Genomic DNA, 144179 nt, shown 5'->3' on the forward strand with positions numbered 1-144179 from the left:
TCATTGCTGAGATGAGATGAAATTTTTTTCCCTGTACATTGCATTTTTCCATGCCAGGGTGTGATATGTAGAGACATGTTAACAATGTCATCCAGGTCCAAATCTCTGGTTGTGCAATTGTACGTGCACTGGTTTCTTCCCATCTCAGACCAGCGCAATCACCATTAGTCGCCAACTAATCCCTAATGTGAGTGCATCCTCGCATGTGCTGGTCCAGGATGAGGAAGAAACCAGAGTTTCAAGTCCACTTGTTGGGATCCCAAAAATAATGGGGAGGCAGAAGGAAAGATGCCACCTCTGCATGGTGCATCGATCACAAAAAGAAGGAAATTACAGCATTATTCTGATAAAAGTATATTGATAACTGTAGTGTTTTTCGATATACATAAATAACAAGTCCACATTATTAAGCCAACCCCTTTAATGGCAGTAAATGATATACATAGATATGGAGTGTCAGTACTCATGCACTACCTTTATTCGCTTGAAGTAGGGCAATTGTTGGGGGTGGTGATGTGACTACTGCGCGATGTGAGAGGACATTTACCTAGCAAGCTCTTGCAGTGATCCTGGGTTTATCCCTCTATTACTGAACTAATTACAGGCCGAATGGGCCAAACAGCCACCAATGCTTCCTGTGACACTCCGAGTAGCTCCGTAGGAGAGTTGCTGCCTGCTATGAAGAGAGGGAAGACGAGCAGGAGAACGGAGCATGAGACACAATATGCCACCGATGCCATTAAAAGGACGACAAAGAGCAGAGAGGAGAATGCCAAAAAGAAGTAGTGGCTACATTTTAGATGATTACTAGAGCAGGGAGAGGGAGATGGTGGATACGGTTGTGTGTGGAATCCAGGTGGACCCGAATCAATTTTCTCCTCTACTTACTACAACTTAGTCAAAGCTGGATAAGGGGATGCTGCATAATCAGACAACTTCTGATAATCTACCAGCTCTATCTCATCGCTGGCACTACAAGTGGGAATTATCAAGAAGGATATATCGAGTGTTACACAGGACATCCACAACATTTCAGAGAGAACCACAGCTCTTGAAAAAAGCGTTAATGAGCTGGAGCAGAGGTCCCCAACCTTTTTTGCACCAGGGACCGGCTTTAAGCAAGACCAGTTTTCCATGGCCCGGTGGGGGTGGGGCAGGGGCGGGGCTTTGGTCATATGGGGGTGGGGTTATGGAGGGATGGAGCTTAGTGCATACTTATCATAATTATGACATTTATAATGAGAATGTGATTCAACTTACCATAGGTTCAGAATGAGTGGGAGCACCATGCTTGTTTCCTTGGTGCTCTGCACCATTATTGCCCCATAGCTGTGCCATACAGTGCTCTGCACCATTATTGCCCCATAGCTGTGCCATACAGTGCTCTGCACCATTATTGCCCCATAGCTGTGCCATATAGTGCTCTGCACCATTATTGCCCCATAGCTGTGCCATACAGTGCTCTGCACCATTATTGCCCCATAGCTGTGCCATACAGTGCTCTGCACCATTATTGCCCCATAGCTGTGCCATACAGTGCTCTGCACCATTATTGCCCCATAGCTGTGCCATACAGTGCTCTGCACCGTTCATTATTGTCCCATAGCTGTGCCATACAGTGCTCTGCACCATTATTGCCCCATAGCTGTGCCATATAGTGCTCTGCACCATTATTGCCCCATAGCTGTGCCATACAGTGCTCTGCACCATTATTGCCCCATAGCTGTGCCATATAGTGCTCTGCACCATTATTGCCCCATAGCTGTGCCATACAGTGCTCTGCACCATTATTGCCCCATAGCTGTGCCATACAGTGCTCTGCACCATTATTGCCCCATAGCTGTGCCATACAGTGCTCTGCACCGTTTATTATTGCCCCATAGCTGTACCATATAGTGCTCTGCACCGTTCATTATTGTCCCATAGCTGTGCCATACAGTGCTCTGCACCATTATTGCCCCATAGCTGTGCCATATAGTGCTCTGCACCATTATTGCCCCATAGCTGTGCCATACAGTGCTCTGCACCATTATTGCCCCATAGCTGTGCCATATAGTGCTCTGCACCATTATTGCCCCATAGCTGTGCCATACAGTGCTCTGCACCATTATTGCCCCATAGCTGTGCCATACAGTACTCTGCACCATTCATTATTGCCCCATAGCTGTGCCATATAGTGCTCTGCACCGTCCATTATTGCCCCATAGCTGTGCCATACAGTGCTCTGCACCGTTTATTATTGCCCCATAGCTGTGCCATATAGTGCTCTGCACCGTCCATTATTGCCCCATAGCTGTGCCATATAGTGCTCTGCACCGTCCATTATTGCCCCATAGCTGTGCCATATAGTGCTCTGCACCGTCCATTATTGCCCCATAGCTGTGCCATATAGTGCTCTGCACCGTCCATTATTGCCCCATAGCTGTGCTGCTGCTGAAATAAAAATAATAAATGACATACTCACCTAGTCACCTCTCTTGCTTGCAGCTCCTCAGCGTCCTGTCCTGGCGTCTCTCCGCACTGACTGATCAGGCAGAGGGCGGCGCGCACACTATATGCGTCATCGCGCCCTCTGACCTGAACAGTCAGTGCGGAGAGACGCCGGGAAGATGGAGACAGCGCCCAGCGTGTGGAACGCGGACAGGTGACTATGTAATACTTACCTGCTCCCGGCGTCCCGCTCCTTCCCCCGGACAGCTGGTCTTCGGTGCCGCAGCCTCTTCCTCTGTCAGCGGTCACCGGCACCGCTGATTAGAGAAATGAATTATGCGGCTCCGCCCCTATGGGAGGTGGAGCAGCCTATTCATTTCTCTAATGAGCGGTCCCATGTGACCGCTGTACAGGGGAAGAGCTGCTGCACCCGGAGACCATGGGACGGGCAGGGGGAGCGTCAGGATCGCCGGGACTAGGTAAGTATGCCTCAGCGCCCTCTCCCCCTCACCCGCCGACCGTGACTCGAGTATAAGCTGAGGGGGCACTTTCAGCCCAAAAATTTGGGCTGAAAATCTCGGCTTATACTCGAGTATATACGGTAGCTGTCAGCGGCGCCGCGGACCGGCTGAAAAACCCCAACGGCCCGGTCCTGGTCCGCGGACCGGCGGTTGGGGACCTCTGAGCTGGAGGACACTTTAATTCCTTTGACACGCGATGTGCAGCAGCACACTAGGTTACTAGATGCACTTTGCCTTTAGCAGGATGATATGGAAGACCATGAAAACAACTTTCGGATTGTCGAGGTCCATGAGAAACTGAGGGAGCAAGGGCCACTGAATTTTTTTGAAGCATGGCTCCTGAAAGCATTTGGAAAGGACCCTTTGAGCCCATTCTTTGCAGTAGAAAGTGCAGATCGGGTACCATGCAGGCCACTATCCCTTGGAAGTCCTCCCTTTACAGTTTCATACAAGATACTGCATTTCAGGGCTCAGGATAACATACTGAGAAGCACCAGAGATAACCCTGACCTGTGTGCAATAATGGCCAAAGGATTAGCTTATTCACAAATTACTTAGCCGAAGTTCAGAAGAGAAGGGCACGATTCTGGGAAATCAAGAAACGCCTGTGGCTACTGGAAGTCCCATATTCCATGCAGTATCCAACTCAACTGAGAGTAGCAGCAATGAACATGACATTCTTCTTTGACTTCTCCAAGGATGCACTCTCCTGTGAGTGATGTGCAGGCGGAGATGTTATGGTGGATTGAGAAAGATGTGGTGTACTAGGTGAAACAAAAATAGTAGGCATCTCCACTTCCATAACAGCTGATGGGATCTCACTCACTCCGAACCTAGGAGGTAAACAAGTGGAGGTTTCATTGCCGGAGACCTGTGTGAAAACACTTACCACGGTGATGGAGGCCCGCTAGTCCCCATTTTAGCTGAGTGAGATTCCCAAACTAAGGCATGTTGATCGCATATGTGCCAGTTCATGCATGTAGTTGTCAAATTATTGCAATTTTTGCTTCTGAAAGAAGGAATATAAACCAGCTCACCCGTGATGCATAAACCAATCCTCGGGAGCACGGACCCGCTGTGTTCAGGCGTATAGAGTCCAAAAAGAAAAGAATGTCCAGCTTCACCGAATCCGTAAAAAAGAGTTTTCTTTATTCACATACTTTTAAGCATAGAGGATACAGACTTGAGCACAAGCCATATGGGTAAGAATCTCAATGCGTTTCTGGAGACTAAGCTCCCTTAATCATGACAACATGATGGAGGCCCGCTAGTCCCCATTTTAGCTGAGTGAGATTCCTGTTATGACCCCAATGGCGAGGGTCTCAGAGGAACAAGTAAGTCTGCGACGTACAAAAATCCAGCTCATAGGGCAGTGGTAACTGGGTTGACCATATAACTACTCCTAACGCCAACACTAGAAGTAGCCAGGGAACATGCCTACGTTGGTCGCTAGATGTCTCGCGCCAGCCGGAGGACCAACTACCCCTAGAAGAGGATAACAAAGACCTCTCTTGCCTCCAGAGAATAGACCCCAAAAGTCGGATACAAGCCCCCCTCAAATAATAACGGTGAGGTAAGAGGAAATGACAAACACAGAGATGAACTAGGTTTAGCAAAGAGAGGCCCACTTACTAATAGCAGAATGTAGTAAGATAACTTATATGGTCAACAAAAACCCTAACAAAATTCCACACTGGAGATACAAGAACCCCCGAACCGTCTAACGGCCCGGGGGGAGAACTCCAGCCTCCCTAGAGCTTCCAGCAAGGTTAGGATACAGATTATGTACAAGCTGGACAAAAATGCAAACAAAAACAAATAGCAAAAAGCAAGAAAGCAGACTTAGCTTAATTTAGCAGGAACCAGGATCAGTAGACAAGAGCACAACAGATTAGCTCTGATTACAACGTTGCCAGGCATTGAACTGAAGGTCCAGGGAGCTTATATAGCAACACCCCTGACCTAACGACCCAGGTGAGCATACAAGGGATGAATGACATACCCAGAGTCAAATCACTAGTAACCACTAGAGGGAGCCAAAAGGTAAATTCACAACAGATTCCCAAACTAAGGCATGTTGATCGCATATGTGCCAGTTCATGCATGTAGTTGTCAAATTATTGCAATTTTTGCCTCTACTTAGTTATTTTTTGTAAAGTTGGCAAATAACGTGAGTTGGGTCTTCATTTGCAGTCTCTAAAATGGCCTGGGGTAACTGGGATCTACAACCTCATCATCATCCTCTCTGTTCTCCCACTTTTTGCCCTAGGAGTCACACTCCTCCTTTTCCTGTGCTGACAGCACAGTGCAGTCTGCTTGCACCTCAGGTATCAAGCAAACGAGCTTGAACTTTACCATCTCCAATCTGTTTGCCATGGAAATGCTGCCTTTCTACCTGGTGGATACAGATGGTTTCAGAACGCTGATGCCCATCACATTACATAATTACCAGCTGCCCAGTTGCCATTACTTTCCTAAGAAAGCTGTGCCTGTGCTACACCAGCATGTTACAGACAATATCACCTGTTTCTTGAAAAAAATCTGTGTCTGCCAGGGTGCACGTGAACACTGGTATCTGGACAAGCAAACATGGCCAGGGAAGTTACATCTTGCTGACTTAGCACTGGGTGACTCTGGTGCCTGTGGGGAAGGCTGGCAAAGTGTTGCTCCACAACTCTTGGAATCACCAAGGCTTGCGGGACAAACTTCTGTGTCTAACACTTCTTCCACTGCTTCTGCCTCCTCCACCTCCTCTAGGGCCTCCACCTTCACCCTCAACCTCCCATTCAATGAAACACATTCCAACAGCTCAGAGGAAATCCCCCATCTCCATACTGTGCAGCCAGGGCTCACCACAGTCAGGCAGTGTTTAAATTAATATGCCTTGGAGATCACAGTCACACAGCTTAAGAGTTGTGGACAGCTATCAAGGTCGAGTTTGAGCCATGGCTGCCTCCACTGAACCTGCAGTCAGGGAAGGCCGTGTGTGATAACGGTGTGAACCTGGTGGCACCTTATGCCAGGGCAACCTCACATAAGTGCCTTGCATGGCTGACATCTTTAACCTGGTGTTACAGCAATTTCTCCAGAATTATCTCGGCATGGATGTGCTGCTGCAGAAAGCATGGTCAATGTGTGCTCACTTCCGCTGTTCGCACCTCACAAGTCCGCGTGTGATAATGGTGCTACCTCGCAACCTGGCAACCTCACACATGTGCCTTGCATGGCTCACGTCCTCAACCTGGTGGTACAGCATGCATACTAACCAGCCTGAATACATGTGGGGGTTGCCTGGTTGCTAGGGAATACCCACATGTATTCAAGCTGTCTATCAGCTGTTAATCATGCAGCTGTGGCAAGGAAAACTAAATCTCTGAGCAGTCACAAATACTCGGAGATCACACGAGCGTGCTTGGGAAAACCCGAGCAATGAGTATACTCGCTCATCACTAATAGGAATGTATTTCTTTGACCACAAATATGGCTACTGAGTGGTGGCTCTTGTTCTGTAGGTCCTTGAGTTTGGACTCACAACTATAATAAATTTTGAGGGAAAGAAGAGCTTAACACTAGGGTTAGTGATAATCAATTTGCAGGACCCAAACCATTGAAACTCTGAGAACTGCATATAACCTGCTTCTTTTAACCAGTCAGCACGTCGCAACATGATTGTTACAGCGTGATGCACCAACCAGGCTAATTAAAAGAACCGCCTGTTTTCTAGGCTCCGGTACACTGACCACAGATCACCAACATGGCCAAAGAACCTGTTTTTTCCAACCAATTTGCACCAATTTTACCTAGCACCTTGGCCTCCAGTGTTCTTTTGCTCGCTAAGGAAAGCTTGAGTAATGTCATATTTGTCAACCATGCTGGATCATCCAGGAAGGTCCAAGATAAAAACGGCGGACCTCTTGGACCCTTAGAAGTGTTGACAAATCTCACATCTATAGTCCACTTAGTTTTTGCAAATATAGATGGGTGAATTCTCTGTCTCCTTACTTTTTTCTAAAAAAAGAGTAATCAAAACATGTTATCTGCAGGGTGGCTCATTGGATCATCTAGATATTAAGAACAATTTGCTAATATCACAAAGACTTTACATCGCAGATGGCATGGCAAGCTTAGTTAGTATGGTCTGAAGTGTTGTATAGAGGACACGTAGCCATTCTGGTCGTTGAATTGAGGCTTTTAAATACCAGCATCCGACCTATAATAAACGCAAAGCCTTCAATAAGATCAGTGGAGCCAAATTACAACATTAGGCCAGAGCTTGTAGAATGTGCTCTGTTTTCCCTCCCCTTTGCTCCATACAGAACGGATTCCTTTGTTAATTACAGATACAGCACGCTGAGATATTGAATTGCTCAGATCGCTAACATATGCTTACTTTTTCCTATCTCAGGTAATGAAATGTCAGCATAGTTCTTTTTTTCTGGTTTTGTAGCAAGTTGATCAAAATGACCTTTATTTTTTATACCAGACACAGATCAATAAGCAACTCTGCGGTGTTTGACAGAAAAGGGTCCAATATACAAGAGATGACAGGACAGGCGGTCGCGGAAACCTGCGAGTTCATTTTTGCCTGGTATTTCCAGACAATGTAGCATGTTTCCTCTCAAAATGAAAATTCATTTTGTCCATTTAATAGGAGGTGAGGATATTAAAAGAGTCCATTTTGTTAAAGTAATGTTTCAGGTTCCCGGAATAATTTACACACCAGTCACCATCTGCGCTGATGGTACATTTATTACATTCTGATAAGATGGAGTAACATTCAGACAGTAGATTAAAAAGAAATAATAACAATGAGAGGGATGCTTCATGGTTGTAGGAACAAACTGGCCAATATTTGTTTAGTTCTGGGTTTTTAAATTAAACTTTTATAATATTATTTATTCTACATTGTAATCGAAGACTGAGGCACCCCTGGTAATCTGATGTAAAATAAGGACATTTTATCTACTCTGCATATACCCCTTAATTTTCCAGGATTTTCTTACTGATGACCTATAAATATCAGATTGATGGAAGTCTGACTGCAGGCTCTTTCCCATGCAAGAGAATGGTAGAGAGCTTACAGTACCATTGAACTATGCACTGGTTAGATTGGGTCATTGTGAGGTCTGGTCAAACCCACCATCCCGGTAGCAATTGGGAGAGTAGGAGCAAGGAAGTATTTTCCACCAGTACAGGTCCAGGTCAGATACATGCTGTGAGGAAGAAGCCCTTCCTATGTTGGCAACACTGCTCTTCACAGTTTCCAAAATGGTAATGCCTTCTTTTCCAGCAGTTTCCTGCCATTATTACCATCACCTCCTCTTCTTCAATACTAACCCACCACTTTCTTTAGGTTGACAACTCTGGTGGCAGTCACATGTATGGGAACCATAGCTGACTGGCCCCTCTGTCATCATGACAACTCTTAATTGCCCAATTTTTTTCAGGATGGGAATATAATTTGTATAGCAAGCTTGAAGGGATTGTGAAGCATCTATGTCCTGTCCGGTCTGGTATTGAACAAGGAGAGACGCTGTGTGCCCTGGGCAGGAATCAACCAAAAGCCAGCAAGTATTTTAGAATTGTCCGATTACTAGGACAAATCTTCATCCTACCATGCAGCATCTTTCCATGCTTTATTACTGAACAGGCATGAGGTGCTGCTTAACCGCGTTTAGACAACCAAAGTCTGCTGATCTGTATTATTGTCATTAATTGCTTATACAGTTGTGCTCAAAAGCTTACATACCAGGCAGAATTTTTGCTTTCTTGGCCTTTTTTTCAGAGAATATGAATGATAACACCAAAACTTTTTCTCCACTCATGGTTAGTGGTTGGGTGAAGCCATTTATTGTCAAACTACTGTGTTTTCTCTTTTTAAATCATAATGACAACCCAAATCATCCAAATGACCGTGATCAGGATTAGAACATTCACGGTCTCTACAGGCAAATACTAGGGCAAGAATGGACATTAACCGGTGGAAAACTAGATAGCCACCAAGCTGATTCCATCTTCAGCTTCGGACTGGCTGAAAGAAGAACAGGTATATCTCCCGGTAGGCACCTATGCAACATCCCTCAATATGAACAATAGTTGGCACAATACACTTGGTTCACTATGTACAAACAAGGGCAAAATCTAATCAGTTTATAAACTACCCAGTTTATTATTATATAGAAACAGAGGTATATATGTGAAATGTAATATTTGGACGCAACTCAAAAGTGGTTCCCCAGAGTCAATGTTACTAGTGGTCCCTTGGCACCCCAATCCGACACAGTCCATCTTCATTTACATATTTCCACAAAGTCAAATATTAATTATATATATAGTACTAAATAAATTCCTAACTCTTCAAATTGATGGTTCATAGTTCTGTAACTTTTATAGACATTGCTTTCTAAACTGCTAAATTTTCACAAGGTCCCAATTCAGAAATGGTTGAGAAGAACAGCACAAGTACCTGACATAACTAATTACTGAAATAGTGACATTTTCCATATGGTATTATAGACAATCGTGAATTATGGGCCTAGGCGCCCTTCTCAGGCTGTTGATAAATGCGCTAGCTTGAGGTCAGCCTGGCAACATCTATTAGAAATATTGTTTTTTTTAAAGCGTTACATTGATTTGATTTAACCCCAATCAATTTAAAATGGTTCTGACAATTAGCAAAAGCTTCAAATATGACCTTAAGGTAATAGGATTCATTAGCTATGTTTAGGATTAAATTTAGTTTAATAAGGTGATTTTTCTTTCCTTGTGCATGAAATGGTGGTCAGCGAAACGCAAATCAATTATTATAAATTATACAATTTGAGTTGATTATGTGGAGCCTGTTAATTTGTATAATTAATGACTTCAGAAAACAGGAGCAATTTATTAATAACTATCTGTACACATGGTCTGTATGACACTTTATTTTACAGCTGCCGGATCATCTGTTAAACATGAGGTATTATATACTCGGATGCCAGACATGTATGCTAATTAAACCCATAATTAATTGAAACAGTTATAGTTAAAGTCAGAACGCTGACAGCCTCTGTGTCTTATTGTTCATGGTAATCAACTAATTCAAAAGGCAAATTCAATCAGCGATTCATAACCAAACCAGAGGTTTGTAATATGCCCCGTGAAGCTCTGACAGCTGCCGACTGCAGGTCTATTCAAACAATAAAAGTATCACCTCCCCTCAGACGTTCACCACTGCTACTTGATATGATCCTATTGTACGGCAGCAGGAGGACAAGCCCAATAATTTACTCAGGCGGTGTTGCTGATGCGGCTTACATGCTGCAACCGCAAAACCTGTTATCCTCCAAACAAAGATTTTTTTTTTCCCCGTCTCGCTTTTTATCTTACAATAGTAAATACATCTACATTTGCATTGTAAGCCCAGAAGAGGAAAGGAGGAGGAGGCATGATGTATTTCCATTGACTCATAGAAAGATGTCGAATTGCCCATGGGGGTACCTATAAATTTCATGGCTAAAAAATGAAAAATGTATTGACGTTTCTTGGTATTCCTAAAATTAATTCTTACATAAGTAATTACCAGGTATGCTCTTGAGATTTTAGAGCGAATCCACTTAAAAACTGTTTAAAAAATTCTTATAAGAAGTCCTCCTATTCATTCGTACTGATACCCCACTTTACTGTTCAATCTTCAGTGTTTTGAGTACTTTTTCAGCTTTAGGTTTTGAAAAGAAAAAAAAAATAAATCTCATGTCCCTTTTTAGGAGAATCTGTTCCAAACTATGCACAGTCCAATCAAAAGGCTGTAAACTAACACTTTCGAAAAAAGAACACATCAAAAACTCTACAAAACCCCTGGTCCCCTTGCTGTAATAATGTCCAACATCCTGTGCCATGTTCAGTAATAATAGAGATAATAAACGTGAGCACTACTCCAGGGGTGCACAGGTAGGTTCCCGCACCATGTGTAATAGATACAAAAAGAACCTGGCACTCAACTTAAGTTTGAGTAACTCCGTATTTTTATTGAAGTACCAATAAACGTTTCAGTCCAGGAGACCTTCCTCAGTTGCGTACTGCAATTTGAGGAGCGAGAATGCCTCCGCTTGGTCAGAGTCTAACGTGAGCCACCTACTCTTGGGTGGTTATGGTAAGTATGACCCTCCGGTCAGGTGGAGAGGGGTGAAGTATCGCAAGATGCTTGCTGGCTGAGTATCCACGGCCTGACACGGTGTCCACCGCTTGTCAAAGAAGTGAGGGATGTGTCTGTGGTTCTGAACTCCGGTAACCTTAAAGGCCATATTTGCTAATCCAAATCATTTTGTATAAAACTGTGTTGCGGTGAGGAATCAGAAGGCCAGATTTCCTCTTAAAAATCAGTGTTTGCTGCAAAACTCCAATAAACGCAATAAGAAGCGAACAAAACATTGTATCTGCCCCATAATGGTATCAGTAAAAATGTCAAATCACGGCACAAATGAACCCTCACATAGCCCCAGATCCTGAAGAATGAAAACGGTCTCAGAAAGGCATGACAAAATAAAAAAAAATAAAAATTCATACAAATTTCTGAATTTTTTTTCACCACTTAAATAAAAAAAGACTATCCATTTGGAATTTATGTATGTAATTGTAAAGACCTGGAAAATCTTATTACCAGGTCAGTTTTACCATATAATGAACATGGCAAATAAAAAAAAAATGGTGATATTGTACTTTTTTTTTGGCAATTTCACCACACTAGGATTTTTCCCCATTTTCCAGTACACCATATCATGTCATTCAAAAGTACAACTCATCCCGCAAAAACAAGCCCTCATATGGCTATATTCAAGGAAGAATACAAAATTTATGGCTCCTGGAAGTAGGGGAGGAAAAAACAAAAATAGAAAATGGCCAGGGGTTGAAGGGGTTAAATTCTACTAATTTCACTGATTTTAGGGGAAGTAAGAAAAGAAAATAATACTGATCTCATGAAAGATTAACAGATTCTTATCACTGAAGATTAGGATAGTCATATTGAAACGAACCAGACAAAATCAATGAATGCTGGTGAAAATCATCTGGATGTGCAAATATTGGTAAAAAAAAAATCATATTTATCAACACTGAAAAATATGATCTGGAAAAATAACATTTTCTGTCTAAGGATGGATGATGTATATCTTAATAATTATATTAGGAGTTTCTATGGAAATTGAACCCAAACCTCAGCATTGACTGTGATGATCACACACCGCCTGCTCCAAGATGCTGTTCACTGAGGAATTTCTTACTAGCTGAAAAAAGTCATTATAAAACCTAAAGTAGAGGGATAAGGAATTATAATAAATAAGAAAAACAAGCAAAAGCTGAAGGCCTGGCACAGTGGTCAGGAACCTTGCAAGTGGCTTACACTTCATAGGCTCGTCTCTCAGCTTCTTCTCGCATTATGTTGCATGAAGAGCAAGCAGTTCAGATATGAAGCAGTTTTCATTGTTGCTGAAGAAATCATCACAATATTAACTATTATTTCACAAGAATCTCTCGTAACTTTTCTTGATTTTTTGCAATCTGGTGATTTTCCATAAGTTAACTTGATTCATGTCAACATGACTTAATTCCTGAAGATTTAATTGCAAAAAAAAAAACAGGACAGAACTCATGGAAATGTTTAAACCTTGGGTTCACAAGAGTCAAATTGATTTGAACCTGATGAAATCAGTCATTACTTGTGAAAATCACCAACGTGCACAAATATTTGAGAAAATAACAATAACCATAATTGAAAAATATGATTTGAAAGATTATAATATAATATAAACGAGTTTAATGATCTGTCTCAGAATGAATGGTATATAGCTTGATAAAGATATTGCAAGTAGAGATGAGCGAACTTGTTCGGAAAACGTTCGCCAGTCTCAAAGTTGGCACGAACCTTGCACATTCGAATTCATGTTCAGATTCCTGAGCATTTTCCTTAAGATGAGCAAAATTCATCCAAAGTTTTCAAAATGATCAAGTTTCCACGAAGACTGTGTGCACATGGTGGCTCTAATCAGCGATAATTTTACTGCTGGTAAGATCGTTACCGTCGGTTAGAGAGCTGAGGGGTCCCACTGTCAGATGTTAGCATGACCCTACTGCTGTAACTGTGACCTGCGGCAAAAAGCTTACCGAAGGTCACAGACGCCGGCTGATGAGAGACTACTACTCCCATCAGCGTGCACCTGCTGTTGCTGATAATAGTAAAAGTTCTCATGCAGCAGAGGTGCCATAAGTGAGATCACCAGGGCTGATCAGCTGATGAACTCCACTGAACTTTATCACCACAGCTCAGTACTACACACTGCAAGAGTGATTACACGCTCCTGTCAGTATGTCGCCGGGTCTGAGTCATTAGGATCGCAGTGGGACATTATGGAATATCTTTTCACTTCAGACAGGTGAGGAATTTGGTTGTTTATTATTTTAATTCATTTGAAGGGGACATTGGCTTCAGTGGACTGGGTGATGACATGTGTATGGTTTAATTTACAGTCAATAAAGGATTATGTGCCATTATTTCAAGTAAGAACTAGTGTTGAGCGATACCTTCCGATATTCAAAAGTATCGGTATCGGATTGGATCGGCCGATATCCAAAAAATATCGGATATCGCCGATACCGATACCCGATACCAATACAAGTGAATGGGACAAAAATATCGGAACGTAAATCATCCCTTTCTGTCCTTCTATATGCTGTTCTGGAGGGGGCAAGAGTGTGGGCGGTGCGTGGGCAGACACTGAATGTCTGTGTGTGCGGGCGGCATCTGTGCGGGCGTGCCAGGGATCTAATTCTATCCGGCCGGCGCTGTGTCCGGGCTGCCCAGGCTCGATGCGGCGTGCCGGGGCTCGATGCGGCGTGGGGGGGTCTCTGGGGCGTGGGGGGTCTCTGTGCGGCGAGGGGGGTCTCTGCGGCGTAGGGGGGGTCTCTGCGGCGTGGGGGGGTCTCTGCGGCGTGGGGGGGTCTCTGCGGCATGTTGGGTGTCACTGCGGCGTGGGGGGGTGTCTCTGCAGCGTGGGGGGGTCTCTGCGGCGTGGGGGGGTCGTCTCTGCGGCATGGGGGGGTCTCTGCGGCGTGCGGGGGTCTCAGTGCGGGCATGTCCCCCTCCCTTCTGAGCCCCAAAGTGTGTTTAAGACACATAGGGGGTCTGTGCGGCCTCTCCGGGGTCTGTACGGCCTGCCGGGGGGTCTGTGCGGCCTCTCCGGGGTCTGTACGGCCTGCCGGGGGGTCTGTGCGGACTGCCGGGGGTCTTTGTGTCTGTGCAGGCATCGTCCGATGGGACTACAAGTCCCATCGGACGATGCCTGCTACACTGACAGTGATTGACACATTAGCCAATGATGGGACAGTAGTAGTCCCATCATCCGGCTAATGTGTTGAATGACAAAAAAAAATACTCCATACATGCTACATACATACATGCTACATACATGCTACATACATGCTACACACATGCTACATACTACATACATACATGCTACATATTACATACATACTGCATACATACATACATACATGCTACACACATGCTACATACATACATGCTACATACATACATACATGCTACATACTACATACATACATTCTACATACATACATGCTATATACTACATACATGCATGCTACATACATACATGCTACATACATGCTACATACATACATGCTACATACATACATACATACATACATGCTACATACATACATGCTACATACATACATACATGCTACATACATACATACATACATGCTACATACATACATACATACATTCTACATACATACATGCTATATACTACATACATACATGCTACATACATACATACATGCTACATACATACATGCTACATACATACATACATGCTACATACATACTTTTTTTACATTTTACTTCTTTTACACAATAAAAACTAATCTTTAGATAAAAGAATTGCTTTTGCATCGCTATATTCTGTGAGCTAATACTTTTTTATTTGTCCATTGATGGAGCTGTATTTCGGCTTGTTTCTTGCGGGACAAGATTATGTTTTCATTGATACCACTTTTATTTACATTTTGAGAGCGTTTTATTCTACATACCAGGTCCAACAGAGGCATGGGAACACATTCAAAGGTCTGGGACAGTTTCATTAGACTTCCCAGCTGGGTGGCCCTGATGCGCAGGGTAGTCTGACAAGGAGGGAAAAGCTTTGGAAGATGGTGGAGAAGTAACTAGCCTTCTGTAGCAGCATCCTCCATGATTCCTCTGTGCCATACAACTATTGGGTTATCCAAGCTGAACACGTGGCATAAACTGTCCCTCTACAACTTAGAAGTGCTGTCCTGACCTGCCACCAGCATTTGTCAGAAGGGTTTTTAGTACTGCCATGGGCATAATAACTGATAAGAGCACCGTGTGCTAGCGGGAATCTCACCGGATCTCACCGCAGCTCAGAGTCCAGAGTCCAGTCCAGAGGTAACCTTGATGAAGTCACCCGCCGGTCACTGAGTCTGCACTCGCAGCAGCTCATTCACCGATGGTTCTCAGCAGGGCTGGCTCCAGGTTTTTGAGGGCCCCGGGCGAAAGAGTCTCAGTGCCCCCCCCCCCCCTTTAACACATACCACGATTCATGATGCCCGGATACAGCACAGAAATACAGGTATAGTACAATGCCAGATTTCACTTCTTACATGAGTGATAGCTATTGTAAATTCTGCAGTGTATATATAGAGGACAGGAGGAGTGGTACTGTGCAGTGTATATATACAGGGGAGAGGTACTGTGCAGTGTATATATACAGGGGAGTGATGGTACTGTGCACAGTATATATACAGGGGAGAGGTACTGTGCAGTGTATATATAGAAGGGAGAGGTACTGTGCAGTGTATATATACAGGGGAGTGATGGTACTGTGCACGGTATATATACAGGGGAGAGGTACTGTGCAGTGTATATATACAGGGGAGAGGTACTGTGCGGTGTATATATACAGGAGGAGAGGTACTGTGCAGTGTATATATACAGGACAGGAGGAGTGGTACTGTGCAGTGTATATATACAGGACAGGAGGAGTGGTACTGTGCAGTGTATATATACAGGAGGAGTGGTACTGTGCAGTGTATATATACAGGACGGGAGGAGTGGTACTGTGCAGTGTATATGTACAGGACAGGAGGAGTGGTATTGTGCAGTGTATATATACAGGACAGGAGGAGTGGTATTGTGCAGTGTATATGTACAGGACAGGAGGAGCGGTACTGTGCAGTGTATATATACAGGAGGAGTGGTACTGTGCGGTGTATATATACAGGAGGAGTGGTACTGTGCAGTGTATATATACAGGAGGAGTGGTACTGTGCAGTGTATATATACAGGACAGGAGGAGTGGTGCTGTGCAGTGTATATGTACAGGACAGGAGGAGTGGTACTGTGCAGTATATATACAGGAGGAGTGGTACTGTGCGGTGTATATATACAGGAGGAGTGGTACTGTGCAGTGTATATATACAGGAGGAGTGGTACTGTGCAGTGTATATATACAGGAGGAGTGGTACTGTGCGGTGTATATATACAGGAGGAGTGGTACTGTGCGGTGTATATATACAGGAGGAGTGGTACTGTGCGGTGTATATATACAGGAGGAGAGGTACTGTGCAGTGTATATACTTCAACAGCCGCCCAGCCCAGGCCCCCAGCACCTGTCCTGTATATATATTATATACACTGTATCTATACAGGCTGTGCTGGGGGCCTGGGCTGGGCGGCTGCTGTAGTATATATATATATGTCAGCTGCAGCCGCCCAGCCCATGGCCGCCCCAGGTCACCCAGTCCCAGACTGTCAGAACATACAGCGATATAGCATTGCACTCACTCAGGTGCTGGTAGGAGCTCCGTCTCCTCTGATAAGTTCAGCAGTGCACGCAGCCAGGAGATTCAGAGCAGGAGAACTCTCCGCCCACAATGTCACGCTGGCTGTGTCGTTAACCCCTACGTGCCTGGCCCTGCACTGACAGTGAGAAGATGCTTGTGCCAGCGCAAATTAAAAGGGTAGAAAGGGTTAAAGCGGCCAGATGGATCTATGACTGTGTGAGTGGGCCCCTCTGTCTCGTCAGGGTCCCGGCACTTGCCCGGGTAAGCCGGGTGCTGACGCCGGCCCTGGTTCTCAGCCTGGACAGTCGCAGGTTGGCGTCATTCAGGCTGAAACCCGTGTTTCCCCCAGACATGGATTATGGCATGGGACAGAATGACCGACAGGTGAGAGATATTATTGTTTTTTGTTTTTGGTTTATTACAGGAGAACGGGAGCTTCGATGGAATAGGCGTTAGGTGAGTATAACCGTGTTTGTAATTTTTAAATAAAAAAGTAAAAGTGTGTTTTGTTTTATTTCTAGTAAATACTTTATTCTGGCTGTGTCCTTAGTTACCATACAACTATAGGATGAGTAATGGAAAGATGTCTTATTGACGGCCCTCCATTACTAAGCCGTGTACTTGGTGTCACCTGATAATACAAAGGTGACATCAACCTCTTGGTCAGCTGCGGGCTGCTATTTTTAGGCTGGAGCGGTCAATATCTTGGCCGCTTACCAGCCTGAGAATACCAGACCCCAGCTGTGAGCTTTAGCAAGGCTGGTTGTCAAAAATGGGGGGGACCCATGCCATTTTTTAAAATTATTTATTTAAATCATTTAAAAAAAACAGCGTGGGGACCCCTCTATTCTTGATAACCAACTGTGCTTAAGCTGACAGCTGATGGTTGCAGCCCCCAGCTGTGAGTTTTGCTTGGCTGGCAATAAAAAATACAGGGGAAACCACACCTTTTTTTAATTTATTTATTTATTTATAGGGCAGGCGGTGGCTGATGAATACCCCCCACGAGCCACTCCTGCTGTCACTTATATTAGTGGCAGGTGTAGGGGTAGGCTGATGGGAGTAATAGTCCCATCACCTGCCGCCTCCTGCTCTTTTATCACTTAAATATAACTCTCATCATTCTCCCCTGCTCACACCGATCACCGGCAGAGCAGGGGAGAATAAGGAGAAGCCGTGTTCAGCGCCGGGGAACAGTGCTTACTGTAAGGCTACGTTCACACGATCCGTTTTTCACTGCGGATTTTTCCGGTCCTTTTTCGGGGAAATCCGCAGTGGAAAACGGCGGTGCTTCTCTCGGCGGATTTGTGTCCTTTTTCTTCTGCGGATTCCACTGCGGGTTTCCAACTGCAGTTTCCTATTGGTGCTGTTGGAAACCCGCAGCGGAATCCGCTGAAAGAATTGACATGGTACTTCTTTTTTCCGTTGGCAAATCCGCGCGGATTTTCCAGCGAAAAAAAGGATCGTCGGCACAGCGGGTTTTGTTTTCCATAGGGTAACATTGTACTGTACCCTGCATGGAAAACGGCTGCGGATCCGTAGCTGCAATTCCGCTACGGATCCGCAGCACAAAACGGATCGTGTGAACGTAGCCTTATGCTTCTTCCCTGGCGCTCATCCGTGTGGTGATGATGCGGCAAACGCATGCCACATGTGTACTGCAAGTATTACACACACGGACACGACATCTCCGGTACCGGAAATATCAGGACGTGTGAAAAAGGCTTTACAGCAAGTTTTTCTGTTTGGCAGCCATCACACTCTAAAAGATGCTTTTTATTGCAAAAAATAGTTTTTGCATCACCAAATTTTGAGAGCTATAATTTTTCCAGATTTTGGTCCATGGAGTCATGTGAGGTCTTGTTTTTTGTAGGACGAGTTGACATTTTTATTGGTACCATTTTTGGGCAAATTACATTTTTTGATCGCTTTCTATTCCGATTTTTAGGAGGCAGAATGAACAAAAACCAGCAATTCATTAATTTTTTTTTTTGGGGGGGGGGGCATTTATACAGTTCCGTGTGGTAAAATTGATAAGGCAGCTCTATTCTTCGGGTCAGTACGATTACATACCTCATTCATATCTTTTTTTTTATGTTTTGGCGCTTTTATACAATAAAAACTATTTTATAGAAAAAAATAATTATTTTTGCATCGCTTTATTCTGAGAGCTGTATCTTTTTTATTTTTCCACTGATGGAGCTGTATAGTGGCTTTTTTTTGCAGCACAAGATGACATTTTCAGCGGTACCATGTTTATTTATATCTCTTTTATTGATCGGGTGTTATTCCACTTTTTGTTCGGCGGTATGATGGTAAAGCATTGATTTTTGCTTTGTTTTTTATTTTTTACGGTGTTCACTAAAGGGGTTAACTAGCAGGACGCGGCGATACCAAATATGTGTACTTTTATGTTTTTTTTCATTCAAATATTTATTTAGAGATAGAATATACAGTGGGTACGGAAAGTATTCAGACCCCTTTACATTTTTCACTCTTTGTTTCATTGCAGCCATTTGGTAAATTCAAAAAAGTTCATTTTTTTTCTCATTAATGTACACTCTGCACCCCATCTTGACTGAAAACAAACAGAAATGTAGTAATTTTTGCAAATTTATTAAGAAAGAAAAACTGAAATATCACATGGTCATAAGTATTCAGATCCTTTGCTTGATGTAGCATGATGTCACTTACTGGGCTGTGATTTGCTGTTACAATAAAATCAATGCTTTATCAGCAGTAGATTATCACTAAAGGACTATGTGTCTGGTGCCTCCTAGTCAACTGCTTTGTGTAACTCCGCCCCCACCACTTATTGGCTGCTTTTTACACAAAAAGTGGCCAATCAGTGGTGAGTGGGTGGGGTTATACAGAGCTCAGCAATCTGTGCACTGCTAGGGAAAACTAGCACTGATTTATTGCTGGAATCAGGGTCTCAGCCCCTACATTATCATACATGGCAAAAACTGGGTGATAGATTCTGTTTAACAATTTCCTATATAAACCCAGCATTTGTTTCTGTATATTTCTCTAAGCAATGATATTTTTACCAATATGATTACCCTCCGTTTGTCTCTGATCTAAGCGAGCCACTTTCAGCCTTTGCTACAGCTACAACAACAAAAAAAAAACATTAGATTTTTTTTTTCCCTCCTTTGCAGTTTCCCGGAGGCCATCGAGCTGAAGTTAATGACAGGCTAAAAAGTATTAGTTACTCAACAGCTGGCAGACAACACTTCCCCGTAGCTTTATGTCACAGCATATGCCAACCACTCGGAATATGTTATAATTCATACTCGATCTCCTACCACAAAAGCAGATGGGTTGAAGTATTGTTATTCTCACTCCAGTTCCCAGCCCTTGAGGGATCACTAAATAAAATCAAAGCAGATGGGCCATTACAGGCTCATTTGTGCTTGTTACAATGTAATGCACCCAAATATCAAGCGGCATAAAGCAAAACAAAGAGCGGGCTTAGTGGGTGCGTTGTGTGTGGGGGGATCTACTGTAGTCCTATTTATCACGCCATTATCTCCCGGAGAAGAGTTATTCTTCAGTCTCTGGTTATATGATCCCTGGCGAGCACTGAAGCTTAACAAGTGTCTGCATCTGTACAAATGGAAGATGTCATATCCTACTTAGTGGCAGATTAAACACCGGTATGGGAAGCTGGCGAATTGGCAAGAAAGCTTCCATGCCTGCTTATCGCTCCTTGCTGCCAAAGAACAAATCGCTCTGCGTGCTAAGGAATGAAGACACATCGAGCTTTGTGTCCTCGCCGAGAATTCCAGTCCTGATGGTTCCAAAAACTTAACACAATCGTTATGGGGGGGAAATCGCGCACAAAGATACCATTCAAGATAAAGGATTAAAACGAAATGTGAAAATAAGTCAAACTTTTAGTAATAGGAGTAAAAATGTGATAGTAATGTGGCTGAAAGGCCAAAAAAATAAGAGAAAAAAAAAAACGGAACCATCACAGTTACGGGATGTTTATACAAGATTTATTTTACTTTGTAGCAAATATCAAGTATGAAAGCAAAATTCTGGATTTGTGAAAATAATTAAAGGGGTTTAAATGGAGGCCTAGGTTATTAATGTCTGGTCAGTGGCGGTGCGACACACAGAACCTCTGCCGATCAGCTGTTCTCAGTGCACACAATAGTGGTCGCATCAGGGTGCTCCTCTCCCTATTGATTTGAGTGTGTGGCAGATGTGCAATACCGGCAGTGGCCACTATACAGTCGACGGAGCTGTGTTGAGCGGTCCTGGTTGCCGTCGACACAAGAGAGGTGTACGCCGATGTGTCATGTAACATATTCAGTGCAGGTATCGGCTACAATGTAATAGCCACTGCTACAGTAATGCAATTTTGCAGGGATACATGTGGAGTTTCATGCTCTTGCCACAAGATGGCACTGCGGAGCAGCGTACAGTGCGTGTCACTAACTGTAAAGGATACGGTTTGGGCTTGCTTATATTATTATTATTATTAATAATAATAATAATTATTATTATTATAGCATTATTATAGCAATGTGAGGAGGGGTATACATAATAAAAAACAATAAAGTACAATAATCTTAATCAATACAAGTCACGACTGGTACAGGAGAAGAGAGGACCCTGCCCGCGAGGGCTCACAATCTACAACACATCATCCCTGAAGACTATGGTGCCATATTAGGGAGATAGTATTATGATTGTGTATGCCCCTGTAAAACAGCATCAGATGGAGGATGTCATGTTTTGTTTTTAATCTCAGACTTATATGGAATGTTATAGAGAGAAGGTTTTGCATGACCATGTATGAAGTCAGAAGGTGTCCAGCGATGAACGAGCACTAAAATGGTCAGATGCTCGTTACTCGAATCGAGCACATCGGACTGCTCAGGTGCTCAACCCAAGTAACAAGTATAATGGAAGCCCATTTTGAAACTCGAGTATTTTTCCGGCGGACCCTCCCAGGAGGTCTGGGGGCACTAAAAGTGCTCAAATGGAATGCGAACAGCATGGGGAAGACCAGGGCTGCCACTAGAAATTTCGGGGCCCCATACTGGCAAAATTTTCGGGGGCCCCTGGAGACTCCGCCCAGGCTCCACCTCAGCCCCGCCTCCAGGCTCCATCCCTTGAACTGTCCACAGTCCCACCGCTCTCTCTTGGAAAAACTCCACTTCTCACCTATCACACATTAACAGTTTCCATCACCAGATCACACATATAGCCAGCAGCTTTTGTTTTGGCCAAAAGATTTTTTAAGCCGCCACCATAACACGGTAGACACTTTTGGCCCCCAGTGTCTCCAGTCCTGCCCCCAGTGTCTCCAGCATTCTGCCCCCAGTGTCTCCAGTCCTGCTCCCAGTGTCTCCAGCATTTTGCCCCCAGTGTCTCCAGCATTTTGCCCCAGTGTGTCCAGCATATTGCCCCCAGTGTGTCCAGCATATTGCCCCCAGTGTGTCCAGCATTCTGCCCCAATGTGACCAGCATTCTGCCCCAGTGTGTCCAGCAATCTGCCTCCAGTGTGTCCAGCATACTGCCCCCAGTGTGTCCAGCAATCTGCCCCCAGTGTGTCCAGCATTCTGCCCCCAGTGTGTCCAGCATTCTGCCTCAGTGTGTCCAACATTCTGCCCCCAGTGTGTCCAGCATTCTGCCCCCAGTGTGTCCAGCATTTTGCCCCAGTGTGTACAGCTTTCTGTCCCCAGTGTGACAATGACGTCAGACGCCAGCGACATGCGCGCTGCGGCTGACGTCAGCTGCCAGACTCCGATTTTGCTCCAGGGAAGGTGGGCGGCATCTCCTCCTGTGTCAGATCAGGCCATCAGACAGCCGCAAATAGATTGAAGCAGGGGTTTCAAAAAAATTTTTTTATCTCCTTCGACATCTTTGCCAGTGAAAATTCATGAAGCATGTGGAGGAAACTTCTCCACCCTATCCTGGTGAAACAACACAAGTCATTTCTCCATTTATTCACAGAAGAGTTGCATTTGGGCCTGTCTCCCATTGTATGAATGCATCTTTAATTTTATTTTACATAAAGTGGAGGCATATTCGATGCTCGTAGGCTGCAGTCATTGCTCCCTCCCTGCTTAAGTTCATTCTGTGGGTTTTTACTGACACCAAGGGGCATAATGACTAATAGGTGCAGCGACTGTTCTTAAAATGAACAAGGCCTGGATTGTACAGTTCCAGATTTATCAACCCACACCGGATGACAACAGCAGAACACAGAGGCAATTCAAAGGTTCTTATTTTTCTGGTGTATTCCCATACACCCCTTCCCACACCAAGAAGGGTATAGGTTTCACGTTTTTTTTTGTTTTTTTTTTACTATCCTCTTCCTCCTACACGATATCAACAGGGTTATCATGTGGCCCTGGCTTCAAATGTTTTGAGAGCCATCAGTGAGTCCCCAGTCATACATTTTGGAGGGTCATCAGGCGGCCCTCATATAACTTTTGGAGGGCCATCAGGCGACCCACACTAATAATTTTTGGAGAGCCAGCAGGTGGCCCTCATTCAAACATTTTGTAGGGCCTTCAGGCCGCCCTCAGACATATTTTGGAGGACCATCACGCAAAAATTTTGGAAGGCCACCATGCGGCCCTCATGCAAAAATTTTGGAGAGTCAGCAGGTGGCCCTCACGCTGAGGTGGAAATATCTAGCCACTCACCCACAGGCCCAAACACTGAACAGGCAAATTTACGGACTGCTGGGCCTGGAAATGCTACTGTTTAGGCTTGTGGACACTGAGGCTTTCCTCAACTTCATGGTGGTGGTGTTGCCTCATTACTCGATCCCCAGCCACCACTATTTTTCCCGGTGTTCCTTTCTTGCCTTACACCTGCACGTGTCCTATAACATCACCTGTGCCCTGAAATACGCAGTTACTGGGAAGGTCCACTTAACGACAAACACGTGGACAATTGAGAGGGGTATAAGTCCTTTTCTTCATCAACCTGTGGTCCGTTCATGATGTTATAGTCTCCGAGCAGACTGTGGACCAGTCTGTAGCAGTTCTGGATGGGCATCTCCCAGTTCTTGACCAGGCATGTTCTTTCTTGCCACAAAGCATCCTTAACACAGTTCATAAGGCACCAGGCCTTCTGAGTAACCGGTATGGTATGTTCCCCGGGAAATATTCCATAAAGCACCGAAGTGTGCTTTAGGTTGCACGTGAGAACAGAGACTCTGAGGTCATTTACCAGGGCATCGAACATGACTTTTGTGAATGAGCCATGCCACAAAGGATGCAAGGGTATTTCCTCAATGAACGGGCAGTACTTATTGTTGCAAAATCCATGAGCATGCATGAAAGTTCTCAGGGGCAGACCGTCCTGAATAGCCATTTATGCCAGGTCTTTGTGCCATTGGTTAACCTGCTAGAACCCATATTTTTCAACACAGTCTCGACTGTAGCAGCAGGAAGTCCTGGAACAGACTCATTTGAGTTGAGGTTTTAAGGACAGGAGCTCTCCCACTAGTCCCGTCTATTCAGTGTGGATGGGCTTAAAAAGATGAGAGGGAGAAGGAGATTGAGAGTTATCTTCCTGGTGAGGAGAGGGAAGTCTTGCCTGTTGGATGGTTGGCACACACGGCTGACTTTATGTCCCACTGCCTTTCTCCTGACCCTCGTGTATACGCATTTTGTCCGATACAGATTACTTGTTGTTCACCCTTCTTGATCCACACTACAAGGAGAACTTTCCATCTCTCCTTCCTGTGGCGGAGAGGGATAGTAAAATGGTACCAGAAGGCCCTAGTCAAACAATTAGTAAATAAATTCCCATCTTACAACCCTGGTGGCAGAGGTCACCTAGGGCAACCAAAGAGGAGAGATGAGGGAGACAAACACCAGGTCCAACTGAGGAAGGAGAACAGTATCAGAGGTCTGGACCATCTTCATTATGTTGCATAGTTTGGTCACAGAAGAAACTTGTGAGAGTAGATTATATGGGGTAATTCAACTTTTATCTTCACAGCACATGAGGTACATGCATCAGCTTCCTAACACAGCATAGCAGGAAGTCTGAAAGATATTTTGCCAGAGAGAAAGTGAAACCAAAGTACAACAAGTATAAGCATTACATTCAACTAAGCATATAACAGTAACCACATCGCCATGTACTGTCAGAAAAGTGTAAACTCATCCTGCACACAAATAAGTCTGTATCTTGTTGCATATCTGCCAACACCCTTTGTCAACAGTAAGGACTTATTCAGTTAAGCCTAATTTCTTCAGCAGTCTCTGATGTCTTTCAGCATTCAATACCTTTGTGAAAATATCTGCTGTCATATCTTCTGTTGGGCAGTACTCTAAATTTAGGATTCCTTGTTCCTGGTGATCTCTCAAGAAGTGAAACTTCACATCAATGTGTTTAGTTCTTGGATTAACTCTTTCCATCTGAGCAAGAACTTGACATCCTTGATTGTCCTCATACATCTTTGTTGGTCCCAATTGTTGTTATCCCAAGTCTGTTAGCAGTTGTCTTAACCATAGAACTTCTTGACTGGCATGTGCTGCGGCGACATATTCTGCTTCTGTCGACGACTGTGTTACTATAGATTGTTTCTTACTAGTCCAACTAATAGGTCTGACGAGAGAAAGAAAAGATAGCCACTGATAGATTTCCTGTTAATTGGGACTTCCGCCCCGTCTGCATCAACGTATCTGGTTAAAATACATTTCTCACTTGCAGGTAGTTTGTTTAACACTGCTAGTCCCTTTCAAATAATGGTTTACTCTCTTCACTGCATTCCAACCCATTTTGTGTGGCTTTGCCACCTACCTTCCCAAAATTCCCACAGCTGCTGAAATGTCTGGCCATGTAACAGTTGCAAGATATAATAATTTTCCCATTGCCTTTCTGTATTGTTCATTATTCGGTAATAGATTTTGTTCACTATTTATTTCCTTCAGATAGTTGGCTTCCATTGCAGACTTTACTGGTTTTGAATTTTTTAATCCAAATGTTTTGATTATGCCTTGAATCATGTGATTTTGATTAAGAAGGAAACTCATCATCTTCTCTTTTTTATCTGTATTCCTAGGTACACATTTCCCAGATCTTTGATCTCGAAGTGTTGATCCAAAGTTTTCACTATCTCAGCTTCATCCCTTTCTTTTTCAAAACAAACTAAAATATCATCCACATACACTGCTCAAAAAAATAAAGGGAACACTAAAATACCACATTCTAGATATCACTGAATGAAATATTTCAGTTGCAAATCTTTATTCATTACATAGTGGAATGTGTTGAGAACAATAAAGCATAAAAAAGATCTATGTAAATCAAAATGAATATCCCATGGAGGTCTGGATTTGGAATGATACTCAAAATCAAAGAGGAAAATCAAATTACATTCTGATCCAACTTCAGTGGAAATGCCTCAAGACAAGGAAATGATGTTCAGTTGTGTGTGTGTTGCCTTCATGTGCCTGTATGACCTCCCTACAATGCCTGGGCATGCTCCTGATGAGGTGGCGGATGGTCTCCTGAGGGATTTCCTCCCAGACCTGGACTAAAGCATCCACCAACACCTGGACAGTCTGTGGTGCAATGTGACGTTGGTGGATGGTGCGAGACATGATGTCCCAGATGTGTTAAATCAGATTCAGGTCTGGGGAAAGGGTGGGCCTGTCCATAGCTTCAATGCCTTCATCTTGCAGGAACTGCTGACACACTCCAGCCACATGAGGTTTGGCATTGTCCTGCATTAGGAAGAACAGGGCCAACCGCACCAGCATATGGTTTCACAAGGGGTCTGAGGATCTCATCTCGGTACCTAATGGCAGTCAGGCTACCTCTGGCAAGCACATGGAGGGCTGTGCGGCCCTCCAAAGAAATGCCAGCCCACACCTTTACTGACCCACTGCCAAACCGGTCATGCTGAAGGATGTTGCAGGCAGAAGATCGCTCTCTGTTATGACCTGGTGGTTACGGAGTGGTACTGAGATGACCTGGTGGGTAAAACCAATCATGGACAAGCTCAGAGGAGGTGGCAGCTCCACAGACAGTAATCACCAATGTGACCTAGTGATTACAGAGCAGCACTGAAATGACCTAGTGGGTAAAACAAATAATGTACTACCTCTGAGGAGGTGGTAGCTTTACTGACCGCAATCCCTACTCCTAATACCAACAATAGAAATAGCCGTGGAGCGTTCCTATCACTGCCTAGACGCCTCTTCACAGCCTAAGAACTAGCTACCCCTGAAGATGGAAACGGAAAACTATCTCGCCTCAGAGAAACCCCCAAAGGAAGGATAGCCCCCCACAGATATTGACGGTGAGTGAAGAGGAAAATGACAAACTCAGAAATGAAACTAGATTTTAGCAAAGGAGGCCAACACTATCTAAATAGACAGAGATAGAAAAGGCTACTGTGCGGTCAGTATAAAAACTAAATGTCCACGCAGAGTTTACAAAAATAACCTCCACACCGACTCACGGTGTGGAGGGGCAAAACTGCAACCCCAGAGCTTCCAACTAGCCGGAATATTTCATAATGACAAGCTGGACAAAAGAGACATAACTTAAACTGAACAGAAGGTCATAAGCAGGGAAACACCCAAAAACTAGCAGAACTTATCTTAAGCTGAAATGGACAGGCCAACAGAGAACTTCCAGGAAAGGACTGAATCCACAGGAAGAAACATTGACAGCTGGCATCAACTACAGCCAAAAGCCCAGTTAAATAACAAGGCCAGGGAACCGATTAGTGAGAGCAGCTGCTAAGTTCCACTTGAAACCACCAGAGGGAGCCCAAGAGCAGAACTCCCAAAAATACCATTCGCAACCACAGGATGGAGCCCAAGAACAGAATTCACAACAGTACCCCCCCCTTGAGGAGGGGTCACCGAACCCTCACCAGAGCCCCCAGGCCGATCGGGACGAGCCAAATGAAAAGCACGTACCAAATCGGCAGCATGGACATCGGAGGCAAAAACCCAAGAGTTATCCTCCTGGCCATAACCCTTCCACTTGACCAGATACTGAAGTTTCCGCCTTTAAAGACGAGAATCCAAAATCTTCTCCACCACATATTCCAGCTCCCCCTCAACCAACACCGGAGCAGGAGGGTCAACGGAGGGAACCATGGGCACCACATATCTCCGCAACAAAGATCTATGGAACACATTATGAATGGAAAACGAAGCTGGAAGGGCCAAACGAAAAGACACCGGATTGATAATTTCCGAAATCCTGTAAGGACCAATAAAACGAGGTTTGAACTTAGGGGAAGAGACCTTCATAGGAACATGATGAGAAGACAACCAGACCAAATCCCCAACCCGAAGCCGGGGACCAACGCACCGACGGCGGTTAGCAAAACGTTGAGCCTTTTCCTGAGACAATGTTTAATTGTCCACCACATGAGTCCAAATCCGCTGCAACCTGTTCACCACAGAATCTACCCCAGGACAGTCCGAAGGCTCAACCTGTCCTGAAGAAAAGCGAGGATGAAAACCGAAATTACAAAAAAAAGGCGAAACCAAGGTAGCCGAACTAGCCCGATTATTAAGGGCAAACTCGGCCAACGGCAAGAAGGTAACCCAATCATCCTGATCAGCCGACACAAAGCATCTCAAGTAGGTTTCCAAAGTCTGATTGGTTCACTCCGTCTGTCCATTTGTCTGAGGGTGAAACGCCGTAGAAAAAGACAAATTAATGCCCATTCTACCACAAAAGGACCGCCAAAACCTAGAAACAAACTGGGTACCTCTGTCAGACACAATATTCTCCGGAATACCATGCAAACGAACCACATGCTGGAAAAACAAAGGAAACAAATCAGAGGAGGAAGGCAACTTAGGCAAAGGTACCAAATGGACCATTTTAGAAAACCGGTCACAAACCACCCAGATCACAGACATCTTCTGAGAAACAGGAAGATCAGAAATAAAATCCATGGAAATATGCGTCCAAGGCCTCTTAGGGATAGGCAAAGGCAAAAGCAACCCACTAGCACGAGAACAGCAGGGCTTAGCCCGGGCACAGATCCCACAGGACTGCACGAAGGATCGCACATCCCGTGACAAAGAAGGCCACCAAAAGGACCTGGCAACCAAATCTCTGGTACCAAAGATCCCAGGATGACCAGCCAACACCGAACAATGAATCTCAGAAATCACCTAACTAGTCCATCCATCAGGAACAAACAATTTCCCCACAGGACAGCGGTCGGGTCTATCAGCCTGAAACTTCTGAAGCACCCGCCGCAAATCAGGGGAGATAGCAGAAAGAATCACCCCCTCCTTGAGAATACCAGTCGGCTCACGGACTCCAGGAGAATCAGGCAAAAAACTCCTAGACAGGGCATCAGCCTTCACATTCTTAGATCCCGGAAGATACGAGACCACAAAATCAAAACGGGAGAAAAACAAAGACCACCGAGCCTGTCTAGGATTCAACCGCTTGGCCGACTCAAGGTAGATCAGATTCTTATGATCGGTCAAGACCACAACACGATGCTTGGCTCCCTCAAGCCAATGTCGCCACTGCTCGAATGCCCACTTTATAGCTAACAACTCCCAATTGCCGACATCATAATTACGCTCAGCAGGCGAAAACTTTCTGGAGAAGAAAGCACACGGCTTCAACACAGAGCCATCAGAACTTCTCTGAGACAGAACAGCTCCTGCCCCAATCTCAGAAGCGTCAACCTCAACCTGAAAAGGGAGAGAAACATCTGGCTGACGCAACACAGGGGAAGAAGTAAAACGACGCTTAAGCTCCTGAAAGGCCTCCACAGCCGCAGAGGACCAATTCACCACATCTGCACCTTTCTTGGTCAAATCGGTCAGAGGTTTAACCACAGTAGAAAAATTAGCAATGAAGCGGCGATAAAAATTAGCAAAGCCCAAAAATTTCTGCAGGCTCTTCACAGATGTGGGTTGAGTCCAATTATAAATAGCCTGGACCTTAACAGGGTCCATTTCAATAGCAGAGGGAGAAAAAATGAACCCCAGAAAAGAAATCTTCTGAACTCCGAAAAGGCACTTAGAACCCTTCACAAACAGTGTATTAGCACGAAGAATCTGAAATACCATCCTGACCTGCTTCACATGAGACTCCCAATCATCGGAAAAAAACAAAATATCATCCAAATATACAATCATAAATTTATCCAGATACTCCTGGAAAATATCATGCATAAAGGACTGAAACACAGAAGGAGCATTAGAGAGCCCGAAAGGCATCACAAGATATTCAAAATGGCCTTCGGGCGTATTAAATGCTGTTTTCCATTCATCGCCCTGTTTGATGCGGACCAGATTATACGCCCCTCGAAGGTCAATCTTGGTAAACCAGCTAGCCCCTTTAATCCGAGCAAACAAATCAGAGAGCAAAGGCAAAGGGTACTGGAATTTGACCGTGATCTTATTGAGAAGGCGATAATCTATACAGGGCCTCAAGGAGCCATCCTTCTTGGCAACAAAAAAGAACCCCGCTCCCAACGGTGACGAAGACGGGCGAATATGCCCCTTCTCCAAGGACTCCTTTACATAAGTCCGCATAGCGGCATGCTCTGGCACAGACAGATTGAAAAGTCGACCCTTAGGGAACTTACAGCCAGGAATCAAATTAATAGCGCAATCACAGTCCCTATGAGGAGGCAGAGGACTGGATTTAGGCTCCTCAAATATATCTTGGAAATCCGACAAAAACTCAGGAACTTCAGAAGAAGGGGACGAGGAAATTGACATCAGAGGAATGTCACTATGTATCCCCTGACAACCCCAACTAGTCACAGACATAGATTTCCAATGCAGCACTGGATTATGTACCTGTAACCATGGAAACCCCAGCACAACCACATCATGCAAATTATGCAACACCAAAAAACGAATATTTTCCTGATGTCCTGGAGCCATGTTCATGGCTAACTGTGTCCAGTACTGAGGTTTATTCTTGGCCAATGGCGTAGCATCAATCCCCCTCAAGGGAATAGGATTCTGCAAAGGCTCCAAGGAAAAACCACAGCGCTTGGCAAATTCTAGGTCCATTAAGTTCAGGGCAGCGCCAGAGTCCACAAATGCCATTACAGAAAAGGACGACAATGAGCAAATCAGGGTAATAGACAAGAGAAACTTAGGCTGTACAGTACTGATGGTAACCGACCTAGCAACCTTCTTAGTTCGCTTCGGGCAGTCAGAGATAGCATGAGTAGTGTCACCACAGTAAAAACACAGCCCATTCTGACGTCTGAACTCCTGCCGTTCAGCTCTCGTCAAAACTCTATCACATTGCACAGGCTCAGAACTCTGCCCAGAGGACACCGCCATATGGTGCACAACCTTGCGTTCACGTAGGCGCCGATCAATCTGAATGGCCAGAGACATTGATTCGTTCAAACCAGCAGGCGTGGGAAACCCCACCATAACATCTTTAAGAGCTTCAGAAAGACCCTTTCTGAAAATAGCCGCCAGGGCATCCTCATTCCATTTTGTAAGCACAGACCACTTTCTAAATTTCTGACAATATATCTCTGCCGCTTCCTGACCCTGACACAGAGCCAGCAAAATTTTTTCTGCCTGATCCACAGAATTGGGTTCGTCATAAAGCAATCCAAGTGCTTGAAAAAATGAATCTACATTGAGCAATGCAGGATTTCCTGGCTCAAGGGAGAATGCCCAATCCTGCGGGTCACCACACAGCAGAGAAATAACAATCTTCACCTGCTGAATGGGGTCACCAGAGGAACGGGGTCTCAAAGCAAAAAACAATCTGCAATTATTTTTAAAGTTCAAAAACCTAGATCTATCCCCAGAAAACAAATCAGGGATAGGAATTCTAGGCTCAGAAACAGGAGTTTGAACAACATAGTCTTGGATACTCTGTACCCTTGCAGCGAGATGATCAACACGCGCAGACAGACCCTGAACCTCCATATCAGCACCAAGCTCCTGCACCATCCAAAAATCAAGGGGAAAAAAAAAGACGAAACAAGCAACAAGAAAAAAAAACCAATGACTCAGAACTTTCTCTTCCCTCTTTTGAGATGCATTTAACACATTGTGGGCCAGCTGTACTGTTATGACCTGGTGGTTACGGAGTGGTACTGAGTTGACCTGATGGGTAAAACCAATCATGGACAAGCTCAGAGGAGGTGGCAGCTCCACAGACAGTAATCACCAATGTGACCTAGTGATTACAGAGCAGCACTGAAATGATCTAGTGGGTAAAACAAATAATGTACTAGCTCTGAGGAGGTGGTAGCTTTACTGACCGCAATCCCTACTCCTAACACCAACACTAAAAATAGCCGTGGAGCGTTCCTATCACTGCCTAGACGCCTCTTCACAGCCTAAGAACTAGCTACCCCTGAAGATGGAACCGGAAAACTATCTCGCCTCAGAGAAACCCCCAAAGGAAGGATAGCCCCCCCACAGATATTGACGGTGAGTGAAGAGGAAAATGACAAACTCAGAAATGAAACTAGATTTTAGCAAAGGAGGCCAACACTATCTAATAGACAGAGATAGAAAAGGCTACTGTGCGGTCAGTATAAAAACTAAATGTCCACGCAGAGTTTACAAAAATAACCTCCACACCGACTCACGGTGTGGAGGGGCAAAACTGCAACCCCAGAGCTTCCAACTAGCCGGAATATTTCATAATGACAAGCTGGACAAAAGAGACATAACTTAAACTGAACAGAAGGTCATAAGCAGGGAAACACCCAAAAACTAGCAGAACTTATCTTAAGCTGAAATGGACTGGCCAACAGAGAACTTCCAGGAAAGGACTGAATCCACAGGAAGAAACATTGACAGCTGGCATCAACTACAGCCAAAAGCCCAGTTAAATAACAAGGCCAGGGAACTGATTAGTGAGAGCAGCTGCTAAGTTCCACTTGAAACCACCAGAGGGAGCCCAAGAGCAGAACTCCCAAAAATACCATTCGCAACCACAGGATGGAGCCCAAGAATGGAATTCACAACAGCTCTCCATGGCGTCTTCAGACTCTGTCACATGTGCTCAGTGTGAACCTGCTTTCATCTGTGAAGAGCACAGTGCGCCAGTGGCGAATTTGCCAATCCTGGTGTTCTGTGGCAAATGCCAAGCATCCTGCACGGTGTTGCGCTGTGAGCACAACTCCATCTGTGGACATCAGGCACTCAGATCCTCATGGAGTCGGTTTCTAACCGTTTGTGCAGACACATGCACATTTGTGGCCTGCTGGAGGTCATTTTGCAGGGCTCTGGCAGTGCTCCTCCTTTTCCTCCTTTCACAAAGGATGAGGTACCGGTCCTGCTGCTGGGTTGTTGCCCTCCTACCGCCCCCCCCACATCTCCTGGTGTACTGGCTTGTCTCCTGGTAATGCCTCCAGCCTCTGGACACTACGCTGACAGACACAGCAAACCTTGCAACAGCTCGCATTGATGTGCCATCCTGGATGAGCTGCACTACCTGAGCCACTTGTGTGAGATGTATAGTCCGTCTCATGCTACCACGAGTGTGAAAGCACAACTTACATTCAAAAGTGACCAAAACATCAGCCAGAAAGCATTGGTACTGAGATGTGGTCTGTGGTCCCCACCTGCAGAACCACTCCTTTATTGAGTGTGCCTTGATAATTACCAATAACTTCCATCTGTTGTCTATTCCATTTGCACAACAGCATGTGAAATCGATTGTCAAACAGTGTTGCTTCCTAAGTGGACAGTTTGATTTCACAGAAGTTTGATTTACTTGGAGTTATATTCTGTTGTTTAAGTGTTCCCTTTATTTTTTTAAGCAGTGCATATCAGCACATAGATCCATCTGTATGTCAGTCTCTTTATATATAAACAACGATCCCCTTTGCTTCTTTGAAAATGTTAATTTATCAGTACTTCTGTGATTTTATCATTCCATGCCTAAGCGGCTTGTTTTAAACCATATATACTTTTCTTTAGCTTACAAACCATGTTTGGGTTGCTTTAAGCCTTGAATCCTGGGGGTTGTTCCATGTAAATGTCTTCTGTTAAGGCTCCATTTAGAAATGCTGCCTTTACATCCAGATGTTTCAACTGCATTTGTTTCATTGCTGCAACTGCAAAGTTCTGATTGTGGTGTATTTGACAACTGGAGCAAATGTCTCATCATAGTCTTCGCCATATTTCGGAGAATAGGCTTTAGCTACAAGTCTTGATCGGTATCGATCAGCTGTGCCGCCTGCTTGGTATTTTAATTTAAAAACACATTTACATCCTATGGCTGTTTTTCCTTTTGGTAGCTCTGTCAGTGTCCATGTCTTTGAATCATGCATGGATTTTATTTCTGTTTCTACAGCCTTTATCCATTTGTTGGCCTCTTCTTATGGAAGTTGAGATATGTCCTCCCAAGATGTAGGTTCATAAATTTTATTTGTACTTGCCTTGTATGAAAGACGTTGAGGTGGTCTTCCCTTGTTTTCTCTTATTGAGCTTCTTGGTTCTGTGTCTGTATGGAGCTGTATCTCTTAACTTTCAGTTTTTGATTTTCATCGATTTCCACTTCTTTCTCATCAGATGTTCTTGCAGTTATATCACTGTCGATTCACTCATTTTTCATTTCCAGTGATATCATTATGTCATCATTTAGATCTTCAATGAATGTTACACTATTACTCACTGTGATTCTGTCTGACTTGGTATCTAGGATTCTGTATCATTTGCAATTGTCACTATATCCGACAAATATTGCATCAATGGCTCTCTTTTGAAGTTTGGAGCACTCTTCTTCTGGAATAAACACAAAAACTTTGCAACAAAGAAACTCTTAAATGATTCACACTTGGTTTCCTACCTTCGAATCATAGAATGGTAGAGTTGGAAGGGACCTCCTGGTACATCTGGTCCAACTCCCTGCTCAATGCAGGATTCACTATATCATCCCAGACAGATATCTGTCCAGCCTCTGAAAACTTCCATGGAAGGAGAACTCACCACCTCTCGTGGCAGCCTGTTCCACTAATTGATCACCCTGTCAAAAAGTTTTTTCTCTTATCTAATCTGTATCTCCTCCCATACAGTTTCATCCCATTGCTTCTAGTTTTCCTTGTGCAAATGAGAATAAAGATAATCCTTCTACAATGTGACAGCCCTTGAGATATTTGTAGACAGCTATTAAGTCTCCTCTGTCTTCATTTTTGCAAGCTAAACAGTCCCAAATCCTGTAACCGTTCCTCATAGGACATGGTTTGCAGACAGGTCACCATTCTGGTCGCTCTTCTCTGAACTTGCTCTGTTGACTGATGTTCATGTTCATGACTGTTACACTGTTGACTCATGTTCAGTTTATGATCTACAGTTGTGGCCAAAAGTATTGACACCCTGGCAATTCTGTCAGATAATACTCAGTTTCTTCCTGAAAATGATTGCAAACACAAATTCTTTGGTATTATTATCTTCATTTAATTTGTCTTAAATGAAAAAACACAAAAAGAATTGTCCTAAAGCCAAAATGGATATAATTCCACACCAAACATAAAAAAGGGGGTGGACAAAAGTATTGGCACTGTTTGAAAAATCATGTGATGCTTCTCTAATTTGTGTAATTAACAGCACCTGTAACTTACCTGTGGCACCTAACAGGTGTTGGCAATAACTAAATCACACTTGCAGCCAGTTGACATGGATTAAAGTTGACTCAACCTCTGTCCTTGTGTGTACCACATTGAGCATGGAGAAAAGAAAGAAGACCAAAGAACTGTCTGAGGACTTGAGAAACCAAATTGTGAGGAAGCATGAGCAATCTCAAGGCTACAAGTCCATCTCCAAAGACCTGAATGTTCCTGTGTCTACCGTGCGCAGTGTCATCAAGAAGTTTAAAGCCCATGGCACTGTGGCTAACCTCCCTAGATGTGGACGGAAAAGAAAAATTGACAAGAGATTTCAACGCAAGATTGTGCGGATGTTGGATAAAGAACCTCGACTAGCATCCAAACAAGTTTAAGCTGCCCTGCAGTCCGAGGGTACAACAGTGTCAACCTGTACAATCCGTTGGCGTCTGAATGAAAAGGGACTGTATGGTAGGAGACCCAGGAAGACCCCACTTCTTACCCCGAGACATAAAGCCAGGCTGGAGTTTGCCAAAACTTACCTGAAAAAGCCTAAAATATTTTGGAAGAATGTTCTCTGGTCAGATGAGACAAAAGTAGAGCTTTTTGGGCAAAGGCATCAACATAGAGTTTACAGGAGAAAAAAAGAGGCATTCAAAGAAAAGAACACGGTGTCTACAGTCAAACATGGCGGAGGTTCCCTGATGTTTTGGGGTTGCTTTGCTGCCTCTGGCACTGGACTGCTTGACTGTGTGCATGGCATTATGAAGTCTGAAGACTACCAACAAATTTTGCAGCATAATGTAGGGCCCAGTGTGAGAAAGCTGGGTCTCCCTCAGAGGTCATGGGTCTTCCAGCAGGACAATGACCCAAAACACACTTCAAAAAGCACTAGAAAATGGTTTGAGAAAGCACTGGAGACTTCTAAGGTGGCCAGCAATGAGTCCAGACCTGAATCCCATAGAACACCTGTGGAGAGATCTAAAAATGGCAGTTTGGAGAAGGCACCCTTCAAATATCAGGGACCTGGAGCAGTTTGCCAAAGAAGAATGGTCTAAAATTCCAGCAGAGCATTGTAAGAAACTCATTGATGGTTACCTGAAGCGGTTGGTCGCAGTTATTTTGGCTAAAGGTTGTGCAACCAAGTATTAGGCTGAGGGTGCCAATACTTTTGTCTGGCCCATTTTTGGAGTTTTGTGTGAAATGATCAATGTTTTTCTTTTTGCTTCATTCTCTTTTGTGTTTTTTCATTTAAGACAAATTAAATGAAGATAATAATACCAAAGAATTTGTGATTGCAATCATTTTCAGGAAGAAACACAACTGTATTAGCATACCCAAGTCTTTTCTCATGCGCTGTTGCTTAGCCCTATTACTCCCATTCTGTATATGTTTTTTTCATTTTTATTGCCCAGATATAGTACCGTATTTTCCGGCGTATAAGACGACTTTTTAACCCCTAAAAATTGTCCCAAAAGTTGGGGGTCGTCTTATACGCTGGGTACGGGTGTACAGAGCGATCCTGGATGTTCCCAGGGTCTGAAGGAGAGGAAACTCCATATTTTATATGGAAAAGTTGGGGGTCGTCTTATACGCCCAGTCGTCTTATACACCAGAAAATACGGTACTTTGAATTTTTCCTTGTTAAAAACCATTCTGTTAGTTGCTGCCCACTGCTCCAGTTTATTTATATCTTTTTCAATCCTCTCTCTCTCTTTTCTCTAGTATTAGCTATCCTTTCTAGCTTTGTGTCATCAGCAAATTTAATCGGTTTACCCTCAATTCCTTCATCTAAATCATTGATAAAGATGTTGAACAATACAGGGAACAGTTTATATGCTTTTTTCAGTTTTCTTGAAAAAAAAAGTCTGTATTGCAGATAAGCAGCGGTCATTGCTGCTTCACCCCAGTATTTCTCTGGTAGTCTGGAGTCTGTTAGCATACATCTTATTTCAGTCAGAGTTCTGTTCAGGTGTGTATGGAAAAGTCTTTTGATGCTCTGCTCCATTCTGTCTTAAGTAGTTTTCTATTTGGAATCCTGTAAATTCACCTCCATTATCACTTCTGATGATGATTGGCTTCCTCTGAAACTTGTTATTTGACTTTGTCACAGTCTAATTTTTCAAAAACTGCACTTTTGTTCTTTATCAAGTACGCAACTGTGTATCTTCAGTGGTCATCTATGAAGGTCAGCATATATCTATTACCTCCTGATGTGGTCACTTTCATGGGTCCACATACATCAGTGTGTACCAAGTCAAGTGGTCTTGTGCTTTTTGGCTCACTCTCTTTAGGTATAGATACTCTTGTAGCTTTAGATTTTATACAACATTCACATTTTACAGTAATTGAGCAATCAGATATCAATAGGCCTTTTGTCAAATTTTTTGTAACTCCATTATGCTGTAAGGATGAAGGATGTCTGTGGCCTAGACGTCTATGCCACGTCTATGCCACATGTGAATACAATTCTTGTGATGTGTACATAATTTCATCTGTTTAATGTATCTAGATGATATAATTGTTCACCTACTTTGACTTATTTTTACTTATTACCTCCTGCTAGGATTGTACAATTATCATCTTTGAATTTTACAGTAAGACCTTTGGCTGTCAGATGCATTACGGATGACAATCCTCCTTCTAGTCCCGGAACACATAACACATCCTTTACTAGTAATCTTGAATTATGCCTAAATCTATCAGGACAGATTAGAATTCCTTGTCCAATACCTTCTGCGGTTATTTTACTCCCATCTGCAAGATAAATTGCTTCCTTTTTTTCATCAAGTTCAGTAAAGAAGCTTTTATCACTAGTCATGTGATTTCTTGCTCCTGAGTCAATAAACCAGCCTGACGATGACTCTTTATCAGAAACTTTAAATGTACCATTCCAGTGATCGGCATGTGGGTGAGAAATTGTGCTTTTTACTTTGTTTATTCTCCTTTTGGTGTAATTTCTGTTGTTCTGCTTTCCATATAGTACAGTCTTTCTTTAAATGTCCCTTTTTCTTACATCTGAAACATTCTCTTGTCTTTGTATTATGGGGCTTCTTGTCTGTCGCTTTAAGAGCATTTTCACTATCCCTTTCAGTGAAATAATTTGTTTGCTCTTTCCTTCTATGATATTCATCTATAAATCTGGTCTTTACAAACTGTAGTGTAATGTCTGCTTCAGGTCTCGTCTATAGTGCATTTATCAGAGCAGTGTATGAATCTGGTAAACTGCACAATAATATTGCTGCTATATGGCTTTCCTTAATGTCTTCACCGACTGATCTCAGCTGTGTTACCACCTTGATCATGGAATTTATATGCTCCTGCATGTCTTTCCTTGCACTTATTCTCATCTTGTTAAGTTTTCTTAGCAAATAGTTTGTGATTTAAGCTGGATTTTTCATGTAGCTTTCTCAATGCTTCCCACATTCTCTTTGCTGTATTCTCATTCCTTATGTGGATTAACTGATCATCCTCCACTAATAAGCTGATAGTAGCTCTTGCTTGCCTGTTTTTCTTATCCCATATCTTATTATCATAGGGTCTGTCTGTAGTGATTACCTCCCATAAATCATCTTTAGACAATAACATCTCCACTTTGAACTTCCATAACTGATAGTTCTCATTGTTCAGCTTAGCTACTGTGAGTCTCAGCTCTGAACTGCTGCTCATCTTTAACTTATTTGTCTTACTTGTTTGTAGAGAATTGCTCTGACGTATTCTTTTGTATTTACCAAGCCCTTTTTGTCTTCTATGCTGGGCCCATAACTTGTTGCATAGTTTGATCGAAGAAGAAACTTGTGAGTAGATTATATGGGGTAATTCAACTTTTATCTTCACAGAACATGAGATACATGCATCAGCTTCTTCATACAGCATAACAGAAAGTCTGAAGAACCTTTTACCAGAGAGAAAGTGAAACGAAAGTACAAGTATATGCATTACATTCAACTAAGCATATAACAGTAACATCGCCATCTGTCAGAAAAGTTTAAACTCCTCCTGCACACAAATAAGTCTGTATCTGTTTCATATCTGCCAACTGCTCCCACCGTACTTTTCCCTCAAGGTATGTTCCCACAATACATTCTACCTCAAACATTATGTCCCCACAGTCATTCTCACACACACAAAATTATCCCCACACTACAATCTCCTCACACAAAGTAAGATCCAGAGAAGATCCTGATAGATGCCCAGCTGTCTGCAAGGGCACTGATAATCCAAACTTCTCAGTGAGGATAAGATTAATATTTGATTGGAATAAGAAAATACAAAGCAATGTTTTCAACCTCAGCATGAGATCTTTTTCAGGAACTAGTCAGTCATACAGAAAAAAATAAAACCTTTTGTCATGACTGTTGTCGGACTACCCGGGGATCCTTCCTTGTCCCAAACACTAGGGACACCCTAGTTATACCTGCTCCCCTAATTACTTCTGATGGTGAAGATGCCGGGGCTACGTACCTTGCTAATCTCCTGAGTCAGCCCTATATCTCTTCTCCTCCTCCCTCACCCTGGGGAGTTGGCAGTAATGGTGTATGATATACACAAACAAGCAAGGATGTACAGGGATAAAGGAAAAATACCAATCATACAAATATGCACTAACAGACAACAGAGGGGAACATCAGGAAGAAAAGGAATGTAAACCAAATAGGAGAGGAAGAGGATTGGAAAACAGCCAAAAAGTCCAAGCAACAGTCACCTAACAACACTCCAAATGCCTCTACCAACAACCAACTCCTCCACTCCACACCAGACAGTACAAGATTTAACACTGGCAATTCAGATTTCTAGAGGCAAGTATATATAGCAGAGGGGAGTGGCTGATACTGCACAGCTGAGATCATCCAAGCTGAGCAGTTTAACCCCTGCACGGCTAACAGAAACCTGCACCATTAAATGTGAAGGAGATGTGCTTCTAAGTAGTGCAGGAGTACATGAAATCAGATGCTGCGGTCTTTGGTCCCCCCTCTGTTGTGGTAAACTTGTGACACTTAAAACCATGAGAAGAAATTATATCACACATTAAGATAATAAACAGTTTCACCTTTACATTGAGAATACACCTAAAAACCATAAGAATTGATGCTGTTTGAATTGCATATTGGACTGGTCCCAGCAAATAACTACCCTATTGCCGGCTACCTCTAAAATAACAAATTTGTGGCATGTGAGTATGGTAATATACATTAGAAGCTATGAATTCATAATGTATTCACTAAATTGTAAATGTGGGTTATGAACAGAAACAATACCCAAGTCATACCATATTGATACAGTCAAAATATTTATCTTTGTACCCTGTTAGCCAGTAGATTGAAAAATATTTAGAATTGAGAGTCCTCAGTGGTTGATACCTTTTTAATGGCTGACTGAAAAGATGGTAACAAATTGCAAGCTTTCGAGACTACTCAGGTCTCTTCTATGCCTGATGAAGAGACCTGAGTAGTCTCGAAAGCTTGCAATTTACCATCTTTTCAGTTAGCCATTAAAAGGTATCAACCACTGGGGACTCTCAATTCTAAATATTTTTTTTAAGTCATACCAGAAATGGCAGATATAATAAAAAAAGAAAGAAAAGTGTTCCATACTAACAAAAAGCTATTAAATACAGAAAAGATTACTAAAATGTAAAAAAAAATTATATCAGTCTCAACATTCAATTCAGATATGAACAAAAAAAATAAAATTACTATGTATGGGCAAAAGTATATATTCTAAAAATAATTTTCCCTAAATGTGACAGGTATGTTTTACCCCAAATGATAGACTTTAAAGCTAGGCAGTTTCAATGAAACCAGCAGGAGACAGAACGTTCCTTTGTAATTTGAAGATCCAGAAGGACTCCCTTCTATTTAGTACAAACAAAAGAATACATCAGCCTGTGTAAGTGCGAAGATCAGTGCAAACATTGAATATGAAATTTGAACTGTATTACTGCTATACAGAATATAATTTTAAAAATAAAAGTACTTAACGTGTAAATTGGCCATTTCATGAGAGCCCATCAGCCACAACAAGGCGACTGAGCACTCCCCCCATCAGCCCAAGACTGTTTTTAATAACAGCTGGGATCCAACCCGCCCTTTAAATTTGTAGCTCTTTTAGCCCGGTAGAGGCATGTTTGATAAATATTACGTCTAGGGTCTCAAAGAAAAGTCACCTTGTCACACACAGAAATAAAGGTACTTGGGGCATAAATTGGTCACACAACTATATTCTGTATAGCAGTAATGCAGTTCAAATTTCATATATTCAATGTCTGCATACATCTTCTTAACGCTTACGGTTGCTGCATTCTGTTGTTTGTATATCATGCAGTCATGGCAGCTTGCACCTTGGAATAATTGCTTTATTATGTTCGGAGGAGCTGGTCACTTTTTTGTTTTTTTCCCCTTCTATTTAGTAGCTTATATCTATTAGCAGACTGACTGTAGTTGTGTAAGATGTAGACTCTTAATGGGCTTACATGAAGCAAATAGAAGCGGTTAAAAATTAACTTTTAACCCCTTTCCGACATCGGGCGTAATAGTGTGCCGATGTCGGACTCCCTCCCTTTGATGTGGGCTCCGGCGCTGAGCCCTCATCTTCCCAGCACATGTCAGCTGTTTTGAACAGCTGATATATGCCTCTAACAGCCACGGATGGAATCGCGATCCACCCACGGCTGTTAACTAGTTAAATGCTGCTGTCAAACTGACAGCGGCATTTAACAAGTGATTCTAGCAAGCGCACTGAAAATCCAACCTATCGGCGCCCGAGTCACATGACCGCAGGTCCCCGATGGGTTGGCATGACAACCAGAGGACTCCAGCAGACCTCTATGGTTGTGATTGCCGAATGGTTATGAGTGCAGCCCGGTGGTCAGCGCTTATAGCAAGTAAGCAATTCTGCTACATACATACTATGGAGACTATTGAAGCAGGCCAAAAGTTTAAAAAAAAAAAAAAAAAAAAAAAATTAAAAAATATAAAAAAAATTATAAAAAAGTTCAAATCACCCCCCTTTTGCCCCATTCAAAATGAACAAAAAAATCAAATATGCACATATTTGGTATCGCCGTGTTCATAATAGCCCAATCTAACAACATAAAAAAAGAATTAACCCGATTGCTAAACGGCGTAACGGGAAAAAGAGTCAAAACGTCAGAATTAAGTTTTGTTTGGTAGCCGCAGCATTGCATTAAAATGCAAAAACGAAAATATCTCCGGGGTTAATCTTGTTGTTTAAAATTACAATGCAGAACCATGTGTCCAGTTCAAAATTAAAAATTACTGAAAGGTCCATTCCAAGGACTGCTTGTTCCACGATAATCATGCAGTGAAAAAAGGCTGCCGATCACCCAATAAACAAGCAAAATACTCAGTCAGATGAAATGATTTTTAAGCTTGCTCAAAAGGTGTTGCTCTCGGCAGTGCATCAGCTCACTTGCTTTCTCTTGCTCCTTGTGGTCTATGAAGGACAAAACTGCTTTCTATAATTGGATAAAGAGGACTTGCCACTTGCTCAAAATAATTGAATCAAACAAAGAAAAAACAAACCCCCAAGATCCTCTGATTCTGACGCCTTTTTTCCATTTTGTTAGTTTTTGTTTGTTAGTTTGTTATGGAGAGCACTATGTGAGATCTCTGGGCATTTTTCTGGTCTTCACGCCTACCTCCCAGACACTGTTAATCACAGTTTGGCAGTGTCTGAGACTGCTAGATCAGGAACTGAGCTGGGAGTGGCAACATCTAGGAGGAAGTGGTTGAAAGGGGCACAGCCCTAGAGAAGACTTGAAGAAACTTCCACTTGATCTGCAAGCAGAGATTTCACATGCTGTACTCCAAAAGCAAAAAATGTGAATATCAAGGAGTGACAACGAAAACTGGAAAAGAGCTGCAGAATCAAGAGGGCTTATCGATTTTAACAAGTATTTTATGGGGTTTTAATCACGTACAGGCTGCAGTCTGAAGAAACACAGCTCCTGAGACTAGGGTCTCAACTGTCAGATTAGTATCATAAGCACACATACAGAAGCTGCTGGAGAAGTGTGTGATAGAAGATCTATTTATTTTCCTCCTTGGTTGACTAATCACAAAGGATTTTTGTCTCCAGCATCAGCCCTATGAGGATATTTAGCCCGGCTGTTATGGTATGTGTGCTTATGATACAGCTCCTATGTTAGTTGTGACACAGGTCTCAGATGTGTTTCTTCAGAATGAAACCAGTCCCTGAAACCTGTTTGAAATATGTGACATTTTATTATAATCTTGAGGAACCTTTTTAACTCCATTTCTTTTGAGCAACTGGCAGATCTTATTTAAAAGTGTATTGCCATCTCAACATTCTCTTCAGTCTTTTCCAGCACAGAGACACTCACTCTACCCATCAAATGAATAAAGCAGACCTCCAATGTTAATAAAGTAATGGTATATCCTACAGCAATGCTCTCACTTTATAAGGTGGTAAAAGCCTACAACATAAAAGTATGGATAAGAAGAAATTGCCTACAAGCTGATGAAAGCGATACCATATGGTCACTGTGGATAGTCAGTAAGAATTACCCAAACGCAAAAATAATTTCATTTGTGCTATTTAATACTTTTCAAACAAAAATAAAATAACACATTAAAACTAGATTATAACTTAAAGCTTTAGCGGTTTTAATCTTCACTGTGATGTACATTCAGTGGAACGTAAAAGACAAACAAAAAAAAAAAAGAACACTTGAAGTGCAAAGAGATTGTAAATGCAGTAGAGCTGTAAGGTTCTGTTGTCGACAGCAAACGGGTTAAAGGATTTTAGTGTATGAAACAAAATCTTCATCAGCCGCCCGGCATTGTATAAGCATCCTTGTGGCTCTCCAGCATGTCCGCTCCACCAGTTGCTACAGTCTCAGACAGCCTTTACAGTGCTCTCCATGTCGTGAACACATGAATGTTCATTTGTACAAGCTCATGGTGGGACTCTGGTACATGCACATGTATGCATCGCACAGGAGCCGCCGTGCACAACCCTGAATGTTTCGAGAATCTAAGGCATGAAGTTCTTCCAAAGACATTTTCAGATATTCCCCGACTTCTGGGCAAGGAGTAACTTGTGGAATGTTAAATCCATTCTGCCCACCTGCGAAAAAAGACAAACCTGAGACTTAATCCAAGACTTTTCTAAAGATTCTAAAAGATATTAAAAACTTGACAGTTCTTGGATTCTTAAGAACAATCCCTTTTGGAGCCCCTACCTATATAGATCATGATTAGTGATCAGCGAGCGTGCTCGGATAAGGTGGTGCTTGTTAGGCAATCCCTGCATATGTTGCGGCTCTCGAAAAGCCGCAAGACATGCAGCCACAGTGACTGGTATATAGCATTCGAGCACGCCGAATATACTCTATTAGCACACGAGTGTGCTCGGATAACACTTGATCAGAGCACGTTCGCTCATCACGATGACGCGTATCATGTGAACACGCGAAACGCGCGTCGGGGACATTGGGGTTGCTCTCCTTTCTGACGTCTGCTATATTGGTGTGCTAACTTTCAATTTCTGATTATTATAACTGTATATTTGTACTACATCTATTTACAGATATCGGTCCACTATGTATCTAAGACTGTCGTCATGATGGTTAACTATTCTATAATTTTGCATGCCTATGGCCTTTTCCCACAATTAGATTTAATCTCCTGAGATTAAGGACTATAAGGTTATGATTATCTTTTTCATTTGTTTTCTTACTGTGATCATCTTTTTCACTGTGTTTTAAATGTATATTTGATTATTGTTCAATAATAAAAATGTTTTGGATATTTGTAGCATTCAAAGACTCCAAATGTTCTCTTTTTTTCATATATGGTTTAATATGAAGTCCTTTATAGGCCAGGCGTGGCAAAACATGTTTTGTCCAAACATGCCCTTAATTCTATGACTACCTAGTGGATTTTGGTTTACTATATAGATCACACGTTGATGCTGAAAACCACTCCTTTTCAAAATGGCACATCATAGCTTGGCCAAAAGCCTCTCGTTGTGACTTACTATGAAATCTATGCATCTCGGTTCCTGCCCGGTCGTGATCATCATTACCTGGGACCGATGTGCACAAAAGCAAATTTCCATAATCCATTGAACACCATGGATGATGAGCTAGGATGATTGGCTCCTCTGGGCAAAACAGCTGAATTCTCAGCTTCTACTCGGAGAATTACTTGGACACAATGAGCTAAGCATTTACATATGAACACGTACCATCACGATCGGCCATGCTGTCAAAAAACACCCACGAGGAGTCATCCCTTCCATACTTCACAAAAGCCACATAATGACTGGTCTCAATGCATAAAACGGCAAATAAGTCCATTTTCTGGTACGGTATGCTGCCATGTCTCCAGTCCCAGTCCGGCAGCTCCTTTGGCAGGGACACTGGGTTGAATTTATGATGCTGTCTTTTTGGGTGGAGATGAACCTTTGAAGAGAAAAGTAGTAATTTTTTTTTAAACTGTGAACCCTAACCCTTTTTTATGAGCAGGAGAGGTTTAACATATGTTATATGTACTGACCTGGGTATTACAGGTTTTACAGAACTGCTTGATTTTCCCTGCAGAAATATCACTGTCATCGTAGCACTCCCTGCATTCATACATGGCAAGCCCTCCACAGATGCGGCACTGCCGGGGGGCTGGAAGGATGAGGAAAGATGACGGCAGGATTACAATATAAATATATGTATGTATAAATATATATTACACACATATACACACATGCAATGCCTTGACAATATATTCATACCCTGTGAACTTTTCCACATTTTTTCACGTTACACCCACAAACTTGAATGTATGTTATTGGGATTTTATGTGATACCAACACAAAGTAGCAATTATTTGTGAAGGGTATAGGAAATGATCCATAGTTTTCTAACGATTTTTCTAACGATTTAAAAAATATAAATCTGAAAATTGTGACGTACAATTGTACTCAATTCCCGAGTAACCAATTAATTCAAAACTCACAAAATTAGTATATTGAGTTGACTTGTGTGTAGCTTCTTCTCCGTATAACTACAGCTGTTCTGTGAAGGCCTCAGAGGCTTTTGAGGACATTAGGGATCAAAAACAACATCATAACAACCAAAAGGAGCACACCAGACAGGTCAGGGATAAAGTTGTGGAGTAAAGCAGGGTTACGTTATAATAAAAAGCTCAAGCTCTGAATATCTCACAGAGCCCTGCTCGATCTGTCATCCAAAAATGGAAGGAGTATGGCATAACTGCAAACCTACCAAGACATGGCCGTCTACCTAAACGGACATCCCAAGCAAGGAGAGCATTAATTAGTGAAGCAGCCATGAGGCACATGGTCACTCTTCAGCAGCTGCAGAGATCCACAGCTCAGGTGGGAGAATCTATCTACAGAACAAACTATTAGTCGTATATGCCACAAATCTGGTCTTTACGGCAAAGTTGCAAGAAAAAAGCAATTTTTGAAAGCGAGACATGAGAAGTCCAGGTTGCAAAAACCATGTAGGAACACGGCTAGCATGTGGAAGAAGATTCTCTGGTCAGAATGTAGAACTTTTGGGGCTAAATGCAAAATGATGTGAGGTAAAAAATGAACAATTCACATCACCTTGAAAACACCATCCCCACTGTCAAACATGGTGGTGGAAGCATCATGCTGCTGGGATGCTTTTCTTCATGAGGGACAGGGAAGCTGGATGAAGGCAAATACAGTGTTATCCTGGAGGAAAACCTGTTAAAGGTTGAAATAGACTTGAGACCGAGGTTTAGGTTCATATTCCCGCAGGACATCAACTCTAAACATATTACCAGGGCTACAATGGAAGGGTTTAGATCAAAGTATATCCATGTGTGTGAATGGCCCAGTCACAGATAAGACCTAATATGTGACAAGATTTCAAAATTGCTGTTCACAAATGCCTCTATCCAATCCCACTGATGGTTGGTATAGCAGTTCAGAGAACACTAATAAAATTATTCCTTTATTTGTTACTCGTTAAAACCTTAAATTAGCTATAAATGATTTGTTATGTCACTCCAAACCAATGCACGCTCTAAGGGAAAAAACTGGGAAGAAAAAAAAAAAAAGACAAAAATTGCAAATAAAATACTTGGCACCAGACAGTCTGGATTATCCTAAGGACAGATCACCCTATTTGCCAGCTAGTGTCAACTCTACCGAGCCGCGAAGGTTGGCACCCTACCAAAGAGCAAGTGGCGCCCTTGCTCAACGTCAACTCACCCTGGTATTCCCCTTACACCTTATGTGTATAGAGGCTATAACAGTCTAATAGCTAGATGTACAGAAAACACATAACCCAATAGGTTATCACAAAGTATCATATCATGATTTCCACCATGCCGCATGTCATAGGGATAATACTTTGGCGCTATTAAATAGGAGGCGCTAACTTAACGTTAAATTAAGAATTGAAGTGATGCGGCATCCAATGACGTTATTCATAAATGTTGAAGCGCATATGCTTCCAAATAAAGAGTGCAAGTGCAAGATTGATGAAACCAACATCTCTTCCGCGGCGTCATCCCATAATGGCTACAGTCCGGGAAAAAAAGAATCATAGAATGGCAAGAGTTGGAAGGGACCTCCTGGGTCATCTGGTCCAACCCCCTGCTCAATGTAGGAGTCACTAAATCATCTCAGACAGATGTCTGTCCAGCCTCCATTTGAAGACTTCCATTGAAGGAGAACTTGCCACCTCTCATGGCAGCCTGTACCACTCGTGTCACATTTTATAAACCCCAATTGAGGTCTGTGGGCCATTTAGCAGGAGACATCAGATTAGACCAACAGCACCCAAGAATGAAATACTGCACATATCCCAAAACAAATGACAGGAAAGTAGGAAACTGTTGGTATATCACACGTTACGTGAAAAACTGTGGAAACGTTCACACGGTATGAATACTTTTTGAAAGCACTACATATATGAGATCATATCATTACGTTTCGTTGATTCACAAAAGTAGGACTCACTGTCTTCCAACAAATCGGTGATGTTGAGATCCAAGGAGGGAAAGATTTTGTTGAACATCTTAAAGTCTTTTCCAAATCGAGGCATCTGAATTATTAGACAAGATGGAGCCTGGAGAAGAAAACGTCAATACAAATTAGGTTGCTGGTTTGGTTTTTTGTTTTTGAGTGGAAAATGTCAACTTTTTCAAGTGGCTGCCGTGGAGAATTACAGTAGCGGGGGAAGTACCCCGTCTGATTTCATTAGTCGTACCCAGACTAGAGAGCATAGGAATTCTGTCTTGTACCAAACTAATCGATGGGACAGAACGAGGTCTGGAGCCAAGACCAGATTCGCTCAACATAGTCCAGAGGCCACTTCAGTAATCTATGGTTATCGGACAAGAGCTATAAGAGGCTCCTACCTCCCTACATTTACGGTTACTCTTGATTAGCATCATGCCACAACCATGACGTCCCACGGCGATGGATAATCAAAAGTTAAGAGGAGGCGAGCGGCAACGCGCAGCTGAGAGGCGACGTGCAGGTAAGAGGCGACGTGCAGGCAAGAGGCGACGTGCAGGCAAGAGGCGACGTGCAGGCAAGAGGCGGCGTGCAGGCAAGAGGCGGCGTGCAGGCAAGAGGCGGCGTGCAGGCAAGAGGCGACGTGCAGGCAAGAGGCGACGTGCAGGCAAGAGGCGACGTACAGGCAAGAGGCGACGTGCAGGCAAGAGGCGACGTGCAGGCAAGAGGCGACGTGCAGGCAAGAGGCGACGTGCAGGCAAGAGGCGACGTGCAGGCAAGAGGCGACGTGCAGGCAAGAGGCGGCGTGCAACTGAGAGGCGGCGTGCAACTGAGAGGCAGCGTGCAGGCGAGAGGCGGCGTGCAGGCGAGAGGCGGCGTGCAGGCGAGAGGCGGCGTGCAGGCGAGAGGCGGCGTGCAGGCGAGAGGCGACGTGCAGGCGAGAGGCGACGTGCAGGCAAGAGGCGACGTGCAGGCAAGAGGCGACGTGCAGGCAAGAGGCGACGTGCAGGCAAGAGGCGACGTGCAGGCAAGAGGCGGCGTGCAGGCAAGAGGCGGCGTGCAGGCAAGAGGCGACGTGCAGGCAAGAGGCGACGTGCAGGCAAGAGGCGACGTGCAGGCAAGAGGCGACGTGCAGGCAAGAGGCGACGTGCAGGCAAGAGGCGGCATGCAACTGAGAGGCGGCGTGCAACTGAGAGGCAGCGTGCAGGCGAGAGGCGGCGTGCAGGCGAGAGGCGGCGTGCAGGCGAGAGGCGGCGTGCAGGGCTCCCGTGCAGTGGCCATAGATCATTGACCTCGTCCTGTGATTCCATTGACATTAACTCTGACACATCTACAATCACCAACAAGTAGCGATAATATGTTTTACCTCCGCAAACTTCAAGCTGCTGTTAATAAAGGACCACTCTAATAGCTGCTGGATTGTGGGGACCCCCACGTTCTCATTCTTGTCCATGAAAATCTGGTAGAAGTAACAATCTTGCACTTTCTGTCCTGCCGACCTGAACATGTAAGAATAATTAAAATACAAAGTAGATTAGGAATTGACATGAGCTTTAACTACACCAGGATTTATTTTTATACTGGACCCTCCCTTTACGCTGTTGTCTATTAGATTCGCCCAACAGCTCTCTTCCCACTCTCAGATACACATGTATGCTCAGTTTGGCCGATCATGCAAGTACTTTTGATGTGGAGCGTGCAGTAAAACGCATACAGAAGCAGTTTATTTTTATATTTTTTCCACCAATATTATTAAATGTTTTTAAATACATCTTATCTTCTGGGAAATCAAAATGATCAGACATGGTCATTCAATATGCCCGATCATTCGCGAGTCCACAGACCCCCATACACACTAAATGGTTGCCAGCCGACATTGATGTGTATGGGACTCTTGAAAATTCGGTTTTCATAAACTTCTGTTTTGTCTTTTAAAAGGAGATTTTTGTGTACTCACTGGAAAATCCTTTTCTCCGAGCCAATCATTGGGGGACACAGGACCATCGGTGTTATGCTGCTGCCACTAGGAGGACACTAAGTAAACACAGAAAGAATAGCTCCTCCCCTGCAGTATACACCCTCCTGCTGGCTCTCAGTGAACCAGTTCGGTAACAAAGCAGTAGGAGCTTAATATTTAACAAGGATGAACTGTGCTGTGTCCCTCAATGATTGGCTCGGAGAAAAGGATTTTACGGTGAGTACACAAATATCTCCTTTTCTCCTACGCCTGATTGGGGGACACAGGACCATGGGACGTCCTAAAGCAGTCCCTGGGTGGGAAAACAATTAACTGCAATTGCTACTTGCACCAACAAGTTACAGATGCGGCACAGCCGCCTGCAAAATTCATCTGCCGACAGTCGCATCTGCCAAGGCCTGAGAGTGAATATGGTAATGTTTTGTAAAGGTATGCAGGCTGGACCAAGTCGCAGCCTTACCAACTTGTGCTGCCGAAGAGTGGAGTGAGCCTTAATCCCTGCTGGGACAGGAAGACCTCTGACTCTGTAGGACTCCTGAATAGCCAAACGGATCCATTTGGCTATTGTCGCCTTGGAAGCGGGAAACCCTTTCCTCGGTCCTTCCGGGAGCACGAATAGGGCATCTGACTTGCGGAAAGACGCTGTCCACGAGATGTATCTCCTAAGAGCTCTCACTAAATCCAGTGTGCGAAGGGCCTTCTCGATGCGATGGACTGGTGCCGGACAGAGTGAGGGTAAGATAATCTCCTCATTGAGATGAAAAGAGGATACAACTTTCGGTAGAAAAGACGGGGATGTCCTCAAAACCACCTTATCCTGATGAAAATTCAGGAACAGAACTTGAGAGGACAGAGCCGCCAGCTCGGAGACTCGTCTGATAGAGGTGACTGCAACTAGAAAAGCAACTTTCCATGAAAGGAGAGACAGGGAAACCTCCTGTAGAGGTTCGAAAGGAGCCTGTTGCAAAACTCCGAGGACCAGATTAAGATCCCATGGTTCCAACGGCATCCTATAGGGGGGCGCCCGATGGGAGACTCCCTTAGTAAACGTCTTGACCTGTAATCTGTTGGCAATCCTGCGTTGGAAGAGAACAGACAGGGCTGAGATCTGCCCCTTGAGAAAACTAAGGGCGAGACCCAAGTCCAAACCCGTTTGTAAGAACTCGAGAATGGAAGGGATGGAAAAATGTAGAGGAGAACGTCCTCGGTCGCTACACCATGAAAAGAAGGTCTTCCAAGTGCGATGATAGATACGCATAGATGTAGGCTTTCTAGCATTGATCATAATAGCTATGACTTCTGGAGAGAAACCTGCCTGGGTAAGGACCCAGGACTCAAACGGCCATGCCGTCAAACACAGGGCCTCTGAGTTCTGGTGGTAAAAGGGGCCTTGAGATAGCAGATCTGCGCGATTCGGTAATCGCCAGGGAACGTCGGCAACTAGTTGAACTAGTTCCGCATACCACGCCAAGCGCGGCCAATCTGGCGCAATCAGGATTACCGGTACCCTCTCCGCTCTGATTTTCTTGATGACTCTCGGTAGGAGAGGAAGTGGGGGAAATATGTACGGAAGCCGAAAATGATGCCACGGGAGTACAAGAGCGTCTGCCCCGATGGCTGCTGGATTGTGGGACCGAGCCATGAAGTCGGGAACCTTGGAATTCAGCCGTGAGGCCATCAGATCCACGTCTGGGGTTCCCCAACGACAGCAGATCTGGTGGAAGATCTCCAGATGGAGACCACTCCCCAGAGTCGAGGCATTGCCGACTGAGGAAGTCCGCCTCCCAATTGTCCACTCCCGGGATGTGTACCGCAGAGATCATTGAGCGGTTTTCCTCGGCCCATCGGAGGATGTGGCCTACCTCTGTCATGGCCGCCCTGCTGCGGGTTCCCCCTTGGTGGTTGATGTATGCCACTGCAGTGGCATTGTCGGACTGAATCCTGATTGGGCGACCTGCTAGGAAGGGATGGAACTGGAGAAGTGCCAGCCTGATCGCCCGGATTTCCAAGATGTTGATTGGAAGGCGTGATTCCTGGGGGGGACCAGCAGCCCTGAGCAGTGTGATGAAGGAACACCGATCCTCAGCCTAGAAGACTGGCGTCTGTCGTCACAACCAGCCAGTGTACTGGAAGAAAAGACTTCCCTTGGTTCAGGGAGGATTTAAATGTCCACCACCTGAGAGACTGTCTGACTCGCTGGGGAAGGAGGAACCGACGGTCTAGGGAGAATGGGTTCCTGTCCGAAACAGCCAGGAGGCCATGCTGTAGAGGACGGAGGTGTAGTTGGGCAAATGGAACCGCCTCCATAGCTGCTACCATCCTGCCGAGGACTCTCATACTGAAGCGCAGAGAGTGAGAGCGAGGCTGAGAGAGCTTCTGAGCTTCTCGCTGTAAGACTGAAATCTTTTCCGGGGGAAGAAGAACCAACCCCCGGGACGAGTCGAGTATTATTCCTGGAAAGGAAATTCGCTGAGTCGGTACTGGGGAAGATTTTTTGAAGTTTATCTTCCAACCCAGGCGAGAAAGAGAATCTATTGTGATGGCCACGGCTTCCTTGCAGGAGCGGAAAGAGGGGCCTTTGATGAGGATATCGTCTAAATACGGGAGCGCCACCAATCCTCAGGTGTGGAGTATGGCCACGGCAGCCGCCATGACCTTGGTGAATACCCTGGGAGCGGTGGCGAGGCCGAAGGGCAGAGCAACGAATTGGAAGTGATCTTCCTGAACTGCGAAGTGAAGAAACCTTTGGTGAGAAGGTAAAATAGGAATTTGGAGGTATGCGTCCTGGATGTCTATAGACGCCAGGAACTCGCCTTTTTCCATGGAGGCGATGACAGAACGAAGCAATTCCATCCGGAACCGTCGTACCCTGACGAACCTGTTCAGCAGTTTTAGGTCCAGTATGGGCCGTACTGTACCGTCCTTCTTTGGAACAATGAAGAGGTTTGAATAAAAACCTTGAAACCTTTCGCTTTGAGGGACCGGAATAATAACTCCCTTTTCTCAGAGAGCTTATAGCTTTGAAGAACTCTGATGCTTTTGCCCTGGGAGGAGAAAACAGGAAAAAACGGTTTGGAGGATGAGATAAGAGATCTATCTTGTATCCGGAGGACACTAGATCGCGGACCCACTCGTCGTGAACGACCGAGAGCCACGCGGCACTGAAGGAAAGCAGGTGGCCGCCTACTAAGGGGAGGGGGAAAAAATAATAAATTACTGATAGGGGTTTGTTATAAATCTCCAAAACTAATGGAAGCAATGGAGAATATCCTCGTAAAGCAAATAGATGAAGCTGCAACTCAAGGAGAAGTCATTATTATGGGGGACTTCAACTACCCTGAAATAGATTGGGGAACAGAAACCTGCAGTTCCAGCAAAGGTAATCGGTTTTTGACAACTATGAGAGACAATTACCTTTCACAACTGGTTCAGGACCCAACAAGGAGGGGGGCACTGCTAGACCTAATATTAACCAACAGGCCAGACCGCATATCAAATATAAGGGTTGGGGGTCACTTGGGGAATAGTGATCACAAAATAATAAGTTTTCATGTAACCTTTAATAAGATGGGTAGAAGGGGGGTGACAAGGACACTAAACTTCAGGAGGGCAAATTTCCAACGGATGAGAGAGGATCTTGGTGCAATTAACTGGGACGATATCCTGAGACACAAAAATACACAAAGAAAATGGGAGACATTTATTAGCATCCTGGATAGGACCTGTGCACAGTATATACCGTATGGGAATAAACATACTAGAAATAGGAGGAAACCAATATGGCTAAATAGAGCTGTAAGGGGCGCAATAAGGGACAAAAAGAAAGCATTTAGAGAATTAAAGGAAGTAGGTAGTGAGGAGGCATTAAATAAATACAGAAAATTAAATACATTCTGTAAAAAGCAAATCAAGGCAGCAAAGATTGAGACAGAGAGACTCATTGCCAGAGAGAGTAAAAATAATCCCAAAATATTCTTTAACTATATAAATAGTAAGAAACTAAAAAATGACAGTGTTGGCCCCCTTAAAAATAGTCTGGGTGAAATGGTGGATGAGGATGAGGAAAAAGCTAATATGCTAAATGACTTTTTTTCATCAGTATTTACAAAAGAAAATCCCATGGCAGCCAATATGACTAGTGATAATAATTCCCCATTAAATGTCACCTGCTTAACCCAGCAGGAAGTACAGCGGCGTCTAAAAATAACTAAAATTGACAAATCTCCGGGCCCGGATGGGATACACCCCCGAGTACTGCAGGAACTAAGTACAGTCATTGATAGACCATTATTTTTAATCTTTAAAGACTCCATAATAACAGGGTCTGTACCACAGGACTGGCGTATAGCAAATGTGGTGCCAATATTCAAAAAAGGGGCAAAAACTGAACTCGGAAATTATAGGCCAGTAAGTTTAACCTCTACTGTGGGTAAAATCCTGGAGGGCATTCTAAGGGATGCTATGCTGGAGTATCTGAAGAGGAATAACCTCATGACCCAGTATCAGCACGGGTTTACTAGGGACCGTTCATGTCAGACTAATTTGATCAGCTTCTATGAAGAGGTAAGTTCCGGACTGGACCAAGGGAACCCAGTGGACGTAGTATATATGGACTTTTCCAAAGCTTTTGATACGGTGCCACACAAAAGGTTGTTACATAAAATGAGAGTAATGGGGATAGGGGAAAATATGTGTAAGTGGGTTGAGAGCTGGCTCAGGGATAGGAAACAAAGGGTGGTTATTAATGGAGCACACTCGGACTGGGTCACGGTTAGCAGTGGGGTACCACAGGGGTCAGTATTGGGCCCTCTTCTTTTTAACATATTTATTAATGACCTTGTAGGGGGCATTCAGAGTAGAATTTCAATATTTGCAGATGACACTAAACTCTGCAGGGTAATCAATACAGGGGAGGACAATTTTATATTACAGGATGATTTATGTAAACTAGAAGCTTGGGCTGATAAATGGCAAATGAGCTTTAATGGGGATAAATGTAAGGTCATGCACTTGGGTAGAAGTAATAAGATGTATAACTATGTGCTTAATTCTAAAACTCTGGGCAAAACCGTCAATGAAAAAGACCTGGGTGTATGGGTGGATGACAAACTCATATTCAGTGGCCAGTGTCAGGCAGCTGCTACAAAGGCAAATAAAATAATGGGATGTATTAAAAGAGGCATAGATGCTCATGAGGAGAACATAATTTTACCTCTATACAAGTCACTAGTTCGACCACACTTAGAATACTGTGCACAGTTCTGGTCTCCGGTGTATAAGAAAGACATAGCTGAACTGGAGCGGGTGCAGAGAAGAGCGACCAAGGTTATTAGAGGACTGAGGGGTCTGCAATACCAAGATAGGTTATTACACTTGGGGCTATTTAGTTTGGAAAAACGAAGACTAAGGGGTGATCTTATGAGGGGACAGTACAAAGACCTTTCTGATGATCTTTTTAATCATAGACCTGAGACAGGGACAAGGGGGCATCCTCTACGTCTGGAGGAAAGAAGGTTTAAGCATAATAACAGATGCGGATTCTTTACTGTAAGAGCAGTGAGACTATGGAACTCTCTGCCGTATGATGTTGTAATGAGTGATTCATTAATTAAATTTAAGAGGGGACTGGATACCTTTCTGGAAAAGTATAATGTTACAGGGTATATACACTAGATTCCTTGATAAGGCGTTGATCCAGGGAACTAGTCTGATTGCCGTATGTGGAGTCGGGAAGGAATTTTTTTCCCCATGGTGGAGTTACTCTTTGCCACATGGGGTTTTTTTGCCTTCCCCTGGATCAACATGTTAGGGCATGTTAGGTTAGGCTATGGGTTGAACTAGATGGACTTACAGTCTTCCTTCAACCTTAATAACTATGTAACTATGTAACTATGTACTTTGAGGGTGTCCCCCAGATACCGCAGGGAGTCATTGTGTGGAAGGTCTGCCCGTTCTGGCGCCTCTGGATCCCGGCTGCTTTGGCCTGCCTCTCCATGAAGGGAAAGGCTTAAAAGAGGCCTGTGAACCTCTGTCTCCACGTTGTGCCCGGCCGGAACCGGGAGATGTGGAAGTAGAGGACCAGTTTGAGTTGTAATGAAAAAAAATTTAAAAAAATCGGGAACGAGCCTGTGGTTGCAGGTTCCGAAAGGGCCGAGAGGGTCTCTGTTGTGGAAGAAATTTACTCTTCCCTCCAGTAGCGTCAGAAATTAACTGGTCGAGCTTTTCGCCAAAAAGGCGACCGCCCTGATATGGGAGAGATGTCAATGACTTTTTGGAAGTCGAATCCGCACGCCAGTCCCTGAGCCATAAGGACCTCCGGATGGTGATGGCATTTGCTGCTGCTTGAGAAGCGCAGTCAGCGGCATCCAGGGACGCGGTCACTACAAAATCTCCAGCTCTGGCTATCTGAGTAGCGAGGTCTGCTATCTCGGGCGGAAGACTGGTATCCAGTACTGCTGAAGACAAGACCTCAGCCCAGTGGGTCATAGCCTTAGCCACCCACGTAGCGGCAAAAGATGGAAAGAGTGCGGCTGCTGAGGCTTCAAAGGCTGAACGCGCCATATTGTCGATCTGACGATCGGTTGGATTTTTGATAGAGGCGCCCTCCGAGGAGGATAAAACAGATTTGGTAAAACAGATTTGGTAGCCAGGCGCGAAACCGGAGGATCTACTGTGGGAGATTGTGACCAATCTTTTCTTAGATCCTGGGCAAAGGGATATTTGGACTCCATAGGCTTCTGCCCTGTGAATCGTTTATCTGGACGGATCCTGTGAGATTCAACAATTTGCTTAAACTCGGGATGAGTGGCGAACACTCTGTGAGCTCGTTTGGTCCTCTTAAAGGACATGGCATGATCCGTTTTAGATAAGGGTTCCTCCTCAAGTCTCAAAGCCTTATTCACTGACTCAATTAGAGAGTCGAGAGTCTCCTGATCGTGATGAAATTCCTGATCTAGGGACGTATTAGAATCGTCCTCTGAAACAGGTTCTCTACTAGCCCCAATGGAAGGGGAGCGAGAAATGGAGCTCTCAGAACCCGAAAACCGTTGATGGTCTGGGGATATGGCATGAGTCCTTTTCCTGGAGGAGTGAGAACTCCTTGGCAAGGTACGACCCCTGGAGTACGAGGGGTTCTGATCATCGGAAGCGTCGTCCGTATTAGTGCCCTGGTTAGAGGAAGGGTCTCGGAACGAGTCTAACGCTTTTGCCAGGGATGCCATAGACCGGGTAAAGGAGGTAGCCCACTCAGGGGGACTAGGCTCACTGGGTTCAATATCAGCAACAGGTGGTTCCTGAGCCGTCACCGGTTCACAAGCTGTGCATAATGCAGTATTGTGACCCCGGGGTAATGATACCTTACAAGAGGTACATGCAGCGAAAAATACAGTGTGGGTTTTCCCAGACATTTTGTGAGGCTTTGGTTGAGACACAGTAAAGCCTGGAGGAAAGCGCTTACTAGCAGGGGAAGGGTTAAGCTATGTGTCTGCAGCTTACCCAGGTCCTGTGTCTTGAGTCCCCAGGGCAGGTCCGCAGTGTAGGCAGAGAAAAATGCTAGTCCTGAGGGCTGTGATAGGAAACGCTGGAGCAGTGCTGCAGCATCAGGGTTGTGGGTGTCCCAAGATGGCCGCCGAGACCAAGAAGTGGGAGCTCATCACAGGGAACGAGAAGCGCCAGGAAAAGTGGGCGGGGCTAACTGCCGGTGGGCGTGGCCAAAACTCCGGCCTGTATTGAGGGAATTTTTTTTTTCTTCTCTCTGCAGTTGCGGCCTGCAGCGCCGCGACCGCTATTAGCGCCATCATTAGCTGCACTCCTTCGTGGGGTTGCCGCACTAAGGACCACCCACGGACACAGGCTTAAGGTGCGGACCTCCCATACCCCGGGGACCAGGACCCCCCAGCGCCTCGGCCCCCGCAGTGTACTCACGGTAGATGCGGTGGGCCGGTGCTCAATCCACCGTCGCCATAGTCAGGGAGGGGGTGGAGAGCTTCTGCCGCCATGCGTCATCCGCTATATCAGTGGCGATGCAGTGGGGGGCTGCACGCAGGGCCGGCGTCAGCACCCGGCGCACCCGGGCAAGTGCCGGGGCCCTGGTGAGACGGGGGGGCCCACTCACGCTGTCAGAGATCCATCTGGCCGTTCAATTTGTGCTGGCACAAGTATCTTCTCACTGTCAGTGCAGGGCCAGGCACATAGGGGTTAAGAAGGCAGCCAGCGTGACACTGTTTGTGGGCGGAGAGAGCACGTTCTCCTGCTCTGCTCTCCCGCCCGCCCCTCGCTGGCTGCACTCACTCACTGACTGCTGAACTTTTCAGATTCAGGCAACTGCAGATTCTGGAGGAGCTGCTACCCGCCCTGAGTGAGTGCGATGTATCGCTGTATTCTGACAGTCTGGGTGACCTGGGACGGCCACAGCTGATATACTGTATATTATATACTTCAGCAGCCGCCCAGGCCCCCAGCACCTGTCCTGTATATGTATATACTGTATCTATACAGCCTGTATGACAGTATATATAATATATATACAGGACAGGTGCTGGGGGCCTGGGCTGTGCGGCTGTTGAAATATATATACACTGCACAGTACCATCACTGCCCTGTATATATACACTGCACAGTACCATCACTGCCCTGTATATATACACTGCACAGCCACAGTACCATCACTGCCCTGTATAGATACACTGCACAGTACCATCACTGCCCTGTATATATACACTGCACAGTACCATCACTCCCCTGTATATATACACTGCACAGTACCGCTCCTCGTGTCCTGTATATATACACTGCACAGCCACAGTACCATCACTGCCCTGTATATATACACTGCACAGTACCATCACTGCCCCTGTATATATACACTGCACAGTACCATCACTGCCCCTGTATATATACACTGCACAGTACCATCACTGCTCTGTATATATACACTGCACAGTACCATCACTGCCCTGTATATATACACTGCACAGCCACAGTACCATCACTGCCCTGTATATATACACTGCACAGTACCATCACTGCCCTGTATATATACACTGCACAGTACCATCACTGCCCTGTATATACACTGCACAGTACCATCACTGCCTTGTATATATACACTGCACAGTACCGCTCCTCGTGTCCTGTATATATACACTGCACAATACCATCACTGCCCTGTATATATACACTGCACAGTACAATCACTGCCCTGTATATATACACTGCACAGTACAATCACTGCCCTGTATATATACACTGCACATTACCGCTCCTCCTGTCCTGTATATATACACTGCACAGTACCGCTCCTCCTGTCCTGTATATATACACTGCACAGTACCATCACTCCCCTGTATATATACACTGCACAGTACCATCACTCCCCTGTATATATACACTGCACAGTACCATCACTCCCCTGTATATATACACTGCACAGTACCATCACTCCCCTGTATATATACACTGCACAGTACCATCACTCCCCTGTATATATACACTGCACAGTACCATCACTCCCCTGTAATATGTACACTGCACAGTACAATCACGCCCCTGTATATATACCGTGCACATTACCATCACTCCCCTGTATATATACACTGCACAGTACCGCTCCTTGTGTCCTGTATATATATATATATATATATATATATATATATATATATATATATATATATATATATATATATATATATATATATATATATATATATATATATATATATATATATATATATATATATATACACACACACTCCAGAATTTTCAATAGCTATCACTCATGTAAGAAGTGAAATCTGGCATTGTACTATAGCTATATTTCTCTGCTGTATCTGGGCATCATGAATCGTGGTATGTGTTAAAGGGGGGGCCCACTGAGACTCTTTCGCCCGGGGCCCTCAAAAACCTGGAGCCGGCCCTGGCTGCACGGACGCCATATATATCATGTCCGGCTATGCACCTGGCTCCAGGAGAGGTAGATGGAGGGCTACTCCATGTGGTCGCCTGCTATGGAGGGGGGAGATCGGAACGCGAAGGAACCGTCGCCCGTAAGGTGAGCTCAGGGCTGGCATCCAACGTTGCAGGAAAGGATACGGGAGGAATGCTTCACGTACTTGCCTGTTGATGGTTCGGGGGAGATCGGAGCCTAGAAAGGATCCGTCGCCCCCATTCGCTCCGTTAACCCCTTCCCGACCTGTGACACAGCGTATGCGTCATGAAAGTCGGTGCCTTCCCGACCTGTGACGCATATGCTGTGTCACAGAATGATCGCGTCCCTGCAGATCGGGTGAAGGGGTTAACTCCGATTTCACCCGATCTGCAGAGACAGGGGGAGTGGTGCTTCAGCCCAGGGGGGGTGGCTTCACCCCCCCGTGGCTACGATCGCTCTGATTGGCTGTTGAAAGTGAAACTGCCAATCAGAGCGATTTGTAATATTTCACCCAAAAAAACGGTGAAATATTACAATCCAGCCATGGCCGATGCTGCAATATCATCGGCCATGGCTGGAAAACCTAATCTGCCCCCACCCCACCGATCGCCCCCCAGTGCTCCGGTGCGCGGTCCGCCCCCCTAATAAGTTCTGTCCGCTCCTCCGTCCTCCTGTACGCTCCCCCCGTGCTCCGGTGCCCCCTCCCTGTGCTCCGGTCCCCCCCCCCTGTGCTCCGGTCCCCCCCCCCCCGTGATCCGATCACCCCCCCTTCATACTTACCGGGCCTCCCGATGTCCGTCCGGCTTCTCCATGGGCGCCGCCATTTTCCAATATGGCGGGCGCCTGCGCACTGCGCCCGCAGAGTCTGCCGGCTGGCAGATTCATTTCAGAAGTATTTTGATCACTGCGATATAGCCTATCGCAGTGATCAAAATGAAAAAAAAGTAAATGACCCCCCTTTATCACCCCCATAGGGACAATAATAAAAATAAATAAAATATATATTTTTTTTTTTCTGCTAGGGTTAGGGTTAGAACTAGGGTTAGAATTAGGGTTAGAATTAGGGGTAGGGTTAGGGTTAGGGGTAGGGTTAGGGCATGTGCACACAGTGCGGATTTGGCTGCGAATCCGCAGCGGATTGCCGCGGATCCGCAGCGGATCGGCCGCAGATCCGCAGCGGATCGGCCGCGGATCCGCAGCGGATTGGCCGCGGATCCGCAGCGGATTGGCCGCTGAGAATTCGTAGCAGTTTTCCATCAGGTTTACAGTACCATGTACACCTATGGAAAACCAAATCTGCTGTGCCCATGGTGCGGAAAATACCGTGCGGAAACACTGTGTATTTTCCGCAGCATGTCAATTTTGTGTGGATTCCGTAGCGTTTTACACCTGTTCCTCAATAGGAATCCGCAGGTGAAATCCGCACAAAAAAACACTGGAAATCCGCTGTAAATCCGTAGGTAAAACGCAGTGCCTTTTACCTGCGGATTTTTCAAAAATGGTGCGGAAAAATCTCACACGAATCCGCAAAGTGGGCACATAGCCTTAGGGTTAGGGTTGGAATTAGAGTTAGGGTACCGTCTCACAGTGGCACTTTGATCGCTACGACGGTACGATCTGTGACGTTCCAGGGATATCCATACGATATCGCTGTGTCTGACACGCAGCAGCGATCAGGGACCCTGCTGAGAATCGTACGTCGTAGCAGATCGTTTGGAACTTTCTTTCGTCGCTGGATCTCCCGCTGTCATCGCTGGATCGTTGTGTGTGACAGCTATCCAGCGATGCGTTCACTTGTAACCAGGGTAAACATCGGGTTACTAAGCGCAGGGCCGCGCTTAGTAACTCGATGTTTACCGTGGTTACCAGCGTAAAAGTAAAAAAAAAAACGTACATACTCACATTTCGGTGTCCTTCAGATCCCTTGCCGTCTGCTTCCCGCTCTGACTGTCTGCCGGCCGGAAAGTGAGAGCACAGCACAGCAGTGACGTCACCGCTGCGCTCTGCTCTCACTGTACGGCGGCACTCAGTCAGAGTGGGAAGCAGACGGCAAGGGACCTGAAGGACACCAAAATGTGAGTATGTACGTTTTTTTTTTTTACTTTTACGCTGGTAACCACGGTAAACATCGGGTTACTAAGCGCGGCCCTGCGCTTAGTAACCCGATGTTTACCCTGGTTACCCGGGACCTTGGCATCGTTGGTCGCTGGAGAGCGGTCTGTGTGACAGCTCCCCAGCGACCACACAATGACTTTCCAACGATCACGGCCAGGTCGTATCGCTGGTCGTGATCGTTGGTAAATCGTTATGTGAGACGGTACCCTTAGGGTTGGAATTAGGGCTAGGGTTGGAAATAGGGTTAAGATTAGGCTTGTGGTTAGGGTTAAGGATAGGGTTAGGGTTGTGTTGGGGTTACAGTTGTGGGTAGGGTTGGGATTAGGGTTAGGATTAGGGTTGGATTTAGGGTTACGGGTGTGTTGGGGTTAGGGTTGTGGTTAGGGGTGTGTTGGGGTTAGGGTTGTGATTAGGGTTATGGCTACAGTTGGGATTAGGGTTAGGGGTGTGTTGGGGTTAGTGTTGAAGTTAGAATTCAGGGGTTTCCACTGTTTAGGCACATCAGGGGTCTCCAAACGCAACATGGCGCCACCAATGATTCCAGCCAATCTTGCGTTCAAAAAGTCAAATGGTGCGCCCTCCCTTCCAAGCCCCGACGTGCGCCCAAACAGTGGTTTACCCCCACATATGGGATACCAGCGTACTCAGGACAAACTGGGCAACAACTATTGGGGTCCAATTTCTCCTGTTACCCTTGCAAAAATAAAAAAATACTTGCTAAAACATAATTTTGAGGAAAGAACAATTATTTTTTATTTTCACGGCTCTACGTTATAAACTTATGTGAAACACTTGGGGGTTGAAAGTGCTCACCACACATCTAGATAAGATCCATTTGGGGTCTAGTTTCCAAAATGGGGTCACTTGTGGGGTGTTTCTACTGTTTAGGCACATCAGGGGCTCTGCAAATGCAACGTGACGCCCGCAGACCATTCCATCAAAGTCTGCATTTCAAATGTCACTACTTCCCTTCCGAGCCCTGACGTGCGCCCAAACAGTGGTTTACCCCCACATATGGGGTACCAGCGTACTCACAACAAACTGGGCAACAAATATTGGGGTCCAATTTCTCCTGTTACCCTTGTGAAAATAAACAATTGCTTGCTAAAACATCTTTTTTGAGGAAAGAAAAATTATTTTTTATTTTCACGGCTCTGCGTTGTAAACTTCTGTGAAGCACTTGGGGGTTGAACGTGCTCACCACACATCTAGATAAGTTCCTTGGGGGGTCTAGTTTCCAAAATGGGGTCACTTGTGGGGGGTTTCTACTGTTTAGGCACATCAGGGGCTCTGCAAACATAACATGATTCCCGCAGACCATTCCATCAAAGTCTGCATTCCAAACCGTCACTACTTCCCTTCCGAGCCCCGCCATGTGCCCAAACAGTGGTTTACCCCCACATATGGGGTATCAGCGTACTCAGGAGAAACTGGACAACAACTTTTGGGGTCAAATTTTTCCTGTTACCCTTGGGAAAATTAAAAAATTCTGGGCTAAAAAAATATTTTTGAGGAAAGAAAACACATTTTTTATTTTCACGTCTCTGCGTTATAAACTTCTGTGAAGCACTTGGGGGTTCAAAGTGCTCACCACACATCTAGATAAGTTCCCTTGGGGGTCTAGTTTCCAAAGTGGGGTCAATTGTGGGGAGTTCCTACTGTTTAGGCACATCAGGGGCTCTGCAAACGCAACGTGACGCCCGCAGAGCATTCCATTAAAGTCTGCATTTCAAAACGTCACTACTTCCCTTCCGCTCCCCGATGTGTGCCAAAACAGTGGTTTACCCCCACATATGGGGTATCAGCGTACTCAGGAGAAACTGCACAACAACTTTTGGGGTCCAATTTCTCCTGTTACCCTTGGGAAAATAAAAAATTGTGGGTTAAAAAATCACTTTTGAGGAAAGAAAAATAATTTTATATTTTCATGGCTCTGCGTTATAAACTTCTGTGAAGCACTTGAGGGTTCAAAGTGCTCACCACACATCTAGATTAGTTCCTTGGGAGGTCTAGTTTCCAAAATGGGGTCACTTGTGTGGGAGCTCCAATGTTTAGGCACACAGGGGCTCTCCAAACGCGACATGGTGTCCGCTAATGATTGGAGCTAATTTTCCATTCAAAAAGCCAAATGGCGTGCCTTCCCTTCCGAGCCCTGCCGTGCGCCCAAACAGTGGTTTACCCCCACATATGGGGTATCATCGTACTCAGGACAAACTGGACAACAACATTTGGGGTCCAATTTCTCCTATTATTCTTGGGAAAATAAAAAACTCCGGGCTAAAAATCATTTTTGAGGAAAGAAAAATATTTTTTTATTTTCATGGCTCTGCGTTATAAACTTCTGTGAAGCACCTGGGGGTTTTAAGTGCTCACTATACATCTAGATTAGTTCCTTGGGGGGTCTAGTTTCCAAAATGGGGTCACTTGTAGGGGAGCTCCAATGTTTAGGCACACAGGGGCTCTCCGAACGCAACATGGTGTCCACTAACGATTGGAGCTAATTTTCCATTGAAAAAGTCAAATGGCGCGCCTTCCCTTCCAAGCCTTGCCGTGCACCCAAACAGTGGTTTACCCCCACATATGAGGTATCGGCGTACTCAAGAGAAATTGCCCAACAAATTTTAGGATCCATTTTATCCTGTTGCCCATGTGAAAATGAAAAAATTGAGGCTAAAAAATTTTTTTTGTGAAAAAAAAGTACTTTTTCATTTTTACGGATCAAGTTGTGAAGCACCTGGGGGATTAAAGTGCTCACTATGCATCTAGATAAGTTCCTTGGGGGGTCTAGTTTCCAAAATGGGGTCACTTGTGGGGGAGCTCCAATGTTTAGGCACACGGGGGCTCTCCAAACGCGACATGGTGTCCGCTAAAGATTGGAGCCAATTTTTCATTGAAAAAGTCAAATGGCGCTCCTTCGCTTCCGAGCCCTGCCGTGCCCACAAACAGTGGTTTACCCCCACATATGAGGTATCAACGTACTCAGGACAAATTGGACAACAACTTTTGTGGTCCAGTTTCTCCTTTTACCCTTGGGAAAATAAAAAAATTGTTGCTAAAAGATCATTTTTGTGACTAAAAAGTTAAATGTTCACTTTTTCCTTCCATGTTGCTTCTGCTGTTGTGAAACACCTGAAGGGTTAATAAACTTCTTGAATGTGGTTTTGAGCACCTTGAGGGGTGCAGTTTTTAGAATGGTGTCACTTTTGGGTATTTTCAGCCATATAGAACCCTCAAACTGACTTCAAATGTGAGGTGGTCCCTAAAAAAAATGGTTTTGTAAATTTTGTTGTAAAAATGAGAAATCACTGGTCAAATTTTAACCCTTATAACTTCCTAGCAAAAAAAAAATTTATTTCCAAAATTGTGCTGATGTAAAGTAGACATGTGGGAAACGTTATTTATTAACTATTTTGTGTCACATAACTCTCTGGTTTAACAGAATAAAAATTCAAAATGTGAAAATTGCGAAATTTTCAAAATTTTTGCCAAATTTCCGGTTTTTTCACAAATAAACTCAGAAATTATCGACCTAAATTTACCACTAACATGAAGCCCAATATGTCACGAAAAAACAATCTCAGAACCGCAAGGATCCGTTGAAGCGTTCCTGAGTTATTACCTCATAAAGGGACACTGGTCAGAATTGCAAAAAATGGCAAGGTCATTAAGGCCAAAATAGGCTGGGTCATGAAGGGGTTAAATGAAAAAAATAGAACAAAAAATCAAAAAAATTAAAATAAAAACGGTGGGGTCTGAAACAGACCCAAGTGCCTCCTACAGACACTAAGCAAGAACTGGTTCACTGAAAGCCTGCAGGAGGGTGTATAGTGCAGGGGAGGAGCTATTCTTTCTGTGTTTACTTAGTGTCCTCCTAGTGGCAGCAGCATAACACCCATGGTCCTGTGTACCCCAATGAGGCGTAGGAGAAAAGGGGGTTATCTCCTGTCTGCTGTTTTATGATCAGGAGCACACTGCTCCCCTGCCTCTTGGCTTCCTTTTCTGGGAGGGTTGGTTTTACTCCTGGTGATTGACAGTTTGGGCCAGTATCATTGCTGAGCCGCTGACCCAAACCGTGTGCTCGGCCTCTGCAGCACTGGGGGAGCGCTTATGTTGGTTGGCTTGTGCGCTTTAGATGTGCCATCTGGCCAACTTTTAGATTAGCGCTTACAAGCTCTATTAAAAGATTGTAAGCACGAGCTTACCAATTGGCTGCCGCGCTCTAGAAATGAGGTAACACTTAAGATAACAATAGACAGAGAGCAGTGACAGGACCTGGGGAAGGTGAGTAAAGTACAGTTTTGTTTTTCTTACTACTAATGGAGCTTATAGGAAAAAATTTTTTTTAAAAAGGAGGTAAAACCTTTAAAGTAAAAAAAAAATCTTATATATATATATATATACACACACACATATATTTATTTTATTATTATTATTATTGCACATATGTATTACTTACTTTAGAATTAAAAAAAAAAATCTATTTCATGAAAACCCTTTTTTTCCTCTGTATTTCATGCTTAATTCCTGTGTTCTAATAACATTCTATTACATATGAATTACCTTATTTTTAATAGGGGATCTACTCTTAATATGTGGTGGAACAATATATTCAGGAATTCTTCTGGATCTGTTGAGAAAAAAAACAAAAAAAACATAATATTAGTCAGTAACCTGTTTCATTGTACAGCAGATGCGGTTATACTTCACAATCAGCAGATGGCGCCAACTCACACCAAATGAAGCCTGGATTTCACTGACAAGCTACAAAATGTGTGAAAATATATGTAAATTTATCTCTATATATATTTTGCATATATACGCATGCACAGTGTCATGAGAAAGTCTAAGTGCAAAAAAAAATCCAGTACTTAAGCCTTAATATTGGGTATACAAACTTAGATGAAATGACGAATTAACTACATAATGTCATTATTTACCAAATCTAGGCCAAAATGCAGGAGCAGTGTGTGAAAAATTAAGTACACCCTTACTGCTTCACTCCCCATAGGAATCAAGATAGTAAGCAGCAACCCAGTGCGGCTAATCAAATGACCTACATTAACTGTTCTTCAGCAAGTGTCACCTTCTCTATAGAAAAAAAGGTTTGCTGGGCTGGAGCATTCAGTTCTGTGTTACATCAGAAAAGAACTTGGAGAAACAATTGTTGGGGAAGGATTAGAAAACTATTTCCAAACACTTTGCAGTCCATCATTCTACAGTGAGCAAACTTATCCACAAGTGGAAAACATTCAAGACAGTGGACATCCAAGCAAACTCACCCAAAGTCAGGCTTGTGCAATGTTCAGAAAAAAAAAATCTAAAGAGCTAATGCTCAGACTCTAAAGGACTATTAAAGATTCAAGTTCATGGCAAGGTGTTGCCTGGAGAAAGTCTCTTCTTTCTAAAAAGAACATGGCAGCACGGCTAAATTTTGACAAGTTGCATCTGAACAAACAACAAGACTTGTGGAACACTGAGCTTTGGACAGACGAGGCCAAGGTGGAGATATTTGGCCATGATGTCCTATTTAGTGAAAGCAAATAGAGACCAGCTGACAAGCCTGGTGGTGGAGGGGTGAGGAGCAGTGGAGACTTTTTTTTTCTAATTGTCACAGACAGCGCTGCAGCCAATCAGTGAGCTCAGTGGCTCGTGTCGTCAATTTGAGTAAAGACGCTGTGCTCAGTCACTGGCTGATATGTTCCTCTGACAACACTCCTGGGCATAAAACACCAGAATTAATGAAAATGAGTACAATACAAACCTTTTTCTTCCGATGTAAAACCTGAAGCGGCTTCTACTTTCTCTAGAATTTTCCTTAATTTCATTATTTTTGTCGCACAAACATATCCATATCTGGAAGGCAGAACAAAAAGAAAGAAAAGATTGTGGCTTGTCTTCACATTTTATTACTTCATAACCTTTTTTTCCTAGTGCAGTGTAACATAGTAAACTATGCTATTCCATAGAGAAGGATACAGTAAAGGTAGACACTGCGCAGCTGGCTGCTATCACAAGGCATGAAGGTGTATTACAGTTGTGGCCAAAAGTATTGACACCCCTGCAATTCTGTCAGATAATACTCAGTTTCTTCCTGAAAATGATTGCAATCACAAATTCTTTGGTATTATCTTCATTTAATTTGTCTTAAATGAAAAAACACAAAAGAGAATGAAGCAAAAAGCAAAACATTGATTATTTCACACAAAACTCCAAAAATGGGCCAGACAAAAGTATTGGCACCCTCAGCCTAATACTTGGTTGCACAACCTTTAGCCAAAATAACTGCAACCAACCGCTTCCGGTAACCATCAATGAGTTTCTTACAATGCTCTGCTGGAATTTTAGACCATTCTTCTTTGGCAAACTGCTCCAGGTCCCTGATATTTGAAGGTGCCTTCTCCAAACTGCCATTTTTAGATCTCTCCACAGGTGTTATATGGGATTCAGGTCTGGACTCATTGCTGGCCACCTTAGAAGTCTCCAGTGCTTTCTCTCAAACCATTTTCTAGTGCTTTTTGAAGTGTGTTTTGGGTCATTGTCCTGCTGGAAGACCCATGACCTCTGAGGGAGACCCAGCTTTCTCACACTGGGCCCTACATTATGCTGCAAAATTTGTTGGTAGTCTTCAGACTTCATAATGCCATGCACACGGTCAAGCAGTCCAGTGCCAGAGGCAGCAAAGCAACCCCAAAACATCAGGGAACCTCCGCCATGTTTGACTGTAGGCACCGTGTTCTTTTCTTTGAATGCCTCTTTTTTTCTCCTGTAAACTCTATGTTGATGCCTTTGCCCCAAAAGCTCTACTTTTGTACATCTGACCAGAGAACATTCTTCCAAAACGTTTTAGGCTTTTTCAGGTAAGTTTTGGCAAACTCCAGCCTGGCTTTTTTATGTCTCGGGGTAAGAAGTGGGGTCTTCCTGGGTCTCCTACCATACAGTCCCTTTTCATTCAGACACCGACGGATAGTACGGGTTGACACTGTTATACCGTCGGACTGCAGGGCAGCTTGAACTTGTTTGGATGTTAGTCGAGGTTCTTTATCCAACATCCGCACAATCTTGCGTTGAAATCTCTTGTCAATTTTTCTTTTCCGTCCACATCTAGGGAGGTTAGCCACAGTGCCATGGGCTTTAAACTTCTTCATGACACTGAGCACGGTAGACACAGGAACATTCAGGTCTTTGGAGATGGACTTGTAGCCTTGAGATTGTTCATGCTTCCTCACAATTTGGTTTCTCAAGTCCTCAGACAGTTCTTTGGTCTTCTTTCTATTCTCCATGCTCAATGTGGTACACACAAGGACACAGGACAGAGGTTAAGTCAACTTTAATCCATGTGAACTGGCTGCAAGTGTGATTTAGTTATTGCCAACACCTGTTAGGTGCCACAGGTAAGTTACAGGTGCTGTTAATTACACAAATTAGAGAAGCATCACATGATTTTTCGAACAGTGCCAATACTTTTGTCCACCCCCTTTTTATGTTTGGTGTGGAATTATATCCAATTTGGCTTTAGGACAATTCTTTTTGTGTTTTTTTATTTAAAACAAATTAAATGAAGATAATAATAACAAAGAATTTGTGTTTGCAATCATTTTCAGGAAGAAACTGAGTATTATCTGACAGAATTGCAGAGGTGTCAATACTTTTGGCCACAACTGTAGGTCTACCTTTATTATGCAATGTTTACAGTTGGCCGGAGCGAACAACAGATCGGTTGGGGTGCAGAGGGTCGGACACTCGGCTATCGCCAATCTGAAGGATTGGTCATCAATACATGACCAGAGAACCCCTTTAAATCTCCCATTTCTGCTGACCTTGTCCAAGTCTACATAGTAAAGTCAAGAAATGAGCTGTATGAAAACTCCAAAGTTCTCTAAAAGCCTAACAGATGTTATCATTTTTTTAGTACATGTCACATAAAAAAATATATCATTTATAATATTTATCCCTGTTTAGGACCTGTCTTGCATTACACATAAAACCCATTGATGTGAGTGATTGCTGTTTAATTATTTTGCCCTGCGGTTGTGGTGGTGTCTCTGCAGTGAACTGCCAGGTTTCCTCACAGGTTCAGAGCCTTGGAGATCTCATGGGGACACTCTTTAAGTCCTCTGATTGTCTGCACATAGAGGCATAAGGGTGTTTTGAAAGCTAAATCCTTTGACACCTTTCTATATTCTATCTGTTGCTGCACTTCCGAGTAATTAGTGTTTTAATGCACTTTCAAATCAGTGCTCTGGGTGTAAATAAGCACTTCCTGAGCCTGTGCCTCCCAAGGTAGATTTCCCACCCTGTACCAGTCTCTTTAGGTTGACTGATAGCTCACGGTTTGATTTCTTTGCCTCGCGCTACAGACAGCTATTAATATAGCTGAAGAAGGAAACAAGCTAGGTAGTCAGTGGCACAGGAAGTGTTCTGTCACGCCCAGAGCTCTTAACAATTCAGTTGCATATGAATGAAACTGCTGATTTCTCAGGAATGCAGCAACAGATAGAAGATGTCAAGGTGTTGATGGATTTACATTGCAAAGACCTGCAGGCATAAGTATCCAGTACATTTTTATATGGGCAGTTTGTGGGTCTTTAAACCTTAATATTAGCGTGATCAACCAGCAATAACGGGACGGGAACAGATCAGTGACAGGTAAGAGGGCAGCCCCATCAGAGCCCGGCACTGGCATCTTCCTTACACGCGCAGCTTTGATATCACTAATAATAATTCTTCGCAGACTCCTTGGTGGAGGATTACGGCTCCCATCCACAAGTGCTATTTCCGTACTGTAATTAAAGCTTCGGATTAGTTTCTTACAATCCCCCAATCATTCGGGATTCTTCTTAGTTAATTATAAGTACAAGGTGAACGGAGAAAGCGACACCATCGCACATAAGGCCGGCTACACGGCATCCTCAGACTTGGCCGGTGGCATCGGGGGGCAGGAAAGGTTTGAGAACATAGCATTCATCTGAAATGGGTCCATCATTACAGGTCTACATGACCCCACTGTAACAAGAGAGGGCTAATAACAGAATGATCGGGCAGATCATATGGCGCGGACCCTATAAAGCCCGCATGCCCAGACAAGTCCACAATGGTGAGGGGACATTTCTGGTTACTGATACTGGGACATTATTCTATTTCTGTATAGACATGTCTGTGATGCCGGCGAGACTCCTCCTGGCATTATAGAAGGCACCTGCTCTACAGTAGGGGCAGCACTCCAGCTCTTGTGAAACTACAACTCTCAGCATGCTGCACGTTGCCTCCTACCTGGTCATCAAAAATAAAGTATTCCCCGATTCCAAGCGCAGTTTGAATTAAAGGTATATTCCCATCTCCAAGATCCTATCCTAAGGTTTATTAGGTGTAATGAGAATAATATTAGCAAATACCACCAATTATACATGTAGTATAGTTCTTCTGATTAGCTATGTCGCATTCCCCATGTGCATGCATTGCCATACCTTAGGTATCCATGGTTACGACCACTAACAACTAGCTAGCTGTCAATAGGTGTGTGGCCGTAACCATAGATACCTAAGCTACTGCAATGCCCTACATATGGGGAATGTGACCTAGCAAATCAGAAGAACTATACTACATTAATTGGAGGTATTTGCTAATATTACTATTACACCTACTACGTATTGGGATAGGATCTTGGAGATGGGAACACCCCTTGAAATCTTCATTTTTCAAATCTACTACTATTACATAGTTACATAGTTACATAGTTATTAAGGTTGAAGGAAGACTGTAAGTCCATCTAGTTCAACCCATAGCCTAACCTAACATGCCCTAACATGTTGTTCCAGGGGAAGGCAAAAAAAACCCATGTGGCAAAGAGTAAGCTCCACATTGGGGAAAAAAATTCCTTCCCGACTCCACATGCGGCAATCAGACTAGTTCCCTGGATCAACGCCCTATCAAGGAATCTAGTGTATATACCCTGTAACATTATACTTTTCCAGAAAGGTATCCAGTCCCCTCTTAAATTTAATTAATGAATCACTCATTACAACATCATACGGCAGAGAGTTCCATAGTCTCACTGCTCTTACAGTAAAGAATCCGCGTCTGTTATTATGCTTAAACCTTCTTTCCTCCAGACGTAGAGGATGCCCCCTTGTCCCTGTCTAAGGTCTATGATTAAAAAGATCATCAGAAAGGTCTTTGTACTGTCCCCTCATATATTTATACATTAACATAAGATCACCCCTTAGTCTTCGTTTTTCCAAACTAAATAGCCCCAAGTGTAATAACCTATCTTGGTATTGCAGACCCCCCAGTCCTCTAATAACCTTGGTCGCTCTTCTCTGCACCCGCTCCAGTTCAGCTATGTCTTTCTTATACACCGGAGACCAGAACTGTGCACAGTATTCTAAGTGTGGTCGAACTAGTGACTTGTATAGAGGTAAAATTATGTTCTCCTCATGAGCATCTATGCCTCTTTTAATACATCCCATTATTTTATTTGCCTTTGTAGCAGCTGCCTGACACTGGCCACTGAATATGAGTTTGTCATACACCCAGGTCTTTTTCATTGACGGTTTTGCCCAGAGTTTTAGAATTAAGCACATAGTTATACATCTTATTACTTCTACCCAAGTGCATGACCTTACATTTATCCCCATTAAAGCTCATTTGCCATTTATCAGCCCAAGCTTCTAGTTTACATAAATCATCCTGTAATATAAAATTGTCCTCCCCTGTATTGATTACCCTGCAGAGTTTAGTGTCATCTGCAAATATTGAAATTCTACTCTGAATGCCCCCTACAAGGTCATTAATAAATATGTTAAAAAGAAGAGGGCCCAATACTGACCCCTGTGGTACCCCACTGCTAACCGTGACCCAGTCCGAGTGTGCTCCATTAATAACCACCCTTTGTTTCCTATCCCTGAGCCAGCTCTCAACCCACTTACACATATTTTCCCCTATCCCCATTACTCTCATTTTATGTAACAACCATTTGTGTGGCACCGTATCAAAAGCTTTGGAAAAGTCCATATATACTACGTCCACTGGGCTCCCTTGGTCCAGTCCGGAACTTACCTCTTCATAGAAGCTGATCAAATTAGTCTGACATGAACGGTCCCTAGTAAACCCGTGCTGATACTGGGTCATGAGGTTATTCCTCTTCAGATACTCCAGCATAGCATCCCTTAGAATGCCCTCCAGGATTTTACCCACAGTAGAGGTTAAGCTTACTGGCCTATAATTACCGAGTTCAGTTTTTGCCCCTTTTTTGAATATTGGCACCACATTTGCTATACGCCAGCCCTGTGGTACAGACCCTGTTATTATGGAGTCTTTAAAGATTAAAAATAATGGTCTATCAATGACTGTACTTAGTTCCTGCAGTACTCGGGGGGTGTATCCCATCCGGGCCTGGAGATTTGTCAATTTTAGTTATTTTTAGACGCCGCCGTACTTCCTGCTGGGTTAAGCAGGTGACATTTAATGGGGAATTTTTATCACTAGTCATTTTGTCTGCCATGGGATTTTCTTTTGTAAATACTGATGAAAAAAAGTCATTTAGCATATTGGCTTTTTCCTCATCCTCATCCACCATTTCCCCCAGACTATTTTTAAGGGGGCCAACACTGTCATTTTTTAGTTTCTTACTATTTATATAGTTAAAGAATATTTTGGGATTATTTTTACTCTCTCTGGCAATGAGTCTCTCTGTCTCAATCTTTGCTGCCTTGATTTGCTTTTTACAGAATGTATTTAATTTTCTGTATTTATTTAATGCCTCCTCACTACCTACTTCCTTTAATTCTCTAAATGCTTTCTTTTTGTCCCTTATTGCGCCCCTTACAGCTTTATTTAGCCATATTGGTTTCCTCCTATTTCTAGTATGTTTATTCCCATACGGTATATACTTGTGCACAGGTCCTATCCAGGATGCTAATAAACGTCTCCCATTTTGTGTATTTTTGTGTCTCAGGATATCGTCCCAGTTAATTGCACCAAGATCCTCTCTCATCCGTTGGAAATTTGCCCTCCTGAAGTTTAGTGTCCTTGTCACCCCCCTACTACCCATCTTATTAAAGGTTACATGAAAACTTATTATTTTGTGATCACTATTCCCCAAGTGACCCCCAACCCTTATATTTGATATGCGGTCTGGCCTGTTGGTTAATATTAGGTCTAGCAGTGCCCCCCTCCTTGTTGGGTCCTGAACCAGTTGTGAAAGGTAATTGTCTCTCATAGTTGTCAAAAACCGATTACCTTTGCTGGAACTGCAGGTTTCTGTTCCCCAATCTATTTCAGGATAGTTGAAGTCCCCCATAATAATGACTTCTCCTTGAGTCGCAGCTTCATCTATTTGCTTTACGAGGATATTCTCCATTGCTTCCATTAGTTTTGGAGATTTATAACAAACCCCTATCAGTAATTTATTATTTTTTCCCCCTCCCCTTATCTCCACCCACAGAGACTCTACATTTTCATTAGATTCACCTATATTATCACGCAGGATGGGTTTTAAGGTCGATTTTACATACAGACACACCCCTCCCCCTCGCTTATCTGTACGGTCATTTCTGAAAAGGCTATAGCCCTGCAAGTTAACAGCCCAGTCATGGCTCTCATCCAGCCACGTCTCAGATATCCCCACCATGTCATAATTATGCTCCAACAACATTAGTTCTAATGTTAAGTTATTGCTATTGGTAAGGGCTTATTCACAAAAACCTTGTTTACATTGACCTACATGCGCGATCCCAAAAAAAAATGCCTATTCTGGCCCGCTAGTAGTAGTCATCCTAACATTTCCTTTTTGGGTTTCTGGCTTCTCATGCATCGCTCACACTAGCGATAAAGCAGCTCATACACACTGGACTGATGATGGCTGAAACCGCCGACAATATAATGTGCATGGGGTCCACGGACCACTGATAAACAGGGAACACGTCAATCAGGTATGTGCACACACAGCTCCCCACACACACACACACACACACACAGCTCCCGAGCCACCCCCACCACACAGCTCCCGAGCCCCCCACAATACACAGCTCCTGAGCCCCCCCACCACACACACAGCTCCCGAGCTTCCCCACAAAAACACAGCTCCTGAGCCACCCCTACCACACACACAGCTCCCGAGCTTCCCCACAAAAACACAGCTACCGTGCCACCCCCACCACACACACAGCTCCCGAGTTACCCCCCCCACACACAGCTCCTGAGCTCACCCTCCACACACAGCTCCCGAGCTTCCCCACACACACAGCTCCCGAGCTCCCCACCACACACAGCTCCCGAGCTCACCTCCCACACACAGCTCCCCATTACACACAGCTCCAGAGCCCCCCTCCACACACACAGCTCCCGAGTTCCCCCCCCACACACACACACACACACACAGCTCCCGAGCTCACCCCCCACACACACAGCTCCCGAGTTCCCCCCACACACACAGCTCCCGAGTCCCCCCCCCACACACAGCTCCCGAGTTCCCCCCACACACGAGCTCCCGAGCTCCCCCACACACAGCTCCCGAGTTCCCCCCACACACAGCTCCCGAGTTCCCCCCACACATACAGCTCCTGAACTACGCACACAGCTCCCGAGCCCCCCCACACACACAGCTCCCGAGCTCCCCCACACACAGCTCCCGAGCTCCCCCCACCACACACAGCTCCCGAGTTCCCCCCCACACCCAGCTCCCGAGTTCCCCCCCCCACACACAGCTCCCGAGTTTCCCCCACACACACAGCTCCCGAGTTTCCCCCCCACACACAGCTCCCGAGTCCCCCCCACACACACATCTCCCCCACACACACAGCTACAGAGCTCCCGAGCCACCCCCACCACACACAACTCCCGAGTTCCCCCCCCACACACCGCTACCGAGCTCCCCCCCACACATAGCTCCCTCCACACACATACAGCTCCCGAGTTCCCCACCACACACAGCTCCCCCAAGTTTCCCCCCCACACACACCGCTACCGAGCCCCCCCACAGCTCCCGAGCTCACCCCCACACACACAGCTCCCTAGTTCCCCCCACCCACACAGCTTCAGAGCTCACCCCCACACACACACAGCTCCCTAGTTCCCCCCACCCACACAGCTTCAGAGCTCACCCCCACACACACACAGCTCCCGTGTTCCCACCCCACACAGCTCCCCCTTACAAGCCCACAGCTCCAGAGCCGCCCCATACACACACTCACAGCTCTCGAACCCCCCCAGACACAGCTCCCAAGCTTCTCCCCTACACAGCTTCCCCTCTACACAGCTCCCAAGCTTCCCCCCACACAGCTCCCGAGCTTCCCCCCTACACAGCTCCCGAGCTTCCCCCCTACACAGCTCCCGAGCTTCCCCCCTACACAGCTCCCGAGCTTCCCCCCTACACAGCTCCCGAGCTCCCCCTCTACACAGTTCCCGAGCTTCCCCCCTACACAGCTCCCGAGCTCCCCCACACACACAGCTCCCGAGCTTCCCCTCTACACTGCTCCCGAGCTTCCCCTCTACACCGCTCCAGAGCTCCCCCACACACACAGCGTCCCAGTGCAGGACATGAACTCATGCCCATTGGCCCAAAGATGCCGGCACTTAACCTAGAACAGCTCTTCAGGTAACTCCATGTATTCTCACTGCATTAATCTTGTAGTTTTATGGTGATACACAAATGCTACAGCCCAAATGGATGGTGACCAGATCAGCTCTGCTACCTCTGTATCAACAGCAGCAAAATCACTTACATCCTCAAAGGGTTCACGATCTCCGTCCTCAGAAGGGCTTGTGTTTCGCTGTAATATTCGACATCCGTTTTGTCTTTCGGCCTCAGCAGGACAGAATCCAGCACAGAACTGAAGGAAAATAAGCTTTTCCGGAAAGAAAACAGACAATTACTTTCTGCTTTTAGAAGAGCAGAGCTTATACCATGAGCGCAGGAAATCCTCACCAGAATAAGGTGGAGTCGAGATAGCAGGAGTTGTAGTGGCCCTGGATACCTTTCTTTTTCCCAATCATGATTTCTAAGCCTTCCTTCTCTGTTCTGGGAGGGGTGTTCCCTTCTACAACTTCGCTCAAATAACCTCCAAAGGCTGAAAGGGAATAAAATCTGCGATTACACTGCTGAAAATCAGCTCCAATGTTCTGCAGCTTTTTAACATTCTTTGTGCTCCCAATTCTTCACCATTTTCCGCATCACGTGGATTTTTACAAGTCTCATTTAGCAGGACAGCAGCATATACTTCTGCAATAAATTGCCCACATGTGAATAGCGCCCCCTAGCTTGGCTTACTTTTACAACATATGCTAGGTTGTTCTCGTGTTCGATATTTAAGCAGCGTCAGGAAATGTACTCTGTATGACTTAAAGGGGTGCTCCGTCAGGAAATAAATAATAAAAAAAAACTAAGTATAGGAAATATCAGGATAAACTACATAACTTTACATAGAATAGGTCAGCAAGCTTTTCCTATATAATCCGAGATCAGCATGATGTACCAATCAGTGGTGGGGGCGTGGTTATACAAAGCAGGAGGACTAGGTGGCACAGGGCAGCTTGTCATGCAGTGATAACTGAGAAAACACAGATTTTTATTAAAACCACAAAACAGAGCATAGTAAGTGACACATTGCTGGAATCAGGGTCTCGGCCCCTACAACATGCTGCTCTTAATTTATATAGCAAAAATCTGCTGACAGATTCCCTTTAAGAACACCTGAGGCTTCAGATGTCTCTTTTTCAAGTTCTATCGGTGTTTTTCGCAGAATGACTGACCACAAAAAAAAAAGGAGCTATGTCCTTTCACTCCGATTTGCGATCAAAATTATCAATTGAGATGAATGGGGGGATAGTGGGTAAAACAGACAGTACTCGCGTCTCATACACGCCATCCGAGTCCAGCTGTTTGTTTGTTCTTTTCACTGGGTAATGAATAGGAGAAGTCTGGAATATTTTTATTTTTTTTTTGCATATGACAAATGCTACACTGACGGGAAGATCAAAATGAATGAAAACTGAATACATCACACGATTTTTTTCTAGCATGCAAAAAATAGAATGGAGGACTAACGTCGAGGACTTTGTACTCTCCCTTTTTCGATGGCTCACTTAATCATTCATTACCTAGAGAATTACAACGTTCTATTTGGTTGGAGACTGGCTGTAGTGACGCGAACCTGGAGTCTGGCCTGCAGCTCTTCAGCTTTACGAAAAGTGCTTTTTTGGGGGCACAGGTAAAAAATCTTGTCCCTTTGAAAGTGCCGTCTGTGCATCCTGCACATTCATCTTCCTGAAGTGATCACAGGGGAAAAAAAACAAGACAAAAACAAAATAACACATATATTACAATCCAAGTACTAGAAGCATTCGCCCTGCACTAAAAAGGGTCTGTCCGATTCCCAGAAAAGCGTTGCCCCAACTGTGCAGTCCGCAGGTATAAGCCACTCTCGAACTACAGATCGTGAGCAATGTCACAAGAAAGCATAGAAAATCTGATCCATGGCGAGACGCTGATCTCCTCTCTGATCACATCATTTCAGCCCTTTTTTATTATTGTGTGTAGCCCCTTAAGGGTGGAGATGCCCCCTACAGACCACCGGTTACAGCAGCCGTGTTCTGGGAATGAACAGTTTGCTGAAGTGATGCCTTCGTCACCGTAACACCATTACGCCATCATAGCACGCACATTCATGGCCACCGGGGGGAGCTGTACTGTGACTAATGACAGTGGTAAGTGCTAATTACACATTGGGAGCAGATTCTCCGTTATTTCAAAGCGAACCTGTTAAGCAGGAAAAACAGCAGCCATTTTGTAGTGAATCTGAAGACAGCCACAGCACTGCCATAGAATTAGGGAGAGAAAGCCGCACATACTAAAGAAAGTGTACAAATAGAGTGTATGACAGCAGTGAATAAGATTAGAGAGAAAGAGAGAAAAAGAAAGAGAAACAAAGAAAATATAAAATAAAATAATAAGACAAAAAAAGAAAAGAAAAACCCAGAGTCAAAGCTTTTTATGCCAAAATTCTGACATAAAAAGTTTTGACTAGCTGAAACGTAAAAAAAAAGAAGAGAGAGAGGAGGGAGGCACAGAGGAAGGAGGCACAGAGGAAGGAGGCACAGCGGAAGGAGGCACAGGAGGAAGGAGGCACAGGAGGAAGGAGGCACAGGAGGAAGGAGGCACAGGAGGAAGGAGGCACAGAGGAAGGAGGCACAGGAGGAAGGAGGCACAGGAGGAAGGAGGCACAGGAGGAAGGAGGCACAGGAGGAAGGAGGCACAGAGGAAGGAGGCACAGAGGAAGGAGGCACAGCGGAAGGAGGCACAGGAGGAAGGAGGCACAGGAGGAAGGAGGCACAGGAGGAAGGAGGCACAGGAGGAAGGAGGCACAGGAGGAAGGAGGCACAGGAGGAAGGAGGCACAGGAGGAAGGAGGCACAGAGGAAGGAGGCACAGAGGAAGGAGGCACAGAGGAGGAAGGCACAGAGGAGGGAGGCACAGAGGAAGGAGGCACAGAGGAAGGAGGCACAGAGGAAGGGGGCACAGAGGAAGGAGGCACAGAGAGAGACTGTAGAGTGCTATACACTTCTTTTTAGAGCAGTCTGATGCCTTGGAGTACTTCCGATTTAGAGGGAATCTATTTCTCCTGGCAGCCGCTGGCTTTCAGTCATAGAGGTGTGCATGAAGCGCTTACAGTCACTGCTCCGCACACAGTGAGTGGCGGCTGTATGACTGCCCTGGCGCTTTGACAACTCGCTCTGCAGAGATGTGCGGCAGAGCTAGCTGTAAATCAAAGTGCTGGGGCATGCTTACAGCTATCATTCACTGTGTGCGGAGCAGTGACTGTAAGCGCTTCATACAAACTCTGACTGAAAGCTGCGGCTCCCAGGAGGAATTAAGTTCATTTTCTCGGGTGGCTGCGCTTTCTGTAAGACAGCCGCACAGCATTATAGCACTGTTTACCGGCAGATTAACCCTGTATCTGCTGGTTCACAGCGTTTGGGGACAGGATAGGTTCCCTTTAAGTAATATATACAGCTTAGGAAAACCATTAAAAAAAAGATAAATATAGCAGTGACCCTTGTGACTACACATCCTCCATTGTCATCACGGGCCCTAAACACTGTTCACTTTAGGGTCCACAAAAGCTCATACCGATATATATTTTTGGAAGCATTACCAGTTCCAGTCCGGCTAACATTTCACCAACTCCCAGAGGCTGACCAATCCAGCGGATCACGCCATAAAAAGGAGGGTTCTCTTTAACTTCGGCGAGTGATCCCACCTCCAGGCCGTGCATATTGGACAGATGTGGGGGTCCGGGGGGACTGTCCTGCAGAGATGCATGGTTCATTTCTCCTATGACCGACTGCACTGACAATGAGAGCGGAGTGTGTCCCATTGTGCCGTTAGTACTGGACATCTTGGAAAGGCTGAATGGAAGAGAGTGAAATCGGTTCTCTCCAGGGGAGCAGCTGCTGGCCGATGGCTGCAAAGGGGGAGAACAGTGTCCAAATGAAGATGGAGACGTCTCCGTTAGAGATTTTGCCGAGTCTTCGACAACTAGAAATGACAGAAAAAAAAGATATATAAAAAATATGAAGCAAGTTTACTACTGTAAAAGTCAACTGAGCAGCCCCCGATCATCAGATCATGGTGCAATAAACCTTCCTGCATTGAGAGTACAGATCACTATCTAAGATGGAGAGGGGGAACTGTGCAGCTACTAAAGGTACCGTCACATTAAGCGACGCTGCAGCGATAGCGACAACGATGCTGATCGCTGCAGCGTCGCTGTTTGGTCGCTGGAGAGCTGTCACACAGACAGCTCTCCAGCGACCAACGATGCCGAGGTCCCCGGGTAACCAGGGTAAACATTGGGTTGCTAATCGCAGGGCCGCGCTTAGTAACCCGATGTTTACCCTTTGTTACCAGCGTAAAAGTAAAAAAAACAAACAGTACATACTCACCTGCGCGTCCCCTGCCGTCTGCTTCCTGACACTGACTGAGCTCCGGCCCTAACAGCACAGCGGTGACGTCACTGCTGTACTTTCACTTTCACTTTAGGGCCGGCGCTCAGTCAGTGTCAGGAAGCAGACGCTGGGGGACGCATGTGAGTATGTACTGTTTGTTTTTTTTACTTTTACGCTGATAACCAGGGTAAACATCGGGTTACTAAGCGCGGCCCTGCGCTTAGTAACCCGATGTTTACCCTGGTTACCAGTGTAAAATATCGCTGGTATCGTTGCTTTTGGTGTCAAACACAACGATACACGGCGATCGGACGACCAAATAAAGTTCTGGACTTTATTCAGCGACCAGCGACATCACAGCAGGATCCTGATCGCTGCTGCGTGTCAAACTAAACGATATCGCTAGCCAGGACGCTGCAACGTCACGGATCGCTAGCGATATCGTTTAGTGTGACGGTACCTTAACTCCAGCTCTTCCTATGACAGCAAGCAGAAGATATGTGCCCATTGTGTGATCAGGGGAGCTATAAACAGGTGATCAGGTAGATCACTATTATCTCTCTGCATCATCACCAAAGCAGCACTGTAGCAAAAAAAGTGTCTATACAGTACAACATAGGGTACTAGTAAAGAAAAGGTCGAGGTTTTTAGTTGATATGCCGTGTCTAGGTAGTCGGCCATCTGGATTCCTTCTTTTTAAACCACATTTTCCATAATGCCAGAGAATTCCAGAATGCTGTAACACAGGGCTGAAAGGTTGTGGCCGTAGGTTATATGGGAAAAACCTGGTGATTGCCCTGCAATTGCTCCTTTTAAAGGCCATCAATGACTGATTGCAGCATCTAAATAGTTAACGGCAGCAAACCGGACTCTAGCTGCCGTTAGAGGCAGATGCCGGCTGTGTAACACACTCTGACCAGCTCCATCATGGAGCATTAAGGGGTTATACAGTGAATAACAATTCCATGTGCAAAGAAACAAAATAGTGGTTTATTTATGGAAGCTGTCAGGGTGTAGTGGTGCTGGACGATGCAGCACAGTAGGGGACATTGTCGTGGCTTGCCCCCTATACTACCATATTCAGAATAGAAGCCAGTATGTAGGAGCTTATGGCACCAGCTCCCATAGTCAGGAGGAGCCGCAGCTGGGCATGCAGGAGTCGGAGCAGGGTGCGCAGGAGCCAGAGCAGGGCACGCAAGAGCCGGAGCGGGGCACGCAAGAGCCGGACACGCAAGAGCCGGAGCGGGGCACGCAAGAGCCGGAGCGGGGCACGCAAGAGCCGGAGCGGGGCACGCAAGAGCCGGAGCGGGGCACGCAAGAGCCGGAGCGGGGCACGCAAGAGCCGGAGCGGGGCACGCAAGAGCCGGAGCGGGGCACGAAAGAGCCGGAGCGGGGCACGAAAGAGCCGGAGCGGGGCACGAAAGAGCCGGAGCGGGGCACGAAAGAGCCGGAGCGGGGCACGCAGGAGTCGGAGCGGGGCACGCAGGAGTCGGAGCAGGGAGCGCAGGAGCCACGCGCTCAGGAGCCAGAGAAGGGCACGCAGGATCGAGAGCGGGGCACGCAGGAGCCAGAGCATGGCACTCAGGACCCAGAGCACGGCACGCAGGAGCCAGAGCAGGGCACGAAGGAGGCGGTGTGGGGCACGAAGGAGCCAGAGCATGGCACGCCGGTGCGGGGCACGCAGGAGCCGGAGCGGAGCACACAGGATCCAGACCAAGGCCCGCAGGATTCAGAGTACGAGACGCAGGAGTCGGAGCGGGGCACGCAGGAGTCGGAGCGGGGCACGCAGGTTTCGGAGCGGGGCACGCAGGTTTCGGAGCGGGGCACGCAGGTTTCGGAGCGGGGCACGCAGGAGTCGGAGCGGGGCACGCAGGAGTCGGAGCGGGGCACGCAGGAGCCGGTGCGGGGCACGCAGGAGTCGGAGCGGGGAGCGCAGGAGCCACGCGCTCAGGAGCCAGAGAAGGGCACGCAGGAACCAGAGCGGGGCATGCAGGATCCAGAGCGGGGCACGCAGGAGCCAGAGCACGGCACACAGGAGCCAGGTGCTCAGGAGCCAGAGCAGGGCACGCAGGAACCAGAGCGGGGCACGCAGAAGCCGGTGTGGGGCACGAAGGAGCCAGAGCACGGCACGCCGGAGCGGGGCACGCAGGATCCAGACCAAGGCCCGCAGGATTCAGAGTATGACACGCAGGAGTCGGAGCGGGGCATGCAGGAGTCGGAGCGGGGCACGCAGGATCCAGACCAAGGCCCGCAGGATTCAGAGGACGACACGCAGGAGTCGGAGCGGGGCGCGCAGAAGTGGGAGTGGGAGCGGGGCGCGCAGGAGTGGGAGTGGGAGCGGGGCGCGCAGGAGTCGGAGAGGGGCGCGCAGGAACCGGAGAGGGGCGCGCAGGAACCGGAGAGGGGCGCGCAGGAACCGGAGAGGGGCGCGCAGGAACCGGAGAGGGGCGCGCAGGAACCGGAGAGGGGCGCGCAGGAACCGGAGCGGGGCGCGCAGGAACCGGAGAGGGGCGCGCAGGAACCGGAGAGGGGCGCGCAGGAACAGGAGCGGGGCGCCCAGGAACCGGAGCGGGGCGCGCAGGAACCGGAGCGGGGCGCGCAGGAACCGGAGCGGGGCGCGCAGGAACCGGAGCGGGGCGCGCAGGAACCGGAGCGGGGCGCGCAGGAGTCGGAGCGGGGCGCGCAGGAGTCGGAGCGGGGCGCGCAGGAGTCGGAGCGGGGCACGCAGGAGTCGGAGCGGGGCGCGCAGGAGTCGGAGCGGGGCACGAAGGAGCCGGTGTGGGGCACGAAGGAGCCAGAGCACGGCACGCCGGAGCGGGGCACGCAGGAGCCGGAGCGGGGCGCGCAGGATCCAGACCAAGGCCCGCAGGATTCAGAGTACGACACGCAGGAGTCGTAGCGGGGCACGCAGGATCCAGACCAAGGCCCGCAGGATTCAGAGTACGACACGCAGGAGTCGGAGCGGGGCACTCAGGAGTCGGAGCGGGGCGCGCAGGAACCGGAGCGGGGCGCGCAGGAACCGGAGCGGGGCGCGCAGGAACCGGAGCGGGGCGCGCAGGAACCGGAGCGGGGCACGCAGGAGCCGGAGCAGAGCATGTGTCTCCAGTTTAGTAAGGTGCAGCCTGTAGCACAAACCTATACTGTGGTTGAAGAGCAAAATATGAATTTAGAAAATAGATTATTACCCTGCAAAGTCCAGCAGTACAAGAATTTATTATTCGGATGTGTGCTTCCAATGTTGCTTTTTTTATGCGTATATAAGAGGGGAACATACAAGTTATAAGAGTCCAAACTGGACAACACCTGCATTCAGTAAAGTCTGTTTTTCTTGGAAAAGAACCACTTACAAAAGCTGTGATTACAGCAACTGGAGGAAGCTGCATCTGCAAACTGGGAAGAAGCAACGACACATCCAAAATAGACCACGGTACACTTATCTCATTTAGTGCCATACAACGCAGATTTAAGGGGATGTGTCCTGGGGTAGAGGCCATACTGGATAAAAGAGCATTTAATACATGCGACGTAAAGATATACCTTCACAGTGACTGCTCTCTTGGATCCCAGAACTTCCTCCTCGTGACGATCTCTCCCGGGCTGTGGGTGCAAAAACACCAAGCACATCATCAGAGCTAGAGGAAGCTGCCACACGGCCATCTTGTAAGATAACTGACATGTCTTAATATATGGTCACAATATAGGGAAAAAAATACATATCCATATATACTGAATGTGTGGACAGAGCCTGCAACTTATCAGAAAGAGATTCACAGGGGCAGAATCTGATGTAAGGGCAAGTAGAGCATCCAGACTTTACACCATGCTACGAAAAAACACAAGTGACAACGTACCTTCTTCCATGTACCAGCTATTCTTACTCTTCGACTGGTGCTGGGAATCCACCGAGCTGCCATTTAAAGTGTAAAAAAATTCTGAACGAGTCCGGCTTCCAGGTTCAGAGGCCGATCCTGCTGCAAGAAAGAAAACGATGGCTGAGACCATCCAGCTTTCCGGAAGTTAAGTTTGGAAAAACGGTCATTTGTTGTTGCGGTAAATCCAAACAACTAGGCAGTCACATAGATATAGCTGCAATCCAAAAGTGAGGGTACAATATTTCGGCCATTTACTCTGCCCTTCATCAGGTACAGAGATGGGTTTTTTTTGGCAGAGAGATGTGCGTCAAGCACTATAGGAAAAACACAGCAGGCATCCGGTTTGTTTTTTTTTGTTTTTTTACCTACGGCGCTTTATCACAGCTTCATTCACTTTTTTTTTTTCTGGAGAGCACTATGAGAAATCTCTGCTTGCAGTTCAACTGGGCATTACACCTCACAAATTATATATTTTTTTTTAATACAAGTGTAAAAAAAAAAAAAAAAATCAGATTTATAAAAAAATAAAATAAATTTCACATGAAACGTAAAGGTTAGATATTTCTACAATTTCATGTGAATGTGACCAAGTGCGATCCACGGTACCTATGACCTTCGGTTTGCTGTGATTGGATAAGCTTTTCTCACTCCCACACCTTGACGTGAAAGCGAGCTTCAAAGGCCTTCTCTCCTGGTTTACAGATTCTGCCAAAAATAAAGAAAACAGATCATCTTTCTAGCAGATCAATGCCAACACTTACATTCCTTCCAAAATCTTTTCGCTTAAACGTTTTGTGCCAAGTATGAAAGTTACGCCCAATCAATGGGAGATAACTTAGTGATCGTTGGGTGTCCAACGGCTGAGGCCTCCACCGATCTCGAAAACCGGGACTCTGAAGAGCCCAGTGTGAATGGAGCAGAGGTTGATCATGCACAGTGCTGCTCCAGTCAACCTTGAAGGGACCGCTGGAGATACCAGTGCTGCGTTCTGCTGGTCTTTGGAACCCCCATTAAGAATGATCGACAATTACTCAATTCACAAGGGGGGAATTCAGTGGTGGTAGGACCCCAGTGACTGGGAAATTATGTCCTATGAATAAGGAAAACTTTCAAATGTGGTACAGCTCCTGAAAGTCGTCACAATAATCAAGGGTGGGATATTCTGATGATCGCTGGGATACGCCACACCCGCAGGTCTGGTCAAGGCCAACGATCTAAAGAGCAAAGAGACCTTCCCACCGCCAAACAGCTATGCAGAGGACATTGCACTCAGGACTGGCGAGGAGGGTCCTTATTGTGACACCAAGTAGGCTTTAAGACCACCGATTAGGAGAACAGAAGGTACCAGGTCCCCTGTTTGACCAGGGCGATGGATGAGCAGTGGTGCGGCCCACCACAATCATATATCCTGTAGATGGGTATTACTTATTCTTCATGGGGGAATCTGGTTTCATTATTAGGGCAATCAGAGTTAGCAGAATCCACCCCCCCATTCATGACCTCCATCAATTAACGGTGCAGCTCCGAGCAAGGCACAGTCGGCAATGTATTACAGCGGGCACCATGTAACACTTAATGGCCCATGATGGCTCCACTATAGAAATATACACTACTGCTGCACTGACTGATGGGGCCATCAGGTGATTGACAACTCCAATAGTAACCTGCTTAACCGCTTATAAGCCGTAATCAACATTGCATCTGGAAAATGTAAGAAAAAAGGAGAGCCTTCATGTTAACCAGTTCATTGCCCCTCCCCCACTTCCTATCCAGGCACAATTTCGGGTTTATTTGTATATGTAATTTCTGTTCGGATATTCAAAAGGCTCTTTGCCTTTATTATCACGATACACAAGGCTTAATTTTACGTGTTTTTATATTGGAGAAAATGGAAAGAAAAAAAGGAACTGTGTATCTATTATTTATTTTTGTTTTTAGGACCCTAAAGACTGAGATACAGAGAGTAATTTGGATTGGCAGTGTCTTTATGTTTTTTTTTCTTTATTTCACACACTTTGACCCCTTACAAAGACCTTTGGTGGGCATTTAAACATGTAAATGCTTTAATGCAATTTCCCCTGCACCTGGGGTTGCTATATTATCCCCAATTAGAGGAAATTCAGCTTCAGCTGCATAACAGAGCTGATAGGGTGTAAGGAGAGCAGGAGCTGAGTCCTAGGAGAACCAGAGATCACATAATCACTGGGTACAGAGAAGGAAGCACTGTCAGTGCTCCCTATACTGTATTCAGTGCTATTTATGCAGCAATCATAGGGTAGATAAGATAATAAACCCTCTCTCACTTCTCTATGGGAAGTACGGCAGTGTCTAACAATCAGCTCCCCAAAACCAAGGTTGCACATTTTAGAATGTCAGTGCAAAGTAAAGTGTGGCCCACCAGAAAGTTTAGTGTCCAAACTGAAAATGGGAATTTTCCTTATTTATATGCATATATTTGAAACTAAAAATCATTTTGTCAATTAAGTTTTCAAAAGTTCTTTGTTTCCGGCACATTCAAATTTGATGTAGTCTGTGGTCATAAATCAGCTGAGAGGAGCTCAGAAAGAAGAATTGATGCCGTTTTGAAGGAAAAGGCTTTGTCACAACAAATAATATTGATGTGATTTAGATTACATAAAACCAATCATACATCTATCTAAAACCATCACTTTTCAGAAAAATTTCAAAACCTACGTAAGGGAGAAAAGGCCAGGGGTAGAGCCCTAAAATTCCAGGACATAACGTTCCTACCTGGGATGATATCATTGATGTGCAGGAGGAGGGTGCTTTCCACACTTGCAAAGCTACACAGCTGGATTCCATTATATCGGCCATCCCAGTTTCCAATAGGATTGTCCTATGCAGAAGAAAAGAAACATTTCTAATCCTATATGTCTCAACAGTGATGAAAACGGTCATGTAAAAGTATAACGAAGGGTGAGAGAAAGACCACCTATGTGCTGGAGTATCATCATCTGCAGCTCGCAGTCCGTGTATGTGGCGGCAGGGCTGCCTATATTCCCACTACCAGATGGTTTTAAGCAAGAACGTTTCAAAACTGCTCATTTTAGGTGAACCACATTTCCGTCACACCACCCAGAATAAACATTTCTACTGGGAAATGTGAGGAAAGTGACAAGGGAGCTATATTTTCTAGACAAACTGGGCGACTGAAATAGCTCAAAGCAGCAACAGTATCACCAAACCTCACAAACAGGCAGTTATAAAAAAATAAAAAAAACAATAAAAGCAAAAACAAATTTACAGCTTAAAGGGAATCAGTCAGCAGGTTTTTGTTATGTAATTTGAAAGCAGCATGATATAGGGACACAGACCCAGATTCCAGCGATGTATCACTTACTGGGCTGCTTGCTGTTATTTTGCTACAATCACAGCTTTCTTTGCTACATATCACCCCGCCCACACCACTGATTGGCCACTTTCTGTCAATATACAGGTGTACACAGAAAGCGGCCAATCAGTGGTGGAGGCGGGGTTATACAGAGAAGATGACTAGGAGGCACCAGAGCCCTAGTCCTGTAGTGATAATCTCCTGCTCTTCAGATGCTGATTGTATTGAAATAGCAGCACACAGCCCAGTAAGTGATACATTGCTGGAATCAGAGTTTGATCCCCTACACCATGCTGCTCTCTGATTACATAGCAAAAACCTGCCAACAGATTATCTTTAAATCAAATCAAGGGCTATGGACGTCATAAAGGAGCTTCCACACTCGAGACTCTAGAGATATATATATATATATATATATATATATATATATATATATATATATATATATATATATATATATATATATATATATATATATAGAGATATATATATATATATATATATAGAGAGAGATATATATAGAGAGATATATATAGAGAGATATATATTTTTATATATATATATATATATATATATATATATATATATATATATATATATATATATATATATATATATATATATATATATATATATATATATATATATATATATATATATATATATATATATATATATTCACGTTGGCTGTCACAGGTGAAAAATAAGAAAGTGTTGCTTAAATGTGAACCTTCGAAATACGGATGAAACCAGGAATATATAAACAAATTTGGCACTCGTAGCAAAGGGACTTGTAGCCAAGTTGAATTTTTGGGAGATTTTTGTTTTGAATTTTTTTTTACACTATTTTTTCAATAGGAGAAACATGGTAGACGAAAACTGAACGTACAAAGATTTGGATAACCCCTTCAAAGGGAATAATCCCAACTGCTCAAGCTACAAACATGGCATGAGATCGGTGGATGAAATGCTTCATTTCGACTGCAAAAATAAAAATAATGAGGACCCATTGCCATTTGGAACAAGTCCTTTAAGCTCACTTACCATATCTACTCCAACAAAGTACCCAAGGCTTTCTTTCCCAGGTAACACGTCGCAGAATATCACCGTTCCAAATTCCATCCCTTCTCCGATTTTCAGAGACACCCTGGAGTTGATCTCCAGTGGGGGGATTTCGGTAGGGTTGGTGTCGACCGGAGATGCATAGTCACTTTCTAGTTCATCATCATCTTCCTCACACAGTTCTAGTTTGTCGAGAGCCACAAATACGCCGCATTCGTCATCACAGCGGAATAATTGCTTTCCCTGATACGATCCTTCTGTAAATCCCTGACCTCGGCCATCCTCCTGATCGGTGACAAAAGGAAGACGTATGAGAGTGACACACTGAACATTACGATGTCTACAGCACCTTCATGCTTCATCTTCAGTGGAGTTGCACAATTTAGTACAGCGCCCACTTCTGTAAAAGTACATTGGACACAGGTTCACTTTAAGGGACACCTGCCACCACACCGAACATGTCCGTTTTAGTAAATGCTTGGATTCCCCATGAAATAATCCTGGAGCACCTCTTCGTACCAGTCAACATTGTGCCGTTCCTCTATTATTCCTCCTGGATATGAATACATTACCTACAGAGTTACTGTTCCCCTAGTAGGAGGGGTGTGTCCAGAGGCAGGCTGATGTCATAACCTCTGATTGGACAGTGTCAGACTATGAAGGGACACACCCACAAAGTAGGTGGAACATAGGTGACTGGTAAGAAGAGGTGCTTCAGGATGGTCATTTCACAACCATTACTAGCAATCATTAACCCCTTCACACATCCCGATTTAGCAGTATATCACAGTAAGGGTGTGCGCATGTATGCAGAGTACTCAAGAGCTGAGCCCGCACTTTTTAATTAAGCAAATGCCAATGTCAATCACTGACAGTGGCATTTAAATATCATGATCGGCAGTGCGTGCGCTCACCAGAGCTTCATAGGAGACTGCGATTTACACTACACTGTGTGCAGAATTATTAGGCAAGTTGTATTTTGATTGATCAATAATAAAAACAACAACTATGTTCTCAATCAACCCAAAAGACTCAAATATCAAAGCTTAATATTTTTGGAAGTTGGAGTGGGTTTTTTTAGATTTGGCTATCTTAGGAGGAAATCTGTTTGCACAGGTAACTATTACTACCACCTCAACGCATTAACCTAACTATCCCTGTGTGGCCTAATAAAAAAAAACAAAAAACAAAAAAACAAACAAAACATAATCAGGTTCCTCGCATCATGTTCTCATACACTTTATGCAGTCAATAGCCTCTGTGTCTGTACTGCTACATACTTAGGCAGTTAACTGGTTCATGCAGCTTTACATGAACACCCGAGCCTTACACTATGGCTGGTCCAAATAACTAAAGCAATTGTTACCATCCACCGCTCGTGTCTCCCCTTTTCCTCATAGGATGTAAGCTTGCGAGCAGGGCCCTCATTCCTCCTGGTATCTGTTTTGAACTGTGATTTCTGTTATGCTGTAATGTCTATTGTCTGTATAAGTCCCCTCTATAAGTTGTAAAGCGCTGCGGAATATGTTGGCGCTATATAAATAAAAATTATTATTATTACTATGCAGAATTATTAGGCAACTTAATAGAAACCAAATATTTTCCCATCTCACTTGTTTATTTTCACCAGGTAAACCAATATAACTGCACAAAATGTATATAATTGTCTAAGGGTCACTTCTGTCTGTCTGTCTGTCTGTCTGTCTCGGAAATCCCGCGTCGCTGATTTGTGAAGCAACGGGCACAGTCCGGCCGAGAATTAGTCCCTCCCTACTCCCCTGTTGTCAGTGCACGCTCCATACTCCCCTCCAGTCAGCGCTCACACAGGGTTAATGGCAGCGTTAGCGGACCGTGATATGCCGTGGTGTAACGCACTCCGTTAATGCTGCTATTAACCCTGTGAGACCAACTTTTTACTATTGATGCTGCCAATGCCGCATCAATAGTAAAAAGATCTAATGTTAAAAATAATAAAAAAAATAAAAAAATTATATACTCACCCTCCGTTGGCCCCCTGGATCCAGCCGAGGCCTTTCCCACTCCTCGCGACGCTCCGGTGACCAGTCCATGCATTGCGGTCTCGCAAGATGATGATGTAGCGGTCTCGCGAGACCGCTACGTCATCATCTCGCGAGACCGCAATGCACACTTGGGACCGGAGCGTCGCGAGGAGCATCGGTAAACACCTCGGCTGAATCCAGGGGGCCAACGGAGGGTGAGTATATAACTATTTTTTATTTTAATTCTTTTTTTAACAGGGATATGGTGCCCACATTGCTATATACTGCGTGGGCTGTGTTATATACTACATCTCTGTGCTATATACTATATGGGCTGTGCTATATACTAAGTGGCTGTGGTATATATTACGTGGCTGGGCAATATACTACATCGCTGTGCTCTATACTACGTGACCTGTGTTATATACTGCATGGGCTGTGTTATATACTACGTCTCTGTGCTATATACTACGTGGGCTGTGTGTTATATACTATGTGGCTGTGTTATATACTACGTGGGCTGTGCTATATACAAAGTGCAATATATTACGTGGCTGTGCAATATATTACGTGGCTGGGCAATATACTACATTCAACAAGTGCAAGATTACACTGGCGCTGTCCAATAGAACTGTACGTGTAAGCTGCTGGCAACCTAGCAGGTGGGATGTGCGAACCTGCCCACAAGAAATGTCCAAATAAAAACAAACAGAAGGCTGCCGCGCTAAAAACACACATTAACATATAACGGTGCCCACCTCCTCGTGTCCGCGTCCTCCTGTGTCTGCACAATCAGAAATGTTGGAGCGGCTCTGCTGAGTGTGTGCCCAGAATGGCTGGTGGTGCGGGTAGCTGAGCTAAGTCCGTGGGTAGGGAGCGTCCTCCCTTTACACCCCAGATAGCTCTCGAATCACTAACTCTAGCAGCCGGCGATGCGCCTCGGCCGAAAGCGCCGCCGCGTGGTAGCGTGGTGTGTGGGGGGCGTGGCTTAGCGGTGACGTCACCTGTCCGTAGGAAACGGACATGTACAGGGGCCAATGACCGACGCATTTCGAGGGAACCGTCCCTCTTTCTCAAGGTCTTAGCTCAGCTAACTATGTGGCTGTGTTATATACTACGTGGGCTGTGCTACATACTACGTGGGCTGTGCTATATGCTACATGGGCTGTGCTATATGCTACGTGGGCTGTGCTATATGCTATGTGGGCTGTGCTATATGCTATGTGGGCTGTGCTATACGCTACGTGGGCTGTGCTATATTTCTTTGCTGTATCTGTGCATCATGAATCGTGGTATGTATTAAAGATGGGGGCCCACTGAGACTTCTTTCACCCGGGGCCCTCAAAAACCTGGAGCCGGCCCTGGCTTCACCGATTGGTCACGCCCGGCCGCGAACAATCAGCGACAGGCCCAGTCCGCCCGCGAATTGGCGTGGAATTTGAACCACGCTTCGCTAATTGGTCGCGGCCGGCTGAATCCTGTGTATAAATTGCATTATTCATACAGATTCTAGAATAGCCGATGCGTTAGAATCGGGCCACCATCTAGTTTAGAAATAAACATTTCCGACATGCAAAAACAAAACCCCAAAAAATTAGTGACCAATATAGCCACCTTTCTTTATGATGACACTCAACAGCCTTCCATCCATAGATTCTGTCAGTTGCTTGATCTGTTTACGATCAACATTGCGTGTAGCAGCCACCACAGCCTCCCAGACACTGTTCCGAGAAGTGTACGGTTTTCCCTCCCTGTAGAACTCACATTTTATGAGGGACCACAGGTTCTCTATGGGGTTCAGATCAGGTGAACAAGGGGGCCATGTCATTTTTTCTTCGAGACCTTTACTGGCCAGCCACGCTGTGGGGTAGTTGGAGGCATGTGATGGAGCATTGTCCTGCATGAAAATCATGTTTTTCTTGAACGATACCAACTTCTTCCTGTACCACTGCTTGAAGAAGTTGTCCTCCAGAAAAGGAGATTTTTGTGTACTCACCGTAAAATCTTTTTCTCCGAGCCACTCATTGGGGGACACAGGACCATGGGTGTTATGCTGCTGCCACTAGGAGGACACTAAGCAAACAGAAAGATTAACTCCTCCTCTGCAGTATACACCCCTTCACTGGCTACAATTTCCCAGTTCGGTAGTAAAGCAGTAGGAGCATGAACAATGACAACCTATGTCAAAACCAAAGAAGTAACAACAAGCCAAACAGGCTAACAGGGTGGGTGCTGTGTCCCCCAATGAGTGGCTCGGAGAAAAAGATTTTACGGTGAGTACACAAAAATCTCCTTTTCTCCTACGCCTCATTGGGGGACACAGGACCATGGGACGTACCAAAGCAGTCCCTGGGTGGGGAGCAATATGCTAATACCCCATGTACCACTGACGTACGGCTACGGAACTGCCGCTTGCAGAATGCGCCTGCCAAGGGCGGCGTCTGCAGAAGAGAGAGAATGAATGTGGTAATGTTTGGTGAAAGTGTGCAAACTGGACCATGTCGCAGCCTTGCAGACCTGCTGTGCTGACGCCTGGTGCCGAATGGCCCACGAGGCGCCCACCGACCGAGTAGAATGGGCCTTGATCCCAGCCGGGATAGGCACACCCCGAACACGATAGGATTCTAGAATGGCTGACCGAATCCACTTAGCTAGAGTAGCTTTGGAAGCGGGAGAACCCTTCCTGGACCCTTCTGGAAGTACAAACAGGACATCCGACGTGCGGAAGGGAGCCGTCCTCGAGACGTACCGACGAAGAGCCCTCACCACATCAAGAGTGTGCAGAGCCTTTTCAATGCGATGGACTGGAGCCGGACAGAACGAAGGCAAAACAATCTCCTCATTGAGGTGGAAAGGAGAAACAACCTTGGGAAGAAAAGCGGGAGAAGTTCTCAATACTGCCTTGTCCGGCTGAAAAACTAGAAACGGAGGGCGGCAGGAAAGTGCCGCTAGCTCCGAGACCCGTCTGATGGACGTAATAGCCACTAGGAAAACTACCTTCCAAGAAAGAAAAGTCATGGAAACGTCAGATAGGGGTTCAAAGGGAGACTCTTGAAGAGCTCCGAGAACCAAGTTAAGATCCCACGGATCCAAAGGCATTTTGTAGGGAGGCGCTACACGGGAAACTCCCTGGAAAAAAGTCCTGACCGGTAATCTATTGGCGATTTTTCGCTGGAAGAGCACTGACAATGCCGAAACCTGACCTTTGAGGGAACTGAGAGCAAGTCCCGAGTCCAGGCCAGATTGGAGAAACTCCAATATGGCAGGGACAGAAAATACTAGGGGAGATCGCCCCTGTGTGTCGCACCATGAGAAGAAAATTCGCCAGGTACGGTGATAACTGCGCATGGATACGGGCTTCCGAGCCCTGATCATGGTGGAAGACACCTTGGGGGAGAAACCCGCTTGGCCTAGAATCCAGGATTCAACGGCCAGACCGTCAAAGACAGGGCCCCTGAGTTCTGGTGGTAAATTGGGCCCTGTGAAAGGAGATCCACGCGATCTGGAAGACGCCAGGGGGCGTCGGCGACCAGCTGAACCAGTTCCGCATACCATGCCCGACGCGGCCAATCCGGCGCGACGAGGATCACTGGTACCCCCTCTGCTCTGATCTTCTTGATGACTCTCGGCAGCAGGGGAAGAGGGGGAAAAATGTAAGGGAGGCGGAATTGGCGCCAAGGCAAGACCAGGGCGTCCACTCCAAGGGCCCGTGGGTCGAGGGACCGCGCAAAGAATTGTGGAACCTTGTTGTTCATTCTGGATGCCATGAGATCCACATCCGGGGTCCCCCAGCGATGACAAATCTGCTGGAAAACCTCCGGGTGAAGGGACCACTCGCCGGAAGCGAGACCCTGGCGGCTGAGGAAGTCCGCCGCCCAATTCTCCACACCTGGAATGTGGATCGCTGAGATGGGCGAATGGTTGGACTCGGCCCAACGAAGAATGTGGGACACCTCGAGCATAGCCGCCTTGCTGCGGGTTCCCCCTTGGCGGTTGATGTACGCCACGGCCGTGGCGTTGTCGGACTGGATTCTGACTGGGTGACCAGCCAGAAGGTGGTGAAACTGGAACAATGCTAGTCTGATAGCTCGTATTTCCAGGAGATTGATGGGAAGACGGGACTCTCGAGTGGACCACCGCCCCTGAGCTGTGTGACGGTTGAAAACCGCCCCCCAGCCTATGAGGCTGGCATCCGTGGTCACCACCAGCCACTGCACCGGGAGAAAAGACCTTCCTTGGGCTAGGGAGGACTTCAGCGTCCACCACCTGAGGGTCTTCCTGACCCGTGGGGACAGGAGGAATCGGCGGTCGAGGGAGAACGGATTGCCGTCCCATGCCGAGAGCAGCGCATGTTGTAGGGGACGGAGATGAAATTGCGCAAATGGAACCGCTTCCATGGCAGCTACCATCTGCCCGAGAACGCGCATGCTGAATCGAATGGAGTGGGAGACTGGGCCCTGAGCTCCCCGCTGCAAGGCCAAGACCTTGTCTAGAGGGAGGATGACCAGACCGCGAGAAGTGTCCAGTGTCATCCCAAGAAAAGAGATCAGTTGTGCCGGAACTAGAGAGGATTTTTGGAAGTTTATCTTCCAACCCAGGCGAGAGAGAGTATCCACCGTGAGAACGACGGACTCCTCGCAGGCTAGGTAAGAAGAACCCTTTATCAGCAGGTCGTCCAGGTACGGCAGTACGACAACTCCCCTGGAATGAAGAATGGCCATGGCAGCCGCCATGACCTTTGTAAAGACTCTGGGAGCGGTGGCGAGACCGAAGGGCAAGGCCACGAATTGGAAATGTTCTTCGCGAAATGCGAAGCGGAGGAACTGTTGGTGCGGAGGAAAGATTGGTATGTGCAGGTAAGCATCCTTGATGTCTATGGACGCCAGGAATTCTCCTTTTTCCATAGACGCGACCACAGAACGGAGAGATTCCATTCTGAAGTGTCGGATTTTGACGAATTTGTTTAGGAGTTTGAGGTCTAGGATCGGGCGTAGCGATCCGTCCTTTTTGGGGACCACGAATAGATTCGAATAGAAACCCTTGAATCTTTGTTCTAGGGGGACCGGAATGATGACCCCGTCCTTTTGTAGAGCCCGTATTGCCTGGAGGAACGCTGTGGCCTTTGACTTTTGAGGGCAAGACTGAAAGAAACGCATGGGTGGAGGGGAGGAAAATTCTATTTTGTATCCGGTGGACACCAGTTCCCTGACCCATCCGTCGGAAACGACTGAGAGCCAGGCTTGACGGAACAAGAGCAGGCGTCCGCCTACTTTGTTGGTGCCCTCCGGATGATGCAAGGAGTCATTGAGAGGATCTATGGGATGTGGATCCCTTAGACCCGTGTGATCTCGGTCTGGGTTTCCAGTTACGGTTTGGTCTGTAAGAGACCTGGGCGCCTCGGCCACCGCGCGAACCGCATCCTGATGCGGAGGCAGAGGATGTAGAAGACCAGTTGGCATTGTGACGAAAAGGCCGAAATGGAGGTTGCTGTTGGTACCGAAAAGGCCGGGTAGGCTTTTGCTGGGGGAGAAATTTACTTTTCCCTCCGGTGGCATCCGAGATCATCTGGTCTAGTTTTTCTCCAAATAACCGACCAGCCTGGTAAGGCAGGGCTGTCAAAGAGCGCTTGGAAGCCGAATCTGCTCTCCAATCCCTGAGCCACAGGGCTCTCCTGATGGAGATTGCATTGGCGGCTGCCTGTGCGGCGCAATTAGCTGCGTCTATTGAGGCGCTGACCATGAAGTCCCCGGCCTGGGCTATCTGGTTAGCCAGATCGATGGCTTCTGGAGATAAGTCACTAACTTGGATGGTCGAGGAAAGTGTCTCGGTCCAAGAGACCATAGCCTTAGCCACCCAAGAGGCAGCGAAGGAAGGGAAGAGAGAGGCTCCTGTGGCCTCAAAGACGGAGCGAGCCAGATAGTCAATCTGGCGGTCAGAGGGGTTCTTAACGGAAGAACCGTCCGAGAGAGACAGGATGGTTTTTGACGCGAGATGTGACACAGCCGGGTCCACTGAAGGGGACTGCAGCCAGTCCTTGATCAATTCCCGAGAAAAAGGATATTTGGCCTCGATGGACTTTTGCCCTATGAAGCGTTTATCTGGACGGTCTCTATGTTTTTGTACAATCTCCTTAAACTCAGGGTGAGTGACAAAAACCTTTTGAACACGTTTAGTCTTTTTGAATGACACCGCGTGTTCGGGTGCAGATACGGAGTCCTCAGTCACCTTCAAGGTCTGGTTGACTGCCTCGATGAGAGAGTCGAGAGACTCTTGGGAGGGAGAGGATTCCTGAAAGTAGGAATTGTCGGACTCATATTCAGAGTCGTTTGGGTCTGGGGAAGGGGACCGGGAAACAGAGCTTGCAGGCGCTGAAGGACCCGCTGGCCTATGGTCAGGGGACGAAGCGTGAGCCCGTTTTCTAGAGCCTCGGGTAGAAAGTGACAGGGTACGCCCCCTGCTGGAGGATGGATCCGTACCGTCGTCTGAATCCTCCGCTGGTCTGACTTGGAGGGGGGCCCCGGAGGGAATCAATTGCCCTGACCAGGGAAGCCACGGACCGTGACAGAGTAGCTGCCCACTCCGGGGGACTAGGCTCTACAGGATCGACGGCTGCGGCCTCGGCGGCGATATCGGCGGCGGCGGGGGGTGGCTGCATAGAGGCTGTGACACAATCCGCACACAGCGGGCTACTGAAAGCTCGGGGCAGCGCCGTATTGCAAGTGGCACAAACAGTGAAAAACACTGTGTGCTTCTTGTTACCCTTTTTGGTCTCCTTGGATTGAGACATAGTGTCTTTTTGAGACAGAGCGGGGTAGTGTGCAGGGAAAGGGTTAAGCTTTCTTGAAGCAGCTTACCCACGATCCTGTGTCTGTGTCCCCGGGGAGGAATGAGCCGAGGCGGTTCTTGGGCTGCAGGTGGAAGCGTGTGCCCCCTTGCAGAGAAGAAATATGGCCCCCGAGAACTGCAGGGCGCCTCTCGTCCCAGACGAGAAGCGCCGAAAAGGGGGGCGGGGTTTTGCGGCCGTGGGAGGTACCTGCCCACTGAGGCCTACTCGGGCCGAAAAGCCGGGGACTAAATTTTCGGCCTGCCCGGCGATGTGCGGCGGTGAGGCCGCAACTAGCGTCGCTGATAGCGCAGGTCCCCGACCGCCGGCGCCTCTCCCCAGGGACTCCCGCAGGTAACGCCGGCGCCCCCCTGAGCTTCGGGGGGCAGGAGGGATGCTGTACTTACAGTGCCCTCCGGTAGCCGGTCCCCCTGTCAGCTGAGCGCTGCACTTCCTCACATTCAGATCCTCTTCAGCTCGCCTTCTGAAGATGATGCAGGGCCTTGGAATATCCCTGTGCAACGCCATAGTGGGCCTTTTCTGTGAGGCCCCCGGAGAGGTACATCAGAGCGGACTCTGTGTGCTCGCCGCAGCAGAGGGGAAGGGAGATCGGGACCAAGTGGGAACCGTCGCCCCGTAAAATTGGCGTGCTCCAGCGTCGCAGGAGAGGGACGGGGAGGTATACTCACCGTGCTCGCCTGTTGCTGGTTCGGGGGAGAGCGGGCCCTATAAAAAAGGGATCCGTCGCCCCCTTCACTCCGTTAAATAAAAAATAAAAATTTACAGAAAATTAAAATTAAAATAAAAATATTGGGGTCTAGAAATGGACCCAAGTGCCTCCTACAGACACTAAGCAAGAACTGGGAAATTGTAGCCAGTGAAGGGGTGTATACTGCAGAGGAGGAGTTAATCTTTCTGTTTGCTTAGTGTCCTCCTAGTGGCAGCAGCATAACACCCATGGTCCTGTGTCCCCCAATGAGGCGTAGGAGAAACTGGCAGTAGGTCTGGGAGTTGAGCTTCACTCCATCCTCAAACCGAAAAGGTCCCACAAGTTCATCTTTGATGATACCAGCCCATACCAGTACCCCACCTCCACCTTGCTGGCGTCTGAGTCAGAGTGGAGCTCTCTGCCCTTTACTGATCCAGCCTCTGGCCCATCAAGAGTCACTCATTTCATCAGTCCATAAAACCTTTGAAAAGTCAGTCTTAAGATAGTTCTTGGCCCAGTCTTGACGTTTTTTCTTATGTTTCTTGTTCAAAGGTGGTCGTTTTTCAGCCTTCCTTACCTTGGCCATGTCCCTGAGTATCGGACACCTTGTGCTTTTTGTTACTCCAGTAACGTTGCAGCTCTGAAATATTGCAAAACTGGTGGCAAATGGCATCTTGGAAACTTCACGCTTGATTTTCCTCAATTCACGGGCAGTTATTTTGCGCCTTTTTTGCCCAACACACTTCTTGCGACCCTGTTGGCTGTTTGCTATGAAACGCTTGATTGTTTGGTGACCACGGTTCAAAAGTTTGGCAATTTCAGGACTGCTGCATCCCTCTGCAAGACATCTCACAATTTTGGACTTTTCAGAGCCCGTCAAATCTCTCTTCTGACCCATTTTGCCAAAGGAAAGGAAGTTGCCTAATAATTAAGCACATCTTATATAGGGTTTTGATGTCATTAGACAACACCCCTCCTCATTACAGAGATGCACATCACCTGATTTACTTAATTGGTAGTTGACTCTCAAGCCTGAACAGCTTGGAGTAGGACAACATGTATAAAAAGTATCATGTGATCAAAACACAACTTGCCTAATAATTCTGCACACAGTGTATATACTGGCATAACTCAAGTTTAAATCCCTTAGTGGTAGTAAAAAATAAAGTAAAAAATATAAATGCTTTAAAAACTAAATATAAAAGTTTCAAGCACCCTCTATTTTGCAGTATTACAATGAAGAAATAAAAAGATAAAAGATAAACACAATTGGGATCACCATTGTCCATAGAAGTGCGGGTAATCAAAATATAAAATCATTAACCCCTTCCCGACATGTGACGGAATAGTACGTCACATGTCGGGACCCCCGCTTTGATGTGCGCTCCGGCGGTGAGTGCACATCAAAGTCGCGACATGTCAGCTGTTTTTTACAGCTGACATGTGCGCGCAATAGCGGCGGGTGAAATCGCGATTACCCGCCGCTATTAACTAGTTAAATGCCGCTGTCAAACGCAGACAGCGGCATTTAACTACCGCATCCGGCCGTGCGGCCGGATATGAGCGCATCGCCGACCCCCGTCACATGATCGGGGGTCGGCGATGCTCCTCCATTGTAACCATAGAGGTCCTTGAGACCTCTATGGTTACTGATCGCCGGTGGCTGTGAGCGCCACCCTGTGGTCGGCGCTCACAGCACACCTGCAATTCTCCTACATAACAGCGATCTGATGATCGCTGTTATGTAGCAGAGCCGATCGGGCTGTGCCTGCTTCTAGCCTCCCATGGAGGCTATAGAAGCATGGCAAAAGTAAAAAAAAAAAGTTTTTAAAAATGTGAAAAAAATAAAAAAAATATAAAAGTTTAAATCACCCCCCTTTCGCCCCAATCAAAATAAATCAATAAAAAAAAAAACCCAACCTACACATATTTGGTATCGCCGCGTTCAGAATCGCCCGATCTATCAATAAAAAAAAGCATTAACCTGATCGCTAAATGGCGTAATGAGAAAAAAATTCGAAACGCCAGATTTACGTTTTTTTGGTCGCCACGACATTGCATTAAAATGCAATAACGGGCGATCAAAAGAACGTATCTACACCAAAATGCTATCATTAAAAACGCCAGCTCGGCACGCAAAAAATAAGCCCTCACCTGACCCCAGATCACGAAAAATGGAGACGCTACGAGTATCGGAAAATGGCGCAATTTTGTTTTGTTTTGTTTTTTGCAAAGTTTGGAATTTTTTTTCACCACTTAGGTGAAAAATAACCTAGTCATGTTAGGTGTCTATGAACTCGTAGTGACCTGGAGAATCATAATGGCAGGTCAGTTTTAGCATTTAGTGAACCTAGCAAAATAGGCAAGCAAAAAACAAGTGTGGGATTGCACTTTTTTTGCAATTTCACTGCACTTGGAATTTTTTTCCCGTTTTCTAGTACACGACATGCTAAAACCAATGATGTCGTTCAAAAGTACAACTCGTCCCTCAAAAAATAAGCCCTCACATGGCCAAATTGACGGAAAAATAAAAAAGTTATGGCTCTGGGAAGGAGGGGAGCGAAAAACGAAAACGGAAAAAGCTCCGCGGTTGAAGGGGTTAAACCCCTTCGCCCCGAACCGGTTTTCATGTTCCTGACCAGGCCAAATTTTACAATTCTGACATGTGGCAATAACTCTGGAACACTTTAACGAAATCAAGCGATTCTGATCCTGTATTTTTGTGACACTTTGTACTTTAGGTTAGTGGTAAATTTAGGTCGAAATGTTATTTCCAGGACGTCATCCTGACAGCACCCTGGAGGACGTCCTCCTCCCCTTGTTGGGACAGGAAACACACGAGTTTAAAAGGTCATGTCTCACCCCTAATCCTCAGTGTTTTTCCTGTCCCTGCAAGGAAAGGACGCACGAGTGAAAAGCTGCAAGCTTACCAGAGCTCAGGGGGATCGTGCGGCTTGCCAATATCCTTCCCCCTGTCAAGAGGCTCAGGGCAGACACCCTCCGGTGGGGGGTCCCTCTGCTCCAAAGACCAGGAGTGGACGAGACTCCTGGTGGTAGCCGCTCCTCCCGGTGGGAGGCTCTCGGCTGCGGACGCCATCCACGCTGTATGGAGCAGCGTGGTATCCAGATCAGCGTCCCTAGGCGGAAGTGACCAGGACGGCGTCACTTCCGGTTTTCGGCATCCGTTACCGTCACTTCCGGTAACGCTGCACTGAAAGGGGAAAGCGTGCGTTCCACTGTGGAACGCATATCGGCTGAAGCGCTCCTGTTCCGACGCTTCAAGCTGCGGGGACCTGCTTCACTCAGCGCTCCTGTTCCGACGCCTCAGCGCTGCTGTTCCGACGCCTCTGCGCTCCTGTTCCATCGCTACAAGCTGCGGGGACCTGCTTTACTCATCATGGATGCGAGTATGCCGGTCGAGGAGGTGGTAAGAGCGCATAGCGCAGACCCCTATCCGCACCTAGAAGCAGGCTTACCCCAGCGCTTATCCCTATCTTATGTCATTTAAGGATAAGGGAACCCCTGCTGGCCCCTCTGGTCAGGCTAGGAGATCCGGCAAAGCCTCAGGAAAATCTGCTAGATGCCCTATCTGTAATGCGAAGCTCCCATATTCCCACGGAAAGACTTTGTGTGCAGATTGTACGTCTAAGGTCGTAAGGGACGAACAGCCGACATTACTGTCCGAGATGAGATCCCTTATACGTGAGGAGGTACAGGCTTCGTTATCCAATATGGTGCAGAAGCCCAGTCCTATTCCCAGCCGCAAGAGGGCCAGACAGGAACGAGAACCAGAGTTTACTTCTGAGGACAAGTCTAATTCAGAGGACTTCGTCTCAGAGGAAGAGGGCGAGCTTCCGTCAGGAAGCCAAGACCACCAAAGAAAATATCTCTTCCAGGCAGAAGAGACAAATGACCTGGTGCAGGCAGTACGGTGCACCATGCAGATAGAAGAGACTCCTAAACCACAGTCCAGGCAGGACCTCATGTTTGGGGGACTTATGTCACGTCAGCAGACTGTATTCCCCGTTAGCGAACACATTAAAGCCATGATAATGGAGGAGTGGAAGGAAGCGGAACGCCGGCTGGTGTTATCCAAGGAGTTCAAAGCTCGTCTACCATTTGAACCTGAGGACGTAAAACTGTGGGAAGAAATCCCTAAGGTTGACGTTCCAGTGGCGAAGGTGGCTAAAAAGACTGCCATACCTTTTGAGGACTCTTCAAGCCTGCGCTATCCCATGCCATGGATAGAAAGTCTGACATCCTTTTGAAAAGAGCCTGGGAATCTTCCGCGGCTCTGATTAAAACCAACATAGCGGCTACCTCGGTAGCTCGCTCTATGTATCTGTGGATGGGTCAATTGGAAGAACACCTGTCCAATAAGACCCCGAGATCTGAAATTTTAAAATCCATCCCTATTATGAGGTCCGCCACGGCCTTTCTGTCCGATATGACTGCTGAATCAGTCAGATTCTCGGCTAGGAGTGGTTCGCTATCGAACGCGGCTAGGAGGGCGGTCTGGTTAAGATCCTGGTCTGGGAATAGTGCTTCCAAATCTAAGCTATGCTCAATCCCCTTCTCCGGAGCTCGAGTATTCGGGCCTCCTCTGGATACTATCCTAGAGTCAGCTTCGGATAAAAAGAAGGGGTTTCCGGAGGACAAAACTAGGAAACCTCAGTCCTTTCGAAGGGGATTCCCCTTCCGAAGACAGACGGACTCTAGAGGAGGTAGATCCCATAGAGGATCTTATAGAGGCTCCCGTAACCAGGGCAATAGAAACAGAAGTTTCTTTTTCAGTCCCTCCTCAAAATCTAAACCGCAATGCCGCCATACTTATAGGGGGGAGGCTCCGTCACTTCGGGCACAAATGGGCCCGAATCACTCAAAACAATTGGGTTCTTCGGACTGTGTCAGAGGGCTACCGTATCGAATTTTACTCTCCTCCGCCAGACAGATTTATCGCACCTACGGTTATATCACGAGACTCCCCAATGATGATAGACCTAAAGGACATGCTGTCCTCAGAGGTCATAGTGCCAGTACCACCTCGGGAAGTAAGCCAGGGTCATTATACCTCCCTTTTCTCCATCGCAAAACCATCCGGGGAATCTCGCACTATAATAAATCTGAAGCCTCTGAATGCCTGGGTAAGGTACAAGAGGTTCCGTATGGAGTCTATCCGGTCGGCGATCCTTCTCATAGATCGGAATGCCGTGATGTGCACTCTCGACCTGAAGAGTGCCTACTATCAGGTCCCAATCCACCCCTCGTCTCAGAAGTTTCTGAGGTTTGCGGTAGTTCTGCCATCCGGGACCTGTCACTACCAGTTCCAGTGCCTTCCGTTCGGGCTTGCCTCAGCTCCCCGTATCTTTACAAAGCTGGTGTCCGAGATTGTCGCTTTCATAAGAACTCAAGGGATCATAATAGTCCCATATCTCGACGACTTCCTCCTGGTAGCAAGAACGCCAGAGATTCAGGATCACAGGAACCGAACCATTTCGGTGATGGAAGAATTAGGATGGGTCATAAATTGGAAGAAATCCGACCTAACCCCAGAACACAGAAAAACATTTCTGGGAGTGTATCTGGACTCGACGAACAGAATATCTCTCCTCCCCGAGCCCAAGCTGGAAGCAATACAGTCCCAGATCCGGATCCTTTTAAGCCAAGGAGGGTCAATAAGAGTGGCCATGAGAGTCCTCGGCCTAATGACTGCCTGTATTCCATGCGTAAGATGGGCTCAGTTCCATTCCAGGTCGCTGCAGAAACTAATCCTGTCCAAATGGGACAGACGTCTAGCTTCTCTGGACAGAACCCTGAGACTAACTCCTCTGGTAAGAGTCTCTCCTTTGGTGGACAGAACCAGAAAACCTAAGGAAAGGGGTGTTATGGTCTGCCGAGCCCCACGTAGTAGTCACTACAGATGCCAGCGCCTGGGGATGGGGAGCTCACTTAGAAAACAGGTTCCTTCAGGGAAGATGGCCGGAGGAAGTCTCCCAGAGCTCCTCCAACTTCAAAGAACTGTACGCTGTTTGGGAAGCTTTGAAGAGGAACCGACACATCCTGGAAAATCGCCATGTCAGGATAATGTCCGACAATGTGACAACAGTCTCTTTCCTGAAACATCAGGGAGGCGCAAGACACCATCTGCTTCAGAAACTGGCGGATCGGATATTTCGGTGGGCAGAAAGATCAGTTCTTTCCATCTCAGCGATTCACCTGGAAGGGTCCCAAAAAATCATAGCAGATTACCTCAGCAGGAGAAGGGTGTTTCCGACAGAATGGGAACTCAACCAGGACATCTTCCAGGAATTGTGTCTTCGCTGGGGGACTCCTTGCATAGACCTATTTGCAAACAGGAAAAATTCGAAGGTCTCAAAATTCTTCTCACTGAACCCTCGAGATCTTCCGGAAGGGATAGACGCTCTGAGCCAGGTCTGGACGGAACCTCTCTCATATGCTTTCCCTCCTCTGGCTTTAATCCCGGCTGTTCTCAGGAAGATCAAACAGGATCAAGCCCGGGTCATATTGGTCGTCCCATACTGGCCAAGAAGGAGCTGGTTCTCCCTTCTACTACAGCTGGCAATAGCAGATCCACTAGAGCTTCCTCTCAGACCGGATGTCATCCACCAAGGCCCGGTTCTTCACCCAAATCCAGAGAAACTCCGTCTCTCAGCATGGATCCTGAGCGGCTCATTCTGAAAGCAAAGGGCCTATCAAGTCGAGTGATAACAACTATCAAGTCCAGTAGAAAGCCTGTTACTTCAGCAATCTACCTTAAAATCTGGAGGCGATTCTGTCTGGAAGGTGGCAGGTCTGAGGTTACGGCAGGCACTCCTGACTTACCCAGAATCCTAGATTTCCTTCAGGCTGGGTTTGACAAAGGTCTCAAACCTAGCACCTTGAAGGTACAGATTTCGGCACTTAGCTCCTTCCTAGACTATCCCCTAGCCTCTCACCCGTGGATAGTTAAATTCATCAGAGCCACACAGAGGTTGCGCCCTACTATTAGGCATTTATCGCCCTCTTGGGACCTTAATCTGGTCCTTAGGTTCCTCTGTAAGGACCTTTACGCTTCTTCCATTGATATGCCCATTTCGGTACTCACTCGCAAAACGGCATTTCTAGTGGCAATCACCACGGCTAAAAGGGTGGGGGAAATTCAGGCCCTGTGTACTAGGGACCCGTACCTCCAGGTTAGAGACGATTGCCTAATTCTTAAACTGGACCCCTCCTTTATCCCAAAAGTAGGAACAATTAAAAATAGAAACCAAGAAGTCGTGTTGCCATCATTCTGCAATAACCCCACTAATGCTAAAGAAAGGGAATTACATTCTCTGGATGTCAGGCAGGCGGTTCTAGACTACCTGGCAGCTACCAGCTCTTGGCGTACTGATCCGAATTTATTTATTCTATATGGGGGAAAAAATAAGGGTAAGAAGGCCTCTAAAGCCTCTATCGCTCGGTGGATCACGTCCGTGATCTCAGAGGCCTACCAGTCTCAAGGGGTCCCTCCCCCAGAGGGTCTCCACGTACATTCTACCCGGGGGATAGCTACTTCTTGGGCAGAGAGGGCAGGGGCCTCTTTAGAACAAATTTGTAAGGCCGCGACTTGGGCTAGTGCCAACACTTTTTGTAGACATTATAAACTTGATGTTTTGTCTGGTCAACATACTGCGTTTGGGAGAAAGGTTCTCCAAGCGGTAATCCCACCCTGAGGAGGTGCTTTGGTACTCTCCAGGGTGCTGTCAGGATGACGTCCTGGAAAATAGGTATTAAGCTTACCGTTAATGATGTTTCCAGGAGTCCATCCTGACAGCACTAGTAGTTCCCTCCCTTCAATATTTATATCATGTTTTGTAAATCTGGCATGTATGTAACATGTTTCTAACATATGATGTAATATGTCTGGATTCAATGTATTATGTTTGAAGTCTTCATTAAACTTCTTTTCTGCATATCCTTGTAGCGGTTCCTTTTAAACTCGTGTGTTTCCTGTCCCAACAAGGGGAGGAGGACGTCCTCCAGGGTGCTGTCAGGATGGACTCCTGGAAACATCATTAACGGTAAGCTTAATACCTATTTTTGAATTGTGAAAATAACAGAATTTTGGCCAGGAGTACACCAATGCCCCATAAGTGGAGGAAAACTACTGTTTGGGCGCACAGCAGGGCTCAGAAAGGAAGTAGCACCGTTTAACTTTTGGAGTATAAAATTGGCGGGAATAGATAGCAGATGTCATGTTGCGTTTGCAGAGCCCATGATGTGCCTGAACAGTGAAGACCCGCACTAGTGACCCCATTTTGAAAACTACATCCTTCAAGGAACTTATCTAGAGGTGTAGTGAATACTTTGAAACAACCGATGCGTCAAAGAATTTTATAACATTGAGCAGTGAAAATTTAAAAAATTAAATTTTTCCCACAAAAATGTTGCTTCAGTTCCAAACTTTTACCTTTTCACAAGGTTAACAGGAGAAAATGGACCATACAACTTGTTGCTCAACTTCTCCTGAGTACATCAATACCACATATGTGGTGGAAAACTACTGCTTGGGCACACGGCAGAGCTTGGAAGGGAAGGAACACCAATTGAATTATGGAGCACAATTTTGGCTGGAACAGATAGCAGATGACATGTCACATTTGAAGAGCCCCTGACATGCCAAAACAGCACAAACCCTCCCACAATTGGTATTGCTGAAACGGTACTGACAGGAAGAATTATATTGTCAAGTAATTTTACTGCACAATGAACACCATAAAATCTAACCCAAAAAAAAACAATGGTGGAATTGTAGGATTTATTTATTTTTTTCCCAATTCACCACATTTGCGATTTTTTTCCCCATTTTTTTACTATATTATAAAGTAAAATTACAACTTGTCCTCCAAAAAAAATAAATCAAGCTCCATATACGGATACCGACCATTTTCGTATGTAGGGACGCGCCCCACCAACAGCAGAAATCACATTGCTCCATTGTCAATTTATCTCTTAAATAATCCCTATGACGGTGCTGATGATTTTTTTATAAGCAAATATTGATTTTTTTTATCGTAGATGAAATCAAAGACTTACCAATAATTCCACACCAAAGAAAATCCCAGTGACAGATCTTTCTGGCAGCAATGGTCCCCTATACCGCACCACGCCAGGGTAGTGGCCATCTCCCGGCCTCAGGAAGACCCTGACGGCAGACCCGGTCTCGATCTGCAAGGCTCTGGACAGTCTGGCTTTATTTCTGAATAGACAGTAGCGCTCCTCGCAGTTTGTGATGGCCAGAAGAAGCTCCGTCAGCTTCTCTGTAATCTCAATAACGTCTTTGTCATCCACAAAGACGAGGGTGTGGGTCTGATCCAAGATCTTCAAGGCGATCTGCACCTTTTTGCTCTTGGATGGGATGCTCCTGCTGTGGGCACACCGCTCCTGGACAAACTGCCCGATGCTCCCCCGAGGAACCTTGATCTGTTTTTGGGTCTGTTTGTCCAGTAAACTGCACTCCTGGATGAGGAGGTAAAAAATCCGTTCTTCCCAATAGGAGGAGCTGCTTTTGTCTTGACCCCAGAGATTGGAACTCATTGTGACGAGGCAGCAGTCAAAGAAGGAGTTAAGAGGTCCCTTGGCTTAGATGATCCTATATGTCCAATACTGTGATACTGCCGAATCCATGATCCAAGAAGATGAATGAGTGGACAGTCTAAGGAGCAAACAAGGAGAAAGTCCACCATGAATGGAAATGGATTAATCACTTACATATCATCCTACCAGTCTGTCTGCACCGGATATGGACACAGGAATACAAAAAAACTAAGCTTTTAATCCTAATATTTTTTACATTTTTCATGTACTGGCGTGTAGCACTAGCAATTAATAATTAGTCATATGAGACATACTGTGACATGTAACAGTTTGGGCACCGCTGGTCAAAATTACTGTCATTGTGAACAGTTAAGCAAGTTGTAGATGAAATGATCTCTAAAAGGCCTAAAGTTAACAATGTCACACTTCTTTTGTATTTTCAGCAAAAATATATACCGTATTTTCTGGTGTATAAGACGACTGGGCGTATAAGACGACCGGGCGTATAAGACGACCCCCAACTTTTCCATATAAAATATGGAATTTGGGATATGCCCGCTGTATAAGACGGGGGTCATCTTATACGCCCAGTCATCTTATACGGTGTGTGGTTCCCAGGGTCTGAAGGAGAGGAGACTCTCCTTCAGGCCCTGGGATCCATATTCATGTTAAAAATAAAGAATAAAAAATATGGATATACTCACCCCTCCGAGCAGCCTGGCTGTCACTGCTGCAAGCGTCTGCCTCCGTTCCTAAGAATTGCAGAGCATGAAGGACCCTCGATGACGTCGCAGTCCTGTGATTGGTCTGTGACCGCTCATGTGACCGGTCACCTGACCGTGACGTCATCGAAGGTCCTTCACGCTCTGCAATTCTTAGGAACGGAGGCAGACGCTTGCAGCGGTGACAGCCAGGCTTCTCGGAGGGGTGAGTATATCCATATTTTTTATTTTTATTCTTTATTTTTTACATGACTATGGATCCCAGGGCCTGAAGGAGAGTTTCCTCTCCTTCAGACCCTGGGAACATCCAGGATCGCTCCCTGCACACGCCGTACCCGGCGTATAAGACGACCCCCGACTTTTGGGACAATTTTTAGGGGTTAAAAAGTCGTCTTATACGCCGGAAAATACGGTATATACACATTTTCATCTTTTACGTTTTATAAATTACAAAAGGAAAATGGGGCGATGCAAACGTTTGGGCACCCTCTATGGTTAGTACCTTGTAGCACCCCCTTTTGCAAGTATCACAGCTTGTAAACACTTAGTAGCCAGCCTAGTCTTTGAACTTATTTGAGGGATTTTCATCCATTCTTCCTTGGAAAATTCTTCCGCTTCTGTGAGATTCCTGGGTCGTCTTGCATCCTCTGCTATTTTGAGGTCTAGCCACAATTTTCGGCGATGTTTAGATCAGGAGACTGAGGGCCATTGTAAAACCTTCAGCTTCCACCTTTTGAGGTCGTCCATTATGGATTGTGATGTGTGTTTAGGATCATTATCCATTTGTATCCTCTTTTCAACTTCAGCTTTTTTACAGATCGTGTTCTGTTTGCATAATGAATTAGTTGAAATTTCATTGAATTTATTCTTCTCTCTACACATGAAATGTTCCCTGTGCTACTGGCTGCAACACAACCTCAACCATGATTGATCCACCCAATGATTAATGATTGTCGAGATGTTAATTCTCTACAATTCTAGGCCCTATTTTCTCCACACATACCTTTGATCATTGTGGCAAAAGAGTTCTATCTTAGCCTCATCAGTCCACAGGACTTGTTTCCAAAATGCATCAGGCTTGTTTAGATGTTCTTTTGCATTCTTCTGATGCTGAAATTTATGGTGAGGACGCAGAAGAAGTTTTCTTTTAATCACTCTTCCACGAAGGCCATATTTGTGCAGGTGTCTCTGAACAGTAGAACAATGTATCACAACTCCAGAGTTTGCTAAATCTTCCTGAAAGAATTTTGCAGTCAAGCGCGGGTTCTGATTTGCCTCTCTAACAATCCTGTGAGCAGATCTCACTGTGTACTTTTGCTTGGTCTTCCAGACCTTATCTTGACCTCCACTGTTTCTGCCATTTGCCATTTCTTAACTACATTTCGAACTGAGGGAAGGTCATTTTGAAAACGCTTTGCCATCTTCTTATATTCTCCTGCTTTGTGGTTCTCCACCGTTTTCAGAGTGCTAGGCAGCTGCTTAGAAGAACCCATGACTGCTGTTTTTTGGCACAAGGTAAGAGGAGGCTGGGTTTTCATAAAGCTGGGAAATTTGCATATTCTGGCCTTTACTGACGACGATGGTGAACAAGCCATAACCTTAACTGCTAACTAAGGTCTTAAACCTTGATCAAAGCAATCTGAGCACACAGATCTCTAAGTGTGCCAAAACTTTTGCATTGGCCCATTTTCCTTTTTGTAATCTTTTAAATTAAAAGACCACATTTATAATTTTTTTGCCTGAAATAGAAAGGAAAATGTGTCATCGTTATCTTTAGACCTTTTAGAGATCATTTCATCTTCAACTTGCCTAACTGTTCACAATAAAAGTAGTTGTGATCAGGGGTGAGCAAACTTTTACAGTCGACCGTATAGTGGTCTGGGAAAGCTGGGAGATCAAACATCAAGTCTGTTGTGCATCAATACAGCAAAGGGGGGGTATAGAACTTTATTGTTAAGGGGCCCACAATTCCATGTCAACAGAGCAGACGTGCACATGACCGCCGCTCCCATCACTTCTATAGAAGAGGTAGTGCACATGACCACGGATCCATCACTTCAATAGAAGAGGTAGTGTACACGTGTGACCACCGATCCATCACTTCTATAAAAGAGGTAGTGCACACGTTGCCCACCCCTCCATCACTTCAATAAAAGAGGTAGGGCACATGTGACCACCGTTCCATCACTTCTATAGAAGAGGTAGTGCACACGTGACCACCGCTCTATCACTTCTTTAGAAGAGGTAGTGCACGTGTGACCACCGCTCCCTTCACGTTTATAGAAGAGGTAGTGCATATGTGACCGCCGCTCCCATCATTATTATAGAAGAGGTAGTGCATATGTGACCGCCGCTCCCATCATTATTATAGAAGAGGTAGTGCATATGTGACCGCCGCTCCCATCATTATTATAGAAGAGGTAGTGCATATGTGACCGCCACTCCCATCATTATTATAGAAGAGGTAGTGCATATGTGACCGCCGCTCCCATCATTATTATAGAAGAGGTAGTGCACACGTGTGACCACCGCTCCATCACTTCTATGGGTCTAGAACAGAAGTCGTTCTAATGTGTGATAGCAGGTCCTATAAGAGGAGCAGAAATCGCCCCTGCAATGACGGACAATTTCCAACATATTGCTTTTTTTTTTCCTTGTGGGGGGGGGGGAATTTTATTTAAAGGGGCATGTCACCCAAAATAAAACCTTTTTTGACTGCTGATCCATTGAATATTAAACACATGTTAAACTGAATAATACATCATTTAAAAGCAGAATCCATTGTGACCTAACTTTCAATCCTTCCAGCACTGCCGCAGCCACAAGCACAATGTGCATGGAGGCATAGATGGACCTGACGGCAGTGTGCGCGTCACTTCTCATACCATTGTATCTGCTGAGTGCACACGAAGCTGCTGCAGCCGCCTCCTCCGGCTCAACCATGGATCATTTTCACAGCTATAAATAATAGAAAAAATATTATTATTATTATTATTATTATTATTATTATTAAACATGGAGAAACATCTAATAATGAAATCAGATAATTTAACAGAAAACTGGAAATAAGTGCAAAAAATAAGAAAATTAAGACAAAAAAAAAATAATTCTGGAAAATATTTTGGGGCACAGCTGTGCAAGATGCCAGATTACAGGAGAGTCAATGGAAATATAGAATTTGTGATCTACGTCCCGCACTGGATCTCGGCCACCATTGTCTTATCCCGGACATGTAGGATCAGAAATGAATATAAGCAGGATTAATCAGTGATAGAGATGGTAGTAATACAGGTCTCCACGCTCCAGTGGATGTCTGCTGGAGCAGGGCAAAAAAAAGAGGGTGTCACGGCGCCGGACCACTTATTGTAGGGGAATCCCACCATACTGTACTTCTAAATGCGAGCCAATGTCGCCTTCAGAGACAGTAACTATGCCCACCTTTAAAGTAGCGGTGTGGTGTACTTCATAAATGCAAACAGTAAATGTGCCCCCAATAAAAGCAATGGTGCCCCCATAACACGCACTCAGTAATGATGTGTAATAGAGCAGGAAATCATGTAATCCCTTCCTCCGTGCTTCTGCACTGGTTGATGAGTGTAATGCATTGCAGGGGATTTCCAGTTCTGCCAGTCAGGCCCGGAGGCCGCGCTACCGTCTTTCTGCACACAACGCTTCATGTATTAGGGGAAATTCTGCAGTCGCTTTTCATTAAAAACCTTTCCTCCTGCAGCTTCTATGTATTAGGTCTGCATTCGGGGGGAGAGCAGGTCAGCAACTGTCAGCTACTGTGGCTCCCGATACACCCCCGACAAAACTACAGCTACCAGTACACCATGACAAAACCACCGCTACCAGTACACCCCGACAAAACCACGGCTACCAGTACACCCCGACAAAACCACGGCTACCAGTACACCCCGACAAAACCACGGCTACCAGTACACCCCGACAAAACCACGGCTACCAGTACACCATGACAAAACCACGGCTACCAGTACACCCCAACAAAACCACGGCTACCAGTACACCCCGACAAAACCACGGCTACCAGTACACCCCGACAAAACTACAGCTACCAGTACACCATGACAAAACCACGGCTACCAGTACACCCCAACAAAACCACGGCTACCAGTACACCCCGACAAAACCACGGCTACCAGTACACCCCGACAAAACCACAGCTACCAGTACACCCCGACAACACCACAGCTCCCAGTGCATAACATGAAATTAGGGTTGATAATAGAATTTTCATTACAAAACATCACTGTTTGGCCTCATTCACACATCAGTATTTGCCAAAACCACAAGTGTCTCCAACACACAGAACACGTGTCAAGCTTTCATTCACAGATTTTCTCTGTAAGTGCCTCTCGGGGCTGGGGTCTACACTGATGAAAAATACTCTGTGTGAATAAGGCCTTACTCTAATTAGTTGTTACAAAAATGAGTACACCCCACATCAAAAACTACTACACCCAGTATTTTGTATGAGCTCCATGATTTTTAAGGACAGCACCAAGTCTTCTAGGCATGGAATGAACAAGTTGATGACATATTGCAACATCTTTTTCATTTCTTGAAGGACCTCTTATAGAGCCTGGAGAGTGATGACAACTTGTCTCTTCAGAGGTCCCCACAGGTGTACGATTGAGGTCAGATCACGGAGACACGGCCGCTGAATCACGTTCATCCTGTTCTTCAGAAATGCAACAGATGTGTGGTTTTGATCATTGTTGGTGGGTTCTTCCCTTTCTGTGAATTCATGGTACCATCAATGACATGTAGCTACTTGACATCAGCAGCCCCATGAAAGGACACTGCCACCACCATGTTTCACTGCAGATACCATGAATTTAGTAAAATGTATGATGTCTACAGTGAGACATGATGGTAGCAGTGTCCTTACATGGTGCTGTATGAGCTTGTGGTCTCGGGGAGCTACATTTCATTGATGGTACCATGAATTCACAGGTGTACTGCTCTAAATTGAAAGAAGATGCCGCCATCATCCATGCTCTTGGTAGACTTGCATTTTTCCATCATGGAAATGATCCAAAACACACATCTAACACCATTATTGAAATTCTGAAGAAGAACAGGATGAAAGTGATTCAGTGGCCGTGTGTCTCCTGATCTGACCTCAAGCGTACAAATATGGGGGACTCTGAAGAGACAAGTTGTCATCACTCTCCATCCAGCCTCCAGGCTCTATAAGAGGTCATGCTTGAAGAATGGAAAAAGATGTTGCAAACTGTTCATTCCATGCCTAGAAGACTGTGCTGTCCTTAATCATGGATGACAAATAAAACACTAGATATAGTAATTTTTTTTTACTTGGGGTGTACTAATTTTTGCATCAACTAATTTGAGTAAAACTGAAGATTTTGTAATGAAAGTTACAGGTTAGAAAATGTTCTAGAAAAGTCAGTCTTCTCAGAATGTGGGAAATTGTTCTTCTTAGATACAGTGAGATAGTAATTAAAATCTTACTTTTCAAAGGGGGTGTACTTATTTACGCTGAGCACTGTAAATATATATAAATATATAAGGTGTAGGTGACACCAGGGTTATGTGACAGTACAGGGTCTATGACACACAAATCAGTGGTGACAGCCCCGACCCCATGTCCCGCACTCACCCCGTCCCCCGGGTTCCGCACTGACCCCCGTTTCCTGTCCCCAGGGTCCCGCACTGACCCCCGTTTCCTGTCCCCAGGGTCCCGCACTCACCCCCGTTTCTTGTCCCCAGGGTCCCGCACTCACCCCCTCGTCCTGTCCCGTCCGTCCCGCACTCACCTCCTCGTCCTGTCCCGTCCGTCCAGCACTCACCCCCTCGTCCTGTCCCGTCCGTCCAGCACTCACCCCCTCGTCCTGTCCCGTCCGTCCAGCACTCACCCCCTCGTCCTGTCCCGTCCGTCCAGCACTCACCCCCTCGTCCTGTCCCGTCCGTCCAGCACTCACCCCCTCGTCCTGTCCCGTCCGTCCAGCACTCACCCCCTTCGTCCTGTCCCGTCCGTCCAGCACTCACCCCCTCGTCCTGTCCCGTCCGTCCAGCACTCACCCCCTCGTCCTGTCCCGTCCGTCCAGCACTCACCCCCTCGTCCTGTCCCGTCCGTCCAGCACTCACCCCCTCGTCCTGTCCCGTCCGTCCAGCACTCACCCCCTCGTCCTGTCCCGTCCGTCCAGCACTCACCCCCTCGTCCTGTCCCGTCCGTCCAGCACTCACCCCCTCGTCCTGTCCCGTCCGTCCAGCACTCACCCCCTCGTCCTGTCCCGTCCGTCCAGCACTCACCCCCTCGTCCTGTCCCGTCCGTCCAGCACTCACCCCCTCGTCCTGTCCCGTCCGTCCAGCACTCACCCCCTCGTCCTGTCCCGTCCGTCCAGCACTCACCCCCTCGTCCTGTCCCGTCCGTCCAGCACTCACCCCCTCGTCCTGTCCCGTCCGTCCAGCACTCACCCCCTCGTCCTGTCCCGTCCGTCCAGCACTCACCCCCTCGTCCTGTCCCGTCCGTCCAGCACTCACCCCCTCGTCCTGTCCCGTCCGTCCAGCACTCACCCCCTCGTCCTGTCCCGTCCGTCCAGCACTCACCCCCTCGTCCTGTCCCGTCCGTCCAGCACTCACCCCCTCGTCCTGTCCCGTCCGTCCAGCACTCACCCCCTCGTCCTGTCCCGTCCGTCCAGCACTCACCCCCTCGTCCTGTCCCGTCCGTCCAGCACTCACCCCCTCGTCCTGTCCCGTCCGTCCAGCACTCACCCCCTCGTCCTGTCCCGTCCGTCCAGCACTCACCCCCTCGTCCTGTCCCGTCCGTCCAGCACTCACCCCCTCGTCCTGTCCCGTCCGTCCAGCACTCACCCCCTCGTCCTGTCCCGTCCGTCCAGCACTCACCCCCTCGTCCTGTCCCGTCCGTCCAGCACTCACCCCCTCGTCCTGTCCCGTCCGTCCAGCACTCACCCCCTCGTCCTGTCCCGTCCGTCCAGCACTCACCCCCTCGTCCTGTCCCGTCCGTCCAGCACTCACCCCCTCGTCCTGTCCCGTCCGTCCAGCACTCACCCCCTCGTCCTGTCCCGTCCGTCCAGCACTCACCCCCTCGTCCTGTCCCGTCCGTCCAGCACTCACCCCCTCGTCCTGTCCCGTCCGTCCAGCACTCACCCCCTCGTCCTGTCCCGTCCGTCCAGCACTCACCCCCTCGTCCTGTCCCGTCCGTCCAGCACTCACCCCCTCGTCCTGTCCCGTCCGTCCAGCACTCACCCCCTCGTCCTGTCCCGTCCGTCCAGCACTCACCCCCTCGTCCTGTCCCGTCCGTCCAGCACTCACCCCCTCGTCCTGTCCCGTCCGTCCAGCACTCACCCCCTCGTCCTGTCCCGTCCGTCCAGCACTCACCCCCTCGTCCTGTCCCGTCCGTCCAGCACTCACCCCCTCGTCCTGTCCCGTCCGTCCAGCACTCACCCCCTCGTCCTGTCCCGTCCGTCCAGCACTCACCCCCTCGTCCTGTCCCGTCCGTCCAGCACTCACCCCCTCGTCCTGTCCCGTCCGTCCAGCACTCACCCCCTCGTCCTGTCCCGTCCGTCCAGCACTCACCCCCTCGTCCTGTCCCGTCCGTCCAGCACTCACCCCCTCGTCCTGTCCCGTCCGTCCAGCACTCACCCCCTCGTCCTGTCCCGTCCGTCCAGCACTCACCCCCTCGTCCTGTCCCGTCCGTCCAGCACTCACCCCCTCGTCCTGTCCCGTCCGTCCAGCACTCACCCCCTCGTCCTGTCCCGTCCGTCCAGCACTCACCCCCTCGTCCTGTCCCGTCCGTCCAGCACTCACCCCCTCGTCCTGTCCCGTCCGTCCAGCACTCACCCCCTCGTCCTGTCCCGTCCGTCCAGCACTCACCCCCTCGTCCTGTCCCGTCCGTCCAGCACTCACCCCCTCGTCCTGTCCCGTCCGTCCAGCACTCACCCCCTCGTCCTGTCCCGTCCGTCCAGCACTCACCCCCTCGTCCTGTCCCGTCCGTCCAGCACTCACCCCCTCGTCCTGTCCCGTCCGTCCAGCACTCACCCCCTCGTCCTGTCCCGTCCGTCCAGCACTCACCCCCTCGTCCTGTCCCGTCCGTCCAGCACTCACCCCCTCGTCCTGTCCCGTCCGTCCAGCACTCACCCCCTCGTCCTGTCCCGTCCGTCCAGCACTCACCCCCTCGTCCTGTCCCGTCGGTCTCGCACTTCCCCCATCTCCTCCGGCCCCGCACTCCCCTGTCTCCTGTCCCCGGTCTCGCACTCCCCCCCGTCTCCTCTCCTCCGGTCCCGCACTTCCCTGTCTCCTGTCCCCCGGTCTCGCACTCCCCCTGTCTCCTCCGGTCCCGCACTCCCCCCTGTCTCCTCTCCTCCGTCCAGCACTCCCCCCTGTCTCCTCTCCTCCGGTCCAGCAATCCCCCCTGTCTCCTCTCCTCCGGTCCCGCACTCACCCCTGTCTCCTGGTCTCGCACTTCCCCCGTCTCCTGCGGTCCCGCACTCCCCTGTCTCCTGTCCCCCGGTCTCGCACTCCCCCTGTCTCCTCCTTGTCTCCTGTCCCCCGGTCTCGCACTCCCCTCTGTCTCCTGTCCCCCGGTCTCGCACTCCCCCGTCTCCTCTCCTCTGGTCCTGCACTCCTCCCTGTCTCCTCCGGTCTCGCACTCCCCCCGTCTCCTGTCCCCCGGTCTTGCACTCCCCCCCGTCTCCTGTCCCCCGGTCTTGCACTCCCCCCCGTCTCCTCTCCTCCGGTCCCGCACTCCCCCCTGTCTCCTGTCCCCCGGTGTCGCACTCCCCCCATCTCCTCTCCTCCGGTCCCGCACTCCCCCCTGTACCCCGGTCTCGCACTCCCCCCTGTCTCCTGAACCCCCAAGTCCCACACTCACCCCTGTCTCCTGTCCCCCCGGTCCCGAACTCACCCGTCTCCTATCCCCCTGATGTCGCACTCACCCCCGTCTCCTGTCCCCCGGTCTCGCACTCCCCCTGTCTCCTCTCCTCCGGTCTCGCACTCCCCCCGTCTCCTCTCCTCCGGTCCTGCACTCCCGTCTCCTCTCCTCCGGTCCTGCACTCCCGTCTCCTCTCCTCCGGTCCTGCACTCATCCCGTTTCCTCTCCTCCGGTCCCGCACTCCCCCCTGTACCCCGGTCCCGCACTCCCCCCTGTACCCCGGTCCCGCACTCCCCCCTGTACCCCGGTCCCGCACTCCCCCCTGTCTCCAGAACCCCCAAGTCCCACACTCACCCATCTCCTGTCCCCCCCCACACTCACCCCTGTCTCCCCCCCCCACACTCACCCCTGTCTCCCCCCCCCACACTCACCCCTGTCTCCCCCCCCCCACACTCACCCCTGTCTCCCCCCCCCACACTCACCCCTGTCTCCCCCCCCCCCACACTCACCCCTGTCTCCCCCCCCCCACACTCACCCCTGTCTCCCCCCCCCACACTCACCCCTGTCTCCCCCCCCCCACACTCACCCCTGTCTCCCCCCCCCCACACTCACCCCTGTCTCCCCCCCCCCACACTCCCCCCTGTCTCCTCTCCTCCGTCCAGCACTCCCCCCTGTCTCCTCTCCTCCGGTCCAGCAATCCCCCCTGTCTCCTCTCCTCCGGTCCCGCACTCACCCCTGTCTCCTGGTCTCGCACTTCCCCCGTCTCCTGCGGTCCCGCACTCCCCTGTCTCCTGTCCCCCGGTCTCGCACTCCCCCTGTCTCCTCCTTGTCTCCTGTCCCCCGGTCTCGCACTCCCCTCTGTCTCCTGTCCCCCGGTCTCGCACTCCCCCGTCTCCTCTCCTCTGGTCCTGCACTCCTCCCTGTCTCCTCCGGTCTCGCACTCCCCCCGTCTCCTGTCCCCCGGTCTTGCACTCCCCCCCGTCTCCTGTCCCCCGGTCTTGCACTCCCCCCCGTCTCCTCTCCTCCGGTCCCGCACTCCCCCCTGTCTCCTGTCCCCCGGTGTCGCACTCCCCCCATCTCCTCTCCTCCGGTCCCGCACTCCCCCCTGTACCCCGGTCTCGCACTCCCCCCTGTCTCCTGAACCCCCAAGTCCCACACTCACCCCTGTCTCCTGTCCCCCCGGTCCCGAACTCACCCGTCTCCTATCCCCCTGATGTCGCACTCACCCCCGTCTCCTGTCCCCCGGTCTCGCACTCCCCCTGTCTCCTCTCCTCCGGTCTCGCACTCCCCCCGTCTCCTCTCCTCCGGTCCTGCACTCCCGTCTCCTCTCCTCCGGTCCTGCACTCCCGTCTCCTCTCCTCCGGTCCTGCACTCATCCCGTTTCCTCTCCTCCGGTCCCGCACTCCCCCCTGTACCCCGGTCCCGCACTCCCCCCTGTACCCCGGTCCCGCACTCCCCCCTGTACCCCGGTCCCGCACTCCCCCCTGTCTCCAGAACCCCCAAGTCCCACACTCACCCATCTCCTGTCCCCCCCCACACTCACCCCTGTCTCCCCCCCCCACACTCACCCCTGTCTCCCCCCCCCACACTCACCCCTGTCTCCCCCCCCCCACACTCACCCCTGTCTCCCCCCCCCACACTCACCCCTGTCTCCCCCCCCCCCACACTCACCCCTGTCTCCCCCCCCCCACACTCACCCCTGTCTCCCCCCCCCACACTCACCCCTGTCTCCCCCCCCCCACACTCACCCCTGTCTCCCCCCCCCCACACTCACCCCTGTCTCCCCCCCCCACACTCACCCCTGTCTCCCCCCCCCCACACTCACCCCTGTCTCCCCCCCCACACTCACCCCTGTCTCCCCCCCCACACTCACCCCTGTCTCCCCCCCCCCCACACACTCACCCCTGTCTCCCCCCCCCCACACTCACCCCTGTCTCCCCCCCCCACACTCACCCCTGTCTCCCCCCCCCCACACTCACCCCTGTCTCCCCCCCCCCACACTCACCCCTGTCTCCCCCCCCCCCACACTCACCCCTGTCTCCCCCCCCCCACACTCACCCCTGTCTCCCCCCCCCACACTCACCCCTGTCTCCCCCCCCCCACACTCACCCCTGTCTCCCCCCCCCACACTCACCCCTGTCTCCCCCCCCCCACACTCACCCCTGTCTCCCCCCCCCACACTCACCCCTGTCTCCCCCCCCCCACACTCACCCCTGTCTCCCCCCCCCACACTCACCCCTGTCTCCCCCCCCCCACACTCACCCCTGTCTCCCCCCCCCACACTCACCCCTGTCTCCCCCCCCCCACACTCACCCCTGTCTCCCCCCCCACACTCACCCCTGTCTCCCCCCCACACTCACCCCTGTCTCCCCCCCCCCCACACACTCACCCCTGTCTCCCCCCCCCCACACTCACCCCTGTCTCCCCCCCCCCCACACACTCACCCCTGTCTCCCCCCCCCCACACTCACCCCTGTCTCCCCCCCCCCACACACTCACCCCTGTCTCCCCCCCCCCCCACACACTCACCCCTGTCTCCCCCCCCCCACACACACTCACCCCTGTCTCCCCCCCCCCCACACTCACCCCTGTCTCCCCCCCCCCCCCCACACTCACCCCTGTCTCCCCCCCCCCCCACACTCACCCCTGTCTCCCCCCCCCCCCCCCCCACACTCACCCCTGTCTCCCCCCCCACACTCACCCCCGTCTCCTGTCCCCCGGTCTCGCACTCCCCCCGTCTCCTCTCCTCCGGTCTCGCACTCCCCCGTCACCTGTCCCCCCGATGTCGCCCTCCCCCCTGACACCTGTCCCCCCGGTCCCGCACTCACCCCTGTCCCGCAGCTCCGCTCCTCAGTAACGGCTGGGGAAGGACATCAGGCTGCAGCTTCTTCCTGCATTACATGAGGCGGCACAGCAGGCGGAGCACACAGGCGGGATGAGGGGCCGGCGGAGGTGGAGGAAGCCTCCCGGACACATGGAGGAGGGAGCGGATGCCGTGATCTCCGGGCTCCGCTGCTTACACTGCAGGCGGCCGCCGACGATCGCTGTCACCCGATCGTCGTAGAACCCAGCTCATAGGAAGCTGAAGGACCTTCGGTGACGTCATGACCATATGATTGATCACATGACCAGATAGGAGGTGGCGTGGCGTATACTACTTGTTTACTTGCGCATTAGCCGTGTAGGGGTTACTGCTGAGGTCAGACAAGACATGGCTGTGTGTCACAGAGAGCAGGTGTAATAAGTGTTTCTGGATTATTACACTATCTAAAGAGGAAAACTGGGTTGCTCACAGCAGCCAATCACATTTCATCTTTCATTTTCAAAAGGCACTCTAAAAATGAGAGCTGTGCTGTAATTGGTTACAATGGGCGACAGTTTTTCAGACTTTCCACTGAAACAGCGTCACTTAAGGCCCCGTCTCACATAGCGATTTACCAACGATCACGACCAGCGATACGACCTGGCCGTGATCGTTGGTAAGTCGTTGTGTGGTCGCTGGGGAGCTGTCACACAGACAGCTCTCTCCAGCGACCAACGATCAGGGGAACGACTTCGGCATCGTTGAAACTGTCTTCAACGATGCCGAAGTCCCCCTGCAGCACCCGGGTAACCAGGGTAAACATCGGATTACTAAAGGTACCTTCACACGAAACGACATTATAACGATATCGCTAGCAATCCGTGACGTTGCAGCGTCCTCGCTAGCGATATCGTTTCGTTTGACACGCAGCAGCGATCAGGATCCTGCTGTGATGTCGCTGGTCGCTGAATAAAGTCCAGAACTTTATTTGGTCGTCCGATCGCTGTGTATCGTTGTGTTTGAAAGCAAAAGCAACGATACCAGCGATATTTTACACTGGTAACCAGGGTAAACATCGGGTTACTAAGCGCAGGGCCGCGCTTAGTTACCCGATGTTTACCCTGGTTACTAGCGTAAAATGTAAAAAAAACAAACAGCACATACTCACATTGCGTCCCCTGCAGTCTGCTTCCTCCTCTGACTCAGCGCCGCAAAGTGAAAGTGAAAGCAGCACAGCGGTGACGTCACCGCTCTGCTCTCACTGTACGGCGCTCAGTCAGTCAGGAAGTGGACGCAGGGGGACGTGAATGTAAGTATGTGCTGTTTGTTTTTTTTAGATTTTACGCTGGTAACCAGGGTAAACATCGGGTTACTAAGCGCGGCCCTGCGCTTAGTTACCCGATGTTTACCCTGGTTACCAGGGGACCTCGGCATAGTTGATCGCTGGAGAGCGGTCTGTGTGACAGCTCTCCAGCGACCAAACAGCGACGCTGCAGCGATAGACATCGTTGTCGCTATCGCTGCAGCGTCGCTTCGTGTGAAGGTACCTTAAGCGCAGGGCCGCGCTAAGTAACCCGATGTTTACCCTGGTTACCAAAAAAAAAAAAACACTACATACTCGCCTTTCGGTGTCCCTTGCCGTCTGCTTCCTGCTCTGACTGAGCCGCCGTACAGTGAGAGCAGAGCGCAGCGGTGACGTCACTGCTGTGCTCTCACTGTACGGCGGCAGTCAGTCAGAGCGGGAAGCAGACGGCAAGGGACCTGACGGACATCAGATGGTGAGTATGTAGTGTTTGGTTTTTTTTACATTTACACTGGTAACCAGGGTGTAAACATCGGGTTACTAAGCGCGGCCCTGCGCTTAGTAACCCGATGTTTACCCTGGTTACCAGTGAAGTCACACACACCGATTCAGTGCTGTCAGCGGGACCTCAACGACCAAAAAAAGGTCCAGGCCATTCCGACACGACCAGCGATCTCACAGCAGGGGCCTGATCGCTGGTACGTGTCACACATAGCGAGATCGCTACTGAGGTCCACCCTCAATTCTGCCTCCATCCGTCCTCCGTTCTGCTTACATCCACCCTCAATTCTGCCTCCGTCCTCCGTTCTGCTTACGTCCACCCTCAATTCTGCCTCCATCCATCCTCCTTTCTGCTTACGTCCACCCTCAATTCTGCCTCCATCCGTCCTCCGTTCTGCTTACGTCCACCCTCAATTCTGCCTCCATCCGTCCTCCGTTCTGCTTACGTCCACCCTCAATTCTGCCTCCGTCCTCCATTCTGCTTACGTCCACCCTCAATTCTGCCTCCGTCCTCCGTTCTGCTTACGTCCACCCTCAATTCTGCCTCCATCCATCCTCCTTTCTGCTTACGTCCACCCTCAATTCGGCCTCCATCCGGCCTCCGTTCTGCATCTGTCCTCCCTCTGTTCTGCCCCCGTCCATCCCCAGTTTTGCCTCCGTCCGCCTTCTATTCTGCTTCAATCCGCCCTCTGTTCTGCCTCTGTCCGCCCTCTGTTCTGCCTCCATCTGCTCTCCATTCGCCCTCCATCTGCCTTCTGTTCTGCCTCCGTCCACCCTCTGTTCTTTTTCCGTTCCCCTCCATTCTGCCTCCGTCCACCCTCTGTTCTGCTTCCACCCACCCACCCTAGTTTTGCATCCGTCCACCCTCTGTTCTGCCTTCATTCTGCCTCCGTCCACCCTCTGTTCTTCCCTCCGTTCGCCCTCCATTCTGCCTCCATCCGCACTCTGTTCTGCTTCTGTCCGTCTTCTATTCTGCTTCCGTCCGCCCTCAGTTTTGCCTCCGTCCACCCTCTGTTCTGCCTTCGTTCTGCCTCCATTCTGCCCCCCTCCGACCCTCCATTTTGCCTCCATTCTACAACTTTTATGTTCGACCACAATATTGTGTCCACCTAAGGAATTCAGACACCGCCATAGCGGAGGCAAACAGAGAACATAATAACGCCATCCATCTCAGTCGGGGCAAATCCGAATCGCATTATTCAGACGATCACATGAAAGTCGCAAACGCGCGACCCAAACATGGTGTGAACATGGCTTTATGTGATGGGCCGCCCCAAACAGATCACATGTTGTTGGCAGTAGCTCCTCATTGCTCATCAGCCAATCGGATCATTAATGTGGACCCCAAAAATCATTGCTGTCAGATTTTTATCCTCCTCCTAGGATTTTGAGGAAAATAAAAAATAAAAACCTCTTGAGGATTCAACAAACCTGAAAATCTGCACCAAACTCCCAAATCAAATCTAATTTGCTGCTTTCAGTTTTTTTTGTGGACGGTGATGATTATTTGGTTATGGTTTTATTAAGTGCATGGCAATAGATAGGGCATGTGCCGATTAAAAGAGTTAGCCACTTGAAGGATGTTTATTTTCCTTTTAAAGGGAACCTGTCACCTTGGAAAACACTATTTACCTTGTGAGCAGTAACAGGTGGTATATTCGAGGGTCACTATGTGTCCGCCAGGATGCGCATAGAAGTGTATTGAGACCACTAGAGTGTAGTGCAGTCACAGACATAGCTGTGGTTGCAATGCAAAATAAAAGTACGGTAAGTGTGGTCTCCGACAAGCTATTTGCCCAAGGCAGATTTAACAATACTCAGCATGGGCTTTTATTTTTGGAGTAAACTACAGGATGGTAGTGGGGCTGTTCACTCCCTCCAGCCGGGTCTTAGGGTATGTCTCCACTTTCAGGATTGCATCAGTCTTTGGTCAGGATTTTATGCAAGTAAAATCCTGACCAAAACTGCACCTGAGGTCACTGGCAGGTCACCTGCGGTGTACCTGCGTGTTTTGCTCATAGTAGCAACATGCAGCGTTTTGAAAAAACGCACAACGCATGCGTTTTCGCGGCAAAAACGCATGCGTTTTTAAACGCATAGTGGAGTCTGGATTTCATAAAATCCCATCCACTATGCTGTAACATCTGGACGCTGTGTTTTTGACGCAGCAGAAAAACGCAGCGTCAAAAACGCAGCGTTTCCTGAACATGGAAACATACCCTTACAAGTGGCCCGTGGCCACAGATCCTATTTAAAAACCCTGCAGCAAAGGGTTGGGAGTGTCAGTGTTGGTTTGCAAACTGCAGAGCAGGTGACTCTGCAACATCGTGTGCAGTAACAGAGCCAAGGGAAACGAATGCCTGGAGCCCCCTCAGCATTACACGGTGGTGCAGTCGCTCACTGCAAACAGTCTCTTATACGGACTGTCTGTATAGTGAGCAGTGCTGTGAGTGGTGACTATATCTGCTCTGTGCATGCCCCGATGACAGGTGACAGCTCCCAGGAGGAAAGAAGTTCGTTTTATCCCAGTAGCTGCCCTTTCAGTAAGGAAGTCAGGCAGCATTTTAACAGTGTTTACCTGCACACTAGCCCTACATCTGCAGGCAAATAGGATTTTCAAAACTGACAGTTTACCCTTTAAATGCATGTATTTGTGGATTAAAATCATTTTTTAAACTGGGTTTCATTAAAACTTTTGCACCATTTTTCTTTTCCAGGCTTTTGTTTTCGTTCCAAAATCTCTGATAGACCATCATTCCCGGCTCACTGACAGATTTTCACTTAACTCATTCTACAGCTAGGAATAGTCAGTGCAAGACAGAGGTTATAGAAGGCAAATGGTGCAAATTTTTTTAGCAAAACACAATTGAAAAAACATTTTTTACCCCAAATACATGAATTTAATGAAAAAATGAAAAAAAAAAAGTCTCGAAATTTGGACAACAACCTTTATATGAATGTGGTTGAGCTGCAATACTCCACACAGCCTGTGGACAGCTGTGGCACTGTTTGCAGAAGAAATCAGCCATGATTTCTTAATCTTGGGGAATTCCATTAAAGGTGGAATCATGATGGGTGGATATTGGATAAACTGTGAGTCTGTATGCCCAGGCATGTCAGAACATTTGGTGTGTAGTGCAGCGGTATCCACACTGTGCAGTGATGAGGCAGTGACCCAGCAAAGTTCAACGCAAAACGTGTTTTAATGTCCAACTCAGAAAAAATACACAGCACACGATATCCTCCGGATCGCAGCCGGGAAACAAGACAGTCCACATCCGAGACCTGGTTACCGTGGGCGACTGCACCACCGTGTACGCTGTGGGTGCCAGGCCTTTTGGCTCCTCTTGCCTGTGTTGCCTCACACAGGGGGAACTTTGCAGAGTCTTCTGCTTTGTACTCTTGCAAGAACCAGACAGGCACACACCTAACCCTCTGCTTCAGGGGTTTTTATAAGGAACCTGTGGCCTATGGCCGGGAAGGAACAGACCGCCCCACTACCATCCTGTATTCCGTTTCAAAAATAAAAGGTTTTCTTAAATCTGCCTTGGATAAATAGCTTTCCCAAGACCAACACTTATATTGTGCATTGCAATCACAGCAATGCCTGTTACTGCAATGTACTCCCACGGCCTCAATACGCCTCGAATGTGACACCGGTCACTGCCTCACAGGTGTGATAGAACCGTATGCGAATAAATAGATGGTGAAGCACCCACGGATGACAGCTGAACGTTCAGATGCGTGTTTTACCAAAAACTGATGACTTGGTATAAGGAAAGGAGGCCACGCACCATCTCCGCTCACAGTGTCTCTGCTGTCAGCCTTATAACAGTGACTCCATTCTCATGAAAAAAGCTAGTTATTATCAGAGCCATAATTACTATGTCACGGTCAGCATGTGCCTCTGAAGCAGCACCCACCCGTGTATCAGACGGCTTGATTAAAGTAGCATACGGCATCTGTTTAACCCACATAGGAAAAGGGAAACCCAATATCTCAAAAATCCCACAAAACGTTCACTAAAAGCAACATGGGGACCATAGAAAACAGTTCTATTTCTTCAGTACTATGTTATAAGGACATAACATCTGCCCATGGTAATAGGCCCATATGCTACTAATTGTAGGCTATAAATTACGGAAGCAGGTGCAGATGACTGTTTTCTCTCCATCCGAAAAAAATCGGTCCGATTATGCTAATCAGACTCTGATTAGAGGGGGGATACGATTTTCTTGGAAGTGGAGAGAAAAAAAAGTTTCTCCTCCTTCCCCATTGTATCAGTCAAGTTGGTTTACACATGAATGGGCAAGGGCCAGCCAACTCACGGAGGCAAATCATGCATCCAGTTGGTCCGTGATTTGGCCACATATATAATATCATAGGTATGAGTGCTACCCATCAAAACCATGGATAGCATTTGTCCGATTAAAATGGTTGTTGGCACGAGCCCTTACGGGAAGCCATTGAGAATACTTCTAACATTATAGGTCTAAGAAGTAAAGTTTCTCCATGTGAAGAGCACATGATTTTTTTTTATTGAAAGCATACGATCGTGCTTTGCTTCACCCAAGTGCTCTGTAAAATGTGACGATGCCATTAGAATAAAGTGTACACAAGGACCCGGTCTATCACAGTCCACTCTTAAAGTGTCATGATTCTCAATGGCGAGAGAACATAGCCCAGCATATATGAGAACTAGCTCTTGGAAGATGGAAACTATACTGACCATGAACTAAACCTGCCGCACAACTAGAAGTGGCCGGGTAGCATGCCTACGTTTTTTAACCCTAGATGCCCAGCGCCAGCCGGAGAACTACCTAATCCTAGCAGAGGAAAAGACAGTCCTGGCTCACCTCTAGAGAAATTTTCCCAAAAGGCAGACAGAGGCCCCCACATATATTGGCGGTGATTTTAGATGAAATGACAAACGTAGTATGAAAATAGGTTTAGCAAAATCGAGGTCCGCTTTCTAGATAGCAGGAAGACAGAAAGGACACTTTCATGGTAAGCAGAAAACCCTATCAAAACACCATCCAGAAATTCCTTTAAGACTCTAGCATTAACTCATAACACCAGAGTGGCAATTTCCGATCACAAGAGCTTTCCAGACACAGTAACGAAACAGCAGCTGTGAACAGGAACAAAATGCAAAAACACACAAGGACAAAAGTCCAACTTAGCTGGGAGTTGTCTAGTAGCAGGAACAAGCACAGAAGGCTTCTGATTACATTGTTGACCGGCAAGAAACTGACAGAGGAGCAAGGTTATATAGCGACTCCCACATCCTGATAGGAGCAGGTGAACAGAGGGGATGATGCACACAAGTTCAATTCCACAAGTGGCCACCGGGGGAGCCCAGAATCCAATTTCACAACAGTACCCCCCCCTCAAGGAGGGGGCACCGAACCCTCACCAGAACCACCAGGGCGATCAGGATGAGCCCTATGAAAGGCACGGACAAGATCGGAGGCATGAACATCAGAGGCAGTGACCCAAGAATTATCCTCCTGACTGTATCCCTTCCATTTGACCAGATACTGGAGTCTCCGTCTGGAAACACGAGAGTCTAAGATCTTTTCCACAACGTACTCCAACTCACCCTCAACCAACACCGGAGCAGGAGGCTCAACGGAAGGCACAACCGGTACCTCATACCTGCGCAACAATGACCGATGAAAAACATTATGAATCGAAAAGGATGCAGGGAGGTCCAAACGGAAGGACACAGGGTTAAGAATCTCCAATATCTTATACGGGCCGATGAACCGAGGCTTAAACTTAGGAGAAGAAACCCTCATAGGGACAAAACGAGAAGACAACCACACCAAGTCCCCAACACAAAGCCGAGGACCAACACGACGGCGGCGGTTGGCAAAAAGCTGAGTCTTCTCCTGGGACAACTTCAAATTGTCCACCACCTGCCCCCAAATCTGATGCAACCTCTCCACCACAGCATCCACTCCAGGACAATCCGAAGATTCCACTTGACCGGAGGAAAATCGAGGATGAAACCCCAAATTACAGAAAAACGGGGACACCAAGGTGGCAGAGCTGGCCCGATTATTGAGGGCGAACTCCGCCAAAGGCAAAAAAGCAACCCAATCATCCTGATCCGCAGACACAAAACACCTCAAATATGTCTCCAAGGTCTGATTAGTCCGCTCGGTCTGGCCATTAGTCTGAGGATGGAAAGCAGACGAAAAAGACAAATCTATGCCCATCCTAGCACAGAATGCCCGCCAAAATCTAGACACGAATTGGGTCCCTCTGTCAGAAACGATATTCTCAGGAATACCATGCAAACGAACAACATTTTGAAAAAACAGAGGAACCAACTCGGAAGAAGAAGGCAACTTAGGCAAGGGAACCAGATGGACCATCTTAGAGAAACGGTCACACACCACCCAGATGACAGACATCTTCTGAGAAACAGGCAGATCCGAAATAAAATCCATCGAGATGTGCGTCCAAGGCCTCTTCGGGATAGACAAGGGCAACAACAATCCACTAGCCCGAGAACAACAAGGCTTGGCCCGAGCACAAACGTCACAAGACTGCACAAAGCCTCGCACATCTCGTGACAGGAAAGGCCACCAGAAGGACCTTGCCACCAAATCCCTGGTACCAAAGATTCCAGGATGACCTGCCAACGCAGAAGAATGAACCTCAGAGATGACTCTACTGGTCCAATCATCAGGAACAAACAGTCTACCAGGTGGGCAACGATCAGGTCTATCCGCCTGAAACTCCTGCAAGGCCCGCCGCAGGTCTGGAAAAACGGCAGACAATATCACTCCATCTTTAAGGATACCTGTGGGCTCAGAATTACCAGGGGAGTCAGGCTCAAAACTCCTAGAAAGGGCATCCGCCTTAACATTCTTAGAACCCGGTAGGTACGACACCACAAAATTAAACCGAGAGAAAAACAACGACCAGCGCGCCTGTCTAGGATTCAGGCGCCTGGCAGACTCAAGGTAAATTAAATTTTTGTGGTCAGTCAATACCACCACCTGATGTCTGGCCCCCTCAAGCCAGTGACGCCACTCCTCAAAAGCCCACTTCATGGCCAAAAGCTCCCGATTCCCAATATCATAATTCCGCTCGGCGGGCGAAAATTTACGGGAAAAAAAAGCACAAGGTCTCATCACGGAGCAGTCGGAACTTCTCTGCGACAACACCGCCCCAGCTCCGATTTCAGAAGCGTCGACCTCAACCTGAAAAGGAAGAGCAACATCAGGCTGACGCAACACTGGGGCGGAAGAAAAGCGGCGCTTGAGCTCCCGAAAGGCCTCCACAGCATCAGGGGACCAATCAGCAACATCAGCACCCTTCTTAGTCAAATCAGTCAATGGTTTTACAACATCAGAAAAACCAGCAATAAATCGACGATAAAAGTTAGCAAAGCCCAAAAATTTCTGAAGACTCTTAAGAGAAGAGGGTTGCGTCCAATCACCAATAGCCTGAACCTTGACAGGATCCATCTCGATGGAAGAGGGGGAAAAAATGTATCCCAAGAAAGAAATCTTTTGAACCCCAAAAACACACTTAGAACCCTTCACACACAAGGAATTAGACCGCAAAACCTGAAAAACCCTCCTGACCTGCTGGACATGAGAGTCCCAGTCATCCGAAAAAATCAGAATATCATCCAGATACACAATCATAAATTTATCCAAATAATCGCGGAAAATGTCATGCATAAAGGACTGGAAGACTGAAGGGGCATTTGAAAGACCAAAAGGCATCACCAAATACTCAAAATGGCCCTCGGGCGTATTAAATGCGGTTTTCCACTCATCCCCCTGCTTGATTCGCACCAAATTATACGCCCCACGGAGATCAATCTTAGAGAACCACTTGGCCCCCTTTATACGAGCAAACAAATCAGTAAGCAGTGGTAACGGATATTGATATTTAACCGTGATTTTATTCAAAAGTCGATAATCAATACACGGCCTCAAAGATCCGTCTTTCTTAGACACAAAGAAAAAACCGGCTCCTAAGGGAGATGACGAAGGACGAATATGTCCCTTTTCCAAGGACTCCTTTATATATTCTCGCATAGCAGCGTGTTCAGGCACAGACAGATTAAATAAACGACCCTTAGGGTATTTACTACCCGGAATCAAGTCTATGGCACAATCGCACTCCCGGTGCGGAGGTAGTGAACCAACCTTGGGTTCTTCAAAAACGTCACGAAAGTCAGACAAGAATTCAGGAATCTCAGAGGGAATAGATGATGAAATGGAAACCAAAGGTACGTCCCCATGAGTTCCTTTACATCCCCAGCTTAACACAGACATAGCTCTCCAGTCGAGGACTGGGTTATGAGATTGCAGCCATGGCAATCCCAGCACCAAAACATCATGTAGATTCGCACCAGAAAGCGAATAACCTCCTGGTGATCCGGATTAACACGCATAGTCACTTGTGTCCAGTATTGTGGTTTATTACTAGCCAATGGGGTGGAGTCAATCCCTTTCAGAGGTATCGGAGCCTCCAGTGGCTCCAAATCATACCCACAGCGTTTGGCAAAGGACCAATCCATAAGACTCAAAGCAGCGCCAGAGTCGACATAGGCGTCCGCGGTAATAGATGACAAAGAACAAATCAGGGTCACAGATAGAATAAACTTAGACTGTAAAGTGCTAATTGAAACAGACTTGTCAGGCTTCTTAGTACGCTTAAAGCATGCTGATATAACATGAGTTGAATCACCACAATAGAAGCACAACCCATTTTTTCGTCTAAAATTCTGCCGCTCGCTTCTGGACAGAATTCTATCACATTGCATATTTTCTGGCGTTTTCTCAGTAGACACCGCCAAATGGTGCACAGGTTTGCGCTCCCGCAGACGCCTATCGATCTGAATAGCCATCGTCATGGACTCATTCAGACTCGCAGGCACAGGGAACCCCACCATAACATCCTTAATGGCATCAGAGAGACCTTCTCTGAAAATCGCCGCCAGGGCGCACTCATTCCACTGAGTAAGCACAGACCATTTGCGGAATTTTTGGCAGTATATTTCAGCTTCATCTTGCCCCTGAGACAAGGACATCAAGGCCTTTTCCACCTGAAGCTCTAAATGAGGTTCCTCATAAAGCAACCCCAAGGCCAGAAAAAACGCATCCACATTGAGCAACGCAGGATCCCCTGGTGCCAATGCAAAAGCCCAGTCTTGAGGGTCGCCCCGGAGCAAGGAAATTACAATCCTGACCTGCTGTGCAGGGTCTCCGGCAGAGCGAGACTTCAGGGACAAAAACAATTTGCAATTATTTTTAAAATTTTGAAAGTGAGATCTATTCCCCGAGAAGAATTCAGGCAAAGGAATTCTAGGCTCAGACATAGGTGCATGAACAACAAAATCTTGCAAATTTTGTACTTTTGTGGCGAGATTATTCAAACCTGTAGCTACACTCTGAAGATCCATTTGAAACAGGTGAACACAGAGCCATTCAAGGATTAGAAGGAGAGAAAGAGAGGAAGGCTGCAGTATAGGCAGACTAGCAAGTGATTCAATTAAGAGCACACTCAGAACTAGAGGAAAAAAAAAAATTGTAGCAGACTTCTTTTTTCTCTCCTTTCTCAGCCAGTAATTTAACCCTTTTTTGGGCCGGTCAAACTGTCATGATTCTCAATGGCGAGAGAACATAGCCCAGCATATATGAGAACTAGCTCTTGGAAGATGGAAACTATACTGACCATGAACTAAACCTGCCGCACAACTAGAAGTGGCCGGGTAGCATGCCTATGTTTTTTAACCCTAGATGCCCAGCGCCAGCCGGAGAACTACCTAATCCTAGCAGAGGAAAAGACAGTCCTGGCTCACCTCTAGAGAAATTTTCCCAAAAGGCAGACAGAGGCCCCCACATATATTGGCGGTGATTTTAGATGAAATGACAAACGTAGTATGAAAATAGGTTTAGCAAAATCGAGGTCCGCTTTCTAGATAGCAGGAAGACAGAAAGGACACTTTCATGGTCAGCAGAAAACCCTATCAAAACACCATCCAGAAATTCCTTTAAGACTCTAGCATTAACTCATAACACCAGAGTGGCAATTTCCGATCACAAGAGCTTTCCAGACACAGTAACGAAACAGCAGCTGTGAACAGGAACAAAATGCAAAAACACACAAGGACAAAAGTCCAACTTAGCTGGGAGTTGTCTAGTAGCAGGAACAAGCACAGAAGGCTTCTGATTACATTGTTGACCGGCAAGAAACTGACAGAGGAGCAAGGTTATATAGCGACTCCCACATCCTGATAGGAGCAGGTGAACAGAGGGGATGATGCACACAAGTTCAATTCCACAAGTGGCCACCGGGGGAGCCCAGAATCCAATTTCACAACATAAAGGAAACGGCTCCCAACAAGTCACTTTCTATCCCTCAAGACCAGAAGGTCACTTCGAGGGACTGGGACAACTGATTCCCTTTTGCCAAAGAATAGGGAACTCCCTAGTCTTTCTCCCAACATCCACCTGCCACCCCAGTGAAACCAGGAGCTCAATCTAGATGGCTCCTCTTCCAAAGGAGAGGAGCAGAACCTAATAGCCACACGCATCCTTAAAAAGACCAAGCAAAAGGGAACCCATAAGGCAACCACATCCCAAAAAGTCCTTGACAGAAGCTCCTGTTAAAAGCCTCTCACTTAGCCAAACCAGTTCTCGTGCTTTGCGCTGATTAGGGGCAAACACCCAACTGTTGAACACTGTGCTGCAATGGAGCTGGAATGCTGGGGGAGAGAGGATCCCACTACCCCAACTGGAAGAGGAACAGACATATGTGGTACAAAGACAAATGTCCCCTACTAGATGGGACACCTCAGTGACCATGAACCAGTATCTGGGTAGAGGGCGTGTAGGCTCTGTGTCTCCAGAACATCAGTCATATTGATCAAAGAATATTTAGTACCATATCAATGTATTGTATTCACCAGCAGTATGTTAGTCAATATAGCCGGAGGAGAATCTCTGAACATTCGAAGGGCCCTTCTACTTTTAGACTGGCGTCACAGTCATGGGATGGTGGATGTAGGAGTAGTTTGGCACCTACTGGTAGATGCGTTGCTCGGAAACAACGTAAAAGCAGGGTTGGTATGCCACTGGCCTAATGTCGTAACCTGAAGGCAAGAACATATTCGCACTGCATCAGCAGAGAGGGAACAGAGCGTTCTCAACATGTCGACTAATCCGCCGCCAGTAGTAAGTAATGACCAAAATACAATATCTGTTTCCATGAAGGAACGTGACCTGTGGGAAGATGACATCAGAAAGGAATCAGAGGGACTTCAGGACACTGGATCTTCCATCACTCTAGCCAGCCCAGATATTGTCCCACCAGAACACTATTTACCAGCCCGCTAAGTGACCATTCCACTAGCTGGTGGTCAGCGCTCTGGGGATTGGCACATTTATTTGGGCAATTTACCGGCCGATTAACTGAAGAAGGACATGGAGGAGTTGTTTAAATGGTGTAAATTTCTTTGGGTAGTGCAGGGGTTAATCTACTCTGTTGAGAGCTCTTGGTGCTAATGTAGCGCCCCCACTGCCGCAGGGCCGAGGGGTACCCGGTACCGGGCCTCTGAGTCTCTGCTCTGGGGTTGTCACGGTGGCTAGACCCGGTCCATGACCCTGCTGAGGGGCGCCCAATGAAAGGTGTGGGTGGTGATGCTGTAGTGGTGCGGGCCGCAGTAAATAACAAGGACACCAGGTTGCAGTCTCTTTACTGAAGGCTTCAGGATCCTCAGTCCGGAATACGGTTAACCAGGCTGCGCAAGTCCGGCCGGTCCGATGGCACCTCCAGAGTTCCCTTTGCAGGTGGAAATCTGTGCCTACCTTCTAGCGCTTGTGTGTTGTGGTCCTCCCCTGCTGTGCTTATGGGATAGTCCCCACAACTGTTGTGTCTGTTTCTAAAGTTCCCTCACAACTCGATTATGATGTTCTTCTTCGTCCCCCAGATGATATGGCTAGGACGCACGGGTAGGCTCGGAGCTCTTCCTGGACCCTAGTGTCGCCCCTCTCCTGTTGTTGCCCCTATGTCTTCTTAGGTGATTTGGGTGAGACAGCCCGCCTATAACTGACTGTCCTGCCGTAGGTTTGAAGTTAGGCCTGGAGCTCTATACTTCCTCGGCGTTCCGGCCACCGGCTGCGCGCCTCAGTAGGATGTTGCCTCGTCTCACAGCACGACTCCTACTGGTGTTTCTCCTTGTTGCGTCGATCTCGTTTCTCACTCAGCACAATAAACCTCGCTTCTTGTCCTTTCTTAGGGCACCGCCGCTATCTCGTGCAGGCGCGGTCCCGTAACGTTCTCTCTGTTCGCTAGGCCTCTGTCAGGATCCCACCCCTGACAGGGACCCCCCTGAATCTTCCCCTGCAACACCCTCTGCCACAGGATGTTGCCTGGCTCCAACCCAGTCAGCTTCTCTCTAACTTCCTGTCTAACCCCCAGTTTTACCAGACTGTGAGGAGTGGCCTAATACATAGCGCCCTTAGCTCCCCCTGGAGGCCAGACTGTGAAGTGTATTGGTGTCTGTGATACCTGGTCAGGTGAACTCCTTCAGTGCCATCAGACGTACCATAGCCCCCCTTAGCGGCGGAGCATCAGTACTGCAACGACCAGGACTCTGGGGCGCTGCACTAAGACTCTTAGCTGTGCACTGTTAACCACTCCCATTCCCTAAATAATCTGGGTCCTGACAAACGTACATTGTCAGAGAAAGCTTATGCTGCATGGCTTGGATGATACTTGGTGGTTATTGGAAAAGGCGGTTGGTGGTTTTATCTGTGACTGTTGCTTGGTTTTGTGAGTATGATAATTCCCTTCCCCTACTTTGGTTTCACCCCATCCTTCACTCTTCAGTGCATACCTCTGTTATATGTGAGTGTATATTGTATTATTAATATTATTATTATTATTTATTTATATAGCACCATTGATACCATGGTATCAATACATGAGAAGGGGTTACATACAAGTTACAGATATCACTTACAGTAAACAAACTAACAATGACGGACTGATACAGAGGGGCGAGGACCCTGCCCTTGCGGGCTTACATTCTGCAGGATTATGGGGAAGGAGACAGTAGGTTGGGGGTTGCAGGAGCTCCGGTGTTGGTGAGGCGGTAGATTCGGTAGTGATGAGGAGGCAGCGGGGTCAGTGCAGGCTGTAGGCTTTCCTGAAGAGATGAGTTTTCAGATTCCGTCTGAAGGATCCGAATGTGGTTGATAGTCGGACGTGTTGGGGCAGAGAGTTCCAGAGGATGGGGGATATTCGGGAGAAGTCTTGGAAGCGATTGGATGTGGAACGAATAAGTGTGGAGGAGAGAAGGAGATCTTGGGAGGACCGGAGATTACGTGAGGGAAGATATCGGGAGATTAGTTCAGAGATATATGGAGGAGACAGGTTATGGATGGCTTTGTAGGTCAGTATTAGTAATTTGAACTGGATACGCTGAGGGAATGGGAGCCAGTGAAGAGATTTGCAGAGGGGGGAAGCGGAGGGGTAGCGAGGAGAGAGATGGATTAGTCGGGCAGCAGAGTTAAGGATGGACTGGAGAGGTGCAAGGGCGTTAGCAGGGAGGCCACAGAAAAGGATGCTGCAGTAGTCAAGGCGGGAGATGATGAGGGCACGCACAAGCATTTTAGTAGATTGAAGGATGAGGAAAGGACGGATTCTGGAGATATTTTTGAGCTGGAGGCGACAGGAGGTGGAAAGAGCTTAGATGTGCGGTTTGAAGGACAGGGCAGAGTCGAAGGTTACTCCAAGGCAGCCGACTTCTGGTACGGGGGAAAGCATTATGTCATTGATTGCGATAGATAGGTCAGGTAAGGAAGATCTGTGGGATGGAGGAAAGATGATGTGTTCAGATTTGTCCACATTGAGTTTGAGGAAGCGAGAGGAGAAGAAGGAGGATATGGCTGATAGGCACTCTGGGATTCTGGACAGCAGAGCGGTGACGTCTGGGCCAGAGAGGTAGATCATATACATAGATTATATGTATGTTTGGTATTTTCTGTTACCCCTATTCGTATTACCTTGTTAGTCTGGTTGGTGTACTACGGTGCAATACTACTCCCTTCTTCCCTGGGTGGGGTAAGGTACAGACTGAGGGCGGATTCAGGAGATAAGGCAAGGTATGTGGCCCTGGCATCTTCACCTTCAGAAGTAACCCAGAGAACAGGGCGAGCTAGGGTGCCACCTAGCATTAAGGACAGGGACGGAGCCCCTGGACACCCGACAACACAGTTGTGACAATGCTGTGTATGGACTCAATGGATACAAGTTCAGTTATCAACAGTTACGTGTGGAGCTCCCCAGGTCAAACCGACGATCGGGGGGTGGATATAAAGGACCGCGGAGGAACACCCCCTTCCTGGGGCACTGAATACAGAGTCCTCTATCCAGGACTCTCCCCATCGGGATCTGAAAGATCATATGAGAGAAGCTGGAGATGTCAGTGATGCTAATGTACACAAGGATGGAGTAGGGATTGTAGAGTTTATATGCATGAGGAAGACATGGAATATGCTTTGAGGAAATTGGATGATACAAAGTTTTGTTCTCAAGCAGGTGAAACCTCTTACATCTGTGTCTTTTGTCTGTGCTGAAAAAGTGGGGGAGGAGTGTGAGGAGCTGGCCATTGACTTTTTCCAGCTTGGAGCATCAGTACGTCGATCTTGTTGCGTTCATTAGATATTTGCTTGCTCTTCAATGTAAGTGCACTAATTTCACCTGGAAGGTCTTCAGCTTCAGAAATCAATGTTTCCATTCAGTGACAGTAAGCAGAAGAAGAAGACATGCAGGCTGGATCTCATGTATTCGTAAGGCCTACATTAGCGTTTCTGTCCTGCATCTGGTGGGGCAAGTATGTTTTTGTTCCTCACTGCAGGGAGCATCCATAATAAATAACCCTGCAGACAGGCTGGAGACTTGGCTTCTGGAACATTCTTGTCACGCTGTGAATGTACATAAATAGGTATAAATAGGGAAAGGGGTCCTGCACTGTCCCTAGGGCTGAGGCCCTAACTATCGCTGTTACAAAAGGTGAGGCGGTGAGGAGGTTTGGGCCACCAGCCTTACTGTTCTCTTGTAATACCGTAAGGCTACGTTCACATTAGCGTCTTTGGGCGCAGCGTCGTTGACGGATACCGACGCATGCGTCATGCGCCCCTACCTTTAACATGGGGGGCGCATGGATATGCGCCGGTATGCGTTGTCAAGCATTGTACGACGCATGCGTCATTTGGGCGCACCAGACAGGGCGCGGCCGACGCTACATGTTGCATTTTTCCTGCGCCAAATTTCCGGTAAACAACGCATGCAAAGCACTTGCGGCGTAAATGCGCCAAAAAACCACATTACTGTCTATGTACAACGCATAGGGCGCAGGTGCCAGCGTTGACCCGCGTTGTTTGACGCATGCGCCTTTTGAGTAAAAAACAAGTGATGAAGTGTCTAGACAGTGACAAGACCACCCCATAGATATAAAAAAAAGGGTGATTGCATTGTATTTCACTTGCCTGCACGTCTGGAAACAGAGAGTACACGAGACACAGCTCTGCCTTCAAGACATGTAAGTATATAATTTCTCTGCCCTTTTTTTTTTATTCTTTGCAATGTTTGTTGTTTGTTTTTTTTATGTGTGTGACATTTATTTATTTTCTTGCAATTTATGGTGGTTTATTTAATTTTTATTGGGTTGTTCTGCGTTGACCGCATGCGTCAAAAAACGCTGCGTTGTGTATTGCGTTTTGGGTTGCGTCGACGACGCTGCGCCCAAAGACGCTAATGTGAACGTAGCCTGTACCCTCCTCCCTCCCATGTAAAAAATCAGAGATAACAAAAAGCAAGCAACATCTAAAACATTTAATTTAAAGCACAAACACGCAGGCTAAATTGAGGATCTGTGATTCACAATACATAGTGATCTTCTGACCACAGATCTCCCAGGAGGATGTGACCCACTTGTAACAATTCTTCATTCTTTAAGCTAAAAGCAGATTTTTAAGGGGGAGGGTGCGAACACTTCTGTTCATCCACGAGGCTGATCACAGAAGAGGGAGAACAATAGGCCACATGTTTATTGAAGCAGTTGGTACAGGGGGCAAGGATCTGTTGGTGAGGTCCTGGTGCCCCAGTTGTTGGCTGGAGCTTGATACACATGCTTTGTTCGTGATATCCATCGTCAGGATGTGAGGAATTATTTTAAGGACTGTTTTTGCCAGCAGGAGCTTGATACACATGCAACGGTCGTGATATCTATCATCTGGATATGAGGAATTATCTTAAAGGGAACCTGTCACCCCCCCCCCCCCCCCCCAGGCGTTTGAAACTAAAAGAGCCACCTTGTGCAGCAGTAATGCTGCATTCTGACAAGGTGGCTCTTTTAGTTCTGGGTGCTGTAACTGCAGAAATAATCCGTTTTGTAATTTGTCAGAAAATACCTGTCTTCAGTCAAGGAGGCCGGCGTTTCACCCCCTGCTGCAGACGCCACACAGCCGTCACTCAAGTCTTCTTGGCGCCGGGCGCCGCCTCCTCATCGCTGTTTTGAAATGAGCCGGCGCCTGCGCTCTTTTCTCCTGCCTTGGGCAGGCGCAGTGAGCGCTGCCTGTCCTCTGTGCTCATATGCAGTCTAGCTGACTCTGCGCCTGTGCGGCCGCCCTGCCTGTGAATCCCAGCCCCGCAATGTGAATAAATCAGAAGACACTGCGGGGCTGAGGAGAACCTCAGCAGATGACCGCGCTATTACTGAAGATAATCTCTATATAACAACCAACATGGATATTACCGCTGTATGGTCAGTGGTAGATACCAGCCCTACAGAACATATAAGAGATCACAGCACAGTTATAGATGGTGACTTACTGCTTTTTCCCCGTCTTTTCCATCTGGCCCAGACCGATATGACAACTTCTTCCAGCCACGACTCGTCTGCAGAGATTACAACAAAGACAAATTTCACTTCTCATATTCCAGCCCCTCAACATCTATTCCCAACCTGCACAAACTCCTCATCCTGCTGATATCCCAATACTGAGCCGCTGCTGCCGTATGTGTCCCTATTACTGCCCCTGATACCCCAATACTGAGCCGCTGCTGCCGTATGTGTCCCTATTACTGCCCCTGATACCCCAATACTGAGCTGCTGCTGCCGTATGTGTCCCTATTACTGCCCCTGATACCCCAATACTGAGCCGCTGCTGCCGTATGTGTCCCTATTACTGCCCCTGATACCCCAATACTGAGCTGCTGCTGCCGTATGTGTCCCTATTACTGCCCCTGATACCCCAATACTGAGCCGCTGCTGCCGTATGTGTCCCTATTACTGCACCTGATACCCCAATACTGAGCTGCTGCTGCCGTATGTGTCCCTATTACTGCCCCTGATGCCCCAATACTGAGCCGCTGCTGCCGTATGTGTCCCTATTACTGCACCTGCTGTGCGGTTCTCTGTGCCTTCTAAATTCTAAAGCACCCCTCTATAATATAGTAATGCCGGGTGCAAGTGCCCTAGAAACAGTGCTCACATTTTGCTCCCTAGAAAGTAATATTGCCATGTGTGCCCCTTTGATAGTCACAGTAACCTGAGATCCCCTATAACAAGAAGTGCCCACTTTACATTTAATAATGTCTCAAGTCTGCCCCCATGTACAGCTCCCCTATACAGTATAATGCCCCCTTACTGTATAGTACCATCCACACAGTATACTGACCCCTTAGCAGCCCCCAAACTGTTTGATGGGTCAAACACTGTATGATAGCCCCTTCACTGTAATCTCCACACTGTATGATGGCCCACTAGATGGCCTCCATATAGAATAATGCACCAGATCACCCTAAATATAGTATAATGCACTCCCCATAGGTCTCCATATAGTATAATGCACTCCCCATAAGCCTCCTGTAAAGCTGAAGTAGCTTCGTACGCAGTGAAGAAGCAGTGACCCACAAATTCAAATACAAAAGTCTTTTTTAATGTGTTTCTTCACAGCATTAAAGTCCAGTTCACATAAATGCATATAACTGCAGTGATCAGTTTACACCAGTTCTATGCAATACATTTCACATGGCTTTAGATTTGCGGTCCCTAAACAGGCCAGACTTCCCTTGTCCAGTTTCCCTGGGCGACCGCACGCCATCTCAGACTCTATACGTCTCCATACACACAGCCTCATATGTTGCAGACACTACTCACGCCAGCCCTCCTCTGACTAGTTCCCATGGGTGTCCTGCATCGCTGTATCACAGTCTCTGTACTCACTCAGCGCACTGCACTCTATCCTCTGGAGTGCAGCCGGGTACAAATAAGACAGAGTCTCTGTACTCACTCTTTACTCACACAGTCGTACACAGTTCAGGATATCCTCCGGATAGCAGCCGGGCACCATATCCACCTGTTTGCAATCGTTGCACATGCTAGTCCTCTTTCGGGCACAGGACATCCACCTCCGGGCACAGAACATCCACCTCCGGGCACAGGACTGTCCACATCCGACTCCTACGGGCACAGGACATCCACCTCCGGGCACAGGACTGTCCACCTCCTGGCACAGGACTGTCCACATCCGAGACTAGTACCATGGACGACTTGCATCTCTGTGTATGCTGCGGGTGCCAGGCTATTCAGCTGCCCTAGGTGCTGGCTCTACTGGCCTCCATGCACTCTGCAGACCAGCACACACCAGACTGACACTGACGTGCACCTCGCACACCTGGCCTCACCTGGCCAGACACCTGACACGGCCTGCACACCCATACCCCTTACTGCAGGGCTTTTAAACACACACAAACCTGTGGCCTTCAGCCACCTGGAAAACCCGGACCAGAAATCCATGACTCTCATGCACACCTATGGACTTCATCTGTCTGCATGCACATTCTGGGGAGAACAAACAGCGCCCCCTAGCTATATCAGAGGCCACAGCCTCACACTACATATAGTATAATGCACTCCCCATAGGACTCCATATAGTATAATGCACTCCCCTTAGGACCCCATATAGTATAATGCACTACCCATAGGCCTACTCTATAGCACAAGGCAGCACTCTATAGCACAAGAGAGCACCCCCATAGGCAGACCCTGTAGTATAAGACAGCACCCCATAGGCAGACCCTGTAGTATAAGGCAGCACCGCATAGGCAGATCCTGTAGTATAAGGCAGCACCCCATAGGCAGATTCTAATATATAAGGCAGCACCCATATAGGCAGACCCTGTAGTATAAGGCAGCCCCCCATAGGCAGACTAGTAAAAGGCAGCACCCCATAGGCAGACCCTGTAGTATAAGGCAGCAGCCCATAGGCAGACTCTAGTAAAAGGTAGCACCCAATAGGCAGACCCTGTAGTAAAAGGCAGTACCCCCATAGGCAGATTCTGAAGTATAAGGCAGCACCCATATAGGCAGATCCTGAAGTATAAGGCAGCCCCCTATAGGTTGTGAGCCCTCACGGGCAGGGTCCTCTCTCCTGTACCAATTGTGACCTGTATTGTTTAAGATTATTGTACTTGTTTTTATTATGTATACCCCTCACATGTAAAGCACCCTGGAATAAATGGCGCTATAATAATAATAATAATAATAGGCAGATCCTGGATTATAAGGCAGCCCCCCTATAGGCAGATCCTAAGGTATAAGGCAGCCCCCCTATAGGCAGATCCTGAAGTAAAAGGGTGCACCCCTATAGGCAGATCATTAAGTATAAGGCAGCCCCCTATAGGTTGTGAGCCCTCACAGGCAGGGTCCTCTCTCCTCCTGTACCAGTTGTGACCTGTATTGTTTAAGATTATTGTACTTGTTTTTATTATGTATACCCCTCCTCACATGTAAAGCGCCATGGAATAAATGGCGCTATAATAATAATAATAATAATAGGCAGCACCCCTATAGGCAGATCCTGAAGTATAAGGCAGCAGCTCCCTTATAGGCAGATCCTAAAGTATAAGGCAGCCCCTGTATAGGCAGATTCTGAAGTATAAGGCAGCCCCCTATAGGCAGATTCTGAAGTATAAGGCAGCCCTCCTATAGGCAGATCCTGAAGTATAAGGCAGCCCCCTACAGGCAGATCCTGAAGTATAAGGCAGCAGCCTCCCTATAGGCAGATCCTGAAGTATAAGGCAGCCCACCTATAGGCAGATTCTGAAGTATAAGGCAGCCCGCCTATTGGCAGATCCTGAAGTATAAGGCAGCCCCCCTATAGGCAGATCCTGAACTATAAGGCAGCCCCCTATAGGCAGATTCTGAAGTATAAGGCAGCCCCCCTATAAGCAGATCCTGACGTATAAGGCAGCCCCCCTAGAGGCAGATCCTGAAGTATAAGGCAGCCCCCCTAGAGGCAGATCCTGAAGTATAAGGCAGCCCCCTATAGGCCGATCCTGACGTATAAGGCAGCCCCTCTATAGGCAGATTCTGAAGTATAAGGCAGCCTGTTGTGTATCTGCTTTTTGGGCTCCCCTGGTGGTTGCTGGTGGTACTGGTGACTTGTTTGCACTTTGCTTCTTCTGTTCACCTGCTTCCATCAGTGTTTGGGAGTTTCCTATTTAGCCTTGCTCTCTAGTCATTTCCTTGCCGGTCATCATTGTAACCAGAGCCTTCGGTTGCATGTTCCTGCTACTAGTCTGCTGATCAGCTAAGTGGACTTTGTCCTTTTGTTTTGTACCTTTTGTCCAGTTTGCAGTTTTTGTAATTCTCTGTAGCTGGAAGCTCTTGCGGGCTGAAATTGCCACTCCTGTGTCATGAGTTGACACAGGAGTCTTAAAGTAATTTCAGGATGGTTTTTGAAAGGGTTTTCAGTTGACCGTGAAGTCCTCTTTTGTATCCTTCTGCTATTTAGTAAGTGGACCTCTCTTTGCTAAATCTTCTTTCATACTGTGTATGTCTTTTCCTCTTAATTCACCGTTATTACATGTGGGGGGCTGCTATCATCTTTTGGGGTATTTCCCTAGAGGTAAGCCAGGTCTGTTTCTTCCTCTACCAGGCGTAGTTAGTCCTCCGGCTGGCGCGTGGCATATAGGAAGCCGTAGGTATGCTCCCTGGCTACTGTTAGTTGTGTGGTAGATTTAGCTCACGGTCAACTCGAGTTTCCATCACCCGAGAGCTCGTTCGTTACTTATGTGTTTTTTACGTTCCCTTGCCATTGGGAACCATGACAGCAGCCCTCCTATAGGCAGATCCTGAAGTATAAGGCAGCCCCCTACAGGCAGATCCTGAAGTATAAGGCAGCCCCCTATAGGCAGATCCTGAAGTATAAGGCAGCCCCCCCATAGGC

At 47.0% G+C, this 144179-nt stretch overlaps 1 protein-coding gene across 2 annotated transcripts; it reads right to left on the bottom strand.

Annotated features, from left to right (window-relative positions):
• Positions 1-43902: 43902 nt before the first annotated feature.
• On the bottom strand, positions 43903-121412 carry CYLD (CYLD lysine 63 deubiquitinase). Of its 2 annotated transcripts, none has more exons than XM_077288214.1 (19): positions 121123-121412; positions 112303-112375; positions 108195-108813; positions 89567-89869; positions 87922-88027; positions 85777-85875; positions 85150-85266; positions 84836-84895; positions 80506-80888; positions 78453-78618; positions 77281-77422; positions 77078-77200; positions 68119-68210; positions 66918-66984; positions 49706-49838; positions 48340-48448; positions 45885-46003; positions 45574-45790; positions 43903-44451 (listed from the first exon to the last, which is right to left on the bottom strand). In XM_077288214.1, exons 3-19 carry the CDS (start codon positions 108693-108695, stop codon positions 44267-44269), a joined length of 2922 nt encoding a protein of 973 aa, XP_077144329.1. In that variant the 5' UTR covers positions 108696-108813; positions 112303-112375; positions 121123-121412; the 3' UTR covers positions 43903-44266. The 2 variants fall into 2 exon arrangements, with proteins under 2 accessions (XP_077144329.1, XP_077144328.1); XM_077288213.1 differs by having other exon boundaries at positions 85150-85269.
• Positions 121413-144179: the final 22767 nt, after the last annotated feature.

This window comes from Ranitomeya variabilis, chromosome 2 (genome assembly GCF_051348905.1).
Source record: "Ranitomeya variabilis isolate aRanVar5 chromosome 2, aRanVar5.hap1, whole genome shotgun sequence".
Lineage (NCBI taxonomy): Eukaryota > Metazoa > Chordata > Amphibia > Anura > Dendrobatidae > Ranitomeya > Ranitomeya variabilis.

Bases quoted from the DNA above. Each gene is read 5' to 3' on its own strand.
- CYLD (XM_077288213.1), bottom strand. From the start codon at position 108,695: ATGAGTTCCAATCTCTGGGGTCAAGACAAAAGCAGCTCCTCCTATTGG. The intron at 68,211-77,077 runs GTAAGTGATTTT...TCTGCCTTCCAG, and splicing joins ATCGTGAACCCTTTGAGGAT to ATATGGATATGTTTGTGCGA. The intron at 46,004-48,339 runs GTGAGTCCTACT...TCATCCTTCCAG, and splicing joins CACCGATTTGTTGGAAGACA to CCCCCCGGCAGTGCCGCATC.